This window comes from Nuphar pumila, chromosome 3 (genome assembly GCF_984573655.1).
Source record: "Nuphar pumila chromosome 3, dmNupPumi1.hap1.1, whole genome shotgun sequence".
Taxonomy (NCBI): domain Eukaryota; kingdom Viridiplantae; phylum Streptophyta; class Magnoliopsida; order Nymphaeales; family Nymphaeaceae; genus Nuphar; species Nuphar pumila.
The window spans coordinates 8,520,088-8,645,520 of NC_143251.1; the positions used below are offsets into that span (position 1 = coordinate 8,520,088).

Below are 125,433 nucleotides of genomic sequence, written 5' to 3' on the forward strand. Positions count from 1 at the left end.
CTACCATGCTCATATGTGCTCTAAGGCAAGGAAAAAGTTGTATATGTGATTCTATCATGTTCATATGTGTTCTAAGGCATTAAAAGTATTATAATGAAATATTATATAAAAGGTCAGTACTGATAAACAAAATATACTGAAATAAATTATATCCAATGCACCTAAGTTAAGGCAATCAAAGTTACGTGAAATCCAACGACATGCAATATATTGCATGAAACTTTCATAACCGAGAGACATCTGCAATCGAAGTTCCTCTGTTCAGCAAAAAATTGTTGAGCTCAGATCGGAGAACGTCGACGATGGTTTAATGGAAGTAGTCAGGATTGTGTTCTTAACGATCTGGCGTATATCATCACCGAAAAAAATAGGATGATGCTTGAAACTTATGTCGACGGAAGAAGTCTGTGAGCTGTGACTGAAGGAAGCAATGACAGGTGAGTTGTTCATATTACTCTCAAACCCGAACACACGACCCTTTTTGGGTTCACCTGCTGCAGTCACCTATGTTGCTGGATCAAATGATAGATGCTGAGTAGAGTCATCGCCATATCGCTCTACCATATGTTGCTCATATGCCTCCTACAAAATAATGTTTACAGTATGCATTAATAATTAAGAATTACAATGTTTATGATAACTTGTATATTACAATGATTATTAATAGAATAAATACATACCGTTGTCGTTTTCGTCTTCTCTGATATGAAGTCTCCTGTGGTCTTTTGTTTATGTGTTTCAACAAACATATCCTTATATGGTACAATGCCTCCTTTTTCTGCTTCCTGCGAAGTTAAATGATAAAAGATTTAGTTAACATGTTTGCAACAATATTTATAAAATTGATATTATATATTTATGAGTTACAATTTTCTTCAGGTGGCTCCCAAAAGTCTTAGATCCACCTGTGTGTAGATGGGCTTCAGGCATTTTCGCTCGATTTTGTGCAGCCTTCGCAAAGCGATTTGGAAATGCATCCCCCGCCCACTTGTCGCACATTCCCTTCCAATAATCTCACATGATAGTAATAGGGTCATGGCCCTTCCACTGTAGTGGATCATCTATTCCGCCAGATGTTTTTTTTTGCTGCAGTCTTCATATTGTGCAGCATGTCTGCAAATTGATTGACAGCCACCTTCTATCGCACCTTCCTTGCATCATGTTCCTCCACCGTAGTCGCGAAGCAATTTGAAGCTTATATATATTTTCAAAAAGTTAGTAGACATGACTATAAAAAAAATTTAAATATGAAACACATTAACTATGACAAACAACTGTATACCGTGAATGGGGACCGCAATCTGTCTATCACCTCTTTTGGATACTCTTTCCATTGAACGACCGGTCCTGGTAGATTTTGAAGAAGTGAATTCCTAATCTCGTGTACTACTTTATGTGGCTCAAACCTCATGCTGCACATGAATTGGTACATAATAAATATCAATATAAAATATTTATAAGATATGCAATTAGTAAAAATGAAATACTTACGGTCGATTATCGATATACACTATTTGAATGAGTCTTCTTGTGCCAGACTGAGAAGACCCTGCATCCTGTGTTGGCTCTTGACTTGTGTAATCATCTGGTGTAGGTCGGTCATGTACAGGCGAAACATCATCTGAAAAAAAATACATTAAAATTTCTCAGAATGCGCATTTCAACTAATCAAGCATCCAATTAGTTAAATGATATACCTATCACAGAAGCCCGTGAAGATGAAGGTTAGGCGCTCCACGAACCATATTCTAACAAATAAAAAATGGCATACAATACATTCAAATAATTCGCATCAAGTATTACAATACATTCAAATAATTCAAATCATTCACATCAAGTATTGCAATATATTCAAATCATTCGCATCAAGTATTACAATACATTCAAATCATTCACATTAAGTATTACAATACATTCAATGGATTCGCATCAAGTATTACAATACATTCAAATAATTCAAATCATTCACATCAAGTATTGCAATACATTCAAATCATTCGCATCAAGTATTACATTACATTCAAATCATTCACTTCAAGTATTACAATACATTCAAATGATTCGCATCAAGTATTACAATACATTCAAATAATTCAAATCATTCACATCAAGTATTGCAATACATTCAAATCATTCGCATCAAGTATTACAATATATTCAAATAATTAAAATCATCCACAACAAGTATTGCAATACATTCAAATAGATGTTTGTATTACAAGATTTTGCTCACTAGCCTAAGAATTCTTCCTCATCACTTGTTTGACTTTTATATTATTCTTCTTCTTCTTCCTCCTCTTCTTCTTTTTCTTCTTCATTGTTTGCTCATCCACTTGATATATCATTTGGATCACATTCTTCTATGAATGTTTCATCGGCCAATGGAGATATGATATGCATATCATGCGCAACATCGTGACCATAAGAGAAGTCATAAATATCATCTGATTGATAGTAATCACTGTCTTCAGCTAACTTGTCTTCCTGTAATTAATCATACTCTGGGTATAGTTTGGACTTCACCTTGCAAACTGCCCACCATTCATTTCTATCTCACTTTTTTGTACTCGGATATGAAGTATAATAAACTTGTTGAGCTTGCGAGACTAATATGAATGGTTCATATGCTGCAAACCTTGATTTATGATTCACCTCCACAATGCCTGAGGATTTGTCGAGTCTTGTTGCAGTTGGATCAAACCAATGATACTTGAATAAAGTTATCATATTATTTATGCCTAAGTAAGTCAACTCCATTATTTCCTCTATAACATCATAGTAATCATGCTCATTTTCACCGTAGCTGCTACCCTTGACACACACACCACTATTCATCGTTGATTTGTTTATACCGTAATCTTTTGTATGGAATCAATAACCATTTACGATGTACTTGTTGTAACATTGCACAAGTTTGGTCGAACCATTTTCTAAATCACATATTCCTTGATCTTTAACATCACCATGGCGGACCTACGCACAAACATAAACAATGATTGTGATCACAACCAATTAAGTAACTTAGTGTTGTTTACAAGTACACAATTTATGTTAGCGTCCTTACTAACTGTTTCAACTACTCCACAAACTTAGTTTCACGTTCTTTTTGTACTTCTGCATCAGTGAGATATGAAACTTCTCTTCGCAACTCCAGATCAAATCGTCTGCAAACCACAAATACTTATATTACTAAACCATGTATGCACATATAGAACATAAAAGGATTTATAATTGTGTTGCATCTACATATACTTACTTGATGTATGGGTCGATCACTGAGCAATTAAAAAGAATATAGACGTGTGTTGCGTCTTGCTCTCGATCTGTCAAGAACCTTGATCGGCAACTACCAAATGCATGCCCAAGTGGTTGAAATATCGACAACATGTCAGCTACAATTACTTGTTCTCCATCATCGTTACGAGGCGGACATGTATAACGTGTTGGAATTTGAGGTTCAAAGTACATAGATGAGAAATTTGAAATCTCTTCTAAAGTGTACGCCTCACAAATAGAGCCTTCTACTCTTGCTTTATTACGAACCTTTTTTTTTAAGTCAAATATGCATCTGTCAAAAATATACATTTCAGATTTGAAATATCTGTCATTGAAAAGACAAATATAAGAAAACATATACCTTTCAAATGGGTACATCCATCGATATTACACAGGGCCACCAACCCTTAGTTCATATGGCAAATGTATGATCAAATGTTCCATAACGTCGAAAAATGCTGGCGAAAAAATCTTTTCTAGCAGACAAACAGTGGTGATAAAAGAGTCATCGAGATTTTTTACATCAGATACTACGACTTTCGATGCGCACAATATTCTAAAAAATCCAGTCAACTCAGACAATACCCCCCATATATGTTTGTCTAACATATCATGGAATGCTAGGGGTATCAATCGTTGCATAAAGATATGACAATTATGGCTCTTCAACCCATATAACTGTCCATCATCAATCTTCACAACCCGAGCAATGTTAGAGACATATCTATTTGAAAATCTCAATTATCTCAACCATTGACATACATGCTTTATTTGATCAGGTCCAAACACGTACTTTGCCTTTGGTTCCAGTACTTTGCCATTATACTCTTTGAGTTTCAATTCTGGTATTTTACATATTACTTTTAAATTCATACGGGCCTTCATAGTATCTTTCATTTTCTCTTTAACAATCATTATTGTATTGAACACATTATCAAACACATTTTTCTTCACATGCATCATATCTAAATTATGTCGTATCAATAGGGTCAGCCAATATGGTAGTTCCCCAAAAATAGATTTCTTTGTCCAATTGTGATCATTCCCAAATCCACGGAAGGGTGTAGGACTGCGGGCATCTGTTAATACATCTGGAAAGTATCACAATCTTCTTAGAATCTCTATACCAGACAATCTTGTGGATGAACCTTCCATTTCACTTGTGCCTGCTCGAAACACATTCCTTTGTCGTCGGAACGGATGGTCGTTGGGTAGAAATCGACGATGACACTCAAACCAGCAAGGCTTCCTTCCATGCGTCAATCTAAAAGCTTTGGTATCCTCCATGCAGTACGGACATACCAACCTCCCATGTGTGCTCCAACCAGATAACATACCATATGCAGGGAAGTCACTGATTGTCCATAGAACAACGACCTTCATATTGAAATTTTGTTTTTTGTGGGCATCATACGTGGTAACACTGTCATCCCATAGTACTTTTAGTTCATCAATCAATGACCTTAAATATACATCAAGATTTTGGCCAGGTGAGGTCGGACCAGAGATCAACAGAGACAATAAAAGATTTGGACGCTTCATACACAAGCTTGGTGGAAGGTTGTATGGAGTTACAAATGCTGGCCAACATGAGTATGGAGTTGATCTACCCTCAAATGGATTAAATTCATCTATACATAGACCGAGTCTAACATTTCTCACTTTCATTGCGAAGATCTGATAAGTACGATCAAAGTGCTTCCAAGCTTCAGCGTCAACATGATGCGTGATCTTGTCTTCATCGTGTCAAACTTTATTTGCGTGCCATCTCATGTGTTTAGTTGTCCTTGAAGACATATATAATCATTGTAATCTAAAAGTGATAGGAAAATAACAGAGCGACTTGTATGAAACTTTCTTTGATCTCGTGCTACCATTGCCTCTTGTTTTTGGCTTGAACTGAGGATGCCCACATGATGGGAATGATATGTTGTTTTCCTGATCCTTGAAATATAACATGCAGTGATTTAGATAAGCATCAATGTTTTTATACCTCATACCTAGAGCGTTGACCATAACTTTCACACGATAGAAATTTTGTGGCAATTTCTCATATTTGAGCAACATACTCTTCACAATCATGCACAAATGGTGAAAACATGATTGACTAAAATTATACTCGAACTTCAAATTCATTAGTTGAAGAACTACAGACAAGATAGTGTGACTCTCGCAACTGTTCCAAAGTAGCTCATCAGCATCTCTAAGTAAATCATAAAATCTACTAGCTGCATCGTTTGGTGATTCTTCATTTACTGTAGTTCTTACATCACTAGGACTCAGAACCCAGTTTTGTTCATGCGACATCAAATATCAAATTCATATATGGATTATCGTGCACCATATTTACCCATGCATCAAAATTGTTTCTAAATTCTTCTCCATGAAACGTCCAATTCTGATAATCACTCATAAAACCCTTCCTGTATAAGTGATGTCTAATGCCATGAGGTTCTACAATCGATTATTCTTACAAATCTTGCAGGGACACCTAATCTGACCTGTGGGATCCACTGTACTGACACTTACCGTTGCAAATTCAATAAAACTTTCAACATCATCCATATATTCATGCGATAACTCATTGTCCACTATCCTATGGTACATTCATTCAGGGTTTGCAATCATTTTGTCGTATGATGTTACGAATAGTATCTTAACCAGTTAAAAGAGAACCATCAGAATGCTATGATGAAGAAAATATCAAATTTATCATGCAATATATGATGTCATACAATCACAAGAATTATGATGCATGCATTGATAACTTAATATTTTCATGTGCAAACTATTCATGACACGATACATTCATTTGAAACATGCTTTCATTATACAATTTCACATGAAAGCCATAATCAAATTGAAAGTAACTACATGCAAGCATGGATACAATCACATCAAACATTGCAATACATTTAAATAATTCATATCAGACAAATGTCAAACATGTACCTGCAACAAACACACTTCAATATCCCGCTAACTACTACCATGCCTAGCATGGAATCCGTACTAAAAAAATAAGAACACTTATATTCTCATATATTAAAATCATTCTCAACATGATCTCTGAACTCCAACAAAGCAATCCTAGATATCAACAACTAAGTGAGTGTGTGAACAATAAAGTGTTACATCCAATAAATTAAATAACATGTGATGCACTTGCATCACTTACTCACCACGGGTATTTACCCGATTTGCATTGTTTTTGTTACTTACTTACCACGTGTGGCGGGGCACAAGCGAGTTTCGTTGAGAAATCTGCAAAAAACATTATGTTAAAATGAAGTCACCACCTGTCGAAAAAAAATCGAGGCAAATGAAAAAATCTTGCATAGGCCTTTTATCTAAAAAATGTGGCCCTTCCAGAAGTCGGTTTTTGGTGCACGTATTAGCTCTAGCTTTACTAGAGTTATCCGAGTAGCAAGAACCATCAAACAAACTATAACTGATTTAATGAGTCATTCACAGTTTCACAGAACGCAGGGGGCGATCTCCCTGCCAGAAACGCATGGGGGGCGACCCCCTGCCTATCAGAAATGCAAAGGGGTCGACCCCCTGCTGCCGAAACGCTGCCGAAAACGCAGGGGGGTCGACCCCCTACTGCCGAAAACGCAGGGGGTCGACCCCCTGTCGAAAACGCAAGGGGGTCGACCCCTTGCTGTCGGAAACGCAGGGGGGTCGACCCCATGCTGTCGGAAACGTTTACCTACGCGTCGTCGAGCAGCGGCGGGAAGCTGACGGGGAGCGACGACCGGCGAGCGGTGGACAGTGGGGGTCGAAGAGAGGCCGACAGGAGGAAGAGGGCGGCGGGCGAGAGCAGTGGAAGAGGCAACGAATCAGGAAAAGAGAAAGAGGGTTGAGATTAGAAATTTACGCAGCAGCTAGCAATGACTTAGCGACAGAATAATTCCGTCGCTACGCCATTGTAAATTAAAATACGAAAATAACGGCAAAATCTATTTCGTCGCCAAACCCGTCGCTAAATAGTGCCAGAATAGATTTCGTCGCAAAATACGTCGCTGAATGACGCGACTATTACGACAAAACCTTCCATCGCAAAATCCGTTGCTAATTAGCTACAACGTTTGCGACGGAATCTATTCCGTTGCTATTTTCATAGATAGTATTTATTTTAGCGACAAATTTGTTTCTCTCGTTAATCCGTCGCTAGTTAGCGACGGAATAATTCCGTCGCTAACGTCCCTCACTAATTCCATATTTTCTTGTAGTGGAAATAAATAAGGGTGTCAACCTGTCGGGTTTAGTTTGGACCTAGATTGAACTAGACTTGGACCAGATTTTGGGATATGGTATCGGGTTTGGATTCAAGTTTAATTGGGTCCACTATAATAAAATTCATACCCAGACCCGATAAGAACTACATGAACCAAACCCGGATTATACCAGGTAAAACATATTTTTATTATTTTTGTATTGAAAAAATGTGGGTCTTAATCGAAACTCAAGTCAGGCCCAAGTTTGGTATAAAATTTCACAAACTATACCTGGTCCATGTATTAATCGGACCTTTGGGTCCGGACCCAGGTCTTGATTGGTTCTTATTTATCACCGTAGCCGAACCCTATAAGGTTTGGTTCGGGTTGGGTCTGAGTAAATCAGGCCGGTTGACACCCAAGTCAAAACTAAGACGTGGTTAAGTATTAAATTTTAAATAAAATACATTAGAGACATCCTATGTTTTTAAAATAAAATTTTGATATTTTGTAATTGTTTTTAAAGACAATAAAACCCCGCGTGAGATGAGCCATCTCATCAAAATCCCGTAGGTTTTAAGAACATCGAGGGCACTTTATTATGTCACAAAGACGCACATAATTCCGACTTAACAAGATGTTGAGATGTCGGTAAAATTTTATGGAAACTAAAAAACCAGAACATGGAACTTTCAGTTAGTAAAGTTTTAATTTGCGGTAGGCAGCTACCACTTTTTAAAGAGAGAGAGAGAGAGATGTTTTGGGCTTGGAATCGGCCCAATTTTGGCTAATTCAAGTGTTTCACATAAACATTGAACAATATTTTAGGAGGACTGCACCCAGCACATTCGCAAATTGCTTTTGGTCGATTGGATGCGAATCTGCCGATCCACGTACATTTGCGGGTTGAGTTATGATCCGAACATCCAGGTATTCCTGATTGTTCCAAAACAAGGACAGTTGATTTCCTTCCTCATAAAAAAAGACAAAAATACTCCAAAAAAATGCGATATTTAGTTGCCATTTATAAATCAGTCAATATATGGTGATCGTTTCAAAACATCACTAAATCATCATCTGATCGAAAATATCACGATTTTATTGAGATATTTATCTTTATATTATTAAAATATCATTGTCTCACATTACTTAATATATTTTTATTTGTTATATCCTCGTTTTCTTTTTCCTGATATTTTACCGACAATAAACACATATAAAATAACGATATTTTTGTGGTCGTTAAGTTGCCGTTTAGAGAGTTTGTCGCAACGCGTGTAAGAAACGCAACAACAGGCTCATCCCTTCCCTGCGCGTTGGGTGTAAAAATCGTAATTATGAAGTCATATAACCCAACGTAAAATATATAAAGAAAAAGGCGAGAAAACGCTTTCCCAGCCATCTGCTTCCATGCCTTCACGCCGATGACGGAGACATCCCCAAGCACGAACCCCGCTCCTTCCCCGTGAAGGAATCCCCAGAATCCGTTTTCCCGGGAATCCCGATTCCCAACAATGAAGGCCATGGAGTCGCTCCACGATCTGATCGAGGAGGCAAAGCTTCGCTCTCTCTGGTGGGCCGTCTGCGTCCTCTTCGTATCGTACCTCCTCTCCTGTAAGCCCTCTCGCTTTCTCTCTTCTCTCTCTGTGAATTAGGGGTTTTCGTTTCTTATTTCTTTGCCTTACGGGGCAGTGACGAGCCGATCGATGTGGATGAACGTCCCGATCGCGGTCTTTGCCCTCTTGGCCGTCCGGACGCTGCTGACGGAGGTCGAGTTCCGGTGGAAGGTCCGGTCGGCGCCACGGAGGGGGTACCTCGCGCACCTGCAGAGGCAGCAGCTCGCCGTGGACGACCCGATCCTCTCGACCTGGCCGTCGACGGCGATCGGTTGGGTGCGTAAGGTCGGATCCCCCGTCGTCGAGGCCGCGCTCGATGAGTTCATCGGCAAGGTTTTGAAGGATTTCGTGGTCGATTTGTGGTACTCGTCCATCACGCCAGATAAGGAGGCGCCGGAATTGATCAGGGCCATCTTGAACGACGTATTCGGCGAGATCGCGCAGAGGGTGAGGGATATCAATCTCGTGAATTTGTTGACGAGGTGAGTTTCTTTTTGGCTAATTCTTTGTGGTTTGTTGCTGTGCTTGTCGGACATTGATCCGAAGCGAAGCTTCTAGAGCGTTAGATTTGTTTATACGATTATCTGCCTGCTGGCATTGATGTAGAACGAAGTTTCGAACTACTCTTGTGGTGCGAAGCTTTGTTAAGCAATTGATTCTTTGTAGTTACAAATCTTTTCATGTTGTGGGTTCGTTTAGAATGGAGTTCTGCGCTGCCCTAGTGATGTGAACTTTGTTATACTATTGATATTTGAGTGGTATCTTGATGTGCAACGTACCTTCTGGGTGTCTGCACCAGTTTGAGACGGGGCATCACGAATCAGATTTCGGATCAATCTATATTGATTGACTGCCTCCATTATGTTGTTGCTAGCAAATACCACTATTTTTTGGTTTTGGATCTTCCAAACCATTCCTGCAGGAGATCCGGACCCATTTTTTTCTGATCCTTCGATAAAAAGATTCATTCTCTTCATAAAAAATATGAGGTAGAACCATTGTTCTTTACTGCTGTTGTTATCTTTGTATTGTTCTATGTTGGACATAAATGCGTTTTTGATGTTTTAGGGATATGGTGAAATTAATAGGGAACCATCTAGATCTTTATAAAAGAAACCAATCTGTGATCGGCGTGGGACTCATGGCAACACTGTCGTTGGACGCAAGAGACGAACAGTTGAGGCGCCATCTTTTTGCTTCCAAGGAGCTTCATCCGGCATTGATATCACCCGAGTGTGAGTACAAGGTGTGAGTGGGGGTAATTTAGTAAATGCTGCCATCATGCTTGCTGAGTTTTGGGGTGCATAGTTGATTTAGTGATTGTCTTGACTAATGGAGATTTTCATCAGGTTCTCCAACAAATGATGGGAGGAGTATTAGCTGTGGTCTTGAGACCACGGGAAGCGCAATGCCCGCTTGTTCAGTGCTTCAGTAGGGAATTTCTAACCTGCTTGGTCATGCAGCCTCTCATGAACCTTGCTAACCCTGGGTAAGAATGTGCATGGTTGCATAATGGAGATGCATCTTCTTCATTCGTTGTTAATGATAGGAACCAGGCATGTATTTTCTTTGAATGATAGAGAAGAATGCTCACTTGACACTCTGCTGACATTATGATATTATGTATTCATGCATTACGCCATTACCACACCTGCCAATCACGAATCTCTTTTTTTTCATAGTTTCAGTGAAAATATGACATGTGATCTTCACTTTTTAGCAAGAGAATTTGTTGTTCCTTTTAAAATATGATATAACATCTTTTCATTAAGATTATCTACTGCCTTATAGTTCTACCTTTTCTATGACCACAAAAAATAGAATGTTGCATGTCATGTATCTACTATATAAAAGCAAAATAAGGGACATGAATAGTTTTTCCTTATTTTTTAAGGTGATTTTGGTCCTCTTTCTCCATCTATAGTCCGTAATCATTTTTGTTAGATCTTTCAGTGTATAAATTTGATTCTCTATGGTTATTCTTTTGTTTTTCTTTTGGTGAAGATGAGTTATTCTCTCAACTTCTTGGCTTAAGCCTCCTTTTAATTAAAACTTCCTACTTTTTAGACTTTTTAATTCTTATTTAAAATTTTCTGTCCATGTGCATCTGGGGTTCACCATTGAGCTTGGCTTGGACCGAGTTTTTGAAGCTTGGCACAACTCAGTTTTTGGTCGGCTGGACAGAAGACTGGCCGTGGACTGTCATGAGCCACTCAGTCCGACTAGAATACACACACATCTGAAATCTAGGTCTGTTCCAGTCATTGACCTCAAACTAATTGCCTTTCCACTATTTACCCAGAAGGATTCACAAGAAAAACCAAAGCACTCCAAAAAACCCTAGGCTCCAAAAGAAAACCCCTAGCACCTAATCAAAGAGAGAGCATCTTGTTGATTGCGTTGGGTACTGCTTGAGGCTCTCCTTCATGGTGGAATCTATGCCTGCCATCATTCATCATTGTTATCCTCCTTGGCCTAGAGACGTGGGTGGAGGGGCACTATATATGAGTAATGCATTCCGCCCCCCCTTTTTCGTTAGGTCTAGTTAGGCCCCTTCAAAAAGCGTAGTTTTAATTATTTTTTCTCACGTCTAACACCGTAGATGTGATCTATAGGTTTTTTTTAGTGAGAACCAACTTTTGGATTGCCGAAATCTGACCTGTATTCAGGTTTTTTCGGTGATCCAAAATCAATGGCTATGAAGGTACCAGTTTTTCCTGGCTCATGAAAACATGTTTTTTCATCGAAAAAACATGATCCAAGAGTTGATTCCCACTAAATCGGTCATGCGAAACACATCTAACAGTTCAGATCTATCACAAAACACTTAAAACCTATAGGGCAGAACGAGAAATGGGGCCTAATATGTTCAGTTCTCTCTCTCTCTCTCTCTCTATCTATCTATCTATCTATCTATCTATCTATCTATATATATATATATATATATATATATATATATATATATATATATATATATATATATATATATATATATAGAGAGAGAGAGAGAGAGAGAGAGAGAGAGAGAGAGAGAGAGAGAGAGAGAGAGAGAGAGAGAGAGAGAGAGAGGTTTCTAGTGTGGCCATGGGGAGGTGAGACTCCAGCAACTCATTTGAAGATGCTGCGTGGCACTTCATAGATACATTATGTGTCTTGTGTCTGCCTTCACCTCATAAATGGGTTGCTAGTTTATGCTATCATGGGCATTCTAGTTATTTTTGAGGAACTCATGTTGGATTCGTGTGGTCCATTTCCACCAAAAATTCGAGAATTTGGATTCCCATTTTTGTCAAGAGCCTTGTGGGTGGGCTACGGGCTGGACATCTAGCCTTGGCCCGGCTTGACAAATTGATAGGTTGGGCTTTATGGGGGCTGGCCCATCCAAGGAATTAGGCTGGGCTAGCCTGTGCCCTGCCCTCTGTGGACCTCACTTGCCTACATATATTCTAGTGTTTGTTTTCTTGATAAGCTGCATATATATCGAGAGATCTTTAATTTTATCCATAGCATGCTAATTTCATTTATTTTGCAATTCTTGATATTACTTTGTTCCATCTCAGCGTTTTAAGTGGGAGGTGTTGCGTGTATGCATGATTACTATTGCATTGGCTATTTTGTTACTATTTATTACATTTTTCTATCTTATGATGCATGGTGGGAATGCCATTAAACTGATTATTTTTCGCTTCTGCGTGCCTGGATTATAGTTAAAAATGTCAATACACTTGCTGGCAATTGTTTTGTTTGCTCTCTCTCTCCCTCTCCCTCTTATTTATTATTCCATTTCCTTTTGCTAGTTGTTCATTAGTTGTTTGTAGTGCAACAGATTTTCTATTTAGTTATTTTCTCTTTATGTCAGGTACATCAATGAGTTAATTGAGTACATTTTTCTTACAAAAGAAGAAGATGCTTCCCATGTCGCCAGCCATCAAAATGATCATGCTGCTTGGAAGTTAGTTCATTCAAAAGATGAACAAGATTCTGGAGAAATTGTCATTTCTGCTAAGCAGGAGAATGAATCCATATTAGCTAGGAATGGTGCCTATGAAGAAACATCGTCTAATATGGCTAGTCGTGTCAACTTGCTCACCTCTCAAGAAGCATCAATGCATCTGCCACCACGGTCTGCTGATTGGGCTAGAGGATTGCAAGCTGCAAGGGAGAGAAGAACTGAAGTTCTTGCTCCTGAAAATCTTGAAAACCTCTGGACAAAGGGAAGAAATTACAAAACTAAAATTGACACCCATGAAAAGCTGGGACCTAAAGAAGTGAAGTCATCAAGTAAAGCTGCTGGAATCATTGGTTCTAATGACCATGGGCATGAAAAGAGTTCAGGGAAGGAAATGGTAAGCAACATACCTAAAAAATCAATAGGATTTGCTAAGTATCTATCATGTGATGCATGTGGATATTACCAAAACTTTCCGATAGCGAATCTGACATGGATATCTCTTACAAAGTGAGCAATCCATCTATTGAACAGGGGGAAAAAAGTTCCGTGGATGTTAAAAGTGGCAAACCTCAACTTAAGCGTGCAAGAAGCAGTTCATCTATTACAAAGAATGATATGGGCATTTGTGAAACATCTACCTCTGAACTTGGTGATGCTATGACTTCTAACGAGTTCAATTATATGGATTTGAGGAAGCCTCAAGAAGAATCAGATTCAAGGAATGTTTCTGAATTGATATTGTATAGGGATCGATCATCATGTGTTCCCAAAATCAAATGTCGGGTAAGGATTTATGTGCATCCTTTTTTCTTAACTAATCTTAAAAAGTTTAAACCATTTTCCATCTTAAGACGCTCTTGTCAAAGAATTCCAGCTATGCTTATGTGGTGCACATAGACATTTGGACTATGTCTTATTTTCTTTTTTCTCTTAAAGATTAGTTTATTCTTCTGTGTATTTTAGATTTTCCCATGAATCTCGTTGACAACTCTCAAATCTTGACTGTTGATGAAATTACTTCCAAATTGACACCAAAATTCATAAAATGGTCTCAGCCAGCTGAAAAAGAAACCCAACTAGGCAAAACGAAAATCACATATATTGGAGTCCCTACGGAAATGGAGATTTGAGTCTGGTTCACACTGCTACCCTTAATCTTTGGAAAACAATTTCATAATATCTAAAAGCATGTTTATTGTTTCATCAAAGCTGGAGACAAGATCTCAAAACAAATATTTAAATAAGTGGAATACATAAATGCATCTCTCTCTCTCTGTATATATATATTGATGGTCTAAAATTTTCATAAATATTCAAGCTTAAAAATTCTTGTCTTTTCATAAAAAAATCATGATCCAAGTGTTGTTTTCTAGCTAATCGACTATGCCAAACACATCTGTGGGGTCAGATTTGCGGAAGACCCCCATTCACTTGTGGTAGGCACCTACTCTCCACTAACATATATATATATATATATATATATATATATCATAGTCACCTATATCGTTGAAGATAATTTCTTGGCAAGGGTGTTTGTCAGAGATATTTTCAAAAAGTATTTTTTTCTGAAAAAATCTCGAAAGCTTTAAAAATTGAAAAAATAGAAATAATAATAAGAAAGATAGGAAAGTAATAGGTTTTCTATTTTTTTCTTGCAAAAGATATAAAGAAACAAATTTTAAAAGTTTTTTAAATTCAAAAGAAACCAAAAATAAGAAAACTGAACTTAAAGTATATAAAAATAAGTTTTTATTTAAAGTTATAGGTAGATCATTTTAAGCATTGATTATCTCATATAATATCAAATTATACAAAATGCTATGTATTGTGAAATTCAATTGAAGATCGATTTCATATTTAAGGTCTGAATGTGCTAAATGGTCAACATGGACCTTGTTTCTCCAAAGTTTTTATAGAAATATATTTAACTTTTTTTCTTGGAAAAAATATGGGAACATATCTTCTACCTATACCCGTACATACATACATGTATCTATGTATATGTACATGGTACACACATATATCAGTGTCACCAATTTTGTCGATATTTTGAAATTATCGTGCTATTATTGGCATTTTCGGATAGGCCGATAGTATCTGCAAAATATCTCAATATTTTCAAAAACTATGGTGAAATCTTATTTCTGAATATTCATAAGGTGTTATTCTTTAGTATGGAGATTTTGTTGGACAATTATTTTTTTGGTTTAAATCATGCTATGTTACTGGTCCAGAACCTTGTGTGCCTTCCTTTCCAAAGATCCAGATTTGGGGATTTAGTCCATCTCAGGTTAATCTATTTCACTGGTCTCATTTCATCTTAAGTTCATGAAGTGTTATTCTTTATTGTGGAGTTTGTTCTTTTGGTAAGACATGCTATTATCATAGGTCTAGAACCTTATATAACTTGCTTATGAAGAGCCAGGTATATGCATTTGACTTGTCTCAAAAGTCTGTGAATCTGTAATATGTACTTTCCATCAAAATGAAGTTCATTGTAGTGTAAGATGCTTTTGCTTTATTTGGCCAACTGTACTGCTTTGGGATTTAGTCTCCAACAACTAACTAACTATAAGGGTGATTATTTGACTTTCTTTTGGCAGTTTCATGAAAAAAGATCATGTTGGTTACTTTTGCCTTTCTTTATTACTTTTTATCATTTACATCCACTTTGGCAGGTTGTGGGAGCTTATTTTGAAAAAAATGGCTCTAAATCTTTTGCGGTCTACTCAATTGCTGTGACAAGTGCTGAGAATGAAACTTGGTTTGTGAAAAGAAGGTAACTATTGTTTTGCTGTTTAAGTTAAATGAAGTAACAATATGTTTAGCTTACTAGCCTTTTTCACTTACCTTTAACACAACTTTTTGACAGTGTTTTATTTTTCATGCTGCATTAAGAATACAAATGTTATCATTTAACTAAAGAAGAATATTCGTCAAAAAGTTATTTATGCAATCATTTTGATTTGTCAAACTTTTTAAGAGATGTGGCTGGTTCTTTGACACTTAGTGATCTGCAGGTACAGAAACTTTGAGAGATTGCACCGGCACCTGAAGGATATACCAAACTATTCATTACACTTGCCCCCTAAGAGGTTTCTTTCATCAAGTATTGATGACTATTTTGTTCATCAGCGTTGCATTTTGCTAGATAAATATTTGCAGGTGTGCTCCAAAATATGTTTTCATGACTTTGTACTTTGATGCTTTCACCTATTGATTTTTATTTATTCTGCTTATTTGCAGGATCTTTTATCAATTGCAAATGTTGCAGAACAGCATGAAGTGTGGGATTTTTTAAGTGCCTCATCAAAGGTTTCTATTATTTTTTTTCTCTTAGATAAGGTTTTTATCTGATGAATTTGATGTTCCTGATGAAGTTCATGTTATCTATTTCTTTATTAATTTTGATAGTGATGTTCACTTTTAAGCTGATGCTTGCAACCATTTCACTTTTTGCTCATTCTACAGAACTACTCATTTGGAAAATCTACCTCGGTTATGAAAACATTGGCAGGTTGGTTATTCTTTTTTCTAGTACTTTGTTTTTGGTGGCAGTGCTTTTTGTTCCACCCTTTTTTTCCTTTCTCTCCAGCCAGCACTTCGCATCATACAAAATAATTTCCTAGTTGCATGCCATGTATGTACCACGGATAGAACTTTGCACCTCAAGGTACACTATGAAGATATTCTATGTACTTGATTTATCTGTTGCAACTGTATTGGGTTATAACAATGTTGTCAGAATGGGCTGATTCAGATTGAATAGGTCCTTAGCCAATTCACTTGTCATTTCAACTTTAAGTTTTAAAATACTTTTTAATATTTTTAAGAGTTTTTTTTTTAACATTTTAAAATATATTTTTATTTTTTAATGACACGTGCCATCCAATGGTGAAAAAGTATTGATTCACAAACAATTCAATTTGATTCGATTCATAGTTTTTTTTTTTGAGAAAACGATTTACCTACTGAACTGATTTTAACAACATTTGGCTATAAATTAGCGATAACTGAAATCAATTATCAGAAGTAAATAATGAAAGAATGAAATTACAAGATTCCTTTCTTATTATCGTTGATAGCCTACCACAAACTGAGCATGGTTTTTCGTGCTGGAATCTTTCGTGGGCAAAACTTTTTGTATTCTTGTTAACTTTTATGTGAAAATATTTGCTACCTGACTTTCAATGCCTCCATATTGTGCTTCTATCTACAAATATTCAAGTTCTGTTTAGTCAATTTGGTTTTTTAATTTTCTGTCGCACAATATGCAATTCAATGAAATCTGTCTTGCATTTTTGTTATCACAATGCATGAAAGATTTCAAAACTTGCAAATCTCTAATGATGAAGCTTTTGCTGTGGGTGCTGCAATTAATCTGCATCTGTAGAACTTGATTAGAGGGGGAAGGAGGAGATGAGAGTCAGACCATGTTGAGAATGAGAGAAATTTTCCAAGAAATTCTATTGGGGCATAACTTTGCACCTATATGTGTGTTGAGAGAGAGAGAGAGAGAGAGAGAGAGAGAGAGAGAGAGAGAGAGAGAGAGAGAGAGTAGCTCCTAAACCATCCTAGACGGCTTCAAAGGGACAGAATTTTGGGTGTTTGCTTAATCCAAACTCATAGATGTATTATATATAAGTTTACTCAGTAGAAAACATACATTAGATTAGCCATTTTTCGTGTCTAGATGCATATTTAGAGTGAAAAAATCGATGGCTCATATTGCACCAAAACTTGATGAAATAAAAATCAAGGTTTCTTGTGGAGTTGTTTCAATCCAAAGCATGGTTTTAGTGAATAAGCAATGATGAGCGCATCTACATGTTAGGATTAGGCAAAAAACACGTACAGCGACGTTTTTTAGAAGCATTTACGATGGTTTAGGACAAACTATTTAGGAGCTACTCATCACTCTATGTATGTGTGTGTCTATATGTATATAATAGTTCATTTTGTCAGTGACACACTGACATTATGTTAATGGGCACTTTTCACACTAAATACAAGTATGCCTCCTAGAGGTGGTGTCAATAGTGGTTTAAATATTCCATCTATGCCATCTTAGGATGACATGTATATTGTCACTATTATTACAACAATTCCAGTTCTTTATACTTCATTCTGCCTTTGTGAATGATGGTACTGCTGTATCTATTTCTACTGCTCAATTAGATGTATTGTTTGTGAGAAATGCATGGTATCTGAAACTGAATGATGTTCATCACTAAGTGGAGTACACCATGATATCTGGAGAATTCTTAGGTGCTTCTTTCAATTGTCTTGTGGTATGTTTTGCTACATCCATGTGAGATGCTCTAGGTTCATGTGTAAACTGAAAACTTGTTCACCACATATACAATGTATGGTCTGTGATAGTCAAATAATAAAGTGAACCTGCTATACTTCTGAACTTTTGAACTTTTTATGAAATTGAGCATGCATCAACCTGCTCTTACAGTGCAGCTGCTTCTAGTATTTACATTCCAGTTCTCTATTTTATCAGCAGTGTAGGACTGTTGACTGGATGATCTTCCTTGATAATTAGATCCTTTACACTGCCGAGATTTTGATGATCAATTCTTTCGACTGAGCAGTTAATGTAGATGATGCAATGGATGATATTGTTCGCCAGTTCAAAGGAGTGTCAGATGGTCTCCGACGCAAAGTTGTTGGTTCACCTGATAGTTCTTCTTCATTAACAAAAAGGAGTTCCGGATTCTCTCTGAATGAAGAGGTACAAAGCCAAAGCTTAAGCTATAGTCACAGGGAAAGATCTCATAGTGCCTCTGAAGATGAGGACCATGTCAAGGGGGTAACCCATGACGAAACAGGTTCAAGTTCACGGATTAATGGATGGCACTCAGACAATGAATTGGACTCCAAGCAATTTCCACCACGAGTCGTCAAACATTATAATAATTCAAGGGCCATGGGGTCTGGGGGAAATCTGCAATCAGAAGTTAGGTCTGAGACACATTCTGTAGCAGACTCTTTGGTACCGTCTGATTTTTTTGAAGATCCTAACCAAGTCCCACCTGAGGTAGATATGTTCCTTAAACTGTACAGTGATTGATGTAAGAATATTTGTTTGCTTTGCAAGTTCCATTCTAGTATGAAGGTGACTAAATAGTTTTGTAAGAATATTTTTCTCTGCAACTAATGTGCATCTCTTTCAGTTTTTGGACAACACTATTTGCACATTAAAACTTCTTGGGCCTACACTCATCCTCACATCCATAATACAACAACAACAACAACTACGCCTTCATCCCAAAACAATTGGGGTCGGCGATATGAACCCAAAAAAGAAAATCATTCTGGGTCTTCCACATGAATCCTTCTCCTCCAATCATTTCTATCCAATGCCATGTCCTCGGTGAGGTTCAAAGCATTCATTTCCTTTCCTATCATCTCCATCCAAGTCTTCCTAGGCCTACCCTGACCTCTTTTAACTTATATATTTTCCCATTACTCCATCCTTCTAACTGGAGCATCATTAGGCCTTCGCCGAATATGTCCAAACCACCATAAACGATTCTCTCTCATCTTATTTTCAATGGGTGCAACGCCTACCTTCTTACGTATCTCCTCGTTACAAATCTTATCTTTTATTGTATTTCCACACATCCATCTAAGCATACACATCTCAGCTACACTCATTTTTTGAATATGATGTCTCTTGGCAGCCCAACATTCCGTACCATATAGCAAAGCGGGCCTAATAGTCGTCCTATAAAACTTTCCCTTCAACCGCAATGGCATTCTACGATCGCACAACACTCCAATTGCACTTTTCCATTTCATCCACCCAACCTTTACCCTATAATTTAAATCTCCATCAATTTCTCCATACTTTTGAATGATAGATCCCAAATATTTGAAACAATCATCCACCGGTATTTCTTGCTCACCAAGCTTCACTACACTCCCATCACTACTTCGTTGCTTACTAAACCGACATTCCATATATTCTGTCTTACTCTTACTCAACTTAAAACCTCTTGCTTCCAATGTCTGTCTCCATAATTCTAACTTAACATTAACCCCAGCTCTAGACTCATCAATCAAAACAATATCATCAGCAAACAACATGCACCACGACATATTTTCTTGAATTAATCTCGTAAGCTCATCCATTACTATAGCAAATAGGAAAGGGCTTAAAGCAGATCCTTGATGTAACCCAACCGTTATAGGAAAATTGGTTGTCACCCCTCCATAAGTGCGGACATTGGTTACTACTCCTTCATACATATCTTTAATTATACTAATGTACTTAGAGAAACACATTTCTTCATCATTGTCCGCCAGAGAACGTCCCTAGGTACTCTATCGTATGCCTTCTCCAAATCAATAAAAACCATATGCAAATCTTTGTTCCTCTCTCTATATCTCTCAATAAGTTGTCTAAGAAGATGTATAGCTTCCATAGTTGATCTTCCAGGCATAAAACCAAATTGATTCTCCGATATCATGACAACCTTCCTCAACCTAGACTCAATCACCCTCTCCCAAAGTTTCATAGCATGACTCATGAGTTTTATACCACGATAGTTTGTGCAATCTTGTATATCACCCTTATTCTTATATAGAGGCATTAAAGTACTCTTCCTCTACTCATTAGGCATCTTATTTGTCTGCCAAATCTTGTTAAAAAGATTTGTCAACCATTCTAAACCTTTCTCTCCCAAGCATTTCCAAGCCTTGATAGGTATACCATCTGGGCCAACTGCCTTTCTTGATTTCATTTTCTTCAAAGCCTCTGCATTTTCTTTCTTTTGAATCTTGCGCATGAAGTCACGATTCATCTCATGAAAAGGAATGGAGAAGTCTCCAAGATCCTGAGCATGACTTTCATTAAATAGCTTATCAAAATAATCTTTCCATCTCTCCTTAATCTCCTCATCTTTGATTAAAACCCTTTGCGTTTCATCTTTGATATATCTAACCATACCCAGATCCCTCGATTTCCTATCTCTCATCTTTGCAAGCCTATAAATATCCTTCTCGCCCTCTTTGGTATCCAACTTGTCGTAAACCTCCTTATATACCTTATCCCTCGCGTTTCGAACTACTTTTTTAGCTTCCTTCTTTGCTATCATATATTTCTCCAAATTCTCATTATCACGACTCTTACTTAGATTTCTATAACACTCTCTTTTAACCTTAATAGCTAATTTGACATCCTCGTTCCACCATGATGTATCCTTACCTAGCGGTGCACCGCCTTTAGACTCACCCAATACCTCCTTAGCCACCTTTCTCATGCCACCCGCTATCTTATTCCACATTGATTCTGAATCATCCTCGAGACACCAATCAACTTCCTTAACTACATGCTCTACAAACATTCTTTGTTTAGCTCCTTTCAGTGCCCACCACTTAATTCTAGGATCTATCCTATGTCTATCCCTTTTGCGGCATTGTCTAATTCTAAAATCTAAAATTAAGACTCTATGTTGTGTAGCTACACTTTCTCCCGGTATAACCTTACAATCGATGCAACAACCCCTGTCTCTCTTTCTAAGTAGGAAAAAATCTATCTGACTCATGTTAACTCCACTTTTAAATGTTACTAGGTGAGACTCCCTCTTCCTAAACCAAGTGTTTGCTAAGATCATATCATAGGACAAACCAAAATCTAAAATCCTTTCTCCACTTTCGTTTCTTTCTCCTATACCATAGCCTCCATGGATACTCTCAAATCCATCCCTACTAATGCCTACATGTCCATTAAGGTCACTGCCGATGAAAAACTTTTCTCCATAAGATATCCCTTGTAGTACTCCATCTAAATCTTTCCAAAATTGACGCTTAATAGAATTATCTAAACCTACTTGAGGTGCATAAACACTAATAATATTAATAATATCCGTACCTAATACTAATTTAATAAGTAAAATCCTATCACTCTTCCTACGGACCTCAACTACATTATCTATAAACTCATGACTCATAACAATCCCTACTCCATTCCTATTCCTATTTATTCCTGTATACCAAATCTTATATCCCCAAGGTTCTATCACTTTTGCTTTCTCACCTACCCATTTGGTCTCTTGTAAATATAAAATATCAATATTTCTCCTACACATAACATCTACTAACTCTACCAACTTACCAGTTAAAGACCCTATGTTCCAAGTGGCTAACCTAATTTTATGGTCCTGGACTAACTTCTTTACCCCCACCCGTCCAACAAAGTGAGGGAACCCTTGCCTATTTGACACCACACCCGGACGCCGGTGTGACACGTCGCTTCTGGGCGACGACCTAGCAACCCTTGCCCATTTATCACTGGCTCCGGGCCTATAGAGTACATCTCGTCGCTCAGTAGGGAACGCCCCAATGAAATTCTCATATTGGTTCATATTCATAGGGTATGACTAAGTTTTTATGCTGGCTGTCACTGGCTTACCGCAACCCTCCTCCTTTATCCGGGCCGACAGTGTATAACTAAACAGTTATACACAGGCGGAGTTATCCTCACATCCATAATGAAAACTTTAAATCATACTAATTCATCATTTCATCCAGGATGAACACAGTAAATATTACTACCATGTATCGATAGTACTTTTAGCAACAATAAATTTTATTTAAGGAAAATCTTGTTCTTTTATCTAGCACAAATTGTTCGCTGTGACTTGACTGTCATTGCATGGACATGGACATGGTTAAAATGTAAAACTGTATATATATAATAATATTATATTATTATATATATAAATATATTTTTCATTTCTTTCTTTTTTGTATTTTTTTCTTTTATTTTTATTTTTTGTCTTTATGTCATCTAGTTCAGTTTGAACTAGAATGACTGTTGTTAGTCAAGTCCTGTCCAGACTTGACTAGCAATAGAGCTGTTGGACTGACAGTAGAGCTGTTGGATTGACACAGTCCAACAGCTCTATTGAGTCATCTTTCTGCTGTGTATATAAAGGGGTGCAACCCCTCTTGTATTTAATCCCAATGCTTCTTAAGCAATTGGTTTTTCCTATCAATAAAGAATATATTTTTATTTTTATTTTGTTTTCAGTTATACTCTTTTTAAGGGTTATGCTTTAGTGTCATTCTTGACACTTGCCCTTGTGAATCTAAGCTCGTGTTTCGAAGATCCCTTTTATCACTTCATTGGGGAAGATTTCACTTCTTGTTGTATTGTTTTTTTTTTTCTTTTTCATTTTCCTTCTGATTTCTTTTCTATCCCTATTCTTTCTCTCCTTGTAATCGATGGATGACAATGATAAAGTCACCGTCATGCCTATGAAACTAAGTGATACGTACTATGTAACATGGGCTTCAATCATGAAGCACCATATATGGGGAAAAGGCCTATGGGGGATTGTGGATGGTTCTGATTCGGAACCTAAGCTATCTCTTACTAAAAAGGAGGGAGATAAAGAGGTCCCTCTATCGGAAGAAGAGAAAAATCAAGGCTATTGCCTCATACGAGAAGAAATGGAAAGAATGGAGAATATCTAATGCGAAGATAATGTCATGACTTATCAATAGCGTTGACATTAAAAAATGCTCAAGTCTTGCCAAATTTGATCATGCTGATAAGGCATGGGAATACCTTAAGAATATGTATTCCCTTAAAGATATTGCACACGTGTGCAACCTCCAAGAAAAAGTTCGAATGATGACACAAGAAGACAAAACTATTCGTGAATATTACAATTGGTTGTCCGAACTTTGGGAAGAACTTTCCTTTTTAGAACCAAAGTGACATTGTGCCGAAGACATCGAGCTTCGTCAGAAACAACTCTATGCTGAACATTTTTACCAGTTTATCACTAGATTAAGGCCAAAATTTGAAACCACTAAATTGGCCTTACTTCACCAGGAAAAAATTCTTTCTATTGTTGAAACTATTGAAGAGTTAACAATGGAAGAAAATCGTCTCCGTAAAAGTTCTTCAAAAATTGAAGATGATTCCGTTTTAGCCGTGTCTAGACCAGGGAATCATGTTCGATCATATAGGCCTCCTCACTTTAACCTACAAAATGGTGACTATGATAAGAAGAAAGTTATTTGTCATCACTGTCATGAACCTGGACACTACAGACCACAATGTCCCAAACTTAAGGAGCTGAGAGAAAAAAGAACTGCAATTGCTGGATCGGAGCCTAAAGATCAGGATGCACCAATTTCCCTGGCCCAACTAATGGAGATTCTTCAGCCTCTCATCAAAGGTGCCTCTTCATCATCTGTAGCTTCAACCGGCACAACAACCTCATCTTTTTCTGATCCAGGTAAAATTTCTTGGCTCCTTGACTCTGGTGCATCTTTTCATATGACCCCAAATAATCAAAGTCTATCCAAATGTGTTAATAATAAAACAAGTGTGTCAAAGGTCTTTACTGCTGATGGGACTTCTGTTGAAATAGAAGGAATAAGAAATTTTGAAAAAATTTATAAAACAAAGAAATTTTCTATTCCAGAAATTAGACATGTTCTCAAATTAAATTTAAATCTTTTATCTGTATCTCAAATTTCTGATTATGGGTGTAATATTTCATTTTCTTCTCATGGTTGTTGGGTATAGGATCGCCAGTCAGGCAAGTTGATTGGGGAAGGTCATAGAGAAGGAAGACTCTATTACATGGATTTTTTGAAAATGTCGAAGAAAACTTTTTGTTATAATATTCAAAAAATAGAGTTGGAACTGTGGCATAAGAGACTTGGTCACCCACATATAGCCAAAATCCAACATTTTCCAAATCTAGGGAAATTTTGTAACTTTGAATCATTTGATTGTAAAGATTGTATTCTCGGCAAAATGAAAAGATTACCATTTCAGAACAGAACCTTTTTCTCTTCAAGACCACTTGAATTAATACACTCGGATGTTTGGGGTTCTGCACCAGTAATTTCTAAAGGAGGATTTGTTTACTATGTTATTTTTGTCGATGATTTCTCCCGACATACGTGGATTTACTTTCTCAAACATAAGTCTGAAGTATTTTCAGACTTTGAAATTTTTCATAATATGGTTAAAAACAAGTTTCAAAATGATATTACTATTTTTCGCACAGATTCAGGGGGAGAGTTTTTATCCACAGATTTTCAAAATTATCTTAAATTGCATGGCATCACACATCAAAGATCTTGTCCTTATACACCTCAACAAAATGGACTGGCAGAACGAAAACATCGCTATATTATAGAAACCACTAGGACTTTATTAATCGCAAATCAAGTCCCGAAAGACTTTTGGGCAGAAGTTGCCTTAAATGACACCTATCTCATTAATATGATGTCATCTTCTTCGTTATAAAATATCACTCCCATTGAGAAACTTATGAACATTTTTCCAGACTACTCTAGACTAAGAATATTTGGGTTGAAATGTTTCATATTTACTGACAAAAATGATAAACTTTCCCCTCGTGCGATTCTTTGTGCCTTTTTAGGATATGCTGAAAAACAGAAAGGTTATAGATGTTTTGACTTAAAAAATAATAGACTATATGTGTCTAGAAATGTTTTCTTTCTTGAAAAGGAGAGCTTTTTTTATTTTAGAAAATTAAAAGATGTCAGTGAGTACTCCTTTTTGCTAGATCTAACATAAACATATGATGAATATGACCTTGACTGTAACTTTGATGATGATAAAAGAATTATTGATCTTAATGTTGAAAATGAAGAAGTTCATAGAAATACTAGTATTCAATATTCTAGGTGACAAGAGTCTAATCCTCCATGTGCACTTGAAAAATATTCTAACATTCCAACTAGACAATCATCCAGAGTCTCGAGGCCTCCAGGAAAGTTTGTATCATACGAGTCTTTCTCACCCACATATAGGGCAATTATTGCATTAATTCACTCATATGAAGAACCATCCACATATTTTCAAGCAAAAAATGATATCAAATGGATAAAAGCCATGAAAGTTGAATTAGATGCACTTGAAAAGGCTTCTACATGGAATATTCAAGATCTTTCTCCAGGGAAGAAAACTATAGGATGCCGATGGGTTTATAAAATTAAAACCAAGAGTGATGGTACTCTTGAAAGATATAAAGCCCGTTTAGTAGCCAAAGGTTATGCCCAAGAATATGGGATTGATTATGAAGAAACCTTTATGACAACTGTCCGAACCTTAATTGCCTTAGCTTCTATCAAAAAACGGTCTATTTTTCAAATGGATGTCAAAAATGCTTTTTTAAATGGAAAGCTAGTTGAAGAAGTATACATGGAACCCCCTCCTGGTCTAAGTATTTCTAAGGGTAAAGTCCTTCGCTTAGAAAAAGTTCTTTATGGACTTAAACAAGCACCAAAAGCTTTGTATGATAGGTTTAGTCGTGTTATGATTGATATTGGTTTTCAATTCTGTTTAACTGACACTGCTTTATTTATTAAGAATTCTGATGCAGGGATCATTATGCTTTTTCTCTATGTGGATGATATGATCATTAACTTGAGTCGATGCTCAACCAGCTTGATATCCAATCCTGGCATATCTTCATAAGTCCAGGCAAATACTTCCTGATGCTGCTTAAGGAATTGGACGAGTCTTACTTTCTCTTCTGCTTTTAGACCCGAACCGATTTGGAGAATTTTCGGATTATCTTTTGACCCAATGTTGATATCCTCAGTTGGATCTTGAACCAGAGATGATGGTTCATCTTGCTTCTGAATGTGAGTAAATTATGGCAATTCTTGAATGGTGGAATCAAATTCAGCTGGCTCTTCGGTCTGCTCCGCTGTCTGACTGACCTCTGTTCTGTCTTTCATCTCAGAAAACCGTGTCAATTTTAGATACTTAAGAGTGATAACGAATTTCGTCATTGATTCAGGAGTTAATAGTCCTGAAATGTAAGAAAGGTTTTTTTAAGAGAAAGTACGAGCCGAATCAAATTTTTGTATAAAGTAAAGAACAATGACATAGACAAAATATAAGAAGGAACGATAGATGCCCGAATATGAAGAAAAAGCTTGATCTTTCATTTATTAAAGTAAAGTATTTACAAGACTCTGACAAAAGATGGGACTGTGTTGTCCCTACAAGATTTTAAACAAAGAAATGAGAATAGAAAAGCAGGAAAACTGAGGCATCATCTCTTCATTGGCTTCCTCTGACAAAAATGGTCTCTTTGCTGGAATCCTGGCCGGTGAACCCCAACCCTGAGCTGTCTGCATACTGAACTGGAATGATGGCCTCTATCATGCCGTCTTCATTTTTCCCCATGCCTTGGAATGGTTGATATCCATGTTTTATCAGCAGATCAAATCCCTTTCTTGCTTTGGAAAACTGAGGGAATAAAGGATGATCTTTGAAGGAGGTGTAATTAATGCGTCCTCCTAGCTTGAAGAAACAAGGTCCCTGCCATTGAACCGTGATTGCAACATTCTCTTCGTCCATGACATCTTTTAATTTCAGCATCTCTAGGCTGTCGCTAAGATTGATTTCATCTGCCTCCCGAATGCTGGGAATATCTGCTGTAAATGTTGGACGGGGAATCATAGGCTGTGGCAGCCTTTCTTCAGGGTCTTCGCCCAAAATGGTAGTGATCATTCCACCCTTGGACCACTTGATGCATTGGTGGAGGGTTGATGGAACTGCATTGGAGTTGTGGATCCATGTTCGTCCCAATAACAGATTGTAAGTTGGCGGCACATTGACGACATGGAATAGGTCTGTGTGCACTGAGTAGTTGATGGAAATCTCTAAAAAGACTTTGCCTTTTGCAGTCTGCCTGTGATTATCAAAGCCGTAAATGGTGATGGGATCAGGCACATATTCTTCTTCCTTCAATTCCAGGGCTTTTGTCGTCATTTCTGGGCAAATATTCAAACTACTGCCCCCATCAACAAGTACATGCGGGACAGTCATGCCCCAAGTCCTTACCACAATATACAATGCATTATTGTGGAATGAATGAGGTTTAAGCAAGTCCTCATCAGAGAAAGTAATAGGCGCATTTGTCATCGCCTGGTTTACAATCTGCGCCAAATCTTCGGGCGTGGTGTTCGGCTTCACTTTGATCTTTCTTAATAGATCATCCAACTTTTCCTGATGTTTGGGAGAATCATGAGTTAATTCAAAAATGGAAATGTTGGAGAGTGCTGTAATTGGCTTCTGAAAATCATCAGCCCGTTCTTCCGCTGCTTTAGAGGTTTCTGCTTCCTCTGTGCAGGCCTCTTTCTTAAGGAAACTTCTTGGGAAAATTTGAGTTCTTTTATTCTCGACTGGTATACTTACTTGGTCAAGAAGTGAGAAGATATCCATTTTCTGAGATACAGGCTGATCCTGATGTAGAACCATTACCTGATGCTGGAGTTTTAGCTCTTCACTAGAGCATGGATGTATATGACTCTGTGGGAGGAAAGAATGTTCTGAAATAGTTGATGTTGAATGCTTTGGGAATGGAGCGATAAACAGGGAGTTGAAACAATCAAAACACTTCTTAAATCTCATTTTGAAATGACTGATTTGAGCTTGTTGAGATATTTTTTAGGCATTGAAGTTGCTTATTCTTCTAGAGGATATTTATTATCTCAGACTAAATTTGCTTTTGATATTGTTTTCAGGTCTGGTATTACTGATGATAAGAAAGTTGACACTCCAGAAGTTGTTAATGTTAAAATGAAGATTGATGATGGAGAACTTCTTGCAGACCCTACTCCTTACAGACAGCTTGTCGGGGCACTTTCCTATCTATTCATTACCAGACCAAATATAACACATGATGTTCACACAGCAAGTCAATTTCAATATGCTCCTACTTCTGTTCATATGGGAGCAGCCATGCGTATTATCAGATACATCAAGTCCTCTCTTTCACAGGGACTTTTCTTATCTTCCTCCTCTTCTCTTGATTTAATTGCATATACTGATGCTGATTGGGGAGGTGATCCCAATAACAGACACTCAACCACTGGCTTTTGTGTCTTTTTAGGGGAATCATTGATCTCGTGGAGGTGTAAAAAGTAGCAGAAGATATCTCTGTCATCCACCGAAGCTGAATACAGAGCCATGACAACCACGACTATGGAAGTAGTTTGGCTCCGACGACTTCTTGTTGACATGGGAGCTGAAGCGACAAAGGCTTCACAAATGTGTTGTGACAACAAAAGTGCGATCTACATTGCCAGTAACAGAACATTCCATGAACGCACCAAACACATCGAAATGGATTGTCACTACGTCAGAGAGGAATATCTACACGGGATAATTGATCTGCCATATGTCACTTCAGAATATCAGTTATCAAACTTCTTTACAAAGCCTCTCGCTGCTCCCCGATTTCACTTTCTCTTAGACAAACTTTCGCTCATTGTACCGTAAGTTTGAGGGGGAGTGTTAAAATGTAAAACTGTACATATATATATTATTATATATATAATTATATTTTTCATTTCTTTCTTTTCTGTAATTTTTTTCCTTTATTTTTATTTTGTCTTTATGTCATCTAGTTCAGTTTGAACTAGAATGACTGTAGCAATAGAGCTGTTGGACTGACACAGTCCAACAACTCTATCGAGTCCTCTTTCTGCTGTGTATATAAAGGGGTGCAACCCCTCTTGTATTTAATCCCAATGCTTTTTAAGCAATTGGTTTTTCATATCAATAAAGAATACATTTTTATTTTTATTTTGTTTCCAGTTATACCCTTTTTAAGGGTTATGCTTTAGTGTCATTCTTGACACTTGCCCTTGTGAATCTAAGCTCGTGTTTCGAAGATCCCCATTTCATTTCAGACATGGGATATGACATTGATACTTTACATGGACACAAGATTTTTTGTGAAAAGTAAAACACCAGGACACATTATTTAAGTGTTTGATGTTTACATCTCTAAGACTTCAGTTCATTAGGTAATACAAATTTGCTGATATCAGCTACAATTATTTAAGCAACTGCAAATAAAGGATCAAGATCATGAAAAGACGCAGATGAGATGAGGACATGGTGTTGAATATGTCTGACACGGGTTTAACCATCTCCATGAAGTGTCATGGACCGTTCAGTGCCTATGGCAGTGTTATATTGTGTTGACATGGGATGTGCATACTAAGTGAAGTATCTGTGACACTGATTTGGGAGGTCAAAGATCTCTGATGTTTTCTTGAAACTCTATCACATAGGTATGGGTGCCTGCATGTAGGGATGCAAACGGTTTGGATTTTGGATCAGAAAATACATTGTGGAGTTGGATTGGATCGGATCCAGAACAGTCAAAATTTGCAAAATCCCCATCCTAAATTCAAACCATTTGCAACCTACCTGTATGGAATATGACATGGGTATGAAGGTTATGATACCTAGATTTCTAAAAGGATAGGTATAAGGTTGTGGTGTTATATATATAGAGTAATGCTACGGTGCTCCGGGAGCACGTACTCTCACCTACTGGAAATCATAATTGTAGGTTTCATCTTCTCAATCAGACCTTATAGATGTACTTAGCATAGTTTGTTTGATAGGAATTATGTTTTGGATCATGCTTTTTGGACATAAAAATAATTTTTTTTAAGTCATGAAATTTTGGTACATTGTTATTTGTTAGCCATTGATTTTTTAAGATAATAAAAAACCTGCATGTATGTCATAATTACATGATCCAAAACTTGTTTTCCACTAAATAATGATTGTAGATCATATCTGTATGGTCTGATCAACAAAAAATGCTCAAACATTTTGAAATTTTAAAGCCTTTTCTAGGTGGGAAGTAGGTGCTCTGGGAGCACACACACACACACACATATATATATATATACAGAGAGAGAGAGAGAGAGAGAGAGAGAGAGAGAGAGAGAGAGAGAGAGAGAGAGAGTAGCTGTCTACTTAGTTTCGTGCCGTTGCCTACCATGAGTGAGTGGGGGTTTCCATTTTTTTTTTTGCAAATCTGGCCCTGCAGATGCGTTTGGCATGGTCGATTTGCTAAGAAACCACACTTGATCGTGTTTTCGATAAAAAAAAAGAGTTTTTAACCCTTGCATATTTATGATATTTAAAAAAATTTTACACCGCCGATTTTCAAAACTCATAAAAACCTGCCCGCGTCTCGGAATTGGATGATGCAAGAGTCAATTCCTATAAAATCAAGCATGTAGAAGTAGAACCCATCTGTTCGGCTAGAGTCAAGAAAAACACAGAAAAAAACCCTTCAAAAGCCCTGTAGGCCATGATACTATATATAAGTGGTGCATAGCTCCTAAATCCATTATCTCCTTAGATTGGTTGGCTAGGATTCAAACCCAAAAAGTTTGTTTGGATGCCAGACCGAACCCCTCAATCGTCTGACGCACAACTCTGATCTCGTCCTCTTGTATTGTGTAGACGTAACTGTGTTAGGCATGTGGTAGGTGGGATGGGGGTCGCTGGCCAATGACTGCCTGGTGGCAAGGCAGCGATTGCCCTCCACCTATGAGAGAGAGAGAGAGAGAGAGAGAGAGAGAGAGAGAGAGAGAGAGAGAGAGAGAGAGAGAGCAACATTCCTGTGGTTGCTCACACAACAGTGAAGCATGGAAGTGAGATGACACAATGGGGAAGAAGGGAAGGGGCGGTGGGCAATGCAAGAACAGGAAAGGAGTGTCAGGTAGGGCATTAGGGATGAGGGTGGGATGCCTAGGGCCTTCTGAACTAATGAGATCGGATGACTTAGGTTGTTCCACTTTGTTTGGATAGTCATCCATTTAGGATCCTCTCTCTCTCTCTATATATATATATATTTGAGAGAGAGAGAGGGTAGCTCTGTACCTACCGCCAGCATACCGGGCTTCTAAAAGGTTTTTTCATGTTTTTTTCAAATCTGACCACATACATGTGTTCTTAATGCTTGATTTTATAGGAATGGACTCTTGGATCATCTTATTCCGACACATGGGTTGGTTTTTATTTAGGTTTGAAAATCGGCGGTCTACATTTTTCATAAATATTCAAGCTAAAAAATTCACATCTTTTCATTGAAAAAACATGATATAAGTGTTGTTTTTCTAGCAAAATGACCTTGCTGAACCCATCTGCGGGGTCAAATTTTTGAAAAACACCCCGGAAACCCCCATTTGCTCACAATAGGCGCCTACTCACTGTGTGTGTGTGACATGTTTCGTACACCTGAGTGTACCACGGTGGTGATACACTACTATTCTCTGGCCACATTCCACCATCAGATTGGTTGCAACTGTCAGGGTCACACCAGCTAGCATGGACAGTGCCACCATGATGGCTTCCAACCAATCTGATGCCAGAATCAGGGTCACACCAGCTAGCATGAACGATGCCACCATGACGGCTTCCAGCCAATCTGATGCCAGAATATTGCCAGTCAAGGGGTGGCTTGTTCTAGGTCAAACTGGGCGTACGCCTCATAGCGAGGCGTGCCTCAGGGTATTGGGGTCAAATGGGGTCTCCTCGTCTTTCTCTCTCTTTCTTTCTCTTTGCCGAAAGGTAGAAGAAGGCACGGTACCAGGTACTCTCTCTCATCTCTTGTCTCTCCTTTCTCTCTATGTTTTTCCTCTCTCTCTCTCTCTTTCTCTCCTTCTTCCCTCCTTTTCTTCTTCCGTACTTATTCTCCTTCTTCCAATCTTCTGCAATAAGACTGTTTTCGTGATAAATTTCTGGAGTTTCGTTAAAGTAAAAAATCTAGCATTAGTTGACATGTTAAAGAAGAAGCTCTTTCCGATACTTGCCCAAGAAAAAATAAATCAAAGTTTAGATATTCAGGGAAATTGAGTTGATTTCATTTTTTCCTTAGCCCTCTTAATTAAGACTTCATATTCATTGCTTATAGTTGATTCTTGTACATTAACTTTTGGTTGTTAATGCTAAAATGCATGATACGATGACAACATGATGTTGAAGAATTTGATTGTTAGTGATTTTATTACTTAATTTTTCATTGAATGCTCATATTTTATTTGTTAGATACTTACATAAAACAAGTTGTTGCATTATTGTTACCTTTACATGTTACTCTCATATTTTTCGGTATTTATTTGAGATTTTCTATAATTTTTTTAACAGTTAACAGCAGTAACACTAATTTTTAACAGTATTTTTTTTAAAGTCCAGATTTGGACATTTATGACCCTGGGTGCATTGACCGCACCCAGGGTCAGCTTGACCGCACCGGGTGCCGCACCCGCACCCGAGTTGCATTGCGTCAACGCGGGTGTGGCACCCTGCTGGCCGAATCCCTGTGACATAGATTTATTTGTATTTTTAGATATTTTTCTAAAGTTTTTTTTAAAGTTTTAAAAAAAATATTTTTGAGGCTTACGCTTTATGCCATGAGGCTTACACCTTGCTTCATATGTTGGTGGAGCGCTTTGCTACGCCTCAACGCTTTTTACAACATAGGTCTCAATGATTATAGTGAACCCCTTGACTTGCTGTATTCTGGCATCAGATTGGCTGGAAACAGTCATGGTGGCACTGTCCGTGCTAGCTGTTGTGACCCTGACATTAAACTAAGCATTTTATGGCCAGTTATGGGCTGTGATAAGGCTGAATATGGGTATATGGCATCACACTCTTTGAGGTGGTGAGGACTTCGCAGGTTTCCTGTATCACAATGGCTGGAAAATAGTAGAGTATATAGGGCTGCCTATACACACAAATGCACAGGATCGGGCCCCACATATATAGCTTTTCAAAATAGTTGTGTTCTAAACTGCTAAATGACCTAAATACTTCTAAAAGTCATAGTTTCTGGTGTTTTTTTGTTTATTCCAAACATGTAGATGTGTTTATCAGGGTTTATTTATTAAAAGTCATGCTTTATATAAAAGATATTTAACCAAAATATTTGATTTTTCCAGCATCAAGTGTTACTCCGATATGAGCCATTGATTTGTACGTCTACCATAAGTTGACTTGATCATAAAATGGATACAGTTGGTTACTTCAGGTTACAAACTCAGTTGACCCTTGCTCAGAAGTACTAGCACCTGCTCAACATGGTAAAACACTGGTACAGGGTGTTAAAATGTATCTAATATATATATATATATATATATTCTGTATATTACAAAATACCCGATAGGGGTAGTTTTGTAATTTCACAATAGTTGTTTTAGAAAACAACTATTTTCAGTTTTCATTTAAATGTATTTTTCTTTTTTTATTTTTTCCTTTTATTTTTTGTATTTTTTAAATAACAAAAAGGGGCTCCAACATAGAGTCGTTGGAGCCCCCAACGGTCACAAATGTGACCGTTGGGGGCTCCCAACGACTCCATGGGAGCCCCCTTTTTGGCTCCCCTTTTGAGGCATTTTGCCTCCTCCTCTCTCCTCTTCCTTTTGTATAAATAGGGGTGATCCCCTTGTATATTTTTCATTCTTGAGAGCTTCTCTCTCTTTTCAATAAGAGGCTTTGTATATTGTTGCCTTCTTAAAGGCTTGTGCTTGTATTGTCCCTTCGTGGACTTGTGATATTGTCTCTTTTTCATTGTTGTATGTGCTTGTATGCACTCTTTATATTTCCGCAATATCTCATTACATGGTATCAGAGCCACTCGATTCTTGAAGGAAATGTGTGGTTAGTGTTTTTTCATATCTAATAGATATCTTCTCACTTCTTGGCAACATCATGGAGACAAAAATTGACCTTTCTTTCAAGCTCAATGGAAAGAATTATATGATATGGGCATCGGCAATGGAAAATAATCTCAAAGGGAAGAAGCTTTGGGGTTTTGTCATGGGTTCCGTTCCGGAACCTAAGCTTATGCTCACGAAGATTGAAGAAGGTCAAGAAAAGGCTCTTGAAGGAGATGACCGCCTCAAGGCCATTGGAAGTCATCAAAAGGAAGTGGAAGATTGGGAAAGCAATCACGCAAAAATCCTTGCGTGGTTTATGAATAATGTGGAGCTTAAGGTATGTGCTAATATAGCTAAATTCCGTAGAGTCAATGAGGCTTGGTCCTTTATGAAGGGCATGTATACTCAAAAGGATCTTGCAAGAGCATACTTCTTGCAAGAAAAGATTAGAACCACCAAGCAAGGTGATTCTAGCATTCAAGACTATTATAGTGCGTTAAACCCACTATGTGATGAATTGGCTCTCTTGGAGCCAAAATGGGTTTCTATGGAAGACATTGATTTAAGGCAAAAACAAATGGAACAAGAGCGATTGTTTCAATTTCTTTTTGGGCTACGTCCCGAATTTGAGCAAGTGAGATCTTCACTTCTCCATAGATCTATTTTTCCTCCTATTGAGGATGCTATTGCCGAAATCACTCAAGAGGAGACAAGGCTTGGCATGAGTAAGCATGTTGATGAAGTCCTTGCCGTATCCAAACCGGGTAATAATGTTAGAACCTATAAGCCTCCTCATTTTGGGAAACAAGGAAACTACAATGGAGGAAGAAAAATGATTGTTTGTCATTATTGCAATGAACCGGGTCACATTAGACCCGCTTGTCCTAAGCTTATTGGAACCTTCAAGCCTAAAGTGGCTTCTCTTGAGGAAACCACCACCAAAGAAGATGAAGGCAAGAACAATGACATCAAAGAAACTCTTGGACAAATATCTATGGCTCTCCAACAAATGCTAAAAGTTTCTTCCTCCACATCGGGTGCGGCTATTGCTTCATCATCTTCACCTGGTACGTATTCTTGGATCCTTGACTCCGGAGCTTCTTTTCATATGACCCCTCATGAAAATGCACTTGTTGATGTTTGCACCAATTCAAAGGACTCTTGTGTCTCTACGGCCGATGGAACTTTTTTAAAAATTTCAAGTATTGGTTCTTTTAAAGATTCACAAAATTTTTGTGTTCCAAAAGTAAGAGTTGTTCCTAAACTAAATTTAAACCTATTTTCGGTTTCTCAAATTGCCGACCATGGATGTGAAATATCTTTCTCATCTAATGGTTGCTTTGTGCAGGATCTCCGGTCCGGGAAGCGGATTGGGTAAGGCCATAGAAAGGGAGACCTATATTATATGGACCATCTTGATCTCCCTACAAACTTTTTTTGTTCTTATGTCAAAGAAAAAAACATGGCAACTTGGCATAAAAGACTTGGTCATCCAAGTTATTCCAAAATGTATCTCTTTCCTTTTGGAAACAAATTTTGTAAGGAAAAAGAAATTAATTGCAAAGATTGCATTTTTGGAAAAATGAAGTCTATTCCATTTCCAACTAGAACTTTTCTTTCATCAAGGCCTTTTGAATTGGTGCATTCGGATGTTTGGGGGCCTTCTCCGGTTATGTCTAAAGGGGGTTATTCATATTATGTCACGTTTATTGATGATTTTACTCGGTATGTTTGGATTTATTTCCTTAGTCATAAATCAGAAGTATTTACTTTCTTTAAAGATTTTCATAAAAAGGTTCAAAATCAATTTCAAAGTAACATATCTATTTTAAGATCCGATTCCGGTGGCGAATACTTATCTCACGAATTCCAAAACTATTTAACTCAAAATGGCATTTGCCATCAAAAGTCATGTCCTAGGACTCCCCAACAAAATGGCCTAGCGGAAAGGAAACATAGGCACATTATTGAAACCGCTAGAACATTACTTATTTCTAAGAATATTCCAAAGAAGTTTTGGGCCGAAGCCGTCTTAACCTCAATCTATCTAATCAATAGAATGCTCTCTTCTAAGTTAAAAAATGCTTCTCCATATGAAAAACTCTTTAAATTTTCACCCGATTTCAATCGTCTTCGTATTTTTGGTTGCAAATGTTTTGTCCTATCACACAAAAGGGATAAGTTATCTCCAAAAGCAATTGAATGTGTATTTCTAGGATATGGTGAAAATAAAAAAGGGTATAGATGTTATGATTTTAAGAATAATAAATTATATATTTCAAAAGATGTAACATTTCTAGAAGAAGAAAACGGTTTTGATAAACTAGAAGAAACAAATGAAATTGACTATATATTCTTATATGATCTTATTGATGACATACAAGAAGATTTTCTTGAAAACATTGATGATTCTCGTGAGGTATCCCCTCTTGACATAACACCCTCAAATGATAGTGATTCTAATATAAATATTCATGATAGCGATACCAATATAAATGTTTACTCAAGAAGAAATCAAGAAAATCCTATTAGTACCCTCGAAAAATACTCTCAAATTTCTGAATCCACTGAGGAACCACAAGTTAGGCATTCTTCTAGAATATCAATACCTCCAAATAGGTTTGTATCCTATGATTCCTTAACTCCCAACTATCAGGCATGTTTAATAACCTTACACTCTTATTTTGAATCGACACACTATAATCAAGCTAAATCTATACCTCATTGGGTTGAAGCAATGCAAGTTGAACTTAATGCGGTAAAAAAGGCCAATACTTGGGAAATAGTTAATCTACCCTCACACAAAAAACCTATTGGTTGTCGCTGGGTCTTCAAAGTTAAAACTAAAAGCGATGGCTCTTTAGAACGATATAAAGCTAGATTAGTTGCTAAGTGATACTCCCAAGAATATGGCATTGATTACGAAGAAACATTCGCTCCTGTAGCTCGAATGACCAGTGTTAGGACTTTAATAGCTGTTGCATCAACCAAAAAATGGCCTATTTATCAACTTGATGTAAAAAATGTTTTTTTAAATGGAAGTTTAAGTGAAGAAGTTTATATGGATCCGCCACCCGGAATAAATCTTAAGCAAGGTCAAACTCTTCGGCTTTTAAAGGCATTATATGGCCTTAAACAAGCTCCTAAGGCTTAGTATGATCGTTTCAGTGATATCATGATAAAGTTAGGATTTCACTCTTGTTATATTGACACTGCTCTTTTTGTTAAACATGCAGGTTCTAGTATCGTAATTTTGTTGCTTTATGTTGATGATATGATTATCACTGAGAATGATCAAAATAGTATTATTAATGTTAAAAATATGTTAAAAAATAATTTTGATATGTCTGACTTAGGTTTTCTCAGATATTTTTTTGGAATTGAAGTTGCATATTCTCCTAGAGGATATATTTTGTCACAGATGAAGCTTGCTGCAGATATATGTTCTAAGTCTGGGATTTCCGATGATAAGAAAGTAGAGACTCCCGAGGTTATTAATGCCAAATTGCGGTTGGAGGATGGGGTTCTTCTGGAAGATCCTACACCTTACAGACAACTCATTGGGTCTCTTACCTATTTAACCATCACCAGACCAGATATCACTCATGCGGTTCACTCTGTTAGCCAATTTCAGCATGCTCCTACAACTGTGCATATGAGTGCTGTTCTCCGAATCATCCGCTACATTCGGAATACCATCAATAAAGGGCTATTTCTATCCTCCTCTTCTTCCTTGAATCTTCTTGCTTATACTGATGCAGATTGGGGAGGTAATCCCAATGATCAAGTCTCAACTACTGGTTTTTGTGTTTTTCTAGGAGACTCTTTGATTGCCTGGCGATGCAAGAAGCAGCAGAAAGTTTCACTATCATCCACTGAAGCTGAGTACCGGGCTATGGCAACCACGACAATGGAACTTGTATGGCTTCGCAGTTTGCTTAAAGACATGGGAGTTGATATCACCGAAGCCTCAAAGCTTTGTTGCGACAACAAGAGTGCCATCTATATTGCGAGCAATCATACTTTTCATGAGCGTACAAAACATATCGAAATGGATTGCCACTATGTCCGTGACGAATTCTTGCGAGGAACTATTTCTCTTCCGTATGTCACTTCAGAATATCAGTTGACGGACTTCTTCACTAAAGCTCTTCCGGCTCCTCGCTTCATGTTTCTTCTTGGCAAACTTTCCGTCATCTCCCCGTAAAGTTTGAGGGGGGTGTTAAAATGTATCTAATATATATATATATATATATATATAATATATATATATATATTCTGTATATTACAAAATACCCGATAGGGGTAGTTTTGTAATTTCACAATAGTTGTTTTAGAAAACAACTGTTTTCAGTTTTCATTTAAATGTATTTTTCTTTTTTTATTTTTTCTTTTTATTTTTTGTATTTTTTAAATAACAAAAAGGGGCTCCAACATAGAGTCGTTGGAGCCCCCAACGGTCACAAATGTGACCGTTGGGGGCTCCCAACGACTCCATGGGAGCCCCCTTTTTGGCTCCCCTTTTGAGGCATTTTACCTCCTCCTCTCTCCTCTTCCTTTTGTATAAATAGGGGTGATCCCCTTGTATATTTTTCATTCTTGAGAGTTTCTCTCTCTTTTCAATAAGAGGCTTTGTATATTGTTGCCTTCTTAAATGCTTGTGCTTGTATTGTCCCTTCGTGGACTTGTGATATTGTCTCTTTTTCATTGTTGTATGTGCTTGTATGCACTCTTTATATTTCCGCAATATCTCATTACACAGGGACCTAGTAGAAGTACCAGTGTTACATATGTAATGAAGTATGCGGAATTACAAACCTAAGATGCAAAAGCATCAAACAAGTCCAATAATGGACAATTACAAAGGCACAATAAGCACAAAAGTGCATAAGCAATAAGTCCATGACGGGACAATACAAAAAAACCTCAAAAGGCCAATACCAATAAGTAAAGAATAAAAATATTATTGAAGGAGGCTTGAAATACAATGAGAGAATTAAGGGGAACACCTCCTATTTATATACAACAAAGGGGAGAGAGGAGACCATTGGGAGCTCCACTGTTGGGGCCTCAAATGGCATTAAAAAAAGAAAATAAAAAAAGAAAAATACATTTAAAAAGAAATATAAAAGCAAAATTAAAAATATAGTTGTTTCTAGAAAACAACTCTTAAGTACACATGAAAAGACAAAAATGCCCCTATCTTAACACTCTTCCTGAAATTTACTGAAAAATAACTGAAAGTTTGCTAAGGGGAAAAATAAAGCGAGGAGCAGGAAGAGCTTTTGTGAAGAAATCTGCCAACTGGTACTCTGATGTGACATACTGCAATGCAATAGTTCCTCTCAGATATTCATCACGTACATAATGACAATCCATCTCGATATGTTTAGTGCGCTTGCTTGCGATGTAAATTGCACTCTTATTGTCGCAACACATCTTCGAAGGAGTAAAGATAATTATTCTCATATCATCGAGAAGACTTTGAAGCTACACAAGCTCCATGGTTATAGTAGCCATTGCATAATATTCAGTTTCAGTTGAGGATATAGATACTTTATACTGCTTATTATATCTCCATAAAATCATAGAGTTACCTAAAAATACACAAAAACCGATAGTTGAGACTCTATCATTAGGATTTCTACTCCAATCAACATCAGTATAGGCATCTAAATTAAATGAAGAAGATGATGATAGAAAAAACCCCTTGGTTATAATATTCTTGATATATCTGACAATTCTCAAGACAACACTCATGTGCACAGTGGTAGGAGCATGATGAAACTGACTGACAGAGTGAACTACATGAGCTACATTTAGCCGAGTGATGGATAAGTATGTGAGTGACCCAACAAGTTGGTGGTAAGGAGTAGGATATTTAAGTAGAGTCCCATCTTCCAGCCTCAATTTAACATTAATTACTTTTGGGTTTTTTATCTTATTATCATCTGAAATACCAGACTTACAAATATCAGCAAGTTTCATTTGAGAAAGGATGTACCCTCTGGGAGAGTACACAACTTCAATACCTAAGAAGTATCTTAAGAAACCTAAATCAGACATATCAAAGTTTTCTTTTAAAATATTTTTAATATCATTGATTCCTTGTTTGTCACTTTAAGGGATAATCATATCATCTACATAAAGTAGAAGAATAACAACCATAGAACCTGTACTTTTAACAAAAAAGACCACTGTCAGTATAATATGAATTAAAACCCAGATGAGTCATTACATTACTAAATTTATTATGCCAAGCTTTTGGAGCTTGTTTTAGACCATATAAAGCTTTTTTAAATTTAAGGATTTTACCTTTTTCAATACAAAACCCAGGCGAAGGATCCATTTATCCTCTTTATTTAATTCACCATTTAGAAAAACATTTTTCACGTCTAGTTGGTAGATGTGTTATTTTTTAATAGATGCAATGACTATGAGGGTCCTAACACTAATCATTCTAGCTATCAGGGCAAATGTTTTTTTATAGTCAATACCATATTCTTAAAAGTACCCTTTGGCCACTAACCTAGCTTTATATCGTTCTAGAGACCCATCACTCTTGGTTTTAACTTTTAACTTTAAAAATCCATCTACATCCTTTTAGATTTCTTTCCTATAGATAATGAAGTTATTTTCCATGTTTTAGCTTTTTCAAGAGCTTTAAGTTCTATATTCATAGCTTCAACCCATTGAAGAAGTTTTTGACTTCATTATAATGTGATGGTTCATGATAGGAATGTAATGCTATTAGACATGACATATATTTTGGTGTTAACGTGTCATAAGATCCAAACTTATTTGGTGGGTTGGAGTTACGATTGGATCTCTTAAGTGAGGTTTCTTCTAACGATGAATTTTGAGAATATTTTTCTAAAGCATTTAGAGGATTCCTTTGTTCACGCTGAGTATAAATTTGCATAGGTTTATCAACAATATCATTATTTATAGGTGATTATTCATGCACATTATCATCACCATTTTCATTGACATGTAAGGGATTATCCCCTATGTCATCCAAAAAATCATCACAAGAATTCAACTCTTCTTGTGGCAAAAGATCAAATAAAAAGGTATAATCAACTTCATTGTTTTTCTTGGTCTTCTCAAAACCATTTTCATTTTCCAAAAAGATTACATCTTTAGAAACATATAGTTTGTTACTCTTATGATCAAAACATCTTTATCCTTTTTGGTTCTCTCCATAACCCATGAATACACATTCAATGACTTTTGGAGACAATTTATCTCTTTTATGGAAAAACACAAAACACTTATTCTCTTTTATGGAAAAACACAAAACACTTACAACCAACGAACCGCAACTGATTGAAGTCGGGTGTTTTTTTAAATAATTTTTCATAAGGGGATATGTTTTGTAAGGATGATGAGACCATTCTATTTATTAAATAAGTTGATGTTAGAGCGGCTTTGGCTCAAAAACTTTTTGGAATGTCTTTAGAAATAAGTAGTATCCTAGTGGTTTCTAAAATATATCTATGTTTTCTTTCGGCTAATCCATTTTGTTGGAGAGTTCTAGGACATGATTTTTGGTGACAAATTCCGTTTAGTTCTAAATAATTTTGAAATTCATTTGATAAGTATTCACCACCCGAATCCGATCTAAGAATAAAGATGTTGCATTGGAATTGATTTTTGACAATCATATGATTTTTTTAAAAAAAGAGAGAAGACATCAAATTTTAAATTAAGAAAGTATATCTATACATATTAGTGAAATCATCAATAAAGGTAACATAATATGAATATCCTCCTTTTGATATGATGGAAGAAGGTCCCCAAACATCCGAATGCACTAATTCAAATGTTCTCGTAGAGACAAAGGTTCTATTCGGAAAGGGAGTGAATTTCATCTTTGCAAAGATACAATCTTTGCAAATTAAATTTTTTTCATTGCAAAATTTTCCCCAAAGGGAAGAAGATACATCTTTGAGAAACTTGGGTGTCCAAGTCGTTTATGCCAAGTTTTAATATCTTTATCTTAAGCAATTACAAAAAAAGTTTAGAGGAAGGCTTAGATAGTTCAAGTAGTAGACATCTCCGTTTCTATGGCCTTGCCCAATCTGTTTTTCGGACCGAACATCCTTCACGGAGCAACCCTTAGATGAGAAGGAGATTCCATATCCATGATCAAAAATTTGTGAAACTTATAAAAGATTTAAACTTAGTTGAGGAACAACCCTTACTTTTTGGCAAAACATTTTTTTTAGAGGAATTTAAAGTTCAACACTTTTAATTTGTAAAGATGTTTCATCGGTAGTTGAAACATAAGAGGTTTTTGAATTAAGTGCATAAGTCAGTTAAACCATTCTCACGAGGTGTCATATGAAAGGAGGCCCCAAAATCAAAGATCCAAGAAGACATACCTGGAGGAGAAGATGAGGCTATTGCGGCATCCTATGCGGATGGAAGTTTGAGTAGCATTTGAAGTGCCTCTGATAATTGAGTAAGAGAAAATAAATCTTTTCTTTTAATTGGTTCTTCCTTCCTTGGTTTGGTTTCTTCAACGGAAGCAACTTTGTTCTTAGGATTTTCATATAACTTGGGACAATTTGGCAATATATGACCCGGTTCATGGCAATGATGACAAATAGCCTTCTTGTAGCCTCCATTATAGCTATTTTGTCTTCCAAAGTGTAGAGGCTTGTAGTTTTTTACATGATTGCCGAGTTTGGACACAACTAACACTTCATCTCTTCCTTTTATCATACTAAGACGAGTCTCCTCTTAGCATATTTCGGCAACGACATCCTCCAAAGGAAGAGGCTTAGATTTATGAAGGAGAGAAGATCTAACTTGTTCATATTTGGGCCTAAGCTCACGTAAAAATTGGAAAAAGTGCTCTTTTTCCATTTACTTTATTGTTATTTCAACATTTTCACTAGCAACCCACTTGGGTCCAAGAAGAGATAGTTCATCCCATAAGGGACTAAGAGTGCTAAAGTAATCACGGACACTCATGTCCTCTTGTTTGATGGTACACATTTTTTCTTGAAGAAAGAATTGTCTTGCAGGATCTTTTTGTGTATACATACCTTTTATGAAAAACCATGCCTCGTTTGCCTTGTAAAATTTAGCTATATTACCATATATCTTGAGCTCAACATTGTTCATAAACCATGCAAAGATTTTGACATGTTTACTTTCCCAAACTTCTATCTTGGATTGATGACCCTCAATAGCTTTTATGTGAGCATTTCCTTCTAAAGCTTTTTCTTGCCTTCCTTCCATCTTGGTGAGTTTGAGTTGAGATTTCGGAATAGTGCCCATCACATATCCCAAAACTTCTTGCCTTTAAGGTTATTTTCCATGACGGATGCTCACATCATGTAATTAGTACCATTCAACTTAAAGGAGAGATCAATCTTTTGCTCATTCTTCATTGTGGCTTAGAGAGAAGAAAGACGAAGAGTATGAAAGAGGTCCTCCACTTAAATTGCGGCAAGAACTTTGATTCCTTAATCATGATCTTTCAATGGTTACCTTTCAAGAGACCAAGAACACAACCTTGCTTTGATACTATGTAATGAAGTATGCCGAATTACAAGCCTAAGATGCAAAAGCATCAAAGAAGTTCAATAGTGGACAATTACAAAGGCACAATAAACACAAAAGTGCATAAACAAGAAGTCCACGATGGGATAATACAAAAAAACCTCAAAAAGGCAATACCAACAAGTAAAGAATAAAAATATTATTTAACGAGGCTTGGATACAATGAGAGAACTAAGGGGAATACCCCCTATTTATATACAACAAAGGGGAGAGGGGAGACCATTGAGAGCTCCCCTCATAGAGTCATTGGGGAGCTCCCAACGGTCATATTTATGACCGTTGGGGCTCCAACGACTCTATGAGTGAGGCCCCAAATGGCATTAAAAAAAGGAAATAAAAAAATGAAAAATACATTTAAAAAAATATAAAAAAACTAAAAATATAGTTTTTTTCTAGAAAACAACTATAAGTACATGTGAAAAGACGAAAATGCCCCTATCGGGCAAACTTAAACAAAATAGATTATATATATATATATATATATATATTAACAACATAGTCTCAAAAATTATTTTGAGGAAATTGGTAATGTAGAATGGAGAAGAGGTTTAGGAATTTTTTTTTGCAGCTTATTTCAAGTAGCATTGCTTTTTTACATGATTCTGCTATCTAGTCTATCTTTCCGTTTCCTGTTTGGCTGTTTTGACATTTTACTTTGTGATCTATAAGGGGAGTTGTCTTATCTAGATTTGAGTGATTGACTGGGAAAAAAGTATGATTGATTCGAAATTTATTAGATTATCAGAGATACAGAATTATAATGTTGCTAAAAGCTTGATCCAGTAGCATCTGTATTTTAATATAATTGAAGGTTTTTTTTGGGAAATTTAATATAGTAATGTTGCATATATTCAATAGAGATAAGCTGAGTTAAAGACTGCTGACATAAATCAAAATGCTCTTACCTACATAACTCCAAACCCTTAGTACCTGCTAAATGACCGAGCATGTCAAGTAATAAATTTAAAGAAAAATTTATCAAAACATAATTTTAAAGAAAATCCTTTCCGTGTTGCTTTTATGCATCTTGTATTCCATACTCTGAATGTGTTGTTTATTACCTGAGAAATGTTCTGTATTGTCTTCATGTCATTGCGTGCTTACACTCCTGTTCTTGCAGTGGACACCACCTAATGTAAGTGTACCATTGTTGGATTTAGTTGATACAGTCTTTCAACTTAAGCAGCGTGGTTGGCTGAGGTGAGTCCTGCGTGATGTTCATGACTCAAATTTGCATGATAGTGTTTAATTGTGCTATATGAGCTGTCGAGTGGATGATGGTGAATAATTTATTCTGAACATTTCTTGCAGTTTTCAGGTGTCATTTTTGGATCAATTTGTGTTAAGTATGATTAGAGAGGTGCTGCTTGTTTTTTCATAAAGCAGTGTCAATTGTTTGACTTTTCTTAGATGGACTGCTAGCCATGTTTCCCTTTTCTGGGTAACATTCAATGTGAAAGAATTCTTTGCAGTTTTGTTATCATTATCATTTTTTTTTTTTGAATTCTTTGTAACTTTGTTATCTTTTTTTGCACGTTCTTATATATTGCATTTGTGTTTACTTATTAAAAAGTTGCAGCTTACTCCTTGACTTGGAATGACCTAATTACCTTGCCTCCACCTCAATCCTGTTTAATCTTTGTCAGCAACAGATATAGCAACTTAGGAAGTGGAAACTGTTAGTCTTCAAATGGAGGAAATGGAAGCTAAAACCATAGTGAAGCCTTGTTAAGAAATAAGACGAGCTAAGTGGTAACCAGAATGCAGAGAAATTAGTTAAATAATTATGGATGTGAGGAAAATGCATAGGATTATGTTCATGATTCTTGTTTTTGCATTAGATGCAATCTTCCAAATCAGTCTCATATTTTTTAGATAAAGCAATATGGTAGAAAAAGATACTAAGATGCATTTATGGGTTTCAAATGCTGTAGCCATAATCGTTATTTGAATTTTGTACCACGAAATGGCCAATTGTGATCAAACTAGAGCAAAATGAAGACAAACTTCATATATGAATGCTACCTTTCAAGTTTTCTTCTTGACCCTGGCATTACAAATATCTGTGTGGTAATCATGGGTCATTCCAAGAGCATTGAACTATGGACTAACCCCCAACATTACGGACACATGCCTCAACTGTTCTAAGTTTAATGTTTTTGGATAATAATTTCTCAAGTGCTGACAATAGCAGGTTTCCAATGATGGCGTATGTTTCTTAAGCATGATTTTTAGAAAGCGGACACATCGTAAGCTCAACCAGTTCTGCATACCATATGCTTCGTGTATGCATCAGTTTAATTACGATAAAATAGTTTCAAGGGACTAAATTAGCAGGTGAATCTGGACAACTGCCTTAAAATTCAGTGTCTTAAACTAAAGCATGGGTTCCATTAACCATGGTATTTTTTCTAATCGGTGATAGTGGGTATGTTAATGATCATTTATGCCTTTCACCAAGTTTTGCCATGTATCAGCTCAATGTTTTTCCTTATTTTTTTCTTCTAGCTTTTGTGCTTTTCATTGTGAAATAAATCATGTCGTGTATTTTATATTTAGTTATTGTATTAAAGTCTTTTCATCTAATAAAAGAAGTGTTTGAATCAAGTTGGTTCCTTCAATCACTTGAATAAATGATTTTGCTTGTTATACTTCTTGTAGAAGGCAAGTTTTCTGGATATCAAAGCAGATTCTACAATTAGTGATGGACGATGCAATTGATGATTGGTTGTTGAGGCAAATCCAATGGCTTCGGAGGGAGGATGTTATTGCACAAGGAATAAAATGGCTTCAAGATGTAAGTCTGTAAGTTATGAAAATGGATTTTGTCTTATTTAAGAATCATAATTGGTTCAACTTTTTAGTCACAGGACATTTCTACCACATCATTAAACTATTCAACATACGCCTATCCTTGTCATGGATAAAGTGTTATTATATGATGTAAGAAATGCTTTGGTAGGGGGTACCATCCGTTCAAAATATTTAGCCTTATTCAATAGCAAGGGCTTTTTGGGGCAAGAGAAAGCAGTTGGAAGAATGGCTTATAAGTCATTCAAAATATTAAACAAAGTCAGAAAAATAAAAATGAAAGGATGTTATTGTGCAATTATAATTAAGCATTGATATCATCATTTTTTAAAAGATACCCATTCAAAATGTATTAAATGGAGGATGGTTGGTAAAATACTTTTCAAAGAATGGTTTAAACAGTAATAACTGAATTATTAGGCATAAAGCATTCTCTTTTTTTTTTCATTTTAGTTTTTGGTGAAGGAAGGTAGTGCTTTCAATTAAAGAGAGAAAAGTTGACACGAAGGCAACCAGAAATTGCAAAATAAGTATACAGAATCACAGCAAATTTAGTAGACTAAATGAATGTAGATTTAGGACGTGAATCATAAATTTTAACTCCACTAATGGACCTCTGCAGGATGATCCAATCCAGCCTAAATCTTGACTTTTCCAAATCTCTCCCACATACATCCTAAGAGCACATTGAACGTTCAGATGGACAGCCTCAGTGCAATTTGCTTGTCTTTCCAAATATTCTACTGTTTGTTTTAAGTTTTTAACATCTAATGGGGTCAACTGAGATAAGGAACATCACACTGTCATAACTGAGGGTGGCCTCTGGTTCTAATCCCAGTGTTTATCCCCCAGCTTGCCTGTCAGAAAAGATATACTTCAAGATATATATACCAAGATATATATACCACTAGGCACTATTAGGCTATCTTTTAGGTGAGAGCATGTGCGGGCATGCACACACATGTTCCAGTTAAACAGAGTCCTTATTTTAGGCCGTTTGGTACAAAAGTTGGACCTGTTTTACATCCAACAACTAGAAATGACATTTAGAAATGGTTAATAAAAAAGAGAGTTGTTTTTGCTGTTTTCTCTTTCTGTTTCAACTGGAGATTAAAGATGTTATAAAGAGAAAGGCCTTGTTACATCAACTCATGAGAGTTTGACATTAACCAATTCAACCCACCTACCTAGACCCACATGGTCCATTCTAGATCCGGTGATTTGGATTGGATCAACCTGTGCCCATAATATAAGTCCTAACATAGGCTAAGATCGGTTGACTGGATCCAGGAAGCCAGCGCCTAGCCTATATGTGTAGATGTGATTTAGATTCAACGATAGTGTTTTTTTTTGCTTAACTAGGCCTCTGCTTGAATGCTAACAAAAGTTTTCCTAGATGAACTTGTGTCTACAAATAGCCTCAATGTAGTTCTGTTATGCAACTATATAAGTTCCATTAGTTCACAAATAGGTAACGAAATAAGCTTAGGATTTCACGAGTTATAAAACTGCCCTCCTAGTTTAATTCCTAAATTGGTTCGATTTAAAATCTTATTGGAAGCTTTACTCCCCAACGACTGCCAATTCTAGATATATTGAATGGCTAAAATGAGTGAGTATTGCTAGGGAAGCAAATTTGTAAATGTCCCATCATCATCATTATGAAGCCTCGCTTTGCAAGTCTTTCTTCTCCATTCCTTCCTGTCCAGAGCTACCTCAGTCACCTTACAGTTTTCCATATCATTTCTCACTCCTTCCTTCCAAGTCTTTAATAGTCTTTCTCTTTTCCTAATTCTTTCTATTTGCTCTGAGTCCCCCTTTCTTACTGGTGCTGTGATGGTCCCCAAATTTGTGAATAACCCTGGCAACCGTCGATTTCTTTTGGACCTTCTTGTTCTGCATTATGCATTAACTGTGATTTCTTTTGGACCTTCTTGTTCTGCATTATGCATTAACTGTGTGCAACATAATTCTACCTATTATCCAGATATGCTGTTATGCAAAACTTCTTACTGAATTGCATATATTCTCAGGTTCTCTGGCCCGAGGGTACATTTTTTCTGAAGGTGGACGTTGATAGAAACAAGTTGAACAATGAAGAATTTCGTCAGAAGCCAGGATCAACTGTAGGCTTAGGTGCTGCTAATACTTCACCTGCCTCCTTTGAGATGCAGCGAGAAGCTGCTCGTAGAGCCAATGATGTTAAAAGGATGATCCTTGGTGAGTATTTATATATGGTTTTTAAGATGTATTCATTTATTATTCAACTGCCTTTGTTGAGCTATAAATAATACATCTTGTTCGTTGAATGTCTGGCATTGTTTATATTTTATTAGTATGATGATCCTTTGTTTGTCTCCCTTATACAGTTATAAACTTGGCTTGTTTGGACATTTGGATGAAGTATTTCTTTCTCATTTATAATCATCACTGTTAATGCTACAATTTGAAAGGAAAGGGTGGGAATTAAATCATGATTTCTTGGCTAAGGTGTAGCATTCATCATTGAGTAGTACTGTGTGCAGCCGCTGCAGTCAACGAGTATCCAACCCTACTCATCTCACCAGCATAGTGTATTGGTTGAGACTGAATTCTGCAGTGAATCACCATTGTTCCGGACCGCCATGTTTTTCACCTTTTTGCTCTGATATATATACCTCTTTGGCACTCTAGAGTGCCCCACAAGGCCTTACGGCCTAAGTACCCCGTGTATTCGGACCCTCTCTTCTCCTCTTGATGTACTTTGCTTTCAAGTATCTATAAAGAAGCTTTTTGCATCTCTCTCTTTCTTTGTGCTTGTGCATTCGCGTACTCTTGCTTCCGCTCGTGCGCGTGTGTTGTGCGTTGTTTGTGCGCTTAAAAGGCCTGCCTTCGGTGTGAAATGAAATGGGGATCTTCGAAACACGAGCTTTGATTAACAAGAGCAAGTGTCAAGAATGACACTAAAGCATAACCCTTAAAAAGGGTATAACTGGAAACAAAATAAAAATAAAAAATGTATTCTTTATTGATATGAAAAACCAATTGCTTAAGAAGCATTGGAGTCAAATACAAGAGGGGCTGCACCCCTTTATATACACAGCTGAAAGAGGACTCAATAGAGCTGTTGGGCACAGTCCAACAGCTCTATTTAGAGCTGTTGGAATGTGTCAGTCCAACAGCTCTTAATAGAGCTGTTGGACTGTGTCAGTCCAACAGCTCTATTGCTAGTCAAGTCTGGACAGGACTTGACTAGCAACAGTCATTCTAGTTCAAACTGAACTAGATGACATAAAAACAAAAAATAAAAATAAAGGAAAAAAAATACAGAAAAGAAAGAAATTAAAAATGTATTTATATATATATATAATAATATAATATTATTATATATACATATATGTACAGTTTTACATTTTAACACTCCCCCTCAAACTTACGGTACAATGAGCGAAAGTTTGTCTAAGAGAAAGTGAAATCGGGGAGCAGCGAGAGGCTTTGTAAAGAAGTCTGCTAACTGATATTCTGAAGTGACATATGGCAGATCAATTATCCCGTGTAGATATTCCTCTCTGACGTAGTGACAATCCATTTCGATGTGTTTGGTGCGTTCGTGGAATGTTCTGTTACTGGCAATGTAGATCGCACTTTTGTTGTCACAACACATTTGTGAAGCCTTTGTTGCTTCAACTCCCATGTCAGCAAGCAGTCGTCGGAGCCAAACTACTTCCATGGTCGTGGTTGCCATGGCTCTGTATTCAGCTTCGGTCGATGAGAGAGATACCTTCTGCTGCTTTTTACACCTCCACGAGATTAATGATTCCCCTAAAAAGACACAAAAGCCAGTGGTTGAGTGTCTGTTATTGGGATCACCTCCCCAATCAGCATCAGTATATGCAATTAAATCAAGAGAAGAGGAGGAAGATAAGAAAAGTCCTCGTGAAAGAGAGGACTTGATGTATCTGATAATACGCATGACTGCTCCCATATGAACAGAAGTAGGAGCATGTTGAAATTGACTTGCTGTATGAACAGCATGTGCTATATCTGGTCTGGTAATGGATAGATAGGAAAGTGCCCCGACAAGCTGTCTGTAAGGAGTAGGGTCTGCAAGAAGTTCTCCATCATCAATCTTCATTTTAACATTAACAACTTCTGGAGTGTCAACTTTCTTATCATCAGTAATACCAGACCTGAAAACAATATCAAAAGCAAATTTAGTCTGAGATAATAAATATCCTCTAGGAGAATAAGCAACTTCAATGCCTAAAAAATATCTCAACAAGCCCAAATCAGTCATTTCAAAATGAGATTTAAGAAGTGTTTTGATTGTTGCAACTCCCTGTTTATCGCTTCCGGTGATGATCATATCATCCACATAGAGAAGAAGCACAATGATCCCTGCATCAGAATTCTTAATAAACAAAGCAGTGTCAGTTAAACAGAATTGAAAACCAATATCAATCATAACACGACTAAACCTATCATACCAAGCTTTTGGTGCTTGTTTAAGTCCATAAAGAGCTTTTTCTAAGCGAAGGACTTTACCCTTAGGAATACTTAGACCAGGAGGGGGTTCCATATATACTTCTTCAACTAGCTTTCCATTTAAAAAAGCATTTTTGACATCCATTTGAAAAATAGACCATTTTTTAATAGAAGCTAAGGCAATTAAGGTTCGGACAGTAGTCATACGAGCCACCGGAGCAAAGGTTTCTTCATAATCAATCCCATATTCTTGGGCATAACCTTTGGCTACTAAACGGGCTTTATATCTTTCAAGAGTACCATCACTCTTGGTTTTAATTTTATAAACCCATCGACATCCTATAGTTTTCTTCCCTGGAGGAAGATCTTGAATATTCCATGTAGAAGCCTTTTCAAGTGCATCTAATTCAGCTTTCATGGCTTCTATCCATTTGATATCATTTTTTGCTTGAAAATATGTGGATGGTTCTTCATATGAGTGAATTAATGCAATAACTGCCCTATATGTGGGTGAGAAAGACTCGTATGATACAAACTTTTCTGGAGGCCTCGAGATTCGGGATGATTGTCTAGTTGGAATGTTAGAATATTTCTCAAGTGCACATGGAGTATTAGACTCTTGTCGCCTGGAATATTGAATACTAGTATCTCTATGAACTTCTTCATTTTCAACATTAAGATCAATAATTCTGTGATCATCATCAAAGTTACAATCAAGGTCATATTCATCAGATGTTGATGTTAGATCTAGCAAAAAGGAGTACTCAGTGACGTCTTTTAATTTTCTAAAATCAAAGAAGCTCTCCTTTTCAAGAAAGGAAACATTTCTAGACACATATAGTTTATTATTTTTGAAGTCAAAACATCTATAACCTTTCTGGTTTTCAGCATATCCTAAAAAGGCACAGGGAATCGCACGAGGGGAAAGTTTATCATTTTTGTCAGTAAATATGAAACATTTGCACCCAAATATTCTTAATCTAGAGTAGTCTGGAGAAATGTTCATAAGTTTTTCAATGGGAGTGATATTTTGTAACGAAGAAGATGGCATCCTATTAATGAGATAGGTGGCAGTTAAGGCAGCTTCTGCCCAAAAGTCTTTAGGGACTTGATTTGCTATTAATAAAGTTCTAGTGGTTTCTATAATATGGCGATGTTTTCGTTCTGCCAGTCCATTTTGTTGAGGTGTATAAGGACAAGATCTTTGATGTGTGATGCCATGCAATTTAAGATAATTTTGAAAATCTGTGGATAAAAACTCTCCCCCTGAATCTGTGCGAAAAATAGTAATATCATTTTGAAACTTGTTTTTAACCATATTATGAAAAGTTTGAAAGTATGAAAATACTTCAGACTTATGTTTGAGAAAGTACATCCACGTATGTCGGGAGAAATCATCGACAAAAATAACATAGTAAACAAATCCTCCTTTAGAAATTACTGGTGCAGGACCCCAAACATCCGAGTGTATTAATTCAAGTGGTCTTGAAGAGAAAAAGGTTCTGTTCTGAAATGGTAATTTTTTCATTTTGCCGAGAATACAATCTTTACAATCAAATGATTCAGAGTTACAAAATTTCCCTAGATTTGGAAAATGTTGGATTTTGGCTATATGTGGGTGACCAAGTCTCTTATGCCACAGTTCCAACTCTATTTTTTGAATATTATAACAAAAAGCTTTCTTCGGCATTTCCAAAAAATCCATGTAATAGAGCCCTCCTTCTCTATGGCCTTCCCCAATCAGCTTGCCTGACTGGCGATCCTGTACCCAACAACCATGAGAAGAAAAAGAAATATTACACCCATAATCAGAAATTTGAGATACAGATAAAAGATTTAAATTTAATTTGGGAACATGTCTAATTTCTGGAATAAAAAAATTTTTTGTTTTATAAATTTTTTCAAAATTTCCTATTCCTTCTATTTCAAGAGAAGTCCCATCAGCAGTAAAGACCTTTGACACACTTGTTTTATTTTTAACACATTTGGATAGACTTTGATTATTTGGGGTCATATGAAAAGATGCATCAGAGTCAAGAAGCCAAGAAATTTTACCTAAATCAGAAAAAGATGAGGCTGCTGCGCCGGTTGAAGCTTCAGATGAGGAAGAGGCACCTTTGATGAGAGGCTGAAGAATCTCCATTAGTTGGGCCAGGGAAACTGGTGCGTCCTGATCTTTAGGCTCCGATCCAGCAATTGCAGCTCTTTTTTCTCTCAGTTCCTTAAGTTTGGGACATTGTGGCCTGTAGTGTCCCGGTTCATGACAGTGATGACAAATAACTTTCTTCTTATCATAGTCACCATTTTGTCGGTTAAAGTGAGGAGGCCTATATGATCGAACATGATTCCCTGGTCTAGACACGGCTAAAACAGAATCATCTTCAATTTTTAAAGAACCTTTCCGGAGACGATTTTCTTCCATTGTTAACTCTTCAATAGTTTCAACAATAGAAGAAATTTTTCCCCTGTGAAGTAGGGCCGATTTAGTGGTTTCAAATTCCGGCCTTAATCCAGTGATAAACTGGTAAAAATGTTCAGCATCGAGTTGTTTCTGACGAAGCTCGATGTCTTCGGCACAATGCCACTTTGGTTCTAAAAGGGAAAGTTCTTCCCAAAGTTCGGACAACCCATTGTAATATTCACGAATAGTTTTGTCTCCTTGTGTCATCATTCGAACTTTTTCTTGGAGGTTGCACACGTGTGCAATATCTTTAAGGGAATACATATTCTTAAGGTATTCCCATGCCTTATCGGCATGATCAAATTTGGCAAGACTTGAGCATTTTTTAATGTCAACGCTATTGATAAGCCATGACATTATCTTCGCATGAGATATTCTCCATTCTTTCCATTTCTTCTCGTATGAGGCAATAGCCTTGATTTTCTCTTCTTCCGATAGAGGGACCTCTTTATCTCCCTCCTTTTTAGTAAGAGATAGCTTAGGTTCCGAATCGGAACCATCCACAATCCCCCATAAGCCTTTTCCCCATATATGGTGCTTCATGATTGAAGCCCATGTTACATAGTTCGTATCGCTTAGTTTCATAGGCATGATGGTGACTTTATCATTGTCATCCATCGATTACAAGGAGAGAAAGAATAGGGATAGAAGAGAAACAAGAAGAAAAATGAGAAAGAAAGAAAAAAAAAAAAAACAATACAACAAGATGTGAAATCTTCTCCAATGAAGTGATAAAACACTTCTCTTCAAGTGGCGAACACTTTTGCAAACGGGCACGGAAACCGAGGCAGCTTTTCCTCAAGATTTAGTACTTCCGCGGCTCTGATACCATGAAATGAAATGGGGATCTTCGAAACACGAGCTTTGATTAACAAGAGCAAGTGTCAAGAATGACACTAAAGCATAACCCTTAAAAAGGGTATAACTGGAAACAAAATAAAAATAAAAAATGTATTCTTTATTGATATGAAAAACCAATTGCTTAAGAAGCATTGGAGTCAAATACAAGAGGGGCTGCACCCCTTTATATACACAGCTGAAAGAGGACTCAATAGAGCTGTTGGGCACAGTCCAACAGCTCTATTTAGAGCTGTTGGAATGTGTCAGTCCAACAGCTCTTAATAGAGCTGTTGGACTGTGTCAGTCCAACAGCTCTATTGCTAGTCAAGTCTGGACAGGACTTGACTAGCAACAGTCATTCTAGTTCAAACTGAACTAGATGACATAAAAACAAAAAATAAAAATAAAGGAAAAAAAATACAGAAAAGAAAGAAATTAAAAATGTATTTATATATATATATAATAATATAATATTATTATATATACATATATGTACAGTTTTACATTTTAACACGGTGTGTGTGATTGCCCGAAGCTACGTCACGGGGGCCTTCGCTTCCCAGCCCGTGACAAGTTGGTACCAGAGCCTTGTCGACATTAGCAGTGACAATGGCGCCGAAGAAGATTGCCATGATTCCTTCAAGCAGTGTGGTTCCTGCTGAAGAGGACTTCATGGCCGATGATCGGGTGTCAGCCATCTCGCGCGATGTGGCGGAGCTGACTTGGTCAGTGACCAACATGGAGAAGTTGGTTAATGAAACTTGTGTCGCTTTTAGAGATTTCAATGCAGAGATCAAGACAGCGGTAGAGGGAGTGGAAGACTCGGTGGAAAGTCTTGCCACTAAACTTAACTACTCGGTGGAGGACTTTTCTACCAGATTTGATGATTTGTTGGGTCGGTTCAACATCATGGCTGCTGAATTAGATGTTGTTCGACGAAAGAATGAACAGTTAGAGCGGCACCTGAGAACTGCCCCGGCTGGCGGTGTTGCGACATATGTGAATAGACCATGTTACAGGCTACCTGTGCCCGCAAAGTATAAAGGCACGCAGGATTCAAAGGATCTCGAAAATTTTATCTACGAGATGGACCAATTTCTAGAAGCTGCGAGGATAGAGGACACAGATAGGATGCGCACCGCAACAATGTACTTTGCGGATTAAGCGACCCTTTGGTGGAGACGTCGCTTAGGTGATGTTCGACGGGGATTGGTTGCTATAGTCTCATGGGAAGACCTCCAGAAGAAAATGCGAGATTACTTTCTACCTAAAAATCAAGAGAAAATGACCCGCAAAAGGTTATTGGCATTGAAACAGACAGGGTCAGTACATGACTATGTCAAGGCATTCTCTTCGATAATGTTGGAAGTAGAGAGAATGGATGATGAGGATCGGTTGTTTTACTTTGGCAACAGGTTGCAAGGATGGGCAAACCAAGAACTTGTTAAAATATGATGTATATGTATATATATATCTATATATATAGATTACGACACATATACATATATATGATATATATATGTCTACGTGTCTATATATATATATATATATTTATTTTGTAAAACCTGACAGGGGTATTTTTGTCATTTCACCTGTACACGCATATCATTGATATGCTTTTTCTTTTCTTTCTTTTTCCTTTATTCTTTATTCTTTTTTCTTTTTTAGTTTTTCTTTTTTTATCATTTGAGAGGGGTCCACATAGAGTCGTTGTACCCCTCCAACGGTCATAAATATGACCTTTGGAGGGGCTCCAACGACTCTATGGGAGCCCCTCCTTGGGTCCCTTGCTGTGTATAAATAAGGGGCACAACCCCATGTATTTCCTAAGCTTCTTGTGAAGCATTCTATGAAGTGAAGAATATTTTTCACCTCTTTTTGTGCTTGACCACTTTTGTGGTTTATTTTGCCCCTTTGTGGCCTCTTGTGTATGTGCGTGCTTCCGTGCTCTCGCTTGAAGACTTTTGCCCTTTTCATTAGGCACTTTATTACATGGTATCAGAGCAAGGTTAAGAAGGCTTCATCGGATTCTACCTTGACAAGTAATACCTCTCCTCTTTCTTGTCTTATTAAGTTGTTTTTCTAAATGACCAACAAAGATGCAAAAATCGATCTCTCATTCAAATTGGATGTGACCAATTACCGCATGTGGGCCGCCGCTATGGAGAATAATCTCAAAGGTAAAAAGCTTTGGGGTTACATATGTGGAACCATTCCGGAACCACAATTGAAGTTAACTAAATTTGATGTGGAACCATGTGGGCCGCCTCTTGTGTATGTGCGTGCTTCCGTGCTCTCGCTTGAAGACTTTTGCCCTTTTCATTAGGCACTTTATTACATGGTATCAGAGCAAGGTTAAGAAGGCTTCATCGGATTCTACCTTGACAAGTAATACCTCTCCTCTTTCTTGTCTTATTAAGTTGTTTTTCTAAATGGCCAACAAAAATGCAAAAATCGATCTCTCATTCAAATTGGATGGGACCAATTACCGCATGTGGGCCGCCGCTATGGAGAATAATCTCAAAGGTAAAAAGCTTTGGGGTTACGTATGTGGAACCATTCCAGAACCACAATTGAAGTTAACTAAATTTGAAGGAAATGAGGAAAAAGCTTTGAATGAAGAAGAAAAGGAAAAGGCTATTCTTGATTATTCTTCTAAAATGGAAGATTGGGAAAGTGAACATGCTAAAATCTTAGCATGGTTCATGAATAATGTCTTGTTGAAGATTTGTGCAAACCTTGCAAAATTCAAAAAGGCTAATGAAGCATGGTTTTTTATGAAAGGCATGTACACCCAAAGAGACCTTGCTAGGCATTTTTTTCTACAAGAAAAGGTAAGAGCTACCAAGCAAGGTGATATGAGCATTAGGGATTACTATAGTGCCCTATCCTCTTTATGGGATGAACTTGTCCTTCTCGAACCACAATGGGAAGGAAGTGCTATTGCTATGAGACAAGAGCAAATGGAAAAAGAGAGGTTCTTTCAATTTATTCATGGGCTTCGTCCCGAATTTGAACAACTTAGAGGATCTCTACTTCATAGGGCCTCTACCTCTCTAAGTGATATTTTGGCCGATTTATGTCAAGAAAAAACCCGTTTGGCCTTGAAAAGAGATGTTGATGAAGTGCATGCCGTGTCTAGACCCGAAAACAATGTAAGAACATATAAACCACCACATTTTTTGAAGAATAATGGTGGTGGAGGAAGAAAAATTATTTGTCATAATTGTAATGAACCGGGCCATATTCGTCCCGATTGCCCTAGATTCAAGAAGAAGGTGGCTTCCGTGGGGGAAACTCCACTAATCATCAATGAAGATTCAAAGAAGGATGGTGACATAAAGGAGTCCATCGCTCATCTAACCGAAACTCTTCAACAATTTATAAAGATGAACGCCTCTACATCCTCCTCCTCACCTTCCACTTCCGGTGCCGCCATCTCCTCTTTTCCAGGTATGACCTCTTGGATTCTTGACTCGGGTGCCTCTTTTCATATGACTCCAAATGCATCACTTTTATCAAAACCAAGTCTCAATAAATTTAAATCATATGTATCTTCCGCCGATGGAACATCTTTAAATGTTGAAGGTATTGGAAACCTTGAGAAAACTTATGACCAAAATAAAGAATTTTTTGTTCCCAAAATCCGAATTATTCCAAAACTTAATCTAAATCTTTTTTCCGTCTCTCGAATTACCGATTTTGAATGTAATGTCTCGTTTTCACCTACCCATTGCTATGTGCAGGATCTCCGGTCCGGGAAGCGGATTGGGCAAGGCCATAGAAGAGGGGACCTTTACTATATGGATTTTTTGTCTTTGCCATCCAAATCATTTTGTAATCACGTTCAATCCAAAGATATTGAGACTTGGCATAAGTGACTTGGACACCCTAGTATTTCCAAGTTGTATCTTTTTCCGTTTTTGGAAAAATTTTGTAATACATTTACATGCAATGATTGTATTCTTGGGAAAATTCACTCTCTTCCATATTCTCATAGCAATTTTGTGTCAAAAAGGCCTTTTGAACTTGTGCATTCCGATGTATGGGGACCGACACCCGTTATGTCTAAAGGGGGCTTCTCTTACTATGTTTCTTTTATTGATGATTTTACTAGATATACATGGGTTTATATTATCAAGAATAAATCTGATGTCTTCATTAATTTTAAAGAGTTTCACGCTTTTGTTCAAAATCAATTCCAACACAATATAGCCACTTTTAGGTCCGACTCAGGAGGAGAGTACATGTCTAAAGATTTTCAAAATTATTTTAAAACAAATAGAATTTTGCACCAACGATCTTGTCCTAAAACTCCGCAACAAAATGGTCTTGCGGAAAGGAAACATAGACATTTAATCGAAACCACAAGAACTCTTCTTGTGTCTAAAAATGTTCCTAAAAACTTTTGGGTCAAAGCTTTTCTTACCGCAACATATCTTGTGAATCGTATGCCCTCTTCTTCTTTAAAAAATGTTTCACCATTTGAAAAACTTTTTAAAATTACTCCTGATTTTAATAGACTAAGAATCTTTGGATGCAAATGTTTTGTACTTAATCTAGGACAAGATAAGTTGTCACCTAAAGCTATTGAATGTGTGTTCATTGGCTATGGTGAGAATAAAAAAGGCTATAAATGCTATGATATTCGAAACAATAAATTATATGTGTCGAGAAATGTAAACTTTATTGAAGATCAAAAATGGTTTCGATATCCACACATCTAAGGAAGACATCGATTATTCTTTTCTATTCGACTTAGCTCCTAGGATTGAGTCTCCTGAGGCAATTACTTGTGATACTAGTTGTGATGGAATTTCACATTATAATGATATACCACAACATGAGAATACTTCCCAAAATAATATTAATATATATACCCGACGGATCGAAAATGAACATCAACCTGCTATTGACAGATACTCTCAAGATCTCTCTTTAGAAGAATCTATTGATAACAATCCACCTAGGAGATCTTCTCGTACTAGTAGGCCACCACAAAAATTTGTGTCTTATGAATCTTTTTCGCCGAATTATAGGACCTGTCTCATGTTAATACATTCGTATTATGAACCTACCTCATTCAAGGAAGCTAAAGATCACCCACATTGGATTGAAGCTATGAAAATCGAATTAGAGGCTCTTAACAAGGCCCAAACCTGGAGCATTATTCCTCAACCTTTAGGAAAAAAAGCAATTGGGTGTAGATGGGTATATAAGGTCAAAACCAAATGTGATGGGTCTCTTGAAAGATACAAAGCTCGTTTGGTTGCAAAAGGCTACGCCCAAGAATATGGGATTGATTATGAAGAAACCTTTGCTCCTGTAGCCAGAATGACTAGTGTACGAACCTTAATTGCTTTAGCATCAATCAAACAATGGCCGATATATCAACTTGATGTTAAAAATGCGTTTTTAAATGGAATTCTGTGTGAAGAAGTTCTTATGGACCCTCCGCCGGGTCTTGAAATTGGGAAAGGTAATATTCTAAAATTAAACAAAGCTCTCTATGGTTTAAAACAAGCACCAAAAGCTTGGTATGATCTTTTTAGCAAAGTAGTTCTTGATAATGGTTTCTCCTCATGTTACACAGATACTGCTTTTTTTGTTAAATCTTCTAATGAATACATAACAATTTTGTTATTATATGTTGATGACATGATTATCACAGGTAATGATAAGAAAGGTATTGATCTTATTAAAAACATTCTTAAGAAAAATTTTGACATGTCTGATCTGGGTTTTCTAAGGTATTTCTTAGGAATTGAAGTTGCATACTCCCCAAGGGGTATGTCCTATCTCAAATGAAGCTTGCCTCTGACATTATTGCTAAGTCTGGGTTGACAGATGACAAAAGGGTGGAGACTCCAGAAGTGATCAATGCCAAGATGAGAGCCAATGATGGCACTCCTTTAGCAGATCCCACGCCTTATCGTCAATTAATTGGATCCTTAACATATTTATCTATCACCAGGCCTGACATTTCACATGCAGTTCATAGTGCAAGCCAATTTCAGACTGCTCCTACTACTACTCACATGACAGCAGTAATGAGGATTATCAGATACTTAAAAAATTACATAACTAAGGGAGTATTCTTCTCCTCTTCTTCACCTCTCACTTTACTTGCGTATACTGACTCTGATTGGGGGGGTAACCCCGATGATCGTATTTCTACCACAGGTTATTGTGTGTTTCTTGGGGAGTCACTTATCTCCTGGAGGTGTAAGAAGCATCGTAAAGTTTCTCTCTCGTCTACCGAAGCAGAATATCGTGCGATGGCCACTACCACAACTGAGATTATATGGTTAAGAAGCTTACTTAAAGATATGAGTCTCATTCTCAACTCCTTCAAAGCTGTGTTGTGACAACAAGAGCTCCATCTATATTGCTAGCAATCACACTTTTCATGAACGAACGAAGCATATTGAGATGGACTGTCATTATGTTCGAGATGAGTTCCTACGCGGCACCATTCAACTCCCATATGTTCCTACCGAATATCAGTTGGCGGACTTCTTCACCAAAGCCCTGCCTTCGCCTCGCTTCTACTTCCTCCTTAGCAAACTCTCAGTGATTTCACCATGTGTTTGAGGGGGGGTGTTAAAATATGATGTATATTTATATATATATATATATATATATATATATATTTATTTATTTATTTTGTAAAACCCGATAGGGGTATTTTTGTCATTTCACCTGTACACGTATATCATTGATATGCTTTTTCTTTTCTTTCTTTTTCCTTTATTCTTTATTCTTTTTTATTTTTTATTTTTTCTTTTTTTATCATTTGAGAGGGGTCCACATAGAGTCGTTGGACCCCTCCAGCGGTCATAAATATGACCGTTGGAGGGGCTCCAACGACTCTATGGGAGCCCCTCCTTGGGTCCCTTGCTGAGTATAAATAAGGGGCACAACCCCATGTATTTCCTAAGCTTCTTGTGAAGCATTCTATGAAGTGAAGAATATTTTTTACCTCTTTTTGTGCTTGACCACTTTTGTGGTTTATTTTGCCCCTTTGTGGCCTCTTGTGTATGTGCGTGCTTCCGTGCTCTCGCTTGAAGACTTTTGCCCTTTTCATTAGGCACTTTATTACAGAACTCATTCAGCATGACCTCGCAACACTAGCTGAGGCGCTTGCGGTTGCAGAGAAACTTGCCGAGCTGGATAGAAATGACCCTGCATTTCAAGGCAGACAGCAGGGAAATGATCGCAACAATCGAAGAGACAATCGAAGGAACGACCAAGGACAAAATGCTGGTCGGGGAAACCAGCAGAATCATGGCCGACAAGATGGCCAAAATAATAATCAGAATTGGAATAATTTTCAAGGTGGTAATTATCGTCGCCGTGACTGTCGCATCTGCCATGGGGATCATTGGCAGGATACATGTCCCAATAGAAACCGCGGTCAAGGGGAATGGAGATAACCGTGCACCCCGAGTTGCGAATGTTGTTCAGGGTGAGGAAGATGATCAACCTGCAGTAGCGCCAACAGTTGGCGCAATGCAGATGATGAATGCAGTAAAGGTCACAACCAGTGTGGAACCGACAATATGCAAAGAATTGATGTATTTGGAACTTTTGCTCAACGGAAGACTCACCAAGGCATTGGTAGACACAGGTGCCACGCACAACTTCATCTCGCATGAAGAAGCAAAACAGTTGGGATTACAGTGGGAGAAAAAAGAGAGCCGCATGAAAGCGGTTAATTCAGATGCTAAAGACATCTACGATGTCGCTCGGGATGTACCAGTGCGGATCCACAACTGGCCAGGAAGGATCGCGTTATCAGTCACACCCATGGATGATTTTAAAGTCATCATCGGGATGAAATTCTTGAGAAGCAACAAGGCAGTGCCGATGCCCCACCTCAACATTGTCAGCTTTGAGAGTGAGAGTCAGCCCTGCATGGTTACTGCGATGACAGTGAAGCCTTGTGAGCGTTTGGTGTCTGCGCTCCAGTTGAAGAGAGGCATGAAAAGTGGTGACGAGACTTTTCTTGTCACAATCCGTGCTACAAATGAGGTAGAAAAAGTCGCGGATGTCCCAAAGGCCTTAACGCCAGTATTGAAGGAGTTCAGTGATGTTATGCCCGCCGAGATGCCGAAGAAGCTACCTCCGAGGCGTGAGGTAGATCATCAGATTGAATTAATACCGGGTGCACGGCCACCCGCAATGGCTCCTTATCGCATGGCAATTCCTGAGCTGCAGGAATTACGCAGACAATTGGGTGGTATGCTCGAAGCAGGAATCGTCCAGCCATCCAAAGTTCCCTTTGGAGCACCCGTGCTCTTTCAAGCAAGGCACGATGGGTCGAAGCGGTTGTGCGTCGACTATAGGGCACTGAACAAAATGACGGTGAAGAACAAGTACCCGCTTCCTTTAATCGTAGACTTGTTCGATCAACTTGGAAAGGCAAATGTCTTCTCTAAGTTGGATTTGAGATCGGGCAACTGGCAAGATTAGACAGAGTTGGCGAAGGCATATCTAAACAAGACAACCAAGCGCATGAAGAAATGGGCAGATGAGAAGCGTCGCCCAACAGAATTTCGAGTTGGAGACAAAGTGTTGGCCAAGCTCTTTCCTGACCGCACAACTATCTTTCGGGGACACCACCGAGGCCTTATTCGCAAGTATGATGACCCCTTCACCATTATCAAACGTGTGGGAAACTTGGCGTACCGGTTGGACTTGCCAATAAACTTTCAAGTGCACCCCGTATTCCATATATGTAACCTGAAGCCATTCCACGAAGATGAAGGAGATCCTCAACGGAGCATGCCTCAATGTGCTCCGATCCCGCAACGAGCTCCTTCAACAGTTAGTGTACCAGGTAGAGATCTAGATATCATCCTCAACCATTCCAACAACTATATAGGAGAAGTCAGAAAATACTTAGTGCAGTAGAAAGAATTGCCAGAATGTGAAGCCACCTGGGAGAAAGCCAGCAACATGTTTCAGCATCGACAACTTGTAGAAGGCTACCATGAACAATTGGCGTCGAGGACGGCGCCAACTTAGGCGGGGGAGCGTGTTCCGGACCGCCATGTTTTTCACCTTTTTGCTCTGATGTATATACCTCTTTGGCACTCTAGAGTGCCCCACAAGGCCTTACGGCCTAAGTACCCCGTGTATTCGGACCCTCTCTTCCCCTCTTGATGTACTTTGCTTTCAAGTATCTATAAAGAAGCTTTTTGCATCTCTCTCTCTCTCTCTCTCTTTGTGCTTGTGCATACGCGTACTCTTGCTTCCGCTCGTGCGCGTGTGTTGTGCGTTGCTTGTGCGCTTAAAAGGCTTGCCTTCGGTGTGTGTGATTGCCCGAAGCTACGTCACGGGGGCCTTCGCTTCCCAGCCCGTGACAACCATAATGCCTCTTAATATTCTCAAGTATCTGATTGTTCTGCTCACGCCATATGTACCACAATGCTATAAAAGATCTATAGTTGCCAAAGAATACTCCACTTTTTCTCTTTTTTTCAAACTCAAGGTTCCAATAGTAAATTATATGGCCCAATATTCAAAAGTCTGATCCAGCCATGTTAGTAGAGGTGGTCCCTAAATATGGGACAAACCCAAAACAGAAGCCAAGCTGTTTCTTCTGCACCACATGTAGCAGCAACTTGCCATATGATATCATAGCTGTTTGAGATGAACTGACATTGGGGTTTTATCAAATGATTTCAGCTATGAAAATGCAAAAGCTCTAGGAGTTTTATGTGGATCCCAAGTCTTCCCTTTTAAGGAAAGGGCATTCATTTGTTCCCGCAATGACAGGTAACATGATTTAGTGGTGAAAGATGCAGCTTTTGGAACAACTCCAAATAATGGTGTCTTCTGAATTTTTAAATCCATAACCACCCGTGTCTTGATTAAGAGATAAACCATTCTTCAATCTCACTGGGTGACAAAATGATGAAACGTGATATCCCATACTCTAAATCCCAAACAACACCTATCCACCAAGCGTTCCTTATGTGTGACCAGATTAAACAGGTTCCACAAGCTCGTCCAAACTTATGAGCCCGCAGCACGATATTGCTTGTGGGGGTAGGGTTTATCCTTCAGGCCATTTAAAGAATTTGACCAGTTTATCAGGCAGAAAAACTGATTTTCTGCTTTCAGTGGACTCTTTTAGGATATCTTGTGGCTTTATGACGTATGAAACAAAGATTAGTTTCCAAACATGGGATTCAAAGCCATGGCCTTTCAACTTGTTAAACTTTCTGTTCTGTGCTTACTAATCACTTAATCTCTTCATACATAGAAATAAACAAAACTTATCAATGCTATTCATGTTTGGCCACTCAAATTGTGAATTATGGATATCCGCCCAAATTTATGACTTATCATGAGATTTGAAGTATTGATTCAGCAACTTATGTTTGTCGTTTTGCCATCTTGATTTATCCTTTCCCTTTTCTGTCATTTATAGATGAATAATCTTAGGATTCAAACCTTAGGAAATTTCAGAAATTGATTGAACTCGATTTTATGCTGGCAGGAGGAGCTCCATCCACTCTTGTCAGTTTGATTGGGCAGAAACAGTATCAACGTTGTGCAAAAGATGTCTATTTTTTTCTGCAGGCAAGACTTTTGTTGTTTAATGATATCCATCAAGTTAATGTTAGTTTCTTATTCTTTTTTCTTAACCCAGCACGTCTTCTATTTGCAGTCCACAACGTGTGTGAAGCAGCTAGCATACAGTGTCTTGGAGCTGTTATTGGTTTCAATATTCCCTGAACTGAATGATCTGATTCTAGATATACACAAGAAGGCCTTTCATTAACTTGACTTTGCCTAAGGAGTTCGATAGAGCTATGTCACATAGATGCTGCTAAAAGGTCATCTCATGCTGTTGTTAAATTTCAATTAAGAGTAGTATACAAGGGGACATGACACGTGAGTAAATTGGAATATCCTTGTGACATAGGGATATGTTGTTTTGCTTCAGTTTATGGCAGGGAATTGGCTTTTCCCAAGATCACATGCGGACGACCCACTGTGCAACTGTTGATTAAGTGAAGTCTTGGTGCGCTGCTGTGATTCTAACAAAGGGCCTGTAGCAAGGGCCAATTCTCCAAGTCATGTGGCCTCTCCATTTTGGGAACCATCATACTCCAGAATTCCAGATCTGTATACTGGCACACATGTAGCAGTAAAAAAATCGGTGAGTAATATTTTGTGTAGATTTAAAAGCTTCCTTGTATATGTATAGGTTTAATTTTGTTTCACCTGTATATTTATGTAACTTATTGTACATGTTAGTTTGCTCAATGCAGTTTTAGAAGAATGGATGAATCATTTGCGTTGTCACCAATTTCATGAGACAACTATAAGTGCATTCACTTTTCATAGATTCTTCCATTCCACGAGTCCCAACATAAATTCCCTACCCAAGCATCTCCGCTGATAAATCCGTATGATGTTGGGCATGGACATGAATGCATCTAAAGTTTTAGATTAAATAAAAAAACACCTGCAACTATGATTTTTGAATGGATTTAACAGTACCTAGTGAAGATGATGATACATATATATGTGATTGAATTGGAAATCATAGGTGCAAGCTGTCTCGATTCCCCATGGATTTGTTCAACATGGTTTATTTGCTGAGTTCAAAAATCAGTTCTATTTTTTTAAATAAAAAACCTTATGGATGTGGTTTACGTAGCATATTTAGTTGGAGATGCGTATTTAACCATGTCACAAAGATAGGTCGACATGACGACACGTGATGCAGGTTTTACTCGCAAGTTTGAAAACTTTTAGGGTATAGGTTTTTATTTTTATTTTTATTTTTAATCAATAAAAACTTTTTTTGATATTTTAAAAGTAACAAAAAATATATTTTGAAATAATATATAAAAGTACTAAAATATTAAAAATGTTCGTACGTGTCAGTCTTGCATCATGTCTACTCGTCGCCAATGACACACAAAATAGCGTCCCTAAGACAGGTTTTGAATCATATAATTGCGATATGTAATCTACTCTTAGTGGATGCTTCTCGGCTTCCGATCCCGCATGACTGCCACTAATTCATGTTTTTCAGGATGGGCCAGGTGCATCCGACCCTCGTTTGACAGAGAGGCTGTCCACTGTTACAGCCTCTCATATATATATATATATTGGCAGACTTCCAAACAATGTACACCACCATCAGGAAATTATTTTTCTACGTAAATGGTCTTTAGCAGCGGTCTTGACTCTCGACCGCTGAAGACATTTTTTTTTTCAGAAGAGCGCGCACGTCCGAGCCTCGTCCGACGGGAAGGGGCGTTCGTCAATACGCTCGAAGATGTGATAATGCATGATTGTATAAGAATAGGCTCTAAGATTGTTCTGGTTCCAACACGTGATCTCTATCTCTCTCTCATATATGCTAATGCCGTTGGGAATCGTAATGTCAATATGGTCCTTATTCATCAACAGCGAGGAGAAAACCAGCATGATTCATGTTTCTCTTTTATGATAAAGCAGTTCTTTGGCTTTATCGGATCAAAATAACTTTTACGAAACCTAAAAAGAAGAGATGCCTCAATCTTCTTGTTGACGCACTTCAAAAAGCGTCTTATATGCTGCCATATTTTACTGTACGTTTTCTGCACTTTTTATCTTTTCAATTGATTGGTACCTTTTGTATACAAGTAATGTTGTGCTGTCAATTCTCTTGTTGGAGTCTAATGAGGTATCTCTCAGGTTCGAATCCCACTGGCACTATCACCACTCTACAATAGAGAGAGAGAGAGGGAGCAGTACTATTTTACCATGACAGCAGACCGAGATAAAGAGAGAGCAGTAAAATTTTACAATGATATCAGACCGAGGTAATTTATTTGGAGTCAGGACCCTGGGAATGGGATATCCAGTTTGTTATTATGGATATGGCCGTTGGGGGCATACGTGGTTTAGATCATGATCATGGTCCAGAGCTGCAATTCACTTGTTCAATCTTTCTAGTTAAAAAGAAACACCGATTATTCTAATTTCTAAAGCAGACTAACACTTGTATGATGGTTTTTTTTTTGATGAAGTTTTCTGCCAAAGCAAGTAATCTCCAGGTGGGGTCACCGACACCCAAGCCCTTATGGAGCCCACCAGTTAACCCGCACACTCAGTAGGAATCAAACCTAGGACAAAAGGGTCAGCGCCTTCTTCCCACGTCTGCTGCCACTCGGACGACCCATGCGGGTGTATGAGGGTCTAATTTTCAAAAAGGATGCTTAAACAGCCCATTGGTCCTACTTAAAATTCTTAAATTGTAGGGTTTAAGACCAATGACAATGAGATCAGCATTAGTTTTGAATCTATGGTAACCAAAGGCCGCCATAAGCACTAACGCCAAGGCCACAGTAAACTGAAAATAATATGATGGACCATTGTGTTGCTGAAGAAGGCAAGCCCTGCAGCCACTTGTAAAGTCACCAACGTTGTCTGTCTAAAATCCTCACATTTTTTTCCTCTCTCTTGGGGTCAATTTGCCTCAATCGCTTGATGCAAGAGTGCAGACTAAGCTCGTAAGGGCTCCACTCAACCGAAAGAGCAAAAAAACCCATTTTGCACGTTTCATTTAACACAGACCCATTTCTCTCTCTCTCTCTCTCTCTCTCTCTCTCTCTCTCTCTCTCTCTATATATATATATATATATATATATATATATATATATATATATATGGCAAACAAATTTGATCAACTTTTTATATTTTTTTTCTATCATAGCTGGCATATCTTATTGAGTAGGAGTTAGGCCGAACCAGATAACATCCAAAAGGTGGACCACTACTGGTAAGCATTGAACATGACGAAAATTAGCTTCTACGCAATAGCGTTCTTGTCATATATTAATTTTCAAGAAGTGAGGAGAAACGAACACGGCAAGCATGTTTTTGACATAAATGCCCATGAAATGTTTAGTGCGGAAATATGCAACCCGATATGAGCTTAGCCCACTTTATGCTGGGTCCAGTCCGAATTGGGCGACGACATTTAGGCCTGGCTGAAACCTATCTTTATGCTGCAGTGCCCACAGGGCTCTGCTAATCTGGTAAGGATAATTCTTTTTTTATTATTTATTACTCGAAAAAACCATGTCTGGGATCAAAGCCAGCTACGATCATTGTCTAAAGGCGTAAAACTCCGAGGTTAAAATCCTCGCTCCCAAGACCTATGCTAAGCATTGCTGCATCGGCTTGTGCAAATGGGTGACACTCGTGAGAATCGAACCTTGATTGCCCGTCTATGTTAAATCTAGGATATAACCAATCTTAATCCAAATTTGCAGGTGAAGAAATAAGACTGTTGAATCTAGGGTACCACTTGGGATGGGGGATGGGCCAGGGTTCTAATCCTTTGGTTCATGATCCACTGTCAGGGTGGGGATGCTGTCAAAACCAAAAAGGCCATGTTTGTCCAAAATCAGCAGACTGTCCCACTTATTATCCAATAAAAGACATCAAGGGCATTCTCATCTTCAACAAACTGACATGATTTGACCAAAAAAATAGATAAAGAGAAAGGGGAAAGTAATAGAGAATCAAAGGTGGATCAAAGTAAATGTGGCCAAACCGTTGACTTTTGAAAAGACATAAAACATATTTATTTTCTGCGAAATCAACTTTTCCATGATTAGGGTTTCTTGCCATTCTCTAAGGGTATTTTGATAAATTAATTATACATTTCTTTTCCCTGAAAAAAGAGACGAAGTTAGGGCATTTTTGGGCAGAGCAAAACCTTGGGCACCTGCGTGTTTTGACCAACAGCTTGAGTTGGTGTGTGCTTTTGTGATTGCCCAAAGTAGTCCAACTTCTCCCCATTTTTTTAAGATTTCATTTATATTTTATTCAAAGTATGAAAATCCTGTTCATGTCCTAGTTGAATTCAACATGACATGTATGCCCCTTCTTCTTTAGAATGAAAAATTTGATCACCAAGGTCTAGAACTCATAATATATGTTAGTATTGTTCCTAATGAGCTAGCCCAGTTTAATGAGCTAACAAACTAGGCTTGGTGAGCTTGGTATAGGCTTAGCATTGATTCAGGCCGCCTACCACATTAAGTGACCCGATTCTCGGTAAGGGTTCCTCCTCCTCGTAAAAAGAAAAGAAAAGAAAAGACTGGTTCAAATTCTAATTTTTTTCAAGTCTGTGAAATAAATGTACTAAAAAGTCTTTGTTATAAAGTTCAATTGGGTATGTAATTGGGCAATAGATTGATCCTTAATTCAAGCTCAAGGCAAATAACTAGTCCATGACAAGCAGTTCACAATAAAGAATGAGTGATTGTGCTAGCATGGCGATCATGCATCTTTGATGGACCTATACCTTGCAAAAGGATGCTTTGGACCTACAGCCACAGCTGTGTTTCATTTAGAAACATGCTTAGAAAGAATAAAAAAAGGCTACAATTGCAACATCTATATTATATGATCTATGTTATAACAGTCACCTTCCACAATACTAAAAAGTTCTTTTTCACACATTTATCTCTTGACGCAAATTATGGGACATGATGGATATTCTTCACATATGCAAAGGATACAGAAGACTTCCATCCGGTTGCCATTAATTTGACAATGTTGATCACCAGCCAAAGCGTGCTCAAGGTTGACAAAGCAAACAAAATTATTAGTTAATAATTGATTGACTAAAAAATATCATCTCAGAATACACAAATTGATATCCAAAGGAACAAAATAGGGGTAAAAACAGGACGGCAACACGGACTTCAGTAAAGTTAAATGCAATTAAGAAAATGCCTCGAGGCTCTAGCTGTCTCTACTTGAAATTTATATACGTAGTAACGTAGCTTACTGATCTGTGGTTATCATTAGCAAATAAATGCCAATATACCAGCAACAGCACAAAGCAAAACCCAGACAAATAGGCCCATAATAGAAATTCATATCTTCACATTGGATTTCAAAAGACTTTACCAAGCCAAATGTTCCTCAACAGCTATATAGAGAGAGAGCGATTGAGAAAGAGAGTAAGGAATGGCTGTAGTACAACTGGGGCAGGAAATAGCTTTTATAAGATTTGAGAGTGTCATTGACTTGTCTAAGAGGGCAAAAAACTTGACAGAGGCACCAAGGCGCCCAAATGTTTTTATTTAAAATTCTACTTAAAATATGAAAAAACAAACAAAGTAGTGCTGTTGTAAAGTCAATGAGTGTTTTTTTTAAAAAAAAATTGTGTATGATTTTAACCTGTGGGGTAAAATAAAAGGCTAATGGGGGGTGGTCTTTGGAAGGGTAGGAGCAGGGAATCAATGCAGACATGTATAGATTGACCGCGGGAGTAAATGCAGGGGATGTGCGGTGTGTTGCTCTTAATTAAATTGCAGAGGTTGGTGGTGGTCTGACAGAAGAGCAATAACAAGAAAAGGAAAAACCCAGAAGAAAAAGGGGGTTTTCTTTTCCCCTCTTCGTTTCATTTTCAGGGTTTTCTTCACGATTTCCCACTTTTTTTAAGGTTATTGATTTGGGGTTTGGTTCTTTTGATGAATCGAGAGATCTCCTCAATTGGGTACGTGTGGTTTTCGGGTTTCGATCTTTCCCATCTAGGGTTCCTGCATTCCTGAGGGGTTTGATGGGTGAGAGTTTGGGGTTGGGTTTTCTTGAAAGATTAGGCTTCGCTTTTGTGGGTGGTTTGTATTCTTAAAATTGGAATGGTCTAGCTTTTGTTTCTGGTGGAATACCTGCATCCCCTTTGATCTTTTGGTGGATTGAATCTAGGGTTTGAACGTGTAAAAAGTGGGAATCTTGGATGGAATCTCCTTCCCTCCTCTCCCTCAGCTTTTTGTTGTTCATATTTGAACGCTTGAGATTTTGGTTTTGAATTTTCTGTCACCTTTGTGTTTTTGAATGGCCTGAAGATTTGATTTGGGTATATCGGTTGCGCATTTTCTGAGGGTAGCATTTATGCATCTCCCACTATGGAAGCCCATATCTCACTGTGCTGCCCTTATCCTGGACAAGAAGGGCAGGAAGAAAGACGGGCCTGGTTTGACAGAGGAAGGCAAGAGGAGACCCTCAATCCTGAGGCAGTTGCAAGAGAGCAAGCTTAGGGAGGCTCTGGAGGAGGCATCTGAAGATGGGTCACTGGCCAAGTCCCAGGATATGGATTCTGATGGCTTTGGCAATGACCAGGAGGGCAGCTTTGGCAGGTCGAGGTCACTGGCCAGGCTCCATGCCCAGAGGGATTTCCTTAGGGCAACTGCCCTTGCTGCTGACAGGATATATGACAGTGAGGAGTCCATCCCTGATCTCAATCAGGCCTTCAACAAGTTCCTCACTATGTACCCAAAGTTCCAAATCTCAGAAAAGATTGACCATCTTAGATCTGATGACTATGGGCATCTCTCAGAGATGGTTGCCAAGGTATGTTTGGATTACTGTGGTTTTGGGCTTTTCTCTTACATCCAACAAATTCAGTGTTGGGAGTCTTGTGCATTTAGTTTGTCTGAGATTACTGCCAATCTCAGTAACCATGCACTCTATGGTGGTGCTGAGATGGGTACCTGTGAACATGATATAAAGACTAGGATCATGGACTACCTGAACATACCTGAGAATGAGTATGGCCTGGTCTTTACTGTTAGTAGGGGATCAGCTTTTAAGTTGCTAGCAGAGTCTTACCCATTCCAAACAAACAAAAAACTCCTCACCATGTTTGATTATGAGAGCCAGTCTGTGAATTGGATGGCTCAGAGTGCGAGAGAGAAGGGCGCGAAAGTTTCCAGTGCTTGGTTCAAATGGCCGACCCTGAGACTCTGTTCTTCAGAGCTTAGGAAGCAAATTTCTGCTGGTAAGAAGAAGAGAAAGAAGGATTCGGCTGTCGGTCTGTTTGTGTTTCCTGTGCAGTCGAGAGTCACTGGTGCTAAGTACTCGTATCAATGGATGGCGTTGGCACAACAGAACAATTGGCATGTTCTGCTCGATGCTGGATCGCTGGGTCCCAAAGACATGGATTCGCTAGGTCTGTCGCTTTTCCGCCCGGATTTTATTATCACTTCATTTTACCGGGTGTTTGGATCAGACCCCACAGGTTTTGGATGCCTCCTCATTAAGAAATCAGTCATGGGCACCTTGCAGAATCAGTACGGAACTGCGGGAACTGGGATGGTGAGGATCATCCCTGTTTATCCACAATATCTGAGTGATTCAGTGGATGGTGAAGATGATTTGTCTGGAACAGAAGACAACAATATCGACGGAAATGAAGAAGTAACATCTGAAAATGTTAAAGGAATGCACTTGCCTGCATTTTCAGGAGCATTCACGTCTGCACAAGTTAGAGACGTGTTTGAGACGGAGATGGAACATGATAACAGCTCTGACAGGGATGGGGCGAGTACCATCTTTGAAGAGACAGAAGAGAGTGCTTCGATTGGAGAGGTTATGAAGAGCCCTGTATTCAGCGAGGATGAGTCCTCAGACAACTCTTTTTGGATTGGTCTGGGTCAGAGTCCATTTGGATCAGATAACTCTGGACAGTTGAACAGGTCGAAATTGGGATCACCATTACCCCCCTCATGGTTTTCCAGCAGAAAAAATCATAAATACCTTTCTCCAAAGCAGAATTGGAAGGTATCCAAGAGCCCTCTGTATGATAACATGCACTTGGACCCAAGATCACATAATGTACTGTCATTCGATGCAGCAGTTCTATCAGTTTCCCAAGAATTGGACCGTGTAAAGGAGGTTCCTGAAGAGGAGCAATCTACAGAGATGGATGTTGTGCCAGAAGATGGCCTAAAAGCTTCTGAGTCGGATGCCCATGGTGCTCTTACTGAGGTGTCCTTCTCTGAGGATCACGATAGTGTTAAAGTGATGCATAAAGAGGAGCAAGATGGTGCAGAAACAAGTTTTTCATCAGATGAAATCAGAGAGGAAGTGGCCTGCAATGGAGATGGATTAGTCCATTCAGCCAAGCGGTCAGCATGTGATAATGGCAATAATAGCCATGACAATAGTTCGGCTATTGCGATATGTCTGGAAGGGGTGGAGGCTAAAGAAAGTGCCATAAGAAGGGAAACAGAAGGTGAGTTTAGGTTGTTAGACAGGAGAGAAGGGAGCAGGTTTGCTGGGGGTAGATTTTTTGGTGTGGAAGAGACAGAAAGAGTGGTCAGCATGGGAAGGAGGGCTTCCTTTACCATGGAAGATAATCATAAGGAGCATTTGAGTCACTCGGAAGGCGGGGAGGTATCTGCAACCACAATAGGTGATGATGATACTATTAGTGATGGAGAAGCACAAGAGCGGGGCAGAAGAGAGCCGGAGATTATATGCAGCCATCTTGATCATATTAACATGTTGGGTCTGAACAAAACTTCTCTTAGATTACGTTATCTGATCAATTGGCTTGTGACCTCATTGCTGCAACTGCAATTACGAGGTTCAGATGGTGGAACTGGAGCTCCATTAGTTCATATTTATGGACCAAAGATCAAGTATGAAAGGGGTGCGGCTGTGGCATTTAATTTAATTGACAAAAGCAGAAATATAATCAATCCAGAAGTTGTTCAAAAGCTGGCAGAGAAAAATGGTATATCCCTTGGTATCGGATTCCTTAGTCATATTCGGGCTCCGGAGAACCAGAAACAGCTTCATCGGGAGCTTGATGCTGACAACATTTCCTTATGCAGGCCCATTTCAAATGACCGTCGTGACGTGAAGAACCCCATGGTCAGAGTGGAGGTTGTTACCGCCTCCCTTGGCTTCTTGACAAATTTTGAAGATGTATATAAGATGTGGGCATTTGCAGCCAAGTTTCTTAATCCATCTTTTGTTGTAACTGATGGATTATCTACCATCCCGGAATCTGGAGAAAGCTGAAGTGTTTTATTATGATTTGTGTGCTTTCTTCATGCTTGAAGGGCATTCTAGGTTCTTTGCTTCCACGCACATGTAAGCACCTGGACACCCTCAATGACCAACTTGGTTTTTTTGGAGTGATCGGCCGTGTGATGCAGGGGCAACGGAGATGAGGAGGCTTTGCTGTTGGTTATGTTCTTTTGCATCTTCATAAGAATGAAATTCCTCAAGGGGCAGTGGTGCTCGAGTTGACTAATCAAGGAATGAGTGGTGCATGATTTGTTGGTTGTGGGTAAATTTGTTTATTCTTGTTTTTTATATATTCTCTTTTTTGGTTCATTTAGATTTCATGTTAGAAACATGTATCACTCAGTACACCAATTGGTATCCCTGCTTTCTTATGTGGTTTGTTTTAGCAAAATTTAGTGGATGAACAAAGGAATGTTGTCTTATAAAAAACCCGAATTAGTTTCTATTGGTTATTCTTAAACTGGTGTGTCTATATTCCATCAGGAATCAGCGCTCTTAATCTAAATAGCAATTGAAACTTTCCATCTCTCTCTCTCTTTTATTCAACTATAGTTCCTATTTCCAATCCATTATAAACAATATTATGGGCTGATTGCTAGATGATGATGTATCCTGAACGAAATGCTTATGTAATCTATACCCGGTGTTCCTTTGTTCACATGGTAGGCAGCTCTTGTAATCTGCATGCCAAATCGAAACTTGTTTATTTTCCTTGGACCATAGTTCCTGCTTCCATTCAGTAACCTTCATAAACAATGATAAGAGCTGATCACTAGGCTATGTTCTTAGCCGTGTGAGAATCATCTGTGGCATCACTTGTCTGAGGCTAATTTGAATGCAATTTGGCATAGTAAGTTTTTATAGTGTGCTGTTGTGAAGTACATCACAGGCTTTACTCATGTCTCGATACACATTAGTGTACGTTCATTAGTCTCTATATTGGTAGCAACGCCAGGTGGTACACGATGATACTGTTTCATCCTGCAAAAACTAGAATGTTCTGTTCTGCACTTCATCTGATTGTTTCTGTCTCTAATCAGAGGGAAGTCTGAAATGTAATCCGTTCTTCACTAAGCAATATACATGTGGCAAAGAAGGCTTAGTGATCATTGTGTTAAAACGATTAAAGCCTAACTGTATTCTAGGTTCTGTAGGAACTGAATCAGGGCCGTAGGCAAAAGGTAAGAGTAGAGTGATGAATGTCTTTCTGACTTCTCTTTTTCAGGCAGCTCCAAGTTGAAGAAATTGCAATTTTGTCTCATGCTCTTCTAATTTCAGTGTTATTATCTGGTGGCTGGTAATGATAGTTCATTTGTTTTTCATCAATTAGTAGTAAGAAATGAAACAATATGTTGAATTCTGTTAAAAAAATAACTGCATGAAATCACGAGTATGATTCTTTATCTGCTTGTGAGGCCTTTGTTTACATTCACTTCTATCCCTCTATTCGACGTTAGCTTTTGTCTTTCCTATTATCCTAGAATTTGTTGGTATTTTGAAGGGTGAAGTAACTTCATTGTTAAGGAACGGCATGCTCACAGGATACGACAACTTTGATGAAAGGGAGTGGGGATCACGTCTCTGCTTCAGGCAGCTCCAAGTTGAGGAAGTTGCAACCTGGGTTGGGGATTTTGACTTTGCCATATTGTTGCACAATGAATTGTTTTTAACTTGATGACTGGCACTTTTTCTACGACCCACCATGTCATTTGTAATCATTTATTTTCTTCTAACTTGATTGATTGATACCGACTGTGCCTGAAACAGTTTGAAATTCCCGTGCTAATTATTTTGTCAAAACATTGTTTTTTGCTCAAGTTTATGAAAATTCAGCTGTCATCCCCTCTCAAGATATTAGGTACTCGACTATCCAAAAAAAGATTTTAGGTACTCCGTAATTTTGCCTTTGACTGTGAAAATATGATGTCTTTTTCCTTTTCAAGCTAGGTGTTTTTAATACCGTTTTTGGTCGCACATCTGCCTAAGCATGCTTACAATCGGGGAGAAGTGACCTTTTTAAAATCCTGTAGGTTCTAGGGATCAAGTCATGAAAATCTCTCTCTCTCAGGAGTAATGGCAACTCATGTAAGCAATTTTAAGAAAAATAATGGACCGGCCAACATACTTGAACGCCTAGTAGCAGCAGAATCTAACCACCAAAACATTGACAACTACATTGATGTATGGTTTTTCCCACATGGTTCATCCCCTTTATCTCTGTTTGCAATGGGCAGCTCATTGAGAATGCTAGCTGTGGATGTAATGTATTGTTGGTTTCTGCTAAGGTGCTGGTTTCTTCATCCGGCAAAGTTGTTAGACCTGTTATTCCAAAGGCCATTGACATAGGGTCCCGCTCGCCACTATCATGTGATATGAGATCTCTGTAAATATGCCAAACATCTAAAGGTGCATGGTAAAGAAAAAACACACAGACCACTAAGCATTGATCTGCTTTAGGCTGTGTTTGGGAGCACTGCATCTGAGTGCATCGGCATTGCTTTACGAAATTGACGATGCACTCTGTTGTTTGAGTGCCAAGGTTTTGTCAAAACAGTGCTGGGGAGGGTTTTGCCAGTGCCAAAACCCTCCCCAGTGAATGAATTCGACACCCACCCCATGAGGTGGGTTTTGTCTATTCCTAGAATGGACGGATGGCCCGATGCCCTGCGTCCCTCCTGCTCTCCCTCTGCAATGTCCCATCTCCTTTCCACCAATGAAACCATGCTTATCTAACCCAACAACCATTGAATGGTTCTTCACCTAACACACTAATTGTGTTCTTCCTTCCATTGTCATCCTTCACTGTAACTTCTCCAGGAGGGTTAGCATCTTCAACCAGCAAAACAAAGGAAAAACAAAGGTACGATTTTTTTCTGGTTTTCTGTTTTAGCTTTTTTTTTGAGCTTTTGCAAAGGGGTTTTCTGTTTTTCGATATTTTTTTTCTTGTTTTCTATTTTAGCTTTTTTTTCTGTTTGCAAAGAGGATTGCTATTTTTTTGTTTTGCTTAAACCCTAGTTTTCTTTTTTGCAAAGGGTTTTTTAGGTTTTGAGAGTTGCTGCTCAAATACCTAAATTTTAGGGAATTTGATCCCTCATTTTCTTCACTGTGGATGTCTAAGTGGTTGGATATTCAGAGTGTATCAATCAGGTGGATCTGATTCACTTGCTAGAGATTACTTAGGATGCTTCAATCTTTCCATTGATGGTGCTAGTCTTCTAGTAATTAAATCTATTTACACCATCTGCCTTCAAAGAGAAGTGCGATGACTTGCATGAAAAATTGCCAATTTTATAAACATATTGTACATCATAATTTATTTAATCATGTTGGCTGCAGCTTGTTCTACGTAGACTTTATAATGTCTAAGCATATCCTTCTGCTAATAGGCCACTCTGAATGTGTGGGATTGGTGAAGAAATTCAACTTGCCCCTATTGGTATGCTCTCTTTGCAATTTTCATATGTGATAATTTATTCATCCATTTCCCGATCACCAGCTTGTGTGTAATCCCTGAATTTGGATCAAAGAAATCCAACCTGAGCTATGGACGTCCTAGTAGACTTGTGTGGAACAACTCAGAGCCAGGCAACCCGGGCTGAGATGCAGCAAGTTGGCAATGGCTTTCATAAGCATATCAAGCTCCATGGCAACTGTTTGAGAGAGAAAGATCTTATAGTGGACTCCAATTGACCTAAGCCACGTGCTAGCACCATATCTTTCAGCACCATATCTTTCAGGTGATGAGTCTGTGCTGACTAACCATACATGGTAAAGATTGTTTTAGGACCCAAGTCAAACACTCACAACCGAGCCAAGAGTCAAAAGGTTCATTGATTTGGCACTGACTTGGACCGTGGCTTATTTAGCCTAGCCCTTGTCGAGGTGCAATTAAACGCAAATAGACCCATTTTCATGCCTCAGAATAGTAACCAGTGCTTGATCACCTCTGGTCTCAGATTAAACATGAGTCTGACTATGTAACCTAGAACTCAGTCAACTACAAACTGGTTCGAGCCATCCTAGTGTTCTTACTAGCACTGTGCGCAAAGCCATAGATCATTCTCAAGCCCTGCAAGGAGTTTCAATTTGTGCCACACCATTAAAATCTAACTAAACTTGGTATATTCATGAAGTCTAGTTCAGAAAAAATGGGTCTTTTTTTTTTTTAAGTCTAGCTGCGGTTAGGCAGACCTCCACCAGTTGTTATTCAACTTACCACTGGGGTTTGAACCTGTAACGTTCCACCACAAGGAGACGTGCACTGACAGCTCCTACCAACCACGCGGAGCCCCCATTGGTAAAAATAAAAGGGTCTTAATGAGTAAAGAACTGACACACTACAGGAAATATGGATTTTGCAGGCACACGCCACGGTAAGAGTTTTTGCTGGCGCAGAAATGGACTGTGCCAGTGAAAACGTTTTCTCTGGCGCAGAAAATAAAGAGTTTTTGATGGCGCTTGTGCTAGAAAAAATTTGGTTTTCGCTGGCACAGCTCCAGCTTGCGCCACCAAAAAATCCAAGAATAATTCTGACATATGTGCAAGCTTTTCTATTCATATAATTTTCAAAGAAAAGGGTTTTACATAAATGATATTTAATTTTGCTTGCTAGACCAACAATACTGCCTCTCAACTAATTCTGGAACGAGTTTTTCTCTTTTTCAAATATCTTTCTTTTTTCGAACAAGTGCACATGAAAACCAGTTCTGAGAGTGGAAAGATTTAACAAACATTTGGTGGATGACGTTTAGGAAAAGCCCATAATTTAAAGAACGGTTTTATCAAAAGCAAAATATCTTGTATACAAGCCCTCACTTGTTGCCAGAATCGAGTGCATCTCTTTGACTACGAAACCTGCAGCTAAAGCTTTGTCGTAACATGTTCAAGCTCAAAAGGGCAGCTCACCAATTGAGATAATGAACATGGGACGACCAACTTTTACCCAAAGGGGTGTCTCTTGCTGCAAGGTTGAAGCCGGGTGTAATTCTCAATGGTAGGGGGACCTCAAGGGTCTTATCAATGGGAGGCCTGCCAATGTGATGGGTTTTTCTCTTTTGAGATAGCTCTGACCGTACGATGTGATCTATGAAATTTATTTTATGGGATCAGCTCTTGAAGCGTTCGATTCAGACACATGGGTGGGTTTTATAAGGTTCAAAAAATTAATGGTACAAAATCTTTGTAAATTTTTTAGGCTTCAAATATCATTTTTTTTCATTGAAAACACATGATCCAGGTGTGGATTCTTCGTAAATCGACCACGCCCAACACATTTATGGGGTCAGAACTGCTAAAAAATACTGAAAGAGCAGAAAACCCCAGTAAACATGTATCATTAAGCACCTACCCACCCTCTCTCTCTCTCTCTCTCTCTCTCTATATATATATATATATATATATATATATATATATATATATATATATATATATATATATATATATATATATATATATATATATATATATGATTACGAAGAAACCTTCACATTCTCAGGACACTTAATGGGCCTGCTTTCCTATGATTAGGGCTGGTAAACGAGACAAATAAGTTGAGCCCATCTTGTTTAAACTCAGCTCATTTATCATTTAATGCAGCTCGGGCTTGGCTCATGTTCATAACTATATGAGCCGAGTTTGAGTCAGCTGAGCCGGGCCACGCGCTAGCTCATTAAAACACAAAAAAAAACATGCATTTTAACAACGAAAGCAATGGGATATACACTGCAAACCTCCATTTTACATGTCATAAGCTCTTACCAAGAGTACAAAAGTGTCTTTCATGACAAATATTGCACTAAAATTCTATATATTATAATCTTAAGAGCTTACATGAGCTAACTGAGTTGAGCACCCATTGTTCATGCTCGGCTAGTTTTTGGTTAACGAGCTGCTCGTGGCTCGGCTCACCAGCTATACATGAATCGAACACGAATGAGTTCCTGGTGAGCCAAACCGAGCAGAAGCACGAGCGGCTCGGCTTGTTTCCCAGCCCTACTTGTGAGGAACAAGATTGAGCTTAACTTGTTGAACTCGAGCAAACTAGTTACTTGAGTAAGCTTTAATGACAAAGGCTTCCATCTGGTAATATAATACTATGCGAGATTCAGATTAGGACTGTTCTTGAATCATGAGAAATGATATATTGATCTAGCCAACTTCCATCAAGTCATGCTCGCACCTGTACAAAATAGGTGTGTTGGGAGTTCCTATGAGTGGATTTTGGAGAGGAAAATGGGATAACTCTACAGGTGGCAATGATCAGTTTACAGGGTTCAACTCCACAGGAAGAGTATCATTATTTTATATGGTCGCATTTCACCTTCTAGTCGGAAAACTGAAGATTGTAAAAGCCCCTACTGGTTTTGATTTCCTTTGAGGAAGAGAACAAGCTAAGGAAAAATAATGGAGAAGTGCTCTTATTTTCTGTTATCTTTTACAGAAAGAATGCAGAAAATATATACATAACAGAAAAAAAAAATCCTTTAACTGACCTTTACATCCCAAATGATAGGATTCACGATAATCTATATTCTCTTTCATTCTGCAATTCTAAAAATAAAAATCTGTCACACAAAAGATAAGATTACACTAAACCACACAGTAAATAGAAAAACATTAGGAAAAATGTAACAAATCTAACACAATAGTGCCTCGTCTCCCCTTTATTTAGGCGAGGACAAAGTTGTGGTTTGAGGGCACGTTCCACTCGCTGACAAATACCACCCGGACAAGACTGGCAGTGTTTGTCTAGAACTTGCCAGTTGCACCCGAGTGCTGCGGCACCACATAAAATCAGGGCACATTGGAAATAAGCGAGATTTTGTGGTTCATGAATTTCTCATAATAAAGTTGCGAGAGCTTCTATTTCACAAAATATTCATAAAAGTACTTGGAGCAACAGATATCTACACCTTTAGATTCTAAAATTGCCATGGCTACCATCCTCATTGCTCCAAAGGCTGTGACAGAAAAGCTCATTTTGCACCATCACGAAAAGTATGGACTGAAAATACACACTCCTTGGTAAACTAAAAAACACACGCGTCCCCTTTCTTCAGGTGATTTTCATCACAGAAGGTGCGCCACCCATCTTTGTACTGCACTGATATATTTAACTGACCACTGAGTACCAAGAGTGTTTTGAAGCTTCACCATACATGTTTTCCTTGGTAAATATGCATCTGGAAAGTCAGCTGGGATATTCTGAAGAAAACAGAGCACCCACAATCTAAAATCTATTAACATCAAGGAGAAATGAGTTGGATTAATTAGTAAAGACGAAATTCCAGGCTAAGCTATTTATTGTGGATCAATTTCCACAGCAAGCTTCGAAAATCAGTGTGTTTCATCATGCTTCTGGATAAATGCACTATGGTTGCAGACTTGCAGTAACTGTAGAAATGTTTTAGGAGATGGCTTCCTAATCTATTCTATGATAACAAACCAGAAAAAAACAACGTTGCAAAGGAAATAAAAAAAAAAATCAACAAAAAGAATACCAAGTGGATAAACAATAACATCGGAGCATAATTCTCTAAACTAAATAGGGAGCAGCATGTGGCACATTGTCTGAATCTCTCAGACGTATGGTACTTTGCCATTGTGTAGAGTCCCAGCATTTCAGATTTGCAAGAAGCAAATAAACCCAAGTTGACATTCTCCATCCAAGACATGGCAAAGACCAATGCTACACTGCCCACAAGAGCTCCACACACTTGGCTAGGTGGGTCAGTGCAAGGGGTTCAAGTTGTAGGTTGTCAAGAGTTCAATATCCGAAGTGTGCATCCCTAGTGGACAAAAAGAGCAGCCGAGGGGTTTTAACTATTGTTGTCAGAATCATTGTGAATCAGCTAATTCGTATCAAATCAGCTCAAAATTGTTTCAATAAAAGGGCAGATTCAGCCCCTTATAAAATCGGCTCAATCCAATCTTGATTTACTTTGAATAGGACAGAAGCAACCTGTTTCGGCCTGAATCAGGGTTGAATAGGCTCTTTCCGTTCATTTCTATTTTTTTGATTTTTATGTTTTTTTTTTAAATAAAAAAGATAAGATCGACTGATTCACCTCAGTTTGATTCAAGTCTGAATAGGCTTACTTTATGAAATGTTTTGAAAATCAATTCAGATGTGAAACAGATTTTGACATCATTGGTTTTAAAGCGCCCATCAGGTTAGAGCAACCTCTAATGGTAACGAGGATCAAGCGCAATATAATTGCACACTGGTGCACCTGATCACCCTTGGTGATACTGTGTGTCGGCTGTGGGGCCATATAAGGATGGAGGGTTAGCAGGTGCAGCCGCACACTAAAAGTTTGCAATTACATTGCACCTGATCCTCCCTCAATAGTAACCCATCAGAGGTCACCCTCGTGCCGATGCTAACGGCATCCAAAGTATGAGTCTGGCACAAAATTTGTTCATTAAGCACCTGATTGCCCTCCATCAGGCCTTGGGCCTTAATTCTTATGGGATCTTGGGAACATTAGGGTTGAAGTTGATTCGAAAATCTTAATTGAGTTATTTCCTATTTTTTCTATTTTTTTCTTAATTTCCTACTTTTCTTTGGTTTCCCTGCATAAGAATAGGGTACCTTAGCACTTTATCATAAATCGAGCCCTCTCGGTTTACATCAGAAACCCACAAGTGGTGTCGCAAGGTTAAAGCTAAGTGGACTCTCTGGACAGAGAAAACCTCAAGGATTTTACCAACTGGAGAGCAGTCGATGTGTGGTCGATGATGACTGTTTTTTCCTTAGATTGTTTGAAAAAAAAAAAAGAGAGTAAGTAGATCAGATCAAGAGTAACAGTAATCCATCAGCGGCTCCTATAATGTCATTCATCCATGTGATCCATGGCATAACAAACACCACCGTTTGAATGCTTACCTCTAAAAGAGTTCCGCATTGTTGTTGATGTTCTACTGTATATAGATGAAATCTTTCGGTATGAAGTGCAATGAACTACGAGATTGTGAGACAGATGTAAGCAAACCTGCGGGTGGAACGAAGGGCCATCAAGAAGACACATGGCCGACTGTCCCAGATAGGGGGAAACCACCTGAGGTGAAAGCACATCCGAGTGCTGAACCTTCAGGTATGAGCACAGGGACTGTGAGTGGGCGGTTTTGGGCTGACATTGTATTAAAAGAAGAGACTTCCCCCCTCTCTCTCACGATTACATGAGAGAGGGTTTCCATTTAATTTATAGCTCATAATACAATTGGGATCCCTTGATTGAAGGGATTTGTTAATGAGAGATTTACAAGATGATTGGGATTATCTTCAGCAGTTTCATATTTTAACAACTTTCCATTTGTGCCATCATTATCTCCTCTTCTTTTACCATCGGTAAAAGACGTCAATGCAGTAGCAGATTTGGACTCTGGGTCCGGGTGCGGTTCATGATATTGGCTAACACCCCCCTCTCAAGTTCAACGTTTCTTTTATCACGTTGAGCTTGATGGCTAGAAAGTTGTGTCGATCCTTGGCAACGGGTTTCGTGAGAACATCTGCAATTTGACCATGAGTTGAGATGCACTTAATACACAATTCTTGCTTTGCAAGCTTATCTCTGATGAAGTGAAGATCAATCTCTATGTGTTTGCTCTTATTATGAAAAACCAGATGCGATGCTAGACAAGCAGCTCCAATATTATCACACCATACTAGAGGTGTTCTCAACTCATTGATTCCAAGTTCCTTTAATAGAAACTTCAGCCAAGTGATTTCTGCAACAGTATTTGCTAAGGCTCGATATTTAGATTTAGTGCTAGATCTTGAGACTGTCGACTGCTTATTGGAACTCCATGATATCATATTTGTTCCAACATATATAACATAACCACTTGTAGACTTTCTGTCATCGGGGTTTCCTGCCCAATCAACATTTGTATAATCATTAATAGAGTAATCTTGATAATTCTTAATAAAAAACACATGTTTAATAGTCCCCTTGAGATATCTGAGAATCTGTTTGACCGCCTTCCAATGTTCATTAGTGGGGGCGTGCATATATCGCCATACCCTGTTTACGGCAAAAGATATATCTGGTCTAGTAAGAGTGGCATATTGTAGAGCTCCAACGATGCTCTTGTAGAGACTTGGGACTTTAAAATTTGAGCCTGACCTTGCTGATAAAGGAGGGGATACGACCATAGGAGTATTTGTTGTCTTGGCTTCTAACAATTTTGTTCTATTTAAGAGTTCTCCAATGTACTTTTTTTGAGACAATGATATTCCTTTAAGAGTTTTTCTCTACTTTAATTCTCAAGAAAAAAATGCAGATCTCCAAGATCTTTAAGAGCGAACTTCTATCCAAGTCTGCATATGAGATGATGAACAAAATCTTTCGAGTTTCCAGTTATTATAATATCATCAACATAAATGAGAGCATAAATAGTATGTTTATCATTTTTAAAAACAAATAACGAATTATCTGTTTTCACCCCTGTAAAGCTCAGCTGTTGAAGAAAAGTACCGAGTCTAGAAAATCACGCGTGTGGCGCTTGTTTAAGACCATATAGAGTTCTTTAGAGTTTGCAACCATAATCATGATGTTTGCTATCTTTAAAACCTTGAGGTTGACTCATATAAACTTCTTCCTCGATATACCCATGTAGAAAAATATTTTGGACATCAAGCTGCCGCATGTACCAACCTTGATTAACGGTCAGAGAAAGCACAAGTCTAATAGTGAGGTGTTTCACGACAGGGCTAAAAGTTTCAAAATAATCAATTCCTTCCTATTGGCTATAACCCTTGGCAACCAGTCTGGCCTTATGTCTTTCCAAAGTTCAATCAGTCTTTCTTTTGATTTTATAGATCTACTTGCATCCAACAATGTTATGTTTCTTGGATCTAAGGACCAAGTTCCAAGTGTGATTTTTTTTTTCAATGCCTCAATTTCCTTTTCCATGGCAGAGGTCTAATTTGGATCTCTTATGGCTTCTTCAAACGTCACATTTTCTTTGTCTTGAAACAATGGGGCAAGTAAAACGCTTGGTAATGAATACTTTGACACGCCATATACTTTTGGTTTCAAGGTTCCATCTTGAAACTGAGTTATCATGTGATGAGTGCATGTAGGAATCACTTGAATATTGTTTGGGTCATCACAAACTTGATTCTTGGGTGTCATGGGCTGAGCGAGCTCTTGGTTGTTGGGTGACATGGAGTGAATGCCCTCACTTTCAAATCTAAATTCATCAGAGTTGGACTCAAACATAGAGTCGCTGAATTTTTCTTTGTTCGAGAAGGGAAATCTTAAAACAATGGGATCTTGATTTACCTTTCCATTTAACTCCACATTTTTGTCTTTGTTTCCACTTCTAAAAGGGAAACTATATTCATCAAATATGACATCCCGGGAGATAATCATTTTCCCAGTTTTCAGGCTTAAACAAAAATAACCATGATGCTTGGGAGCATAGCCCATGAATACACATTTTTTCGATTTATCCACCATTTTGTGTTTTCTATAAGTGCATAAGCATGGGAAGGAGGCACAACCAAATATTTTCAGAAATTTATAATTTAGTTCCATTTTGAAGAAGATTTTAATAGGATTTTCCCTTTTAAACCTTAGTTGGAGTTCTATTAATAAGATATGTGGCAACACTAAAAACATAAGACCAGAATTTTCGAGGTATACTAGCTTCAACCATCATAGTAACACCGCATTCAACAATGTGATGATGACATCTTTCAGCAGCCCCATTTTGTTCGGGCGTGTGAAGGTAAGATATCCGATGGACAATGCCATTAGATTCAAGAAATTTTGAGAGTTCTTGGTATTTGCCTCCCCAATCCGAGTGAAGAAATTTAATTTTAGAGCTTGTGACTAATTCAATATGGGCTTTAAATTTTTGAATTTTTTTGAAATAAATCTGATTCTTGCTTGAGTAGATATAGCCATGTGTACTTGGAGTGAGCATCAACAAATAAAGCATAATAATGAAAACTATCACTACTAGTGACTGGGGCTGGACCCCAAACATCAGGATAAATAACATCAAGCAAACTGTTTACTGGTGTTGTGGGCTTGTCAAATGGTAGATGATGACTTTTTCCCACCCGACATGCCTCACACACCATATTCTTAATGAAATCTTGAAAAGACAAACCAAGTTGATTCAATACTTTCACCACTGTAACAAGAGCATGATGGCTCATATGCTTATGCCAGAAATCAATGAAATTTTTTTCTGAGACACATGCCTGCTTATCCCTTGCAAGTGTCATCTTTTAGAGTCTTCCTTCACTTCCCCCTTGGATAAACGTTCTCCCTGTGCTACAATCCTTCACATAGCAACAACTTGGGTGAAATTCAAAAAACACATTGTTATCTTTAGCAAATTTCTGAACCGATAGAAGATTTTTTGAGATTTAAGGTATATGTAATATGTCATTCATCATGAATTTATCAAAAAAGGAGGAAACAATGTGCTTGATACTCAAAACTGAACCATCTTCGATTCTAATGTTGTCATCACCGTGATATTCTGAGTGAATGAACAGATTATTCAAGTCACTTGTGACATGATGCAATGCACCTGAGTCTGGGTACCGGTTGTTGTCGCCGCTCGAGTCATTGTGAGTTGTCACATGATAAGCACTAGGAGAAGATGTTGGATTGTTTTGAACATATGTCTGCAATTGATAACATGTTCGGGCAGAATGACCCAGTTTTTTGTATATCTGACATATAATACATGGTTTATCATTTTGATATTGACCACCTCTACCACGAAAGCGACCTCGGTTGCCACGACCTCTTGGAGTAAATCCTCCATGATTTTGGTTTTCATGCTTAGGTTTGAGTGCCATGTTTACGGAGGCATTAAGTTGATCGACCTCGATGTTATTGATGCCAACAAGATGTCTTTCTTGAATTAGAAGAAGACTATAGAGTTCATTCAGAGATATTGGATCTGGACGAGTTTCTGTGGTGGTCTTAAAAGCATAAAATTTTGAAGGAAGACCTCTTAGGAGTTGCACAACCAAATCCTCTTCAGGGACCGATTTAGATGCAATAGTCAGCTGATGGGATATAGACCTGGCTTGCTGAAAATATTCATCAATGGATTTGCTTCCTTTCTTGAGATCTTGAAGTTGTCCTTTTAATTGTATTACACGAGATCTTGAATGCACTGCATATGACGCTTTGAGGGTGTTCCAAACCTCGAAGGAGGAACTTAGGCCAATCACTTGGCAGTGAACCAATTCACTTAATGAGGAAATCAACCAACTCGTTAGAAGATCAAGTTTTATCCAGGCAATATATGAGGGATTTAACTTTGTTGATCCTTCAACATAACGAGAAGAACACAGTTTGATACCGTCGACATATCCCATAAGATCATATGTGATCAAAATGGGTTTAAATTGCGATTCCCACAATAATTAATTTTTTGAAGTTAATTTGATGGACAAGAAGTGCTAAAGATTAGTGGCAACCTGAGGGAAAATCAAGTTGTTGACATTTGATGAAGATTGTTGATTCCCGGTGCCATTGGATTGAGAGGATGACATTGAACTCGAGGCCATGACCGCTACGCTCTGATACCATAAAAGAAGAGACTTTTAACGTGGTTCAGCCTCAGAATGAGAGCCTACGTCCATGATTCTCTCTCTCTCTCTCACACACGATTACATGAGAGAGGGTTTCCATTTATTTTATAGCTCACAATACAATTTTGATCCCTTGATTCAAGGGATTTGTTAATGAGAGATTTACACGATGATTGGGATTATCTTCAGCAGTTTCATATTTTAACAACTTTCCATTTGCGCCATCATTATCTCTTCTTCTTTTACCATTTGTAAAAGACGTCAATGCAGTAGCAGATATGGACTTTGGGTCCGGGTTCAGTTCATGATATTGGCTAACATGTATCATCATGACACCTTCCGATAATGGCTTAATGGCTTATCTGGCCAGGGGATTCCAATGAGCCTTGAAAACTTGCATTCAAGAGTATGAATTCCGGCTAAAATATATAAAAGTTGAGTATGATGCTTTAACGAAAAACCAAACCTGGTCTTTGGTCTATGTTAAAGAGCGTAAACATGTTGTAGAGTGCAAATGGGTCTTTAAGATCAAATATAGGGCTGATGATACTTTTGAAATGTACAAAACCCGACTTATTACCAAGGGATATAGTTAAGAAGAGGGTATTGATTATTTTGAAACATTCGGTCCTGTAGTTAAACCTACAACCATAAGATTGGTTTTGTCTCTTGCCATTAGTGGTGCTTGGTCAATGGAGGGTGATCGGTTGCTTAATGCATAAATATTTGTGCAATCATATTGCACCTGATCTTTTCACCCAAAAATACAATGGTTAAACTATGTTTTCAGCCATTCATTTTAGAAACTCTAGATGTGGTTCATCTAGGGCATCAATGGTTTTGAAAAAAAGAAAAGAAAAACTAGGGATCCATCTAGGAGATGTTGAGTCCAATGCTTTATGTGCCTTTATGATTTTTTGATATGATATTATGTTCCCCCTCAGTGTGTGTTCTTGCCTGTCTATTTTCATATTTTTTGGTTCTAATAGTTATTATTCTAAATCTGAAACTAGATATTTGTGAGTTGCATCTTTTTAATTTAGTTTATGGATTTGAAGGAAGAGCAACAATGCATGACTTGTAAACATTTGTTAGCTTTTGAAAAGCAAGAAACAATCATGAAAATTTTTATACATTTTATAAATTTTACATTCTAGAATAATAAGAGCAACATGTTCAATGAATTTTTGGGATTCTCAAAGTGTATAGAAAGATGACTGCCAACTGTATTCAAAGATTTATCTCTTCGCCTTTGTTATTACATAGTGGATGCTTAATTGTCTGTTACCAAAATTTATTCCCTTAAAGACAGATATGCACTTGAATCTCTTTATAGCATGTTTTATCCAATTTTAAATATAAAGAATGATTTAAATATCATTAATCCAATTTTCTCTGCATGGTGAAACATTGGAATTCCTTTTTTTTTTCTATGTATGCTCTTTGAGGGATCTCATAGTGGTGGAAATTTCATGCACAAATACTTAGTGTCTTGTAAAGTTAAAAAAGGCAAATTATTAGAGAAGACAAACTTCAATACAGTGATTGCTATAATACAGGAGAAGATAAATTTTTCATTAGCTTTTCTTGTAATGTCGGGCTTCTGCACTTTTCTTGGGAAAAAAATTAATAACATAGATGTGGAAGTGTTTGTCTATATTCTCAAAATTGAATCTTATGATATTTGTGGTTTAAAATTTTGTAGTAGAATAATTATGATACACAAATATTATTACTTCAAACAAACTTTATTGTCCTTGAATTAGTAGTATAGAATGGTGAATAATTTACTTCATGTAAAGGTTCATATCAAAGTTATTAATCCATTTTCTTTAAACTTATAAATTTTGTTTAATGAATACTAGTAATTTATATCAAATGATTGTTATAATTGCAACTCTTATGAAAATTTAGGAACTCAGTGATATTTATGATATAGCTAAAATTCATGATTTTGAAAATTTTGGAAATAGATAGCTTGATACTCTTATATTGATTAACTTTCCTTTACTAATCAAGACATGGGCAAAAGGTAGGTTGTCACTCTACATGAACAATAAAGGGATGTTTGGTGAAATGCATTATCCAAAAAAGATCTTTCTGATGTTGTGATAAATGTATCCTAATTGACAACATATGAAATTGGATGTGTAATTGGAAGGTCGATGGTTCCCTTGTGAATTCAAAGTTTTTGGGCTCCCTGTGTTGTCTTGTATATATTGGCAAGTGACATGAAGTGGAGTATATGATTCTTATATTAGAGAAGGAGATGGGATGGTATGCATTTTGAAGACTTCTTTTTCTTTTCTCGTATCAATGTGTAATAGCTGTATAATTGATATTTCTTTGTCTGCATTTTAAAAGATAAAGTTGTTCATAGAAGGTAAGGTCTAAGCCTAATGTTGAAAATTATGCATATATCCTTTGATGTTTGTAGTAAAAAGTATGTCTTTGTACTCGTAGGTAACTACCGCATATTGACTTATTAAACATTAATTGTACCTATTTTCGTTCACCATATGTCTAGCTTTGTGCTTTCATTAACTTACAATAATCACTTTTGACCATTCACGGATGCAGTCTATCAGTCTCCTTTAAATTTCTCGATCTGTCTTTTTATTACTGCATTGGCAAAAAACATGATCACGTAAACCAACATTGAAATTAATGACATCCATTATCATTAAGCAAACTTGTTGTCGATATAATTTATGTTTCCCTCATAGGAATATCCACAACTGTTGTTAATTTGCATGTCAATTCTTATGAAAACCAGGATTTTGAATGTTAATAGCTTCATGTTTTAGAGTTACACCATAATCGAACTTGAGCGCAATCTCTTCGTTCAACATTTTGAGATTTGAATTACTCTGATTCTTCTTGTTATGAACAAATAAAAAAAACTTATAGATACAATTTCTCTTACTCTTGGTTAATGTGCAATATACAATTTGTGCAGCTTCGAGTGTCTGTGAACTATCCAGAGTTGACTGCCTTGGGCTTGAGTTTTATTTGGTCTGAAACAGAGCCAACACTTCAGGTAAATCAACACACAATATATTGTTGTCGTAAACAAATAACTCCATAATTCATGTATAGACACTGACCTTCCCACTGCTAGCGCCAAGTTTGCTTTCTATAGATTTAATTGGCTATTGTTGAGCATGACATAAGGTACCAGTGCATTCTCAACATTTTTTAGAGTCACTATTGTTTCTTCATGGAATTGGTTATTGCTAATTTTTTTTCTTGTAGATTTTCAATATGGAAATAAATAAATACATACATATTAAGTTCCTCAATAACTCAGTGGTAGAGCACGGTCAACTGTTGACTGATTGGTTGCAGGTTCCAATCATAGTGACAAATATCGCGATATTTATGAAATTCTCGCGAAAAAAATGTGAGAATTACTCTGAACGTTTTAAACGGCTTAATCTCGTGAGATTTTTTTTTGTGACATTTTCTCGTGATATTATCGCGAGATTTACTAATTCTCGCGATAATATCGTGATATGTTTGTCGAACTTTTTTTTCACTAGGTCCCCTTCGCAAAAAACAAAAAAAAAACTTGCTTTGAGAGGGGAGACAGCAACCAACCAACGACTGCAAGTCTGCAACAGAGTAATTGGTTCATCTCTCTCTCTCTCTCTCTCTCTCTCCCTCCTGACTTTGCTATACCATAGGTGCATTTTTTTCATCGATGGGTGAGAGAGGTGTATATGTAACTAAAGATTGTTTTGGGCATCACTATGCATCTCTCTGTTTTTTGGCGTCACTGTGCATTTGTTGCTGTTGGCAGCTGCATCTCTCTGTTTTGGGCATCACTGTGCATCTCTCTATTTTGGGCATCACAGTGCATTTGTTGTTGTTTCTGAGCTCATTGGTTGACTTCCTCACATTTGTTTCTGAACTCTTTGTTTGTTTCTGAACTCTTTGTTTCCATTTATGTGGTAGCTTGGTATTCTTTTGACTCTTTTTTCATCCATTTTTTATAAAATTGGTATCTATGTGTCTTTGTCTCCATTACCTACCATGCTAAGTTTTTTTTTTTACCCCTTCCATCAACTGTTTGATTATATTGCAGAGTTCTGCGCAGTTGATGACATGTTTTACGTTTAAAAGAGTAGGTTTTGCTTTTAGGAAATAAAAGAGCACCTACAAGTTGTGGCTTTGAGATCGAAAATTGATCAGATATTTTACCATCATTTTCACAAAATGATTTAGCTCTGAGGGGGTATTTATAGGCTTTCAGGAAGGGTTTCATGGCTATCTTTTCAAGACCAAGGCAAATGAAAGGAAAACAATAAAAGAAGGAAAGGACATGATCATCCTTCGTACCATATGAAGGCCTCAAACTTTTGAGTGCTCGAGCCTTGGACTAAAATGTGCTCAGGCTAGAGTCAAAATGTTTGGATATTTTACCATCATTTTCATGTGCTCTTCATGTTCCCCAAACATATATAGAAAATTAGTTTATTTTATTTGAAATTTTTTATTTTTTAGATTTTTTAAGAATTTATTTGATTTTTTAATTTTCCTGAGAATTTGCCAAAAAAAAAACTTGAGAAATATTCAAAAAATTGAAAATCTCCCTAAAAATTCACTGCCGAGAAATTGCCATTTTAAACTTTTGTCACTATTGTTCCAATCCTACTTGGGGAGATTTATTGATTGACATATATATATATATATACATATATATATATATATTAATAAATAACTAATTTAGTTGTTAATATGTATTTATATATATTATTTTTTTGAAGCAAATGACCATTAATGTCATCGCTGATACTAAAAATGTGTTTTTGAAGAGAATGGCCATTAGTTGCGACCATAGTCATCACTATAGATCATCTCTTGCAATGAAAGTAATTGTCGCTAGAGATTTTATTTAGTGACTGTTTGACCTGTCGTTAAAACATTTAGGGACAACTCTTGGGGCTTTTAGTGATGGATCTAAGGGTCTTTAGTGATGAAAAAATCTTCCACTGAAAGTTTATTGTCAGGTTTCAAGATTCTCTCTCTCTCTCTCAAGGGCTTCATCTATGGTTGCCAACTTGCTACTAGAGTTGTCAATTGGTTCGGTTTGTATCAGTTTCCTGAACCTGAATTTTCGGGTATGGGCATAGAAAGTGTCAACCCAAATAATATTTGGGTCAACCCGAACCTGACCCAAACAATATGTGGGATGGGTACGGGTCATGATTTTTGTCAAGTACTTCGACCCAATCTGGCTTTTTTAACCGAGTATCATATACGACCAGAGTATTATATATATATATATATATTATTAATAATAATAAAATATGTCTAAAATAATCCAGGTCAAGGTTTAGGATTCTATTTTGACAAAATTCATCATGGTGGTGGTGGGGAGGCAACAGGGTCTTCCTCACCATGGATGAGGTCATAGCACTTGTCCTTGATTAAGCAGATACCCTGTCAAAGGGAGGCCTTCACCCACCTCTCCATGGCGTACACCTTGTAGGAGGCCACTCTGTTCTTCTGCTTAAGCTTTGGGTCGCTTAGCCTCCACGCCTTCGATCTGTACCGGTCCCCATCACTCGTTTCGATCTTCCCTTCACTGGCCCCAGATGGACGGTGGCACATAGAGAGAAAGAATTGGAAAAACTAGGCTCCACACATGCGACATCCCTGGGGTTGCTCCGGCTCATGCGGAGATGAGAACTTCCCAAACCAGCAGAGATTTTTTTTCTGTTGCTTCTCTGACAGCTCTAACAGTCTCAACCAGCTCTGACTCCGTCAGTGGCACTATCGTAAGGGGGTTCTCCATTTGCCCATTTTTTTATATTTTTCGTCGCCTCATTGCCGGTAGCACGATCCGTCGAACACGGCTGCCGGATGGAGGAGCGTCCTTTGCCTTCTCTTCAGCTGTCTCACACCTACAACTCACTCTCTAGCAGCTTGGAGGTCTGGTGAGGCACATAAAGTGAGGCGAGACACCCTCCGTTCATATTTCAGGAAATCCGGCGAGGCACCCTGCGTTCATATTTCTTTTTGCAGGAAGTCTGTCCAGGCAACTACGTTCATATTTCAAGAAGTCTAACGAGGCACAGGGAGTCCGGCGAGGCACCCTGTGTTCACATCTCTTTTTGCAAAAAGTCCGGTGAGGCACACTGCGTTCATATTTCTTTTTTCAGGAAGTCCGACGAGGCACATAAAATCCATCGGTTATACCTGGTTGGATATAAACTCCAAGCCTACGCAAAAGACGTTTAGGGCTTGCCCAACGTTCATATTTCTTTTTGCAGGGGTATTGAATGTGCATGAACCGATGAGATTAGAAATCTCATGGGTTGAGAGAAACCTAATCCCAACAACTTTTAGTTGTTGGGTCAATTTGGATGAGATTTCCAATCTCATGTGATCGAAACAAACGTCCCTTTTGTCTACTTTCACGGAAACAAGAAATAAATAACCTTGTACGAGTAGGCCTATCGCAATGTACAATGACAAGTCAGTTCCTTGACAAATTCACTTTGCCTTTCCTTCCCAAAAAAAAAAAGGACAAATTCAATTTAGCTTTTGGGCATTTTGTATTTATCATTTAGGAAAACATATTTAGTAACCGGAAATAGAATGCTCTCCAAGGAGAAGCTTTATAGGTCATTTTGCAGTGCAAAAAAAGTAACTTACAATTGAAGCAACCGATTGAAGAACATGTCAAAATTTTAGGGTAACTTTACAATTGGCCTATATTGTAGTTTGTACATTGTACTATATTACATTTTGTAAAGCGCTAAGCCCACCCTCGGATTTGTTCTACTTTGTGATGCGAGGGTGTCCTCGTCCGGGTCTGGTCGAGTAGCGGCAATGCAGCCTCCCTGTGAAGAATGCCGGGAAGACAAGCCTCACTTCTTCAAGATTATGATTGGGAGGAGGTTTTCTGCACGACTTGTAAGATGCTCTCTCTCTCAGTGTTGGCTTGCAATTTGTGCTATACTCATTTGCAGTTTCCGACGATACTGAGGCTTCAAGATGCTCTCTCTCTCTCTCTCTCATAGTGTTTCTTGCAAAATTGTGATATACCCACTTGCAGTTTCCAACGGTACTTAGGTTTTAAGATTCCTTCTCTCGCGCCTCTATTTTCCTTGCTTTAGAGTTTTATGCTTACCCATGCTGCATTTTTATTTGGATTTGTTGGGGTGAACTGATTAAGGGAGATTCTAATGGCCCTAGACATGATGTGTTTTTTGGTTTGTTATAAGTAATCTTTAAATAGATCTTTATATGGTCTTCCGGTTCCTCTTGGACTCGCATCTGCTGGTTGCTTTAAAATGAGCCACTCCAGTTGCTTTCCTGTACAATGGACGACCCTTTTGGGACCAGAGTATCTCGTATATTGAAGCTATTTATATTTTTGGTCACTAAATTGTGGGTTTTTTGATCTACTTGGTTTTTCATTCAGTGGTGCTGAAAATCCGGTTTCTGTGGTTGTTTTTGGTGCAATATGTATCTATGCCCTTCAGATCTTTTAAGTCCTCCTCTACTATGAGACGATAAGGTATAGTTCTATCATGGATGTGGTAACCATGAGAATTGTCCTTAGTGCTGGCGTTGGCACAGAGGACAGTGACTTTTGTAAGAGCATGTGTGCCTATGCTATTAAAACTAGGGGTGGCAAAATCTGACCCGACCCGCCAACCCGCTTCTTAGCCGGGTTAGGGTTTGGCTTAAACGGGTTCGTGTCGTAAACGGGTCGACCCGCCTAACCCGTTTATTAAACGGGTCGTGTTCGTGTTAGGGGTATGCCAACCCACCAACCTGTTTGACCCATTTAATAAACGGGTTAGGCGGGCGGGTCAACCCGTTTACATGAACCCGTCAACCCGCAACCCGTTTGTATATATATATATATATATATATATATATATATATATATATATTAACTTATCTAACCCTAACTCCTGATTGACCAATAGTCCGAACCAAACCAAATCTTAAACAAAAATGTCTATGTTATCGGGTTGACCCGTTTAATAAACGGGTCGCCGTGTCGTGTAATCGTGTCGTGTCGACCCGACCCATTTATTAAACGGGTTAACCGTGGCGTGTCGGGTTACCCGTTTAATAAATGGGTCGTGTTCGTGTTTGCCATATCCGACCCGTTTAATAAACGGTTCGTGTTTGTGTTGAGGTATTCTGACCCGCCAACCCGACCCAATTGCCACCCCTAATTAAAACTGGATTTGATTCAGAGATAAAGTTGTGGTCGCAGGACTTAAAGGTTGCAGATAAACTTGAAGAGATATAGAAAAACTCATTTTCTGATTCCTTTTTGAGAATATGACTTTTGTGATGTATGCCTATCACACCATCCAAACGATGTATAGGTCATATAGTTGGAATAAGCTATGACTGCATATCTTAAAACCAGAGTAAATTATTGTATAATAGCTTATTTGGGTATAACTTCTGACACCTTATCATGCTATCCAAAGTTCCAAACAGTCCTTAAAGGACTTGCAATCTATTTCATGATAAGCAATTGTGGGATATCCCTGGAAACCTTCTCCTATAATCCCGTCTAGAAATGTACTTGGTTGATGTTTCTGTTTCTAATCTTAAAGCACTGGATTTGGCCATGGAAATGCATCATATCCATTGCCAACAAGAAGATGATGGAAGTAGTTTCTGTAGGTACTGAATCCTAAACATTTTATAGACACACATACGTTTATACATGCATGTATGTATGTGTATATATCTGTGTGCACGCATGCTTTATTTAGAAAATTTTTATGGGCCTATTGATGTTTAAATTTGTACAAAGAGGATGAGACTTACTTGGATTCTTCTTTAAAATGTAGGGATGCCGTTACAAGCTTTGACCATCCTTCGCCTTGCGGGAAGGTAAAGACGAAACAGGTTTTCTCAGTCCTCATAACTTGAATCGCTCCATCGTGGATTGTGATATACAAAATAAAAGAATAATTGTGTATAAGCACCTAATTAAAGATTGAAGTAAGCAGATTAGAGATATGGGAAAAATACCTTTTCCGAACACGGGGGGTTTGTTTGATTGTTTAGGCTCATTTTTTGTCCGTAGTAGATGTGATTATTCTTTGGAGGCTTCTTGGACAATGTGTTGGTTGGATTGATGTAAATGTATTTGCGCAGAGCCAACACGTAGGTGTAGAATTTCTAAATTTTTCAAATCTTTTAAGGCATAGGGGTGAGCCCCTATTTATAGGTGTTCAGAATAGATCTGGATCATGGGACTTTTCGAGTTTGGATCTGGTCCAAATAGATATGTGCTTACCTTAGATAATAGATGAGGTTTTATCCAGGGATAATATTATCTCAGAATCGTGCAAAAGTGATTGGAGATGAGGTAAATGTGCTTTATTTGCTCGAACTGATTGGACGACTAAACTGGTTTTTTCGTCTCGAGATGGACGGCTAAATAGGTTTGACCGTCCAATAGAGAGGATAAACCAAATGTTGGATTGATTGGACGGCTGAACTGAGATAGCCGTCTGGGAAGGACAAGGCAGCTGGACTGCTAAATTGGAGTAGCCATCTCGGGTTAGACGACTGAATTGAGATGGTCGTTTGAATGTGGTGGACGACTGAACTACTTTAGTCGTTCGATGGATTTTCTCGATTTTCTTACGATATCCTTTTTGTAAACTCCAACCTGCAGCTTGCTTCTTTAAAAGATGTTAGCATTTTGGGCATCTTGAGAAAATTGGTTGTCTACATATGCCTCTCTTTGTCATTAATCGATGTGTTTCGGTTTCTGACAAAGAAGTAGACACTCAAGGTTTGGAACACTAAGGTGTCAGGACTGAATTCAGTCGTGCCGAAGGAGGACGGGCTAGTATCCGAAGGAAAAATGGATTGCCGAGACCGTGATTGGTCTCACCGAATGAGGTCGGTGTCAGCATCTGAAAGAAGAATTGGACTATTGAGATCGTTATGGGTCTCATCGAGCAAGGTCGAGTTAATTCAAGGACAACTGGACCACCAAGAGTCAGTGTTAGTGTCCGAAAGCAAACCAGGTGTTTGAGACCGTTTTGTTAAATTATGTATATATAAATATATATATATACATATACTTATATATATACATACGTATATATATAAGTATATATATACATATACGTATATATACATAATGTATTTCATTTTCTGTACAACAAAAAACCCGATAGGGGTGTTTTGGTAAAATACCATGTACTTTTTAAATTTTCTTTTTTCTTTCTTTTTCTCCTTTTTCTTTGTCCTTTTTTATTTCTTATTTTTCCTTTTTGGAGGACCATAAGGGGCCCCACCCACCTAGTCGTTGGGGCCCCAACGATCATATTTATGACCGTTGGGGCTCCCAACGACTAGAAGGGAGCCCCCTTTATGGTCCCTCCTTTAGCTCTCCTCCTCTATAAATAGAGGAGGTTCTCACTTGTAATTGTATGGGTTCTCACCCTCTTCTTTCTTTCTTCAATAATATCCAACTTATGACTTTAAGTCATTTTCTCCTCTTTGTGGGTTTTTTGTATACACTTTTAGTGTTTGTGTTCTTGGCTATTGTGATCACTCTTAAAGAGTGTCTTTTGCTTTATTGGTGCTTCCCTCTTCATTACATGGTATCAGAGTCAGGTTAGTAATCCGGCTTCTATCCTTTTTGGTGCCTTGGGACGTGTGCCTCTCAAGCTTTTGAAGAAGGAAAGAAGACATTCCGGCTCCTATGGAACGTGATTCTAAAGTTGAGCTTTCTTTCAAGCTCAATGGATCCAATTATCTTATGTGGGCCTCCGCTATGGAAAATCATCTTAGAGGTAAGAAACTTTGGGGTTTTGTTATGGGAACTACTCCCGAACCCTCTCTTGTTCTCACTAAAATTGAAAATGATGTTGAAAAAGCTTTAGATGACGATGAACGCATCAAAGCTATAAATGATCATCAATCCAAAATTGAGGATTGGGAAAGTAATCATGCCAAAATTTTGGCATGGTTTATGAATAATGTGGATCCAATTATCTTATGTGGGCCTCCGCTATGGAAAATCATCTTAGAGGTAAGAAACTTTGGGGTTTTGTTATGGGAACTACTCTCGAACCCTCTCTTGTTCTCACTAAAATTGAAAATGATGTTGAAAAAGCTTTAGATGGCGATGAACGCATCAAAGCTATAAATGATCATCAATCCAAAATTGAGGATTGGGAAAGTAATCATGCCAAAATTTTGGCATGGTTTATGAATAATGTGGACCTCAAAAATTGTGCAAATATTGCAAAATTTAGAAGAGCCAATGAGGCATGGTTCTTCCTTGAGGGTATGTATACCCAAAAGGATCTTGCTAGACAATTTTTTTGTCAAGAGAAAATTCGTTCCACTAAACAAGCGGATATGAGTGTTCGTGACTACTTTAGCTCTTTAACCCCTCTTTGGGATGAGCTTGTTCTTCTTGAGCCTAAATGGGTGGCTTCGGAAGATATTGAGTTAAGAAGATAACAAATTGAAAAGGAGCACTTTTTCCAATTTCTTCATGGTTTACGACCGGAATATGAGCAAGTTAGGGCATCCCTTCTCTATAGAAGTAAAACCTTACCCATTGAAGACGCTCTTGCCGAAGTATGCCAAGAAGAAACTCGACTTGGCCTAAGTATCAAGAGTGATGAAGTTTTGGCCGTTTCTAGGCCTGGATCAAATGTAAAAGCATATAGACCTCCCCACTTTAACAAAAATAATGGATATAGAAAGAGAGTGATTTGCCACTATTGTAATGAACCGGGTCACATTAAACCGGTTTGTCCAAAGCTTAAAGGAAAAGTGGTCGTGGTTGGAGAAAATTCTCCAAAGAAGGAAGAAGAAAGTGTCAAAGAGGGAGATATCAAAGAAACTCTTAATCATATCTCTGAAGTTCTCCAACATCTTCTCAAGACTTCTTCATCTTCAATATCCGGAGCCGCCATCGCCTACTCTTCATCACCTCCAGGTACGTGGATACTAGACTCTGGTGCTTCTTTTCACATGACATCTCATAAAAACTCGCTTTCTAATGTTTTTTCTGAACCCATATCTTCTTATGTTTCAACGACCGATGGGACATCCTTAAAAATTGAAAGTATTGGAACACTTGATTTTAAAACTTCTCAAACCTTCTTTGTTCCTAAAGTAAGAGTCGTTCAAAAAATTAATCTAAATCTTTTTTCCGTTTCCCAAATAACCGATCATGGATGCCAAGTTTCTTTCTCACCTAAAGATTGCACCGTGCAGGATCTCCAGTCAGGGAAGCTGATTGGGCAAGGCCATAGAAGGGGTGATCTCTATTTTATGGATTTTTTGACTCTTCCATCTAAGTCATCTTGCAATCTTGTAAAGGACAAAAGTATTGGAATTTGGCATGAGAGACTTGGTCATCCAAATTTTATAAAAATGTCTCTTTTTCCTTTTTTGAACAATACTTGTAAAGACAATCACATGACTTGTAAAGATTGCATTTTGGGGAAATCTAAAGCTACTCCATTTCCTCAAAGAAATTATTTCACCACTCGGCCTTTTGAACTTGTTCATTCCGATGTATGGGGACCTTCCCCTATTTTATCCAAAGGAGGATTTTCGTACTATGTGGTCTTTATTGATGACTTCACTCGATTTACATGGATTTACTTCTTAAGTCGCAAATCCGAAGTTTTCTCCTTCTTTAAAGAATTCCATGCGATGGTTAAAAATCAATTTTTGGGAAATCTATCAATTCTTAGGTCCGACTCGGGAGGTGAATACATGTCCAATGAATTTCAAAAATATTTAAAAGAAAATGGAATTTGCCATCAACGTTCTTGTCCAAACACTCCGCAACAAAATGGTCTTGCGGAAAGAAAGCATAGACACATAATAGAAACCACAAGAACCTTATTGATCTCAAAAAATATTCCAAAATCTTTTTGTGCCGAAGCGGTTCTAATCTCAACGTAACTTATCAATAGAACTCCTTCATCTTCTTTAAAAAAATCTTTCTCCATTTGAGAAACTTTACAATATGTCTCCCGATTATAAAAGACTAAGAATTTTCGGATGTAAATGCTTTGTTTTAACTCGCAAAAATGATAAACTTTCTTCTAGAGCTATTGAATGCATCTTCTTAGGATACGGCGAAAAACAAAAAGGTTATCGGTGCTTTGACATATCAAATAATAAACTTTATATCTCAAAAGATGTCACATTTTTAGAAGAAAGTGTTTTTTCGTATAAACCAAATGAAGATATTGATTATTCCTTTTATTTAACTTATTGCCTCAAGAAAAGGTCATTGATGATAATGTTGAATCTAGTGAATTGCTCATAGACGATTTTTTTGAATCTCTTTATGATGACCAAAATTTACAAGAAAATGTACAAAGGCAAATACAAGTCTACTCTAGAAGAAATGAAAGTAATCCTCCTTGTGCCCTTGAAAAATTCTCTCAAAATGAGTCAACTGAAGAAACCTCTCAAAGAAGATCAAATCGTATTTCAAAAATACCAAATAGATTTGTATCTTATGATTCTTTTTCTCCAAATTTTCGGGCATGTCTGCTTGCTCTTCACTCAATACATGAACCAACTCATTATAATGATGCTAGACAATATGCTCATTGGAACGAAGCAATGAAACTGGAATTTAATGCACTTAAGAGGGCTCAAACTTGGGAAATCGTTGATCCACCCAATGGCAAGAAACCCATTGGATGCCGATAGGTTTTTAAAGTTAAAACTAAGTGTGATGGATCTTTAGAAAGATATAAGGTCATATTAGTGGCCAAGGGATATGCCCAAGAGTATGGGGTAGATTATGATGAAAACTTTGCCCCTGTTGCTCGAATGACTAGTGTTCGAGCTTTTATTGCAATAGCCTCTGCTAAAAAATGGCCTATTTTTCAACTAGATGTCAAAAATGTCTTTTTAAATGAAAATTTAAATGAAGAAGTTTACATGGAACCACCTCCGGGAATGAATTTAAATGGTGAAATTTTGAAATTAAAAAAGGCCTTATATAGACTTAAGCAAGCTCCTAAAGCTTGGTATGATAAGTTTAGTAATGTATTAATCAATTTAGGATTTACTTCTTGCTATACTGACACTGCTCTTTTTGTTAAGAAAACAGGTAATTTCATTGTTATTCTTCTGTTATATGTTGATGATATGATCATCACTGGGGATGACAAAAAGAGAGTAAATGATGTGAAGTCTATGTTAAAAGAAACTTTTGATATGTCTGACCTTGGATTCTTGAGATATTTTTTAGGAATTGAAGTAGCTTTCTCTCTGCGAGGATACATTTTATCTCAGATGAAATTGGCAGCAGACATTTGTACCAAATCTGGAATATCTGATGAGAAGAAAGTTGAGACTCCCGAAGTTATCAATGCAAAACTAAGGCTTGAGGATGGTGTTCTCCTTGAGGATCCAACTCCCTACCGTCAATTAATTGGATCCCTCACCTATCTATCCATCACCCGTCCAGATATAGCTCATGCGGTTCATGCAGCAAGCCAATTTCAGCATGCACCTACTTCGGTTCATATGGCAGCCGTAATGAGAATTGTGCGATACATCAAAAATACCATCTCCAAGGGACTCTTCTTATCCTCTTCCTCATCTCTTGAATTAACTGCTTTTACTGATGCTGACTGGGGAGGAAATTCCAATGATCGTATCTCAACTACTGGTCTTTGCATTTTTTTAGGTGAATCTCTCATTTCGTGGAGATGCAAGAAGCAACAGAAGGTCTCACTATCATCCACTGAAGCTGAATATCGGGCCATGACAATGACAACTATGGAAATCGTGTGGCTCAGAAGTCTCCTTGGTGACATGGGCGTCCTCATTTCCTCTCCCACCAAGCTCTGCTGTGATAACAAAAGTGCCATATACATTGCAAGCAATCATACGTTTCACGAGCGGACCAAGCATATCGAAATGGATTGCCATTATGTTCGAGATGAATATTTCAGAGGAACTATCACGTTACCATACGTCACTTCATAATATCAACTGGCTGACTTATTCACCAAAGCGCTCCCAACTCCACGATTTATGTTTCTTCTTAGCAAACTTTCGGTCTTCTCCCCGTAAAGTTTGAGGGGGCATGTTAAATTATGTATATATAAATATATATATACATATACTTATATATATACATACGTATATATATAAGTATATATATACATATATGTATATATACATAATGTATTTCATTTTCTGTACAACCAAAAACCCGATAGGGGTGTTTTGGTAAAATACCATGTACTTTTTTATTTTTATTTTTTCTTTCTTTTTCCCCTTTTTCTTTGTCCTTTTTTATTTCTTATTTTTCCTTTTTGGAGGACCATAAGGGGCCCCACCCACCTAGTCGTTGGGGCCCCAACGATCATATTTATGACCGTTAACGACTAGAAGGGAGCCCCCTTTATGGTTACTCCTTTAGCTCTCCTCCTTTATAAATAGAGGAGGTTCTCACTTGTAATTGTATGAGTTCTCACCCTCTTCTTTTTTTCTTCAATAATATCCAACTTATGACTTTAAGTCATTTTCTCCTCTTGTGGGTTTTTTGTATACACTTTTAGTGTTTGTGTTCTTGGCTATTGTGATCACTCTTAAAGAGTGTCTTTTGCTTTATTGGTGCTTCCGCCCCTCTTCATTACACGTTTGTGGTCTCGTCGAGCGAGGTTAAGCTGGTTTAAGAAATACTTTGTTTAAAAATATTGGGCGTCAGACAAGGATAATACAAGAGAAATATGTCTCCCTTTAATGTTTTTTTGACTAGTTTTAATTTTTGATGCATTTAAATGATTTTTCAAAATTTTGCAGAAAGCTTGTGGGGGAAAATCCCATGAGTCATATACCTCTTGTATGTTCGTGGATAGGGTAGAGTTGCCCCATTAAGATGATAAATCTAAACTTGATATTTCTTGCCCCTAGTGAAGGGATTTCTATGTATTTCTCAAACTCAAAATCTTTATGGCTAGACTCTTTGGTGCATTCAATGATATGCAGTGAGAATCATGCATTTGTAATTAGTATATAACAACCATGAATGATTGATCATTTAGACATTTTTGCTATTTTTCAAAATTAGAACCTTCTGAGCAAGTTGATTCTTGCATTGGAGATTCTTATACTTTGGACTTTCTCTTCTTAGGTTGGTATAAGGTAGCGACACTTGACTTTACTAAGATTTTTCTCCTTTAATTCCTCCTTGGTTTCTAGAGACTAGTTATAAGAAAGTAAGATTAAGTCTCAAGCATTTTTGCTAGGTCCAAAGGTTCTCACTAAGGCTTGAACTTTGAAGGACTAGAGTTAGGATGAAAATACTCTCAAATACAAATTCTGTCCCTAGGTAAGTCTCTTTCTAACCTCGGCTTTTATCCTGCAAGGGATTTATTCTTTACTTTTGCCATACCTTAAACTGAGACCCAACAATCATGGGCCTCATGACTATCCAATCCGGAAGAGATGCCCCTATCTATCCAACTTCTGTCTCCAAAAACACCTGACTGGAGCTTGCCTCCTTGTCATAAGTTTCAGAGGTAAGTATTGTCTTTCTCCTAGTACACACTTTTATTTTCAATCCCTGCCCCGAAGGCCGTTTTATGATTGGAGCCTGCCACCACACCATGGTCCCAAGGGTAAGTATTAGCTTAAATGCACTGCTCTCTTTTTTTGCATGCTTTTTCAGTGTTTCCCTATTGAGATAGAAGGAAAAACCTCTCTAGGGTCCGACCTATGAGCAAATCAACATCAAAGGTATTTACCACCTTACTTTTTTCCTAGAGAGTTGGTCGCTTAGGTGAGCTTCTCAGGACTTTGCATTTATGTAGTGATAATAATCATGTGCCCCTATAATTCATCCTTATAGAATCATGAGCTGAAATTATTGGATTAAAATTCCTTAGCCTCACAGTCACTTCCTTATCTTCCCTTAAGAATTATGTCTTACATGGTAGATTCTCGGATGCAAGAACTTACTTGAAGGAAAGATCCATTTTGAAGAAAGCTGAGTCCATCTTGGGGGAAATCTCTGATCTTTAAGGACCAATGTAATGATGTGCCTAGTATTATGATGAAGTTCTATCCTCTTCCTATGACTGTTAGAGTTAAGGTGAACTGGACTGCCAAGATCGTTGTGAGTCTTGCCAAACGAGGTTGGATCAGTTTAAAAATAACTAGGGTGTCAAGAACGTTTGTGGTCTTGCCGAATGAGATCGGGCTAGTGTCCAGGACAATTGGGGCATAATGACTGTTATGGATCCTTTCGAACGAGGTCGGGCCAATGTTCAAAAGTATATTGGGTTTTCAAGACCATTTGGGTCTCGTTGAACGAGGTCAAGCCGGTTTGAGATTAGATGTTTGGATGCTTGGCTGGTAGAGATTCCTTCTTGTTTGAGAGGTTTGAACTTTGGTTGAATGCCCTATCTTTGGTTCTAGATAGGTTCTAACTCTTTTAACATGCCCCATATGATTTTTTTTTTATAAAAAGGCATTATTGAGAAATGGTTCGACAAAATCTTCCTTAGTCTCGTCAACAAAAATAGTATACTCATGCAACTAGGGGGGTAGCTTGGACCTTAGAAGAAAATCCTTTTTTTTTGGATTTTTGTTTTTTTAAATTTTTTGGGTTTTAAAAAAACTATTTACAAAGTCTAGGTTTTGGAGACTTACCTGGGTTGTGCGATGGTGATTCATGTTGAAGATCCTTCCTCCTCCAGACCATTATAGTTCTGCCCTGTCCTGTTGGGTCTTATTTTGAGTTTGTTGACCCTTTTCAGTCGAAGAGACGAGGAAGTCTAAGTTGCCTTGGAGCTTTTTCTGCCTCAAGCTGAGTCCTTGTAGGGGGAGAGTCTGTCTCGTGTTTTCTACCATGGTCCTTTTCTTAGAATGGTTCTTCGGGACCTAGGAGAGTTTTTCTTTTTTGCCCTTTTTCTGCTTTTTAGACCCTTTATGACCAATACCCTGGGCTTTTCTTTTGGATGCAGCTGGAGGAGGTTCTCTCATGACCCTTAACTTTCTAGAGAGTAGGGACTGTACAGGGAAGTCGTCCTTTTCTGTGAGGGACTTCGAGAGAAAAAACTTAGTGTGATTGTTAACTGGTGGATCCATATCAACCACGTGTATCCGATCGGGTTCCCATGAAACTCTTCTTTGGACCCTCTGTCCTCCTTAATAGCAGATTTGGGATATCAGAGGCATCAAACAAGAACAATTACTGTAGATGAGGGCTTGTCGAATGCAGATCGTTGTGTTGTCAACGATGTCGTGCCCCACAACTCTGTGATATCGACAGTACTTAGTCAGGTCATTTCCTTTCATCTGTGGTGGATTAGATACTTCAGGTAGCCTGAGTAGGCTGTCCTGTAACAACAAATCCATGACCTGTCACTGAGACTGCTCGAACTTGGCGAATGCCCGATCCCTGGTCCACTTAGGATTGCCCCCATATCCGTTCTCGTTCTTCTTTGGAGAGCCATTCTGATTGTCCGTCTTCTGCCCCTTCTTTCCAGTGTTCTGTCCAGAGGTCCTTATGGCGTTGACCTGGCCCTTGGACGGGTCTAACTTCCTATAGATGTTATTATATTTACTGTTCTTCAGGAACTCGTCGTACACTCCTCTCTTTATGCCTACCTCGAAGGCTGAAGCCTTCTTGATGAGTTCGGCATACGTTTAAACCTGAGCCATGCTAATGAGGCTCTGTAGAGGTTGGGAGAAGTTGTCTATCAGAATAACCAGTGCATAGGAATCAACGATATGCTCTTTCATCCTGCTTGTCGTAACCACCACCGGTTGATGAATTCATAGGCACCTTCCTCCTTCTTTTGCTTGAGATCGTACAATTGTCTTATGGTAGAAATGGCCTCCACGTTGAATCTGAAGCTCTCCATGAACAGATTGATCATCTGCTTGAACTCTCTAATGTTCTGGAGGTTCTGGGTGACAAACCATTCCAAGGCCTCTTCTTTTAAGCTTCGGGAGAACCAATTGATCAGCCTCCTATCGTTGTTTCGATATTTGGCCATACTGCTCATGAATAAGGACAAGTGAGTCCTTGGGTCTCCTTTCTCACTTAACTTGTGTGGTGTATCTGTTAAAATGTACCTATTATATATATATACATATATATATATATATATATATATATATATATATATATATATATATTCTGTTTATTACATCAATACCCGATAGGGGTATTTTTGTAATTTCACAGTTGTTTTAGAAAACAACTATTTTTTCTTTTTTGAACAAATGTAATTTTTATTTTTTATTTTTTCATTTCTTTTTTTTATTATTTTTGAGGACCAAAAGGGGCTCCAACATAGAAGTCGTTGGAGCCCCCAACGGTCACAAATGTGATCGTTGGGGGCTCCCAACGACTCTATGGGAGCCCCCTTTTGGCTCTCCTTTTGAGGCCCTTTGGCCCTCCTTTTTCCTCCTCCTTCTCTTGTATAAATAGGGGTGATCCCCTTGTGTATTTTCATCTTGGAGAGCTCCTCTCTCTTTTCAATAAGAGGCTTTGTATATTGTTGCCTTCTTAAAGGCTTGTGCTTGTATTGTCCCTTCGTGGACTTGTGATATTTTCTCTTTTATTCATTGTTGTATGTGCTTGTATGCACTCTTTATATTTCCGCAATATCTCATTACATGGTATCAGAGCCACTCGATTCTTGAAAGAAAGGTGTGGTTCGTGTATCTCTTATTTTGGTGGACATCTTCTCACTTCTTGGCAACATCATGGAGACAAAGATTGATCTTTCTTTCAAACTCAATGGAAAGAACTATATGATGTGGGCATCGGCAATGGAGAATAATCTCAAAGGGAAGAAGCTTTGGGGTTATGTCATGGGGACCGTTCCGGAACCTAAGCTTATGCTCACAAAAATGGAAGAAGATCAAGAAAAAGCTCTTGAGGGAGATGCTCGTCTCAAGGCCATTGAAAATCATCAAAAGGAAGTAGAAGATTGGGAAAGCAATCACGCAAAAATCCTTGCGTGGTTTATGAACAATGTGGAGCTTAAGGTATGTGCTAATATAGCTAAATTTCGTCGAGCCAATGAGGCTTGGTCCTTTATGAGGGGTATGTATACCCAAAAGGATCTTGCAAGAGCATACTTCTTGCAAGAAAAAGTTAGAACCACCAAGCAAGGTGATTCTAGCATTCAAGACTACTATAGTGCCCTTAACCCATTATGGGATGAATTGGCTCTTTTAGAGCCAAAGTGGGTTTCTATGGAAGATGTTGATTTAAGACAAAAACAAATGGAACAAGAGCGATTGTTTCAATTTCTTTTTGGGCTACGCCCCGAATTTGAGTAAGTGAGATCCTCACTTCTCCATAGATCTATTTTTCCTCCTATTGAGGATGCTATTGCCGAAATCACTCAAGAGGAGACAAGGCTTGGCATGAGTAAGCATGTTGATGAAGTCCTTGCCGTATCCAAACCGGGTAACAATGTTAGAACCTATAAGCCTCCTCATTTTGGGAAACAAGGGAACTACAATGGAGGAAGAAAAATGATTGTTTGTCATTATTGCAATGAGCCGGGTCACATTAGACCCGTTTGTCCAAAGCTTATGGGAGCCTTCAAGCCTAAAGTAGCCTCTCTTGAAGAAACCACCTCCAAAGAAGATGAAGGCAAAAACAATGACATTAAAGAAACTCTTGGACAAATATCTATGGCTCTTCAACAAATGCTTAAAGTTTCTTCCTCAACATCGGGTGCGGCCATTGCTTCGACATCATCACCCGGTACGTATTCTTGGATCCTTGATTCTGGAGCTTCTTTTCATATGACCCCTCATGAGAATGCACTTAGTGATGTTTGCATCAATTCAAAGGACTCTTGTGTCTCAACGGCCGATGGAACCTTTTTGAAAATTTCAAGTATTGGCTCTTTTAAAGATTCTCAAAATTTTTGTGTTCCAAAAGTAAGAGTTGTTCCCAAATTAAATTTAAACTTTTTTTCGGTTTCTCAAATTGCCGACCATGGATGTGAAATATCTTTCTCATCTAATGGTTGCTTTGTGCAGGATCTTCGGTCCGGGAAGCGGATTGGGCAAGGCCATAGAAAGGGAGACCTCTATTATATGGACCATCTTGATCTCCCTACAAACTTTTTTTGTTCTTATGTCCAAGAAAAAAATATAGAAACTTGGCATAAAAGACTTGGTCATCCAAGTTATTCCAAAATGTATCTCTTTCCTTTTGGAAACAAATTTTGTAAGGAAAAAGAAATTAATTGCAAAGATTGCATTTTTGGAAAAATGAAGTCTATTCCTTTTCCAACTAGATCTTTTTTCTCATCAAGGCCTTTTGAATTGGTGCATTCGGATGTTTGGGGTCCTTCTCCGGTTATGTCTAAAGGGGGTTATTCATATTATGTTACGTTTGTTGATGACTTTACTCGGTATGTTTGGATTTATTTCCTTAGTCATAAGTCGGAAGTATTTACTTTCTTTAAAGATTTTCATAAAAAGGTTCAAAATCAATTTCAAAGTAACATATCTATTTTAAGATCCGATTCCGGTGGTGAATACTTATCTCACGAATTCCAAAACTATTTAAACCAAAATGGCATTTGTCATCAAAAGTCATGTCCTAGGACTCCTCAACAAAATGGCCTAGCGGAAAGGAAACATAGGCACATTATATAAACCGCTAGAACATTGCTTGTGTCTAGAAATATTCCAAAAAAATTTTGGGCGGAAGCCGTTCTTACCTCAACCTATCTAATCAATAGAATGCCCTCTTCTAAGTTAAAAAATGCTTCTCCCTATGAGAAACTCTTTAAGTTTTCACCCGATTTTAATCGACTTCGTATTTTTGGTTGCAAATGTTTTGTCCTACTACATAAAAGGGATAAGTTATCTCCCAAAGCAATTGAATGTGTATTTTTTGGATATGGTGAAAATAAAAAAGGGTATAGATGTTATGATTTTAAGAATGATAAACTATATGTTTCAAAAGATGTAACATTTCTCGAAGAAGAAAACGGTTTTGATAAAATAGAAGAGACAAATGAAATCGATTATGTATTCTTATATGATCTTATTGATGACATACAAGAAGATTCTCTTGAAAACATAGATGACACTCACGAGGTATCCCCTCTTGACATAACACTCTCAAATGATAATAATTCAAATACAAATGTTCATGATAGCAATGCCAATATAAATGTTTACTCAAGAAGAAATCAAGAAAAACCTATTAGTGCCCTCGAAAAATACTCTCAAATTTCCGAATCCATTGAGGAACCACAAGTTAGGCATTCTTCTAGAATATCAATACCCCCAAATAGGTTTGTCTCCTATGACTCTTTAACTCCCAACTATCGGGCATGTTTGATAACTCTACACTCTTATTTTGAACCAACCCACTATAATCAAGCTAAATCTATACCTCATTGGGTTGAAGCAATGCAAGTTGAACTAAATGCTTTAAAAAAGGCCAATACTTGGGAAGTAGTTGATCTACCCTCACACAAAAAACCTATTGGTTGTCGTTGGGTCTTCAAAGTTAAAACTAAAAGCGATGGCTCTTTGGAACGATATAAAGCAAGATTGGTTGCTAAGGGATACTCCCAAGAATATGGTATTGATTACGAAGAAACATTCGCCCCCGTAGCTCGTATGACAAGTGTCAGAACCTTAATAGCTGTCGCATCAACCAAAAAATGGCCTATTTATCAACTTGACGTAAAAAAATGCTTTTTTAAATGGAAGTTTAAGTGAAGAAGTTTATATGGATTCACCACCCGGAATAAATATTAAGCAAGGTCAAACACTTCGGCTTTTAAAGGCATTATATGGTCTTAAACAAGCTCCTAAGGCTTGGTATGATCGTTTTAGTGATATCATGATAAAATTAGGATTTCATTCTTGTTATACTGACACTGCTCTTTTTGTTAAAAATGCAGGTTCTAGTATCGTAATTTTGTTGCTTTATGTTGATGATATGATTATCACTGGAAATGATCAAAGTAGTATTATTAATGTTAAAAATATGTTAAAAGATAATTTTGATATGTCTGATTTAGGTTTTCTCAGATATTTTCTTGGAATTGAGGTTGCATATTCTCCTACAGGATATATTTTGTCACAGATGAAGCTTGCTGCAGATATATGTTCTAATTCTGGGATTTCTGATGATAAGAAGGTAGAGACTCCCGAGGTTATTAATGCCAAGTTATGGTTAGAGGATGGGGTTCTTCTGGAAGATCCTACACCGTACAGACAACTCATTGGGTCTCTTACATATTTAACCATCACCAGACCAGATATCACTCATGCGGTTCACTCAGTCAGTCAATTTCAGCATGCTCCTACAACCGTGCATATGAGTGCGGTTCTCCGAATCATTCGCTACATTCAGAATACCATCAATAAAGGGCTATTTCTATCCTCCTCTTCCCCTTTGAATCTTCTTGCTTATACTGATGCAGATTGGGGAGGTAATCCCAATGATCGAGTCTCAACTACTGGTTTTTGTGTCTTTTTAGGGGACTCATTGATTGCCTGGCGATGCAAGAAGCAGCAGAAAGTTTCACTATCATCCACTGAAGCTGAGTACCGGGCAATGGCAACCACAACAATGGAACTTGTATGGCTTCGCAGTTTGCTTAAAGATATGGGAGTTGATATTACTGAAGCCTCCAAGCTGTGTTGCGACAATAAGAGTGTCATCTATATTGCAAGCAATCATACTTTTCATGAACGTACGAAGCATATCGAAATGGATTGCCACTATGTTCGTGACGAATTTTTACGAGGAACTATTGCTCTGCCATATGTCACTTCAGAATATCAGTTGGCAGACTTCTTCACTAAAGCTCTTCCGGCTCCTCGGTTCATGTTTCTTCTCGGCAAACTTTCCGTCCTTCCCCCGTAAAGTTTGAGGGGTGGTGTTAAAATGTACCTATTATATATATATATATATATATATATATATATATATATATATATATATATATATATATATATATATATATATTCTGTTTATTACATCAATACCCGATAGGGGTATTTTTGTAATTTCACAGTTGTTTTAGAAAACAACTATTTTTTCTTTTTTGAACAAATATAATTTTTATTTTTTATTTTTTCATTTCTTTTTTTTATTATTTTTGAGGACCAAAAGGGGCTCCAACATAGAAGTCGTTGGGGGCTCCCAACGACTCTATGGGAGCCCCCTTTTGGCTCTCCTTTTGAGGCCCTTTGGCCCTCCTTTTTCCTCCTCCTTCTCTTGTATAAATAGGGGTGATCCCCTTGTGTATTTTCATCTTGGAGAGCTCCTCTCTCTTTTCAATAAGAGGCTTTGTATATTGTTGCCTTCTTAAAGGCTTGTGCTTGTATTGTCCCTTCGTGGACTTGTGATATTTTCTCTTTTATTCATGGTTGTATGTGCTTGTATGCACTCTTTATATTTCCGCAATATCTCATTACGGTATCATCATCGTCCTCATACCCTTCTGGGTAAAAAGTCGTCCATTGAGTATTATGTCTGGTCCATGTCTATATATATCATCCTTGACGTTATGTTCTGGACCATGTCTTTCAGTGATTTGATCTTTTTGTCCAATTCAAACAACATAGTTTGGACTGGACGGGTTGACCTAGATTTGTGGAATCTCCTCTATAGGTTGGACACTTGGGACTCTTCCTAGTGACTGTATTGTTATCATGACTCTGGAGTCTGTTTGTTTCTTCTCTTGGCCTCTCTATCTGATCGAGCCCTCTCATATTCTAACTCTTGGGCTCTTTGAGTTCTTTTCTCGGCTCTAATCTGCTCCCATCCCAACTATTTTTGGATCTCTCTCATCTTTTGTTTCATTTTTTCATATTACTTGGATTGGGCTTTGAAATACGAGGTCTTAGGGGTTCGTCTCCTAGTAGACTCACTTGCGCTAAAGTTATCCGTCTTGTAACCCACATGAGAAACTTTACAAGATCGATAAGGGTGTCGTTCTTTAGACCCAACTTTGAAATGCAAGGTCTTGTGGACTTGTCTTTTGGTAGACTCGTATGTGCCAGAACTACTCGTCTCATAACCCGCGTGAGGGACTTTACAAGACCGATGGAGGTACTGATGTGAGCTGGGCTCGGGAAGCATCGAGGCCTTTCTCCTTTTTCGGTTGTCTATAGACTCATCAAGAATGTCTGTGTAGGTCCTTTCGCCCGGATCATCATCGAATATGATGTTTTGCATCATATGGGATGGCATCCCATAGGTAAGATTTTCCAGAGGTGGTTCCTTTAAGATTGATTGAATTTTGGTTTTGCGGGCTTTGGATCGGGTATTCATTATACTCCAAATAATTGTTCACACAGGCCCAAACAATTAACGAGAGATTTAAAAAACACTTGGGTATCCTAGAACGGTTTATCCGCAAGGTCTTTTCGGGTTCTAGGGGTTTTGGGTTCCTTTTCGGGTCCACACTGATATACCCCAGCTAACAACTAAAGGGTACTAGTATGGAGAATCCGGTTTCAATGATACCACCACCGATATCCCCTAGCTAACAACTGAAAGGTACTACTAAAAATTTGCAATAAAAGAGGGCTCTTTTCTTAGGAGAGGAAGAAAATAAGGAGCACATTGTACGAATTTTCTTATTTTCTACGTGAGCATGCACTTTCTCTAGAAAAAGTCTCTAAAATTGTGAGAAAAGCCTAAAACCTAAAGTTAATGCATGTAGCTAATGCAAAACAACCTATTCGTAAGCAAAATAAACGTTCATAAGGAAGCAAAAGATGGTTGCAGGCATGAGGGTCTGCAGACGGCCCTGACTGTCAGCGGACGACAGAGTTTGCAGATTCGAGGATCTGCAAATGGCACCGCCTGTCAATGGACGACATAACCTGCAAATTCGAGGATCTACAAGACGATGCTGTCAGTTAGCGAACAATGCTATTGGTCAACGGACGACGTTGTCTGGCAGAAAACGGCCAAACGTGCAGAAACAAGGTTTGTTGGACAGCCTAAGTTGTTTGAGAATGACGTTGTCTGGTAAAACCTGCCGAAAAGCGTTGTCGGATGGCTAAAGGTCGACAGACGGCCAAATAGGTATTTTGCAGATTTGTGATTGCAAACAGTGACCAGTGGACGACGCTGTCACTGGATGGCCAATTCGTAGCAGACGGCCAAACGAGTATTTTGCATATTCGTGAGTCTGCAAACAATGACCGAACACTAGATGACCAATTTCTAGTGAATGGCCAAATGGGTATTTTGCATACGCTTGAGTTTGCAAACAATGACCAGCGGATGATGCTCTCACTGGACGACCAATTCATAGCGGACGACCAAACGGGTATTTTGCAGATGCATGAGTTTGCAAATAGTGACTAGCGGACGGCCAAACCGAAGGTTTTACAGAAACGCAATTTTGTGAGCAGTGGCTAGCGGACGGTGTTGTCACTGACAGCCAAAACGTAGCGGATGACAAAACAGGGATTGCCGTCCAAACAGAAAACCCAAAAATCAAAGTTTTCAAAACTTTTTTGCGATGCAAATTTGGCTGCGAAAAATCAAGAAAAGATACGACGTCTCATCTTGATCACCAAAAAAAATTGATAATTAAATTTGTACGTGAGAGGATGAGGCTAACTTGGATTTTTCTTTAAAACGTAGGGACACCGTTACAAGCTCCGTCCGTCCTTCGCCTTGCGGGAAGGTAAAGATGAAACAGGTTTTCTCAATCCTCATAGCTTGAATCGCTCCGTCGTGGATTGCGATATGCAAAATAAAAGAATAATCGTGTATAAGCACCTAATCAAAGATTGAATAAAATTGAAGTAAGCATATCAGGGATCTGGGGAAATCACATTTTTCGAACGTGGGGGTTTGTTTGATTGTTTAGGCTTATTTTTCTGTCCATAGTGGATGTGATCGTTCTTCAGAGGCTTTTTGGACAACATGTTGGCAGGACTGATTTAGACGTATTTGCGCAGAGCCACCATGTAGGTGTAGAATTTTCAAAATTTTCAGATATTTTAAAGCATAGAGGTGAGCCCCTATTTATAGGTATTCGGAACAAATTCAGATCATGGGACTTTTCGGGTTCGGATCTGATCCAAATAGATCCGTGCTCACCTTAGATAAGAGATAAGGTTTTATCTGAGGCGAATATTCTCTCAAAATCATGCAAAAGTGGTTGGAGATGAGGCAATTGTGCTTCATTTGCTTGAATTGATTAGACGATTAAACTGATTTGTCCGTCTCGAGATGGATGACTAAACAGATTTCGCCGTCCACTGGAGAGGATAAACCAAATGTTGGATTGACTGGACGGCTGAACTGAGATAACCATCCGGGAAGGACAAGGCGGCTTGACTGCTGAAATGTAGTAGCCGTCTCGGGTCAGACTGCTGAACTGCTTTAGTCGTCCGATGGATTTTCTCGGTTTTCTCGCGTTGTCCTCTTTGTAAACTCCAACCTGCAGCTTGATTCTTCCAAAAATTTATTTTGGGCATCTTAGGAAAATTGGGTGTGGGCCATGGAAGAAAAGTCTCGCTCTAATTCAAAAATTTGATTTTTTTTTGGATGCATGCGATGCTGAATTAATACCATTTTGATTTTCTGTCTGTTTCCCTTAATACAACCATGAAAGTTATTTTCATAGTTCAGGCAAGTAATTGTTTTGAATAGTTGATCAGCTTATGGTATGTACGGCGTATCTAAGAAAATATTTTTGACCAAATCATTGGCATACATTGTATTTGTCGATGTTAATGACTTCTAAATATTGAATTCATGCTGTTAATACATTGGTGATTTGGATATTTTGCAGAGGATACCGCCTGCTTTTTTAAAACATATTGAAGACTCTTCTAGATATGCCATATTGAAGGGGCCCAGTAATAATACTTGGCGTGTAAAAATGCAAAAAAATAATCATGGCATGACATTTCGGAAGGGCTGGAAATGGTTTTGTATTGATCATTGTTTAGAACTTGGTGATTTTCTAGTTTTCAGATATGATGGTGACATGCAGTTTAGTGTTCGGGTATTTGATAGAACTGCATGCGAAAAAGAAGATGCCTTTCATGTTAAGATTCGCAAAAGAAATGTTTCATGGGAAAAGTGTCGGATTAAAGTTGAAAGTCAGGACAATATTCAAGCAGCATCTAAGGGCTTAACACAACCTTGTAATGATGCCTCAAAACATAAGAAAAGGATATGTAGTCAATTCACTCAACAACAAACTGCTAAAGGTAAAATCTCTTCTTTCTGCTAGTTTATTTTTTGAGAGGTGCTGTTATCAATAAAGTTACCCCCAGTCAATCACTATTCTTTTTGTCATTAGTGTTTCTATTTTCAGTTAAAAGCTATATTCTAAGAATGCATTTCATTTACAAACACATTTTCTCATGTAGGTCCAAATGGCTATGTTGTGAAAGACAGTGTTGTGCCACGTCAATGTCGACGTAATATCATATCACAAAGAAGAGCTATCACAAATAAAGAAAGACAGAGGGCAATTGAAGCAGCAATGTCCTTTCGGTCCAAAGGGCCTTGCTGTACTGTAGTTATGAGGCCATCTTATGTGTATTTTAGTTTTTATCTGGTAAGGATTTTATTTAAAGTTTTATATTTTATTGCCATTGAAAGATCTTTTGCACATACATTTTTAGGAATGAACTTTTATTGGCTGTTGTATTATATAATTTGAGATTCCATGATTTCAGATGCTTGGTTTGAGCTTGTGCTTTGAATGTTATAATGTGTACATTTCCCTTAAATTTCTAAATTTTGCCTCTACTAGTACTACATCGCTGTTGCTTGTTTAGATTCAGATTACCATATGAGGTATATGATAACTGTAGTTGCTCATCAACAATATAATAGATTCTAGTGCAATACTTGTATGTTGAAGATTGATCTTTACTTTGAATTCATTGAAATAGAACTTCGTCTGGATTTAGGTTTGACCATGTAAAATTTGAACTTGACATTTTAGGGAAAAAAATGATTTACATTAATCCATTGTAAAACTAAAAAGGTAGTGGGTCTAGTGATGAGTTCTTGAGATGACAACTATTTCTTATAGTAGAGGTGTATTTTAGTAATAGAATTCTAAAGAAAATGATGGAAATTGAGTTCTAGTGAAAGGACTCGCCAAACAAGGAAAGATAAAAAAGATGTGGCCCAATGAGAATTCTCAGCTTGGTACCCAATCATTTAACTACATAAATGCAATTCCTGATTTAAATAAATGATGAAATTGCTCTTATATTGTGAACACAAGGAAAAAAAACAAGTTGTAGATAAATATTGTGAAACCACTTGTCAGCATGTGACATTCAACAAAAAACAAAAGGCTAATTTAGAGGTCTATTTTTCTGAAAATCAGAAAGCACAATGAGTTTCAGATGTGCAAACTTATCAGGCAACAATTAAAAACTTCTGGGTGAAAGGAAAGTCATGTTTTATGAGCACATTGCTTCTCTAAAATGTCTATCTTCTGTCTGCAGTTTCAACAAGTATAACCAAAAGGGTGAATGATGTCAACTTTATGATTCTGTTGGACAAATTAAACAGTCCCTCTGAGACATCGATTCTTGATCTGTTGTACAGTTGTGGGCTGTGCTTGGTGGGCATTGTCAAAGAAATCAAGGTTGAGAGAATCTGCCGGAGAAACTTTTCAGCCTAATGCACCAAAAATGCACTCATTCTCCATGTTTTTAAGTCTCTTTAGGTTCTAATTTGCTTTATTTTTTCATATCTAGAGTGGTACCTTCACATAAATCAGCTAAGGGCCAATAGTTGGAATTCTTTTAATGTTTCACTCATGAAGGATTGACATATAGCAGGAATTTAATATGACGAAGAATTTATTTTTGAAATATTTGGCCATCAAGATTATGAGATTTTGATAGCATGTTCATGAAAACAAATGCTTGTAGTAATGCAATTGTTTAGTTTTGATAATAAACTTGTTGATGCATATTAAGCACACCAATCCAATGGTAGGAACACTTTTGGACAAGAAAAGGGAACTGAAGTTATTTACTGCTGCTTGTTTGTACTTTGTACCAACTTGATTTCATGATTTCACGAAAGGAATTGAAATGCACTCTGATGCCATGACTGATATTATTAAAAGGTGGGGCTTGATGTATTTCATATTATAATATGGTTGTCATTTTAACATTCATTGTTGGGAATGAGTTGGATTGGAAATGAAGGATGTGTTCAGCACCATATATGGCAGCTGTTGCTTATGAGTAATTATTTTGGGTCTTGTCAAGAAAAGTGGTTATCACCAAGGGGCAAAAGATGTTTGTAATCAAACTTCAAGAGATGGACTTGTACAAGTATTAGCCACTAGTTCACACATTGCATCTGTTGCTTATTTAGGACCCTTTGATAGGACAGACTCGGTCCTTCACTGTGCAGCCCTCCACATTTGTTTGAAGGGCTTCAATTCTATATGTTATTTCCTAAATAAAGGCACTCCATTATTTTTGTTCTTTTCAAAAACAGGATAAGAAATAGAAGAATTTTATTATCTTGGGTATGACAGAGATATGTATGAGCATATGCTTAAACAAGAGCTAATATTCTTCATTTGGTTTCCTGCCGCCACATTCTTGAGGATGATTGAAAAATAGGAACCTGCAAGTAATTCATGATTATTTTGATTTTATCCGCTCCTTTCTAGAGTTTTGTTTTCTTCTCTTTCTCTGTTTTCTACATTCTTGAGTTGGCCATTTCTTTGTGAAAATGATGTGCCATTTGTTTCATTATTTTCTCTTTGTTCTACTCATAAATCTTAATCATGTCCATCTTAGAGTCTCTCTTGGAGGCTTCATGGAAAACTGTCCTGATGAAACATGTCCAGTTGCTTTCTTTGATGGAAAGCGTTCTAATGTTTCCTATATGACTATGCATGTGCATGTGCCTGCATACATGTGAGTGTGTGTGTGCACTACATGACATTCCATATCACCATGTCCAACATGTTTATGATGGTTTATGTAATCTTTGTGATTGCAGCATCTTCCTATTAGTTTTAGGCGTGAGTATCTTCCTTGCAGTACGCTTGAATTGACTCTTTGGGACCCATCTGGACAATCATGGCCTGTGCGCTATGTATGGTGCAGTAACCATACTGCAGGACTTAGTGGAGGTTGGTCCGCATTTGCAGTTGGCAATAACCTTGAAGAGGGAGATGTATGTGTTTTTGAGCTCTACAAGCTAAATGAGATGCATGTACATATTTTCCGGGTGGTGAAAGAAATCGTTCCTCTAATCAGGAGATGCATGATTGCTTAGTTGAATTAGACGCCCGTGTGCTGTGCTTACAAAGGATGACGTTTCAGTGGGAAAGTAGGACATAGTTATTATTATTATCATTGTTGTTGTTTTGCTCCTCTTGATACGAAGCAAGCTGATAAATTCTGCTTCAATTAGGGTTATCTTGTACTGGTTACTATGCTTCTTTTTGGTGCCAATCTTTTGTTGTGTCAAAGGATTTGATTATTTTGTTGTAATTAAAGGGTTTGTGATACCATTTTTAGTAAGAGAATATATTATGTTCAATTGCATTTTAGTGCTTTTCTTGTTTGATGCATAGCAAAAACCTCTCAACCAAAGAAGCTTCATGCATTTGACAACACAAAACATGCTCACGTGCATGCACATACAAAGTCTTGGGTGCTGTTTCTCTCCAACAACTATTATATATGGTGGAGCCAAACATAATAGAGTCTCCCTAGTGTTGATCGCATATGTTAGAATTTTCTTCCCAACATTTTGAAACTAAAGCTTGGAGGCATGCAACAATGACGCCTTTTTAAAAGTGACAGTTGCCCCACCAGTTGTGAACTCGGTTTGGAATACAACCAAGCCTACACCTCAGTGTACAATACTAGCCACTCTTAACATTGAAAAGACTGACCACTACAATACGATTACCCTGAACAGCTTTAAGAACAATGATGGGGAGAGAGAGAGAGAAGAGCTAAGCTCGTTGATGGAATGACCTAAGGTGGTTGGAGTTTATATAGACCTCAACAAAACAGTCTAGAGGATCATTGACATGAGCTCAGAAAGGCCAAACGGGTGGCATGCACCCATTTAAGGCTTCAAACAACACCCAAATGGATTTTATTTACCCACCTGCCTTCCCAATATGCTAAAAACGTTGAGGCTAAGATTGATAAAAAAAATGGTCAAAGTCAAACTAAGACCAGACCAAACCAAACTGAACCAAATCGAGCTGGGTCGGACCTTGCTAAATCTAAGTTCAACTTAAAGTCCAAAGCCAAAGTCAAATCTAAGTTCAAAGCCAAATTCAAATCCAAATCTAAGTTCAAAGTTCAATTGTCAAGCCTTGAGGGCCTTTGCCTCTAAGACAACTTTACAGGTTTTAAAACCAATGTGTATCTAAAGATATTCAATGTGGAACTAAACATATTTTATATTTTATAAAGTAAACTTTTTCTCAAAAAAACTTAGGCAAAGAGAGTTATTTGATCAAAGAGCTAGATTAAAAAAGTTATAAATCTTGAGTCAAACAACAATGATCCCTCACTCATGAAAGTCATATGCATAAATGAAGGTATCTTTTGAGTTTGAACATCTATTTAATGTGAAAAAAATTTAGATAGTCTTAAAAATTGGTAGCTAAGCTTCAAACTTAGTCCCTATTGTAAACTTGTTAAGCCCATTCAAACATACATTTATTTTATGTAACCATGTGTCATCAATATATAAAGGTTGCATATATTTAGGGTCTTCATCCCACTTCATGAGTGCAGTCGAGACAATCTGAATCTCATAAAAAGCGACCCACACATTTACACTCATATAGGTATGTATGTCAAAAATGAAAACATTTTTGAACCACCAATGTTTTTCTAGCCAAACAACCTATGTCTATTTTGATCACTTTTCTTCTTTAAACAACTTCATGGAGGCTTTGTTCAACACAGGAGTAAAGCCATAATTAAGACTGCAATAACTGGTTAGTATTTACAGATTGCTTCTTGTGGATCACCATCCATGCAAGAGCTCGTATAACCTGGCTTAAAGAGGTCCGTCACAAAGGTGGATGCTGATCACAATAGGCCGTTGTGAGTTGTGATTGTTGAGTCTCTGATCAGTCACTCCTGTGTCAAGCTATTTTCATGGGTGGAACTTAGTGTGGAGATGTTTATGGACAACAGCCAATGGAAGTAGTCAGAAATCCAAGTTTTTAGTTTTTTTTTTTCAATCCGACGATATGGGTGTGATTTTCAAGCTTGGTTTTACAGAGAAACAGCTCTTGAATCATCCAATTACAACATTCAATAGGGCTTGATCAATGACCCATAATTTTATAAATATTCAAGCGTTAAAAAGTCGTTTTTTTAGAAAAATACTATTCAATAGTCGATTCCTGGCAAATGGACTATATGAAGACATCTCGGATTTGTGAAAAACATTGGAATACCCAATTCACACAAAGTTCACACCATTCGTCCTTTGTAACAATTATCTTATTCACAGACCCGAGGGGTTTGTCGTAGTGGGATGGGGCCTAGACGGTTTGATGGGCAGTCTAGGTTCAAATCCCATGAGCGTCACCCATGCTTAAGCCTTAGCTTGGCAACTCCCTGGGGTCGAAGGATGTGCGATGTCCCTTCAATTTGGGACATTTAGAACTGCCTAACCAGACCGGGTGGTCATTTGCCATTTGCCATTGTGTAGAATCACACCATTTCAGATGTTGAAGAAGAAAGTATACAGAGATTGTGAGGACCGATATGCTAATCTTACTAATTTATCAAGAAAGAAACTGTCGTATCAGTAAAGGCTTACCACAATATAACTGTTGGTATGTTTGATTAACTTCTTGAAAGTTGGATTAGTGGCATTGAATGAACAAGCTGCAGCCCATGCTTTGCCTGCTAGCCTTTCTTCATTTCTCTTCCCATCAAGGGATTGTCGCCTTCTCTTTCTTCCATGGCCTTCCCCAGGAATCAAATATGCACTGGGGTTTGCAGAAGACTTACCAACATTAAAATTCTTCTCCCATGAGCTTTTATCAAAAATGGTGACTAAAATTTAGCTCTCCCATCGTATTTGAAAACCAAAAAGTCACCAGTTTCTATCTCATTCTTAACAAATCTTTTCCACCCTTTTCCAAATATCATATCATTACCCCTTTTCAACAATTCAAAACATCTACTGGTCCTGTCTTTTACTACTGCTCTTCCAGATTCTTTAGAAAGGCAGGTAGGATTTTCTGTCAACAAATAACTAGTAACCTTTATGATCTTAAAGAGGAGAAACTCATAAACAGAGCAACCACACAGAGAGCTTAGAAAGAGAAACCATTGCAGTGCCTTTATAACGTTGGAGCCGCTAATAACATGCGTGTTATTAACGAGCAACTATCAAACGATAACTTGTAAAAAGAAGCTGAATTTCCATTTTGGTAGTGGAATATGGCAGCAAGCATCTGTTTTGGCACACCTGGCTAGGTGTGTGCGCTTAAAGTCCTTCAAGTTGAAGGACGTTGCGAGTTCAATACTTGGTCGTGCATCTTTTACTGCAAAGTACGCGTGAAATTTCACACCGTGGACACCAAAACAGGCTATGCTCAACGTGACACTTTTCTTAGCACGTCTGAACTATGACAGTGGTTTCTTCTTTGCAGCAGACAAGACAAGAAGCTTGCCTTTCAGCTCTGCTCAGCTCGAAAATTTGATCTCAGTGAACCGAGCTACGAGCTAGCTTGTTTAAAAAAACGAGCTGAGCAGCACTATGGCAAGTTTAGCTCGGCTCTTAATGAGCCGAGCCCGAACAACTCAAGCTCGGCTCGTTTAGCAGCCCTCTCTCTCTCTCTCTCTCTCTCTCTCTCTCTTTCCTTTTCTCACATAATCCCTCTTTATCCCCCAAAAGAGGTGGGGAGAGGCTTGTTTCCTTCTTTGGCCTTTAATCTTGAGCCATATCCAGTCATTGTGAGAAGTCTGGCTACTTGCGAAGGAATTACGTAAAACTTGTGGCAGCAACTCCTGCATGTTTTCCAAGCTATATTTCAATCTTTCCCTAAGTTTTCACATTTAAGATATGGTTCCTCATAACATATTTGATTTTAGTTACGTATGTTGGTACATAAATAGTATCTGCAGCCTGAAATCGGGTAAATGCAACCTGAAAATTTTAGATGTCTAGAGTACATACTACAGAGGGATTTAACCCCAATTTTTTGTTAAGGAGTTCTCTAATTTCAAGCTCAAGCCTGGGAAAAAAATTCAGGATTTTAGATGTATATCCCAATCGAAATAAATCTGGGATTTGGGAACTGTCAGATTTATAAAACAGAGTCTATGATTGTGATTGATGTGTTTTAAATACTGTTTAGGCATGTTACAAGTTTAATTTAGAATTGATAATTTTTATGAAGAAACTTTCACATGTTTAATATCTTCTGCCGAAATTTTGGAATTTTGGGATTGTCAATTAATTTTAATAAATACAGGATTAGGGTGTACCCGAAAGAGAAAACAGAATAGATAGTTCGGTCCTGTCCAAATCTATTTATGATTGAATAACCAAGTTGAGATTGAATCAAGTCAAGTTTACCTGTACCCATTTTTGTGGAATAGTACATATGTATCCTTTGTTTGGGGTTCAAATTTTAGAATTTTTAGAACTTTGATTTGACCTATAAAAATCATTTATTAGAATATGTTCAAACCTGCCCCAATTAGGGATAAATTCTACCCAAATTTAAAATTAAATCATTTTAAAATTGTAATAATTTTAAAAAATAAGAAAAAATATGCCCAACGTGTTTGTGACACATCAAAAAATAATCTGATATATTTTTCAAATTTTTTTTGTTCAAATCAGAATTTTAAATGATTTTACAAGTCAAGGGTACAAAATATTCTAGGATTACGAATTCTACCCTATTTTGGGATATGAATCATGTAGGATATTTTACAAAATTGCTTTTGGTAAAATTAGTGTCCCAGGATTAGGGACAAGTCGAGACATCTTTAATAAAAATTTTGAAAGCATATTCACACCAAAACTGGCTATAAATCAAAGATTCAGTGAAATCCATTTAAAATTAGTTGTTTAATGGATATAACACTCGATGAACATTTATTTTCAAAGGAAATCTTGTGGTACATGTTTGTAATTATGGCATATACATGTTCATGTTTCAAGCCAATTATGAAAAAAATAGGGTCATGAGAATATTGAGGGACCAAATTGAAATTTGAATGATTTGCTAGGTTATGAATGCACGTATGCTTACTAGGTGTTGAAAATTATTGTTATTCCCATTAAATTGCAAGTATAACAATTATGTTATGAGAGGGACTAATTTCAACAGGTGTAATCTAAGGTCCTAGAATTGTTCAAGGACCCTTTTGGAAAAGAATGTAATGGATGCATGATATGATGCATTGAATGATTTTGTGAATGCTTGTTTAGTATTTTAAATTCTTGTTATTCATGTTTTAAATTTGCAGGTATGGCAAATGAGCTATGATGCATGATGAATAACATGATTTTTTTTGGGTATTGACCCAAGTGCAACTTGATGATATGGTTCAAAATGTAACATGTTGCATTACTTTAAAAAATGACATGTATTTGAGAAATTATTCTCCAAAAGTAAATTTTAAGTTGCACTAAAAATTTGTCACCCTAAAAGTCACACCTTAAAATATGTGGTGACATTACTCATCAAATGTGAATGAGCTAGCTTATGAAATGTGAACAAATGCCTGCACCAACCTCGTGGAATGCGTGAACGTGGATGCGCTTAGGTGGTCCTGTCTTAGGTCAAATGTGAACCCATCCTCCTCCACGGTGGCTGAGAGCACACTGGACTCTGATACTTAAAGCAGAGGTAGATCTGTGGTTGTATGTCTTAGTAGTGCACTACGATATCTCAAGGAGAGGAATGGCATGTCCTGGACCCTGGTGTAACATCTCTTGTTCTCTAGCGGTTAAAATATGAAAAATAAAATGGTTGAGGAAACACTCTTTGGGAGGCCTGAGTGCCCAAAGTGGTGCCTCAGGAGTTGAAATAAAATGATAACTTAATTTGTGATGGTTGCAAGCATGACACTTAATTCAAAACCAATGTAAATGGAAAGATACAAAATAAGTCCTCGCCACAACATGAGGCGGAGCAACTCCCTCGGCTGGCTCCATCCCATGTCCACCGTCTCCTGCGTTTGGGTGCCATAGGGTACTCTGTATCGCAGGGAGGCTTGATCTCCACTCCTGCACCACCCTGCTCTGATCTTCTTCGACAAGCATTCGCAATGAA

The 125,433-nt window shown here is 37.8% G+C and overlaps 3 protein-coding genes across 6 annotated transcripts; all 3 read left to right on the forward strand.

Annotated features, from left to right (window-relative positions):
• The first annotated feature begins 8,891 nt into the window (after window positions 1–8,891).
• LOC149841853 (uncharacterized) lies at window positions 8,892–67,510 on the forward strand. 3 transcript variants are annotated; one of them, XR_016430735.1, is made up of 18 exons: window positions 8,892–9,110; window positions 9,189–9,594; window positions 10,181–10,358; window positions 10,462–10,601; window positions 12,972–13,458; window positions 13,596–13,847; window positions 15,743–15,843; window positions 16,085–16,229; window positions 16,311–16,379; window positions 16,536–16,581; window positions 18,665–19,110; window positions 45,262–45,341; window positions 46,803–46,938; window positions 48,986–49,172; window positions 65,228–65,310; window positions 65,399–65,567; window positions 65,678–65,893; window positions 67,426–67,510. XR_016430735.1 is itself a non-coding variant. In XM_089998737.1 (16 exons), exons 1-16 carry the CDS (start codon window positions 9,011–9,013, stop codon window positions 65,510–65,512), a joined length of 2,970 nt encoding a protein of 989 aa, XP_089854863.1. In that variant the 5' UTR covers window positions 8,892–9,010; the 3' UTR covers window positions 65,513–65,632. The 3 variants fall into 3 exon arrangements, 1 of the variants encoding a protein (XP_089854863.1); XR_016430734.1 differs by lacking the exon at window positions 67,426–67,510 and having other exon boundaries at window positions 65,678–65,991; XM_089998737.1 differs by lacking the exons at window positions 65,678–65,893; window positions 67,426–67,510 and having other exon boundaries at window positions 65,399–65,632.
• A 3,477-nt stretch (window positions 67,511–70,987) lies between these two features.
• On the forward strand, window positions 70,988–75,093 carry LOC149841854 (uncharacterized). Its single transcript, XM_089998738.1, has one exon. The coding sequence runs from the start codon at window positions 71,647–71,649 to the stop codon at window positions 74,560–74,562; it is 2,916 nt and encodes a 971-aa protein (XP_089854864.1). The 5' UTR covers window positions 70,988–71,646; the 3' UTR covers window positions 74,563–75,093.
• An 18,501-nt stretch (window positions 75,094–93,594) lies between these two features.
• Window positions 93,595–119,643, forward strand: LOC149841855 (B3 domain-containing protein Os01g0723500-like). 2 transcript variants are annotated; one of them, XM_090001191.1, is made up of 5 exons: window positions 93,595–93,924; window positions 94,072–95,065; window positions 115,936–116,359; window positions 116,522–116,712; window positions 119,145–119,643. In XM_090001191.1, exons 2-5 carry the CDS (start codon window positions 94,982–94,984, stop codon window positions 119,421–119,423), a joined length of 978 nt encoding a protein of 325 aa, XP_089857317.1. In that variant the 5' UTR covers window positions 93,595–93,924; window positions 94,072–94,981; the 3' UTR covers window positions 119,424–119,643. The 2 variants fall into 2 exon arrangements, with proteins under 2 accessions (XP_089857317.1, XP_089857315.1); XM_090001189.1 differs by having other exon boundaries at window positions 93,595–95,065.
• Window positions 119,644–125,433: the final 5,790 nt, after the last annotated feature.

Bases quoted from the DNA above. Each gene is read 5' to 3' on its own strand.
- LOC149841853 (XM_089998737.1), top strand. From the start codon at position 9,011: ATGAAGGCCATGGAGTCGCTCCACGATCTGATCGAGGAGGCAAAGCTT. The intron at 9,111-9,188 runs GTAAGCCCTCTC...CTTACGGGGCAG, and splicing joins CGTATCGTACCTCCTCTCCT to TGACGAGCCGATCGATGTGG. The intron at 65,311-65,398 runs GCAAGACTTTTG...TTCTATTTGCAG, and splicing joins ATGTCTATTTTTTTCTGCAG to TCCACAACGTGTGTGAAGCA.
- LOC149841854 (XM_089998738.1), top strand. From the start codon at position 71,647: ATGCATCTCCCACTATGGAAGCCCATATCTCACTGTGCTGCCCTTATC.
- LOC149841855 (XM_090001189.1), top strand. From the start codon at position 94,982: ATGCAGCCTCCCTGTGAAGAATGCCGGGAAGACAAGCCTCACTTCTTC. The intron at 95,066-115,935 runs GTAAGATGCTCT...GATATTTTGCAG, and splicing joins GGAGGTTTTCTGCACGACTT to AGGATACCGCCTGCTTTTTT. The intron at 116,713-119,144 runs GTAAGGATTTTA...TTGTGATTGCAG, and splicing joins TGTATTTTAGTTTTTATCTG to CATCTTCCTATTAGTTTTAG.